Consider the following 142,953-nt stretch of genomic DNA (forward strand, 5'->3'; position numbering starts at 1 on the left):
GGATGTGGTGTTTTCAAAATTGATCTAATTATGAAAACAGATAAGTGCCATCAGATTTAATACCAGTTGGAAAGGATCTGAATATATTCATTTTTTAAGCAGTAAAATAATCCTAGAAACGCTGCCAGTGTAATAAAAGGATGCATGTATAGAAAGGCAGACAATGGAACACTATCAGTCATGGACTGACCTCCCCAGAGCCCGGACCTCATCATTATTTTAGCAGTGTGGAATCATCAGAGAATGGAACAAAAGGCAGCAAACAGTCAAAGAAAAGCTTTGAATGTCCTTCAAGAAGCCTGGAGAACTATTCCTGAAGACTACTCAAAGTAGTAGAAATTAAGTTTCTCTAAAGAGAACCTAAGAAAATAAAGATGGTCATACCAAATATTCATATTGAAGGTTGTTAGAATTGTACAAAGTCTATTTTTGGCCTTATACACTGTGTTTTCATGTGCACCTATTTATGCTGATATATGATATATAATGTGTGTGTGTGTGCGTGTGTGTGTGTGTGTGTCTGTGTGTGTGTGTGTGCATTTAAATTTGCCTTTTCATTGTGCCTGTTTATTTTATTTATTACCCCAGCATAATGATTTACCTAGCTAATTAAATGCATTAATGCATTTCTTTCCTAAATTTAAAGACCACTAAATAATTGATTAGAGAGACCCGTTTTTATTCCTAAAATATTGATTTCATTAAACCGTGATATCTGCATTATGAATCAAGCAAAGATCACTGTGTCACCGAGCCCTTGAGGGGACATACACTTTATTGGAAGTAAGCATACTTTCAGTGTCGCTGTAGCTTTCAAAACTACACAAAAGACATCTATACAAGGACATATTAGTCCCGTTCTGGTATTTATAATAACAACAAGTTCATGGCAGCACTTATCAAACCAGACAGAATACTCACATCTTGTTCTCAATCATTGTTTTTCCACAGGGAGATTATATTGCTTCTAAATCATTTTAAAGCCGGTGTACAATGCTTAGGTCTCACATTTCTGGACAGAACACAGCATTCTTTCATCTCAAGTCATAAATGTGATCTGCTGCATAAGTGCCTCATAAGCCAGGAACAAACACCTACAGCTTTGAATCTATGGAGAGGATGAAAAAGGTGGATTTAAGAAAGAGGCCAGGTAAACTGCAATGTGATTTCCCATCGGACTACAAAGGATAAACTCCATGGGATTTCTTACAGCATTTTTTTCATATTGAAGTTTGCCCAGCAATCGACCCACTGCCATACAACTCCCTTCCAAGAATGATTACCTGCTAAAAAAAGCAGACCTACTTACATGCCACTTTTTTCCTTACCTTTGTTTCCTTTTTTTTGGTGCGTTCCCTATTTTACTCCACATTTAATTCGACTATTTTTCTTTGAATAGACTGACAGATTGCCTGTTTTATTAGAAATGAGAATATTGAGCATTCACTTACATTTTCTTTTTTTTAGTTAAACTATATTTCATCTACAGCTGTTGTACAATCGTACTATTAATGACATTAAAAAAACCACAGGTCTACTGTTTTTTCTTTCATAAAGAATGGATAATTTGGTGTAGCAACATCAAGTAAGATTGCGTGCACACATGAACAAGGTCATCCACTTCATTCATTCATTTTTCAACTGTTCTCTTACATTCACCTGAGCCACTCCTACAATAAAGCACAAATCCACTATGCGCTCTTTCCATCTGAACATTTGTTGTTTTTTTTTTTTTGGTGAAGGCAAGCTGTGGAAAGTAATTATTAGAAAATTGAACATGAAATTGCAAAGTGAAAGTGAAAGGTAGAAAATGAGTGCAACGTGCATTACAAGGTCGACAAATTTAAGTGAGGTGGTTGCTGAATGGACAAAGCATTCTGTTGAACAGATTTAATGGAAATGGTGCACAGTCAACTTCCCCTTGAATTATTCTAACTAAACGAATTCTCTAAGTAGATGGAGTTTAACAAAGACAGACCTTCCAACATGTGGTAAAAAAAAAATACAGAATAGCAAATGTGTAATGGATGTGTTATTCTTGTCCCTTGACCTACGATGCTTAAAAATGAATCAAATAAGATGAAAAATAAATGTAAAATAAAAACACCTTTGTTTGTTCGTTTCAGCATATGATCTATCCTTAACTATACAGCAACACAAGGAGCACTGAAAGCAATTTCCAGAGCTGATCTTTGCCACATGGCTATGGTCAGTTTCCATTTAGAGGATTTTGTAGGACAGGTGTGAACCTGATAACAATTGGATTCTCTGCAACTGTTATTGAGTGATATATAGTTTTTTTTCCACAGTAACCAAGCAGAGTGTGACAGATGGAAATGTGAGAAAAAGTGGGTTGGAACAGCTTGCTGCCACACACTCATGCATGCTCTTTCTTTCTCCCCTCGCTCTCTCGCTCTCGCTCTCACTCACACAGACACACACATTCTCCAGTCAGTAGGAAGTCCTGAAACTGTCTGCTGCTAGCCCATGAAATAAGCTGCTCCCACACTGTTCCACCATGTGCTTTAATTTTGGGCTTCAGTGGTCAGAACTTCATTCGGTGAGCTGGTTTCTCTCATTCAGTGAGCTGCTTTCTCTCATCTGAACTTCAGAGGTGTGGCTTTCCCCTAACTGACTTTTCAAGTAAAAAAGAAAATCTGTTAGGGTTACTTTGCAATTAATGGTATACTTTTTTGTTTGCCTTTTTTTTCTCTGTTTCCTGTTTGCTACACCTCTTACTGTTTAATGAGTATGAACCTTGTATTGTGCCAGGGCTGAGTGGCATCTGAATTGGATTTTTCGATGAACTGCATTGTGTCACAAGCTGGCTCATTGCCTGTGACAAAGAGGGGAGAAAGATAATGATGAGCATGAGGTGAGAGGAGGTATGGTATCAATAAATGACAATGGTGCATAGATGAGTGAAATACACGTTTGATGGTGCTGTAACACACAAGACATGAAAACCCAGAGTTGTCAATCCTAGAATCAAGAGAACTAAAATGATTAGTGAAGGCCTACTTAAGCCCTACACAGGTATACCCAAATTAGCCTAATAACCCTTTTGCCTTCTGGGACACTTTAACAGGAAGAGGAAGAGAGAGAAGGCCATAGATGGGCAGATAAAAGCAATGGAACAAGTGACAGCAAGAAATATGGATCTAGTCTACAGGCCCATAATCTATAGGTGGTTATGGTCTATATAAAGAATCAGTGGGAGCACCCTAGAGCCAACATGTCAAAATAATGAACTAAATTCAGTGCTGCTTTTTTAACAATAGAATAATTCAGTTTGTTTTATTAAACTTCTTTGAAAATAATCTCACAAAGAATAATCTACCCTGTCCTCAAAGTCTTTTTAGGGAACGACCCCAGCATGTAGCTCATATTTCGACCACACATAGTCCAGATATACCGCACACCCTGTCAAGCCTGGCCACCTGGTTCCTTGGCAGAAACATTTCTTAAATCAAAAACACATCACTGTGTATAACTGCTGACCTGAAGGGGGGAAGAATGCTGAAATCTTAAATGCCCTTTTGGTGAGTGGCAATTGCCAGTGACCAAGATATACATTTCAGTTAAACTATACATTAAACTAAACCTACATGATCAATAGTCTTCCATTCTAGAAGAGTACATAACTTAGCTTTTATGAGAATATTTACCTTGCAGCAATCTGTACTAGCTGCCTTTTTAACCAGAAAATAAGGGAGCTCCCAGTTTGAAGGACATGGCTCTGCAATGCTATTGTCAAAGATGTACTGCACTTCAGCCTTCAGCTGGTTTTTCTTCTCCTCAGACATGTTTCTGCTGTACCAGGACCGGCATCTTCTACATCTATGACACGCTCTAGGAGGTATGTTTGAGATATGGTTTCTGATAAGTTTAACAATCTCCTCACGTTTAGTCACATCTAAATGTCTCAGTGTGTAATTAACTGTTTCAGAGTTTTCACCGGGCTCTGTATCAATTCAGACACCAAAAAAACAAAAAACAAAAAACTGAGCCAAAGCAAATGACAGTACACAGGGAATAAGCAGACAGATACCTGGTCAGCTGACAGATCACAATCAACAAAAAACAGCATCTTGATTTAGACTGACACAGTCACTAATAAAAAGGCTGTCCTTTTGAACACCTTGTTACACTGCAAAGTCAAGGACTTGTGACAGCACAAGCTGGGAAACTGTCATCAGGGCACAATCCATCAGAGTCTGGGGATTTTGGAAATTCCTCTCTAGAAGGTGCTGATGGCTGCTTTATGATATTAGGATAACTATCCGCCTGCACTTTGTTTCCTGTCAAGTCATTTCCCAATAGCATTGGCACTCCCACAGCAGGCAGCCACAATGCCTTCAACAAGACCACAAGTTAGTGTCATTTGGTACAAAGGAACATAGAAGGGGTCAGTGCAATGAATAATACCACAGCAATCAGTATCAGCCAAAAAAAAAAATGGATTCGATATTTAAAAGAATTTGTCACCATTTCATGATACTATTGAGAACATTGCTACTTATCAATTATACAAAGCTATCAAATACAAAAGCAAAATAGTCGCAGTGAGGAGACACCAGGCCAAAACGGGTCTATAGCTTAGTGTATTCAGGTGTTTTCATAGGAACAACCATAACATCCAGTTTAGTTGAATCAAATGACTCTTTTTTTTCTTTTGATCCCAGAACAATCTTTCTTCTAATGCCGTTTTCCCTGAGAGTATCAACAAGTGTTGGAATCATCTTTTCATCCTACACACTGTTATCAGATTTTGATACAACTGCCTCACCTGTTGGCCTTATTGGCCTAAGGTAATTGTCATCTCCCAAAAACTCCTTGTTCAACATATATCCTTGACTTTTGTTTATTGATAAATATATACAGAGTCCTTCAACCTCAGATGCAGTCTACATCTATTTTTTATGTTGTGGCTTCTCCAGCACCAGTTCTGATATCAATTTCATACACTTTACTATCTGCTACACAAGGATGAATAGGCCTCTTGAGCCTTCCTAGTCAAAAATATTGTAGCAACATAGTCCTGTCAGTATCTGGCTAATCCCCAGCTTTAGCAAAGAAAAAAGAAAGCATCTTTGTCTGACTCACTGAATTTAGGAATCAAGCAGAGATGGTTTTTTTACCAAATCAAACCATTAGTCCTTCTCCACCCGCTGACAATCTTTTGCGAGAGTCCCCTCAAACAACCTTTTCTCTTTAAATCTCTTACCAATATTGCTATACTTCTGGCTTTGCCTGTTCATTTCTGTTTTTTATTTCAGGGTCTACCTTTCGTTCATATTAGAGGTACCCTGTATAAACAACTGTTTTAAATGTACCTCTAGCATTTATTTTTTTGTTCAAATATGAAATGACCAGTGCTGATAATATATTCACTCTTGGACTGCTAGCAGGCTGCTCACAAAGAACTTCAGCCTTAATAATATTCAGCAGGTTTCAGATACTGCTCTTTGGTGCACTGCTCCAGTGCTGGCTATAGCAGAGCCAGGATAAATTTCTTTACAACTAAATCCAGGTGTACAATCAACTTAACAAATTAGGTAGAAACAGCAAATCTGGGGTAGCAAGTGAGCCCGAGACCCACTCTGATATCTCATCTAACTCCAGCCAAATCTACCTATATATTACCCTTTGTTTTCATGCAGCTAGTTATGGGGGTATTTAAGCAGTCAACACCAGGGAGGTGAACACATCACCCAGGAAGTTGGCAGTCTCTTCACAACCATGGATGTGCTTCTGAGCTACAAATTCTTTCAACATTCACCACCACCTAAAGATAAAATACTGTGAGTTCCTTAAAGAAGCTCTAGGGAAAGAGGAAGGATAATGGCAATTCAACTGGCACCACAAAAACCCCAGATACAACCTTATCTTAAAGTGAACCTAACAATTTAGCCAGGGGCGATTCCAGGATCAAACCTTTGGAATGACTCAGCCCCAATCATAATGTTATGTATACAGTGCATTCCAATTAACACTAATGAAATATGCTGATTGCAAACATATTCAATCCTTTTCACCTTTGCACATCTGAATTCAACACATTCTAACGTTACCTTCGAAAGCAAGCTAATTAGTTGGATGACCTATTGTGGTATTTAAGACTGATTCACAATGAATAGTCAGAATGAATTTTAAATATAATGGACCAAAGGCAATAGTGATCAAACTAGGCTCAGTCATATTGACCAACATTTATAATGCATTGCATTGGATGGAGAAAATCTTGAGGGATGGCTGTAATGAGGAAAGGCAGCCCAGAAACTTTACCAGTGGCACACACAGTTGTGTGCCTCAAGTTTTCGTCTTTTACCCAAGCTAATCTGCCATTTCTTCTTCCTGGCTAGGTTTAGGGATTAGAGATCTGATCTAGATTATCATATTAAAATTTGGGACACATCGTCAGTACTGGACCTTGGATTCATCAGGTGTTTCAGCCATTATCTTTAGACACCCTCATTCAAGAGTGAGGGTGTCTAGGGATAACCCTGCCAGGGTTGATCAGGCCCCAGAGTATGTCACTGGTTTATGTTAAATTGTTATTTCTTTTCTTCTTTCTTCTGTTTAGTTTTCTACAGTTTATTTTCTTCTACCTATTCACTGCAACTGAGAAGTAATACTTACCTCTTTAACATTTATGGAGCCTCACTTCTTCAAAGGGATAGAAAAGGTGATAGAGAGAAGTAAGACAAAAGGGACAAGATAGGAGAGAGCAGAGAGGAAAGCCGGAAGGGGGGCACCCGATATGACTTCCCACACCTCCCTGCCGGATCGGGCTGTACGCTCTACCTCCCCACTGCCTCCCAGAAAAGGCAAGAAGAGCAGAGGGGAGAAGAGCAGAACATTTTTCTTTTCTTTTCTTTCATTCCTCCTTTTGGTTTCACTACCATGAGGATAACTGCACAGTCTCCAGGAAGCCCTGAGACAGCTGTATCAGTCAACCAGCAAAATTTCTAATGTTATGTTTTACCTTTTTGACGCCCACTGTTGAGGCAAGCCCACCAAGGGTTGATCAATCCTGGGCGTGTGTCTCGCGGTTAGCTGACTGCCTTAGCTGCCCGAGTGATGTCAGCCCTTTTTAGCCATAGCCAGTGACTGGTCAGTTTCTTATGCAAAAATGCTTCCTCAATTGCTTCCTCCCATGGTACTGTCAGCTCAATGACGTATGCAAGTTTTTGGGAGTTAGACCAAAAGATGAGGTCTGGTCGCAGAATAGTTTTTACGATCTCTGTGGGAAAAATTAGCCTATGATCCAAGTCCACTTGCATCTGCCAATCGCTACAGCTCTGGCGTGCCTTACTGTTTCCTCCTGTCGACGCACCTCCTCCACCACCATTTTTCAATGTTCGGTTACAGATGCCTGTTGCCACCGAGGTGTTACTGCTCCAAGACCAAATCCTCCTCTGCCATGTTGGACGTGACCCACCACGTCACAATGCCGATTTGGCCTGTTGCACAGATGTGGCTGGGGTCCACTTCCTCCCCGTTGCTAGGGTGGGAGGAGAGCCTCTCACTATGGGGTCCCGGGAGTCCATGAGTGACATCTCAAGCCTCACTTTTGCACATTTAAACTCCTCTACCAGGCTAGGGATAGGCAATGACAGTATACCGTCGCTATAGAGTCCAACGCTGCTGAGGCATTTGGGAAGTCCGAGCCACTTGTTAACGTAGGAACTCACTAGCCTCTCTAGTCGATTGGCATGATTGAATGAGACCTTGTACATTGTCAACGGCCACAGTAGTCTGGGTAATAACCCAAACTGGAAGCACCAGAGCTTCAGTTTCCCTGGGAGTGCAGTGTTGTCAATCCGCCTGACGTCATTAGCCAAGTTCTGCCTTAGTTGTTCTAGTTCCCACGTATCATTGAGGTCTGCATTATACCACCATTTCAGGCTCTTAATGGGCTTCTCTAGGACTGTTGGAATTGGTTCTCCACTGATACAGAATTGCTCGGCTGTCAGTTTTCCTTTTATGATGGAAAGAAAATCAATGCAGAAAAGAGGAGAACATGCACAGGATTTTATTTTTTTCAGTCTTTTAACAACATTAAAGGAAGTTCATTTTACTTGAAGTAATTAAAAGCTGCTTTTACATTAAAGTTTTTCTAACTCATACAAATCATCCTTTTGTCCTGCAGAATCAACACAAGACATCAGCTACACAAGTCCAAGAGTGGGGAAAAGATTTGTAGTCTGTTACTTTAATGTAGTGGTAGCCATCCTGTTAAAGGCATTTTAAAGTGATACGAATGGTGTTAAATGCTATCATTCATATCCATGAATATGCTCAATTTAAAATGTGAAATCTTCAATGAATGTGGGCAGAATAAAAGTTACCTTGGCTTTTTAATATTGTTGACTTTGACTACATGTCCATGTTCTGTTGTCTCTGTTTTTGCTGTCTTCATTCATCTTTCAAACCCTCTCTATGCACCTCTCAAATTGTGTGCTGCCACCAAAAGGTAAATGTAACAGTGAAACAGAAATTACAACCCAATTAAAGGCTCATTTATAATCACTTTATAACAATATTCAGACTGAAAAGGCTGCTGTTGGCCAATGACTGGTAGCATCCCTCTGATTTGCTCTCTGGAGCTCTGCTGTACTTTAAACAAACAATGAAGCCCAATTTGACCAGAATAGGAAACTAATAAAGTACATCAGGTCCATTTTTATGCTATTTAGAGAAAACCCATAAATAAATAACTGACTCTTTTTAAATCATATAGTTATGACACTGCTATTTGCACCTTTCCTTGCTAATGTTTAGGTGTTTTGAAAACACAAAACAGAATTGTGCCATGCTACGTTCACACTGCAGGCGAAAGCGCATCAAATCCGATTTTTTTGACCCTATGCGACCCATATCCGATCATGGTATGACAGTGTGAACGGCACAAATCCGATATTTTCAAATCCGATCTGGGTCTTCTTTCTGGAAAATATAACATTAGAAGACAATGTCATTTTTTGGGGTGTGACAGTAAAATTTAGGCGTGCTTGAGCACCTCTGAAAAGGATGACAATGAATTTAGCCTATGATAGTGCAGTATCAAATGCATCTCACTTCTAGCACCCATGTCCAGCATATTCAATCATAATAATTAAATGGCTGGAAACATGACGAGCTGGAAAACAAACCATATCTACACCTACCAGGACAGGTCAGTTGACACTAGTCCCATGACAGGTAGTGGAAATATTAGTCAAATCATATGCAGGTCAAGTCAAGCGTGATGCTAGGTTTTTTCCTACCACATGGCTGGATCTCAGACAACCCCCACTTGTCACAAGCTGGTTCACAGCGAGTTTTTGTCAGGGACTTATTCCAACATGCTCTGTGCCTCGTCTCCTTGTGTCACAAAGCTTGTTTGCATACTGCATGTTGAATATTGTGATAAAACACCACTTTAAGAATGTGAGGGGGTAATCAACAGGAGCACCCCAGGCCAGCATGCTAATATCTTGCTTTGATTTCAGAAGCTACTTAACTAACAGCTAAGGTTTATTGAGTCAATTACAGTACAGGTTACAAAATAAAAGCAGCAGCCATCACACTTCAGCTCATCAGCAGTCATACAAGCAGCATGAAAAAAGGAGTATTGCTAAAATTTAATTTGTTAGCAAACTTGAGGCAGAGTACTATATTTTCTTTTCAGCGTTTGACTGTACATTACAGTACAACGTATGTCCTAGCATATCCTTTAAAAAAGCAATCCTTCTTTATAGCAGCATTTCCATGAAATGTGTAATTAGAACACCAACATTGCCTTTTATGCCCTTTAAAAATCTTTTATGAATCTCTACAAATGACTATTCAACTCTCCATGTTTGCTTCTGATGAAAAGTCCTATGCAGTTTGTTATGTCTAAGAGCAATGATCTTGGAGTCTGTTGTATAATGAAAAAAATAAAATGTATTATAGGGCTCTGTTTTTAACCTTACACCAAAACCCCGAGACAAATCTTTCATTTATTTCAGTCTGTATTCGACTTATGACCACTTCAATCAGACTGGAAAAAGAACAGTTTTGTATACCATATTGTGAATGATGTCAGAAAATTTGCTGTTCACAGCTGTGCTGACGCACAAAATCCAATACAATCTATAACAAAGTGGATTGTGGATCTGTAATGATGTTCAGAGCTGCTGGCTCTGGTTAAAATTAAATTAGTCTTGCAGTCCAGAATCCCCACCCTCTCTGCTTTCAGTCAAGAGCCCATTAGTAAACCAGTGACAGACTCCATTCTGTTCCAGAAATATATGGCCCCTCACTGGCCTTGTTTGATTACATCACTGCTCACCATTTCTCTTTTGTGTGTCCAAGAAAGGACCTCTTAAGTCAAGTTACTTACCCAAGTATCAGTTCTTGGATTGATTTCTGGGTTGCTTTTCTCATCATTAGCATTGAGCGTAACAGAAAACCAATGAAAATAGATGGCTTCTTTGCATTTTTTTTATTCCAGCAGACAGTAAAGATGATTTTTAGTTCCCCAAGGCACAGAATGAGCACAAAACACCTAAAAGGAGTTGATCAATTCTATAACCTCTATGGTGACATTTCAAAGATGTCTTTGGTCATTTGGGTTAATTATGGAGCAGAATATGAGAAAGATTAAATGAACATTTTATGCAATCCTCAAGGGAGACTGTGTTGCCATATAAGAATCTAACACACAGAAGCTTATTCATTTGCTTGGCTGTATTTCAAATGATGTCTTTACTTCAGCTCTTTTTTTTTAAACTACACATACATACATACATACATATTTATCTTCTTGTCTGCATCCAACAACTGAGCATCCAGTGACTTCAGTGTGACATGGTGGAGAGACCAGAGGGGTGTGTGCCGACCTCTTCTCTGACACTTTCTGTGTTAGGGATTTGTGGAGAAAAAAAATCAGGATAAAAGATGAGGCTGTGATATCGCTCTCCCTGTTCATTCATCGGTGTCACATTTCACCTGGCAACAAAAGAGATTCGCGGACATTCACTTGAGCCCACACCCCGGCTCTTTGTGCTCATGTACGATAAGAAAGAGCAGAATAAACTGGTCATTTTATCTGAACCAGGTGGCTGAGTGACATGTTTGATTTTTGTAATGCATAGCTTTGTATTCTGCTTGATGCTGTAAGATGGAGACTCTGTTTACATCAGCGTTAGATAGAACAGTTATAGTGTTGGGATGCCAAATACCCAAACTGCATTTTTATGTGACATATCAAAGCAAGTCTCAGTATCCACATTTCAACTGTTGTGACTCCAAATAATGATGTAGAGAGCATTATCTAAGCTGTCTGTGTAGATTCCAATCTACAAGGAGGTTGTGGGGAGTAAATCCAAATGTATATATCATATTAAATGCAGTCTGAAGACCTTTATTTTTTTCTCCTTTAGGCCTTCCTTAAAAAATAATTTTCATATTGACAGCCTCAATCTGAAAGTTAATCTTGCCCAGCTAATGAATCATTGGCAAACATTTTCTCTGCTACACAACATAAAAGTGTACCCATACAAATATGCAACTTTCAAAAATGTATGATTTACATGAATACTGACTCTGCTGTTGGCTTATGAATATTTAAAGAGGAAAAAATAGGCTCTCTAATCATACCTACTGAACAGCAAACAAAGATAATTATGGTATATGTTAGTCGCTAAAGCCAATATTCTCCCATCACCCTCATTCTATTATATGAAAACATAAAAATGTTTGACTTTTTTACGAACCTGAGCAAACTGGGGCAATTTTGACATGGAATTACATGCACAGACATGGAAACTTTATAAAAAGGTCATCCACGTACATTTTTGAACTCCAGAGGTAATGACCTACCAAAGCAAACAGACAGATCCCACTGACAAACAAACACTGCCATGTTTGCCATGCAAGCTGAGCAGCTGTGATAATCCTCATCTCTCTGCTTGTTATCTAAACAGGTAGCAGCATATGCATACATTACCAGTTTGCATCTCTGAAGTGAAGTGCGGTTGCTCGCAATGTGATAATAGTGGCATGATAGACTATTTATCCTGCTTGTGTAAATGTTCTACTTTTTGTCTAGCCCCAGTGAACGCAGAGTTCGGCCGCAGGAGGCTGAAGGGCCAATATGCAAATGCTTGTTATCCATATACAGTATAAGATTATGTATTAAAACATTCAGGGCTAAACTTAGATACTTTATATGCTAGCTGGAGTTGGACAGCATGACATTTTGACAGCAAAGACAACTAAAGTAGATGGCTGAGTTTTCAGAATAGCTGTAAATCTATATTTACACTTATATGAGCAATACATGAAGAGCATAGCCTCCCCATTTCAATGAAACCCCAACCTAAGTAAGAGCAATGTCAAGAGAGAAAAAGTACCAACCAAACACACACACAAAAAAAGAAAAGAGTAAGGTTATGCTTACCTTACCGTCAGATGAAATATAACCTTGCTCAGCTTTTACTGTAACACAATATGGTATCATCTAGCAATGCACTTTGTTTGCAATCAGTTGAGTGTATACATCACTGCTAATGGCACAGGGGATAGAATGATAGCCCCTGTGATAAATTATTAGAAACCAATGTGCAGGGTATGACAAGTTTCCAAATATATAAATATAATAATGAAACTGACCTTGCTGGAACATACATCACCATCATTTTGCCAGCGCCTGAAACAGCGTGCTCCCACCAAGGTATTCCCTCAAGATTTTGGTAGGAATGCAGGTAAATATATCCTTGTCTTAAATTCACATGCTAATGTTAGCATTTATTTTACCACAGCAGGGAGGTCTAGGTGTAGAGAAAAACACAGCAAGCCATTTATCTTCAATATACCTGATCAAAGAATATAAATGGAACCAGCCCAAATTGCACTTACCAGCAGTCACAGACACTATTTCTTCCCATAACAGTGTCGACTATCTGTTGACCAAGAACTGCTTTTTGCCACTTCTTTATCATTTCTAACATTACAATATGAGAGTAAGGAGGCATACACTGTGTGGCGCTCATGTTTTTCCATAGAGAGCAGGATGACATTTTTATTCTTTAGTTTTTCATTATAAAATAGTTTTAAAAAAAGAAACAAAATAGTGCACAAGTGCATCTTAATTTAAGTATGTGAGAATGTGTAGTTTGAGCTGGGATTTCTTTATTATCATAATGCATGGCTGAAATAAATAAATAAATGTTCCTCATCTGGTAGTGGTTTTCACTTGCAATGGTCTTCTTCTTGTTCATTATTTGTCAATAAATCATTACTAAATGAAATTCAGTTAGTTCAATGCAATCCAATTTTATTTATACAGTTGCCTCAAGGTGCTATATTTTAAGGTAGACCCTACAATAATACATTCAGAGAAAAACCCAACAATCATATGACCCCCTATCAGCAAGCACTTTGATGACAGTGGGAAGCAGAAACTCCCTTTTAACAGGAAGAAACCTCCAGCAGAACCAGGCTCAGGCAGGGGCGGCCATCTGTCGCAACCGGTTGGGGTAAGAATAAAATGATGGTCTTTCCTCAATAGGTACCATATTCTGTAAATGTGTTAAAGTGAAACTAATTGAACAGCTAGCTAAAACGACAAACTAGGCTACAATCATTTATAGCTCAGCAGATATATCTGTTAGAAAAATAGCTCACTGTCAGTGAAACTCTATGAGATATATCCTATTATATACTGTACATTGTGCCAACTGCAGTCTATTGAAAAATGTACCAGTGATGTCTGCGATATCACACTCTATGGTAAAATGAAGGACTGATAATATTATCAGCTTTGCAAGCAGATAAGTTGTACTTTTATTGTAGGGGGAAAAATGTATTTCACTAAGAATTTCCTATATATTTTCTGATATGTCATCAGTATGCATTCACACCTTAAACAGTCCGAACTCATAAATCACACCACTGTCTGCCATATTTATTTCCACCATCCCACTCATAACTGATGGACTGATGACAGTAAAGAAGATTATGTTTTTTGACCATCTCATCAATCAAATTTAATGCCTGCTGATACTTTATGAGTTTAACCATTAATGTGAACACACACCTTTTGATAATCGTAATGTGCAGTGCGATTCAGTCATTATCTAAGGTTATTCTTTGATGTTCTTATTTCTGTGATATACTGCACCAATTTGTACAAGATCATTTTTATCCCATCCCATCTTGTGATGAGCTGTTCTGTTTGATGTCTGTTTATTTTTTATGAAAAGTCATGTATACATTAGACTGTACATATGTTTTACGGTAAAGTGTACAATAAAGATTCAGCTAGTGTTTCCTCATTTATTGATTTTGCCTCTGCATACTTCGGATCATACAGGAGTTCGTCTTATGTAGGTTTATGTCTTTCTAAAATGTTTGCAGTAAAACATATTTCATGCTCTACAGAGTGTGTAGAATATAACAGGTTTTATACTCAGAAAAAAAACCTCTCTTGGACTACTTACAGATTAATTTATTCAGACACAAATGTGTAGTTTCATGTTCTTTTCCTAGAGTGTAGTGGAGTCCGACAGACATGAATGAACATGCTCTGACATTGTTATTATGTTTGGATGAGGACTGAAAAATTCACTAAATGTTGACATGCACAGATAAAGGACATAATGGCTTAACATACTGTATGTGTTTTCAATATTTCTGTTATTTTTACTTAAGCAGATGTATTTTTGACTCTGGTGATGTTACAAACCTGTAGTTTATATTCTGAAATAACCATTATGTGTGGTGAGGATAACTAAGAGAGGATGGAGGAGACAAAGCCACCTGAGCAATTCTCAAGGCAGGAATATTATGAACTTTAAATAATACATTGCAGAATGATGAGGCTGACAGAGTTTTTACTGACAGACGGACATATTTTCACAAGGAATCAGTTAATCAGTTTGCCAGGGGAAGTGGAGCACTCAAGGATAAAAATAAGTCATTGATAACCACAGGAAGTTAGCATTGCCAAAAGGATTTTTCCCATCTACTTTTTCTGTCTTAGTGCATTCACATATTAAGACTGTGTTAACTAAGGTGCCTATTCCATCCCAACAATGTGGCACTGCTCCACTGAAGAGTGGGGAATAAATGAAAAACAGAACAACAAGTAACCTAGTTCTGTTTTACAAAATGGCAATCAAAAGATAGCTTTATCAAAAAAGCAGGAATTTAAAAAACTAACACAAGAATACAAAGAGCAAAGGAAATGAGAGATAAACAGCAGCTGCTGAATTACTTCAATGTTGGCAACCAGCCCAAAACTCAAAAGTTCACACATGATTTAGTCAGAAAAAAGATAAAGAAAAAGATAAAGAAGGCCACAGGTGTTTAACATACAGTTCAGTACTCATACATTCTTCTAAACTATGAGAATATTCCCTCACACATTAGCTCATATAGATAATTAATAAGATATCTCAAATGTTAGATGGATATCCATAACATGTATCACAGATATTATTTTTTCTCTAAGAACTCTAAAAACATCATACTCTGAATCTATTTTCATCTAGGGTTATTTAGCTCTCCAGACCTAACTGGGCCTATGTGAAAGAGTAATTGCCCCCTAAAACAAATAATTTGCTGTACCACCGTTTGCAGCAAGAACTGCAATTAAGCATTTGAGGTAACTGGCAGTGAGTCTTTCACATTGCTGTGGAGGGATTTTGTCCGGCATCCATGCAGAATTGTTTCAAAATGCATTACATGTTGCATGTTGTTGCCTGTCTAAGGTCATGCTATAGCACAGACTTTCACTAGGCCACTGCAAAACTTTTTTTTTTTTTTTTTGCCACTCAGAGGTGCACTTGATGTTGTGTTTCTGATCATTGCCCTGCATAACAAAAATATTCAGGACAACTGGTGATTCTGCTTCAGGATTTTCTTGAAGACAGCGAAATTCTTGGTTCCATCGATTACAGCAAGTAGTCCTGAAGCATCATAGGAGCTCCAGATCGTCGTAGTACTACCATCGTGCTTGGCTGTTATGATGTGTGATGTTCTTTTAGTTTGTGTTAGACACCAGATGTCGCAGCACTCAAAGCTTCCAAAAAGCTCAAGTTTTTTTTTTCTCATATCACAGAATATTTTCCCAAAAGTTTTGAGGGTCATCGAGATGTTTTTTGGCAAATGTGAGGCAAGTGTTTGTGTTTTTTATGGTAGTCATTGGTCATTTTTGCTTAGTTTCTTTATTATAGTTGAATCATGAACACTGATCTTACCTGAGGCAGTTCCACTTCAGACGTTGTTTTGGGTTCTTTTGTGAGGTCCTGCATGTGTCATTAATGTGTCTTGGGCTAATTTTGTTTAGCCAGCCACTCCTTGGAAGATTCACCACTATTTCAGATTTTCGTGGATAACAGCTCTTATCAAGTCCCAGAACTTTAGAAACTGCTTTATAACTCTTTCCAGACTGATCATTGCCAATGACTTTGTTTATCACCCATTTCTATAGATCATGGCATGATGTGTTACTTTTTGAAATCTTTTAACCTACTTCACTTTGTCAGGCAGGTTCTATTAGGCCAGTAATTAGGAGTTGGTGCGGCTAGTGAAATTGAACTTCACTTTCCAAAAAACGTGACTAATCACACTTAATTTCTCATTTAAAAAGGGGTGGCAATTACTAGGGCCAGGCATTTTTTCTAGATTTTTTCCCCTTAGTAAATGTCATAGTTTAAAAACTGTATTTTGTATTTACTATCTTCATCTAATATCAAATTTTGTTTAAATATTTGATATATAATAAATGCAACAAATATGCAAAAAGCTAAGGAATTTGGAAAGGGGCAAATATTTTTTCTTGCTACTGTAACTTCTTACATCAGCATGCAGGCAGATTTTCCTGGCTTGGTTACCACTGAGGGTGAGAAGTGTGAACAGTAACACACTTATCTTCCTGACAGTTACACAGATGTGCAAACATCTACATAACTGACCAAACAAATACACATAAATAAATGAAAATAAAATGAACAATGCTGGTTCAAAAAATAGTATGCACATGGTTTTATTTTGGCTCTGGCTTATTATTCTTTGGCCAAAAATTCCTCTATGTAGGAAAAATCCTGGAAGGTGGTTTCACGTGGGTAATACAGATGGGTTGCACAAAGGCAACACTGTTACTATGTGAGCACATCCTCAAGCAGTTGTTAGTGTGGTTTTTAACTCTGATAAATAACATGTAAGCAAATCTAAAATTAAAGCCTGTATTAAATTGCTGTTTATGTAAATTCCTCAAAAGTTAATATCAAATATGACGTGTGTATTTTTTATATAAAATTTAAATGAGCAGTGCAAGATGTGGTAGTGCATTAATTTTCCACAATTCAAGTCATTTTCGGAGCAACAAAACAGATATACCATTTAAACAGCCATTGCAATTATCCCATTATACCTGTGTTTATTACACAGTTTACCCTGTGTCACAAAAAAACACATTTTCATTGAAGCTTCTAACAAAAGTAGTTCATATTTATAAGCCTATGAACCATAGCACATCAGAGGGAGAAGCCATATGGCTTAGATCAAAACCTCCCCTCGACTGAAACGAAAACTCTGCTAATTAAACGCTTCCCGATTAATTCAGCCACTCTAATTAGATGGGAATTTATTCCACATCAATATTTCACTATGTCAGCAGAAACACCGGCTGGGCCACAAGAGAGTGGAAAATACGGCTTTTTTTTAAAAAACCAGTCTGCCCTACCTCCCTATCACACCCCACTGCTACACACACAGACACACACACAGTAATTGTGTGTACACGCATATGCACAGCTGCCCCACTTATTTAATCTTTTTTTTTTTTAATACTGATGAGTCATTTTCCTCACTGACTGATTTTGAGGGATGGAATGATGCAAGAAAATACAAATATAAAGTTGTCCAGTATTTACAGCTTAACGTACTAAATAGCCTCGAATATTAGATGTACCCCTTTTCATGATTTCCATAATGGACTTAATTGTGTTTTGATTTAAATTAAGTGCCACCAAAAATCCTCCCAAAATAACAACTGCTTTTGGGATCAAGTCATTGCATTTTTTTTACACTTGACTTCACTTTCTTGTCTTATTCTGTTGTCCTTGAACAAAGCCCAATGAGCCCAATGTATTCATATCTATATTATTATGAAGCTTACATTTTTGACACTTTAAATAACATTTGAAAACGTGACAAAGTGATCACAGTGTTGATATGGCTAAAATCCTAACCCAAATGGAAAAAACAATAAGTAAAAATGAGTCAAAGATGAGCCCGTCTTAAGCCCCAACGCTCCCGGTACCGGGGGCAAAAGGGAGGAGATCACATTTAATCGGTTATAACGCCGGTTTTGAAATATAAATCCAGACATGTGTGGTATCCACAGAAACCTCAGAATCTCAGCTAAAATGTCATATAAACCATTTCTACAACCACCAAACACACCGAAAACAAGCCGCGATTAAACGAGCAGTTACGTAAATGCGCAGAAGTCTGCTCAACACGCAAACGAGAACCAGAAATTCTTCAGACTTCATGTAACCGGTTATAAATAGGCTGGTTAGCTTCCAGGGCTATCACTGACTAAACACATAAAGTTTAACCACGATCGGACCAAAATTCACTGAATTAGCCGCAAAAGAAGACCACAAAAACACACAGCGGCGCAAATGCGCTAACACAGAAATTGGCTTACCGTCCCGATTTCCTCCGTTATTTTCGCCGGTAGCCGGTAGCCATGTGATAGCCGGTAATTACCATGCCAACCTAGCCGCATCAGAGCGGTTTCCGTCAACAGCCTCCATTTTAGACCCACCTACAGACACGTGACTGGACAGACGCCACATGCAATAAATTTGGACACACGTGGGTTTTGGCATTACAACGTCTGATTGGTTGAAGTGACGTGAACGTGGCATCGTTACTTTGAATCTATTGGCTAAAACGATTAAAAAGAGGTGTCAATCATGCAAATTGACCAAAAGAAACCAATGTTACAGCCCCTCAAAGTTTAAAGGGCCAGAGGCCAATGCAGCGCTCCATGCGCACGGCAGAAAAGGGCCATTGCATGTAAATGTGTGGTTAATTCTTCAAAAATATATTTTTAAACAAAGCATTTTTAGGCCTGTTAATAAAATTTATTAATTTCTGCTCTTTAATACCTAAAAAAATAAACTGGCATGGTGTCCAATTGTGTGCCAAAATTGGACATTTTTGTACAACGTCTGGATATTCATGTATTGACAGGGCTGTAGTTTTTCACTGTTTTACTTTAGAAACACAAATCTTTGCACAGATTATGCTTATATGTTGGTTACTGGATTTCTGGAACCAGAATGCTTCTGAGGCATATTTTTAAAAGGGTTATATGCTAAAAATTACAAAAAAAAATTAGGCGAGAATAAAATCTACTTACTTTTTCTGTGTTCCAGTCTCAGTAACTTTGACACAGTAATATCTGCTTTAATATTTACACCTTTGATTAAATGTCCCAAGTGTTAGCTTCATTTTGATACCAAGATTGTAAGGACAGAGTTTGTAATTGCAGAGAAATAATCAATTTAATTTAGGCATTGCATTTTCGAGCAGGAAGCTCAGAAACCCCCTTGGGGCTGAAGAGGTTAAATGAGACAAAATGTTCACACTTCAGATGTTTTGTTAAATCCAATTGTTTATTTTATTTTTTTGATGGTAATTTTTTTTATGGGTAAGATGTTATAATACCCTGGTTCACTCAGTGACTACTCTGTCTCCTAAAAATCTTCTTTAGTTCAGTTCAATTCAATCCAACAGTATTTACATACAAATGAATTGAATTGAACTGAACTAAAGAAAAAACCCAACAATCCCCTATGAGCAAGCACTTGGCGACAGTGGGGAGGAAAAACTACCTTTCAAAAGGTAGAAACCTCCGGCAGAACCAGGCTCAGGGAGGGGCGGCCATCTGCCGCGACCGGTTGGGGGGTGGTGGAACCGATGACAAAGTTATACACAACTAAATATTAAAGCAAATATGCTTTTAAATGGATGTTTAGGCACTGGAAGTGCCTGTTAATATTTAGTTGTATATTACTGTGATTTTATAGGAGACGGAGTGGAAGTCACTTAAGTGAATAGTCTGAAAAACCAGTTGCGCTTCTTTTTCTTTTCTGGTTTTTCTTTTGGCACTTTGCCTTCTCGGGCCTCTGGACTTTCTGGTTTGGTAGCGCTGGCCTCCTCTTTTTCTGGCTGATTCTCCTGGAGTGTCTCGTTTTGGGCTGGAGAATTTTCAGGACTGGCAACATTGGACTGGTCTTCTTGCTTTTCTATTTTCTCTTGCAGATACTGCAAAAACTCCAGAAGTGAGATCTTTTCTTCTTCTGTTTGCCTGAGTTGGTTGCAGATTGTTGTGTTCCCCAGGTTTTGCTTCTCCACGATTTCCAGGTGGGAAGCTTTGGTTTTCTCCAGCTCTTCTTTTAAGTTTTGCGCCTTCAAATCAGTTTTTTCACAAAGAGCCTCACTGGTGCTGAGTTTGTCTCTCAGCTCAGCGAGCTCACAGTTGGCTCTTTGTTCCTGATCTTCATGCTTTGCAACTTCCTCTTCTAGATTCTTTTGAGTTTTGAGGAGCTGCTGACGGAGTTGTTCGATCTCTTCTTGCTGTTTTTTGCACTGGATCTCCAACTCAGCTTCTCGATCGGTTTTCACATCTGTAGAGTCTGTGTGTGGAGCTTCTGCAGTTTGTGTTGAAGCGTCCACACTCAGCTCTGCAGCTGTGACAGCTGTGTTGCTGTCTTCAGCAGGAGCCTCACTCACCTCAGGGGTGAAGTTCTCCTCGGGTGTCTTTCTACGAGACTCTTCCAGCTGTGTTTGGAGCTCAAGGATGGTTTTTTGAGCGTTTCCTCTGCAGCACTGTAGCTGAAAGCGAAGCCAATCTTTCTGAGTTTTAGCTGCAGCAGCTTTGTGGTTTGCAGCTGTCATTTTATAAAGATTGGTTTTGCACATGTTCTGAGCCTCCTGCAGGTGGAATCTCAGCGCACCCAGTTCATCAGTCTCACTGTATGGACGACTGCCATCATTTGGTGTTAAGTGAGGCTGTGGCTGAGATGGCCCATCATTGGTGTTATGGTCAGGATGGGGCTGATGTGGCACAGGCCCTTGTTTTGGCAAAAACCGTGGATTTAGCCAATGTTGCCCAGGCCCATTATTGGGTTTAAAGTGGGCATTGGGCTGATGTGGCCAAGGCCCTTGTTTTGGCAAAAACCGTGGATTTTGCCAATGTTGCCCAGGCCCATTATTGGGTTTAAAGTGGGCATTGGGCTGATGTGGCACAGGCCCTCGATTGGGTCCAGGGTTTTTGGCTCTGGGGTTTGGGTTTGCATTTTTCTGCATCTTCTTCTTGTTTGCACCCTTTTGTTTGGCAGCATCAGATGGAGTCCCCCCATTTGGTGCCTTGTTTTTCCCTCTTGGGTTTGGGTTTTGCTGCTTAGGGTGAACAGCGGCAGATGAGGTCCCTTCCTGGGGATCAAGGTTTTGCTGCATATGCTGCATTTCTCTTGTCTTTTGTCTTACAGTGTCGAATGATATTTTTTCTATTCGATCGGGGTTTGGGTTTGTGTTTTGTTGGATACACCGAACGTGTCAAATCTTTCTCTAGAGGTTGGCTCGTGGTGTGCTCCTATACAGTTGCACAGTTCTGAGACATACTGAGTGCACGCTGGTGTCCTATTTAAGCACTTTTGAGAGAATGTTATCCTTTTGATCCTTTGATCTGGAGCATGATGTCATGGAGTGCAAATGGAGCGTGATGTCATCCACTTAGAATGTAAAATGTGATGTCATCAACTTAGCAGAGAGTCTTGTTTTTCTTTGAAATAGAATTCTACCAAACTCAAATAAAAGTCTTTAACTTTGTATGAGATGTTAAATTCCCAATGGAAAGGCCAAATCTACCCGAGAACTTCAGGAGAAGATTACACAAATAGCTCAGAAGCTTCAATAAATGCTTCAGGATCAACATGTTTTCTATATACACCTTTAGGATGTTGCATCTTCAAAAAATAAAAATGAAATGACTGAGCCTCACACAGGAATATTGTTGCTACTTGTTTACTGAACCTTCTCTTAGCCACATGTTTATAACATCAGTGTCCGTTCACTGCCTCCTGCAGGACGCTCCCTTCTTCCACTTTCTTACAGAACCGATACTGCCTCTCCTGGCATTACCAGTGTAACAACACACTATGTCCTTTATCACACTCATTCGATCTGTCTGTTTCTTCAGATGAATAACATGAGCTTGTGTCTATGTATCTTTAAAAGAGTCTTTGTCATATTAATTTCTGTCCCAATGCAAAAAGATTTTCAAAGCTTCAAGTTTAAAAGGAAATAATGTTATTTAACACTGTCCAGTTGGAGATTTGCTATATTGTATAGTATTAAACTGTAAGTCTGAAATAGGTGAGTTTTAAGGGGCATTAAGTCAGGACAAAATAACTTATTAGCTTTCTGTGTCAGACTCACAAAGTGATAATCAGCACAGGGATGCGTGCATGAGTTAATGCTGTAGAGGAGACAATGATCAGGAAGAGAACTGCTGCCACAGCCGCTCCTTAAATACCTGGTCTTGATGAAGGGGAATGACAAATGTGATGGAAAACTTGTGTTTCACCTCCTCTAACCTCTGTGTACTATTGATATGTATTTGTAACTTTCTTGTGCAAAGTTGTAGTTGTTTTTCAGTCTTCATACACTCTAACTGTAAGCTTTGCTCAAGGCCATGACACACTTCATTACCAAACTGGTGCCTACATGATGGGGAGAATTTCACTCCCAACCACTGATTAGACAAGAGCTGCTATAGTTTCAAAGAGACGTGAGTTGTATTTCCTAAAGTCTGACCTGCATAGACCCATCTGCTAAGTGTCCGTCTCAGTCATGCTGGTTACCATGATTGCTGCAGAATCACTAAAATATTGTTAACCGAATAGTTAAACTGAGCTCACACTGCAGTAATTTAGTAATTTGGCGTTTAAAGAAATCTCTTTCCACAGACAAATGACTATTCTATATTATTCAGGTATTCAGGAGCAGGTTTTTGTCAGGGCACCATACAGCTAGGTATACCTCTTCCCTTTTATTGATGAGATAGCAGAGCAAAGTTAGAGCAAATGGAAAGTACTCTGTACAAAACCTGGAGCTGTACTCAGCTACAATACTTTAGACATTTTTTCCCCAAAATGCATCAACAACACAGACACAGTGGATATCGTTCACAGAACAATGTTTTCAACCAAGATGTAAATGTTTTTATTTCTGCTGTTAGGTTGTTATAATTGGACATTTTCATATGTTTTAAGACCTCTTTTGACTGAATTAAATAACGCATTTATTTTGTGTGGCACTGCATTTGACCTGTGTTACAGTACAACTCTTTTCCTTTTACTGTTTGTGCCTAATTTACTTCAGATTTTACTACATACTGCATGTGTAAAGTGTCCTGCTGTGTCCACCGCTCGTAGCTGCTCTGCTGTTTCACTGCCCGCTGTTCTACAGCAGCTGCATTTGTAATATATTTTAGATTTGTGTATTTATTTTTTCCTTCTTCTTTTATAGCGTACTGAATATACAATAATAGCTTGTTTGTGTAATAAGAAAGAAAGGTCATAAAAGTGAAGTTTTGTGTTGAAAAAAAATGCTGACAGAAATCCATTTTATTCTATAGATGAGTCATTGTGTTTGTTTCTGTTTGAGGCTTGATGCTTTCACTTCACTAAGGGGATGTTTTTGTTGTTTTCTTTGCCACATTTCAAGTTGATTTGATTTTTTTATGGTGTGATGACTTGTCAACTTGTTTGGATTTCTTGCAAGAACTAAAAGCACATTTTAAGTTCAAGATATAGGTTTCTATATTTCTAATGAGAATTGGTAGCTTTATAGTTAAGAAACAAAAAAAACCCAGAAATATGATGTAATTGATTGATTTATACTACTATTGTTTTCATGCAGTTGCAATAATGCTGCAGTCATCACAAATAGCTTAGTTTCTGCCACCCTGTGTGGTTGGGAATAGATGTGATTAAGGTACTATTGCAAAACAGCCATTTATAAAACTGAAAAAATAAATAATTAAATAAGAGTAGAAGATTAACATTATTGCAATAAAAAATAAAGAATGTTGACAAACTAGTTAAGCAATGAAAGAAAACAACAGAAAAAATATAGCCAAAGAAAAGAAAGGTTTGATGATGAACAAATCCAACAGAGAGCAAACCGGTGGATTGCTACACAGGAGTCCTTTTATTGATCTAGCACCAATTGCTCATTCTAACCACTAACAGCACATTTTAGGCTTGTGTGAGAATAATTCTAAACAAGTGAGATAAGTAACCAAGCGCTTGGACTGCCATACAAGTGAGTGGAAATCTAAGTCTAAAGTACAAAAACCACTTTAGCTTCATGTAACCTTGACTTGACTAACCTTGTAACTTTGACTGTGCTATACTAATAATTAGCTGAGCCAGAAAGATGTCATGAGAACTGGACATAATTTTATAAAATGCATATATTCTTTGCTTTCTTTGTTATATGACTCCAGATGAATGTTTTCAGAATAAGGCAATTCCACTTCTGCTCTTTTGTGCCTTACATGTAAGACAATTTGGGCTACTAAAAAAAAAATGTACATATATAAATTACCTTTGGCAAATGAGGAGCGTGAAAAGTCAGGAACTGTAAGTCAAAATAAAGATGACACAGAGGGATTAGCTGGCAGACTGCAGGTCAACATGAAAAAAACTGAATGGTATGAGGAGTTCAAGTTCAGGTTTGTTTGTATTGCATCATTTAATACATACAAATGCAATTTAAATGTTTAACAGGTTTATGAAATGTAAAAAAACATACAGAACATCACTGAACAGAGGAGCATGGCGATAAAAGGTTTAGCTAAAATAAGAAAATCTGTGTGAATTTTGTTGCTTTTCGTGTGGTTTTGCTTCACTTTCTTCCTCATCCGTGGACTTCCATTGCAAGGAAAATTGAAACTGCAAGTTGCCTATAATTACGAGTTGATTTGTTTGTGCTGTCTGAGCTTTTGTTATGTTGTTTGACATGTGGCCTGCCTGGGGGGGGGTCACTGTCACCCAAAGCACACTGGGATATAATTCTCCTATCCTCCACCTGAATGAATAGGAGAAAACGGATGGAGGAGGAGGTGTTTCTGAACAAAATGGCAGTACCATTGTCATCATGCTTCTTCACATTATGTTTCCCAGGAAGAGATGAGTCATCACACTCGCCTTGGTCTCTGACGACAGGAGTTTGGAGCCTGACAGCCTACTGAGAAAACCCAAACATGTCACAATGATAAATAGAATATATGCATGTATTTCATTTTATCAAGCTGAGAGGACAATGGACAGGTACTGTATACTGAATAGTTAAAAGGATCCTTAATAGCTCTATGGTGCTATTTAATTCTGAGAGGATAGCTCATTCATGTTTTATGGTCTTAGCTCTTGAGGTGGATGTCCTCCATTCTGGGCTCTAAAAGTCTCGCAAGGTTGGGATGGTTTATGTGCTTTGGTGACCAAAGTAGTGCCCCTCCAAGCGAATGCCTCTCACTTTACTTGTCACATCTGAGACTGGCTTTAGACCCACTCGGCAGACATCGTCCTCACGAAGAACTCCTGGCAAGCTTCAGCAACATAAATTCAAACATCCACCCATCTGTTTTCTTAAGGGGTGGCTGTAGCTCAGGAGGTAGAGCAGGTCACCTACTGATCGGAAGGTCGGTGGTTCGATCCCTGGCTCCTCCAGTCTGCATGTCAAGTATCCTTGGGCAGGATACTAACCCCAACTTGCTCTCCGATGCATCCATCGGTGTATGAATGTCGTTAGAAAGCACTAAGTGTAGATGAAGTGCTTGTGAGAATGGGTGTGATTGGGTGAATGAGGCATGTTGTGTAGAGCGCTTTGAGTACTCCGTGAGAGTAGAAAAGCGCTATGTAAGAATCAGTCCATTTACCATTTAACCAGCCATCCAATTCTGGATCACAGGAGGGTTGGAAACTAATCCAACTGATATAAGGGGAAAGGTGGGATGAGTCACCACTCTATTGCAAGGGTTTATAGATGAGCAAATGGTAAAAGGTGTCTATTGGCATCCCCCACTGACAGGAAATAGCTATTTGACTTAGTGTTAATAGATGGTGTGTGAAAATGCATCCTACCTGGAGCCAGTATACGTAGGCACAAGCTGTACTTTTTCAGAGTTTACGTATTGTAAATACAAAGCAGAATACACATGTACACATCATTCAAAACCTTGGACACATGTATTGGTTATTTTATAACTCAGTGTTACACATTTATGAATTTTGTCCAATTGTAATATTTTACTTTTCGTGTACTATAACAGTAAAATTACAGGGAAAGAATTTTTAAGAAGGGCCGCTTACTCTTATTAATATTTTTCTCCATAGTGAGACAGCAGAGGTTGTTACAAGCCCAAGGAAATCATAGTAGTAAAAGCAGTATAGCTGAGAAACTAACTTTGGTCCAAAAGGGAGTTTTATATGTGTTTGAAATGAAGCTTCCCTGTGGACTGTACCACACGCCTCACCCCCACTGGTCTAGTATCCATTAACCTTACCTGTGTAAAGATTCATTAGGAAGACAGAAACATTGTCACTTGGTCCGACATTTCGTTTAGCCAGACAGTACGGCTATCCTGTATTACAGAATCTTATGGATATGGTCTGTTTGTTTTTTTTAATTATTTATCACTTTTAAAAGAATTTTACAATTGTTGCAGTTCTGAAGTTTTACATTGTTCTACAGATTGTTTAAAGGTCTGTTGTTGCTCTTTGCTTTAATAGCACATCATTTGTTTAATTCAGTTATAGCAGAAACACGTATATGCAGTAAATTTATGAAATTTGAATCTTAGTCTCACTTTGCCTGTTTTTCCTCAATATTCACATTTTTATCACATTTTTTGGTCATCATGCCTTCATTTTTTTCTGTGCTATTATACATACAGCATTTTCCCTTATATGGAGCCCTCCAGTGACCTAGAGCAAAATGTAACTGAGGCGCATTTAGATGATGGGAGTTTATGTCTTTCTTGAGTGGCCATCATCCATCACAGATGTTTGTTGAATGACACTCGTAACATTTAATGGAAAGAATGAGGGAAAAAAACATCCATAAATTATGACCTTGATGCTTGCATGTAGGAGTCAGGATGTGGTATGACTGATGGTATTTCACTTGCTGCTAAGTAACCATATCCCAGTGGTATTATTCATGTAACCCAGCAATAACCTGTAACCCATGCAAGCTAATTTTTGCATCACAACAGACTGAGTGTTTTACAGAAAGAGCTTTAAACTTTATACAAGAAAAAGAAGTCTAATATTGTCCTTCTAATGGCAATATACAAAATTAACTCAATATACATCACGTATATCTTTAAGCTGTTGGATATTGTATTACAATGCATAGCCACAGTTTGTTTCCCGTGGTAAAAGGTGCCATCTGGAGGGTATGCACAATGTCATATCTTTGAGATGGCACCTTAGTGTAATACTTGGTATAATACAGAGAAGTTCATGGTTCTCTGGAAAAAACTATACTCTCAGGTTCCTCTGTGAATTTTATGTGAGCTGGAGTATGTAATGGCTGTTTTAAAACTGAGGTATCTAGGAGTTTTGATGCCTGGAAAGGCATCTAAACAAATCTGTTCCAAAGCTGTTTGGATTTTATGCTTAGAGGAATGAAAAGCTATTTGTCCATCCCATTTCCTGGTAAACTACTGTCAAGTCGCTCATGTTGCAAATTGTCAAATGATTCAGTAGCGTGTAGAACCAACTTTGGCACCAATAACTTGAAGTAATCATTTTCTATATGACTTTATCAGCCTCTCACATCATCATGGAGGAATTTTGTTTACAATGCTGAATCTTGTTTACAATGTTTCTTCAGTTTATTAGGCATTGCAACATCTTGAGTCTGTTCTGTTGTAGATTTTCTGCTGTGATTCATTGTCCTGTTGCATGACCTAGATACCCTCATATTTGAGTCACTCTGTATGATATGTTGGTATCATACAGAGGTGTTCATGGTTGAACAAATATTAAACAAATACATATGTTGGACTGCTTTCTTCCATTTGTGCAATTTGTTTTATTTTTGTAATTTGTTATTATCCAGATGTCCTAAAACCTCCATAAAAAGCCTTCAGTTGATTCAAAAGAGCATATTTCTCCCATACTGGCTTCCTTTCTTGGCTCCCTGTTAAATCCAGAATTGAATTCAAAATCCTGCTCCTCACATGCATGGTGTTGAATAATCAGTCCCCATCTTATATTAATGCCCTTATAGTACCGTATCACCCCATTAGAGCACTTTGCTCTCGCACTGCAGGCTTACTTGTTGTTCTTAGAGTAGAATGTGAGGCAGAGCCTTCAGTTTTCAGGCCCCTCTTCTGTGGAACCAGCTTCCAGTTTGGATTCGGGAGACAGATACTATCTGTACTCTTAAGATTAGGCTTAAATCTTTCCTTTTTGCTAAAGCATATAGTTAGGGCTGGTGACCCTGAATCCTCCCTTAGTTCTGCTGCAATAGGTGTAGGCTGCTGGGAGATTCCCATGATGCATTGGGTATTTCTTCTTCAGTCACCTTTCTCACTCACTATGTGTTAAGAGAACTCTCTGCATTGAATAATACTTGTTATTAATCTCTGTCTGTCTTTGGCAACATGTGTTTTATCCTGTCTTCCTTCTCTCAACCCAACCAGCTGCAGCAGATGGCCGCCCCTCCCTGAGCCTGGTTCTGCTGGAGGTTTCTTCCTGTTAAAAGGGAGTTTTTCCTTCCCACTGTCGCCAAGTGCTTACTAAAGGGACCCGTCTGATTGTTGGGGTTTTCTCTGTATATATTATTGTAGGGTCTACCTTACAATATAAAGCACCTTGAGGCAACTGTTGTTGTGATTTGGCACTGTATAAATAAATGAAAATGGCCTCATCTGACTCCTACTTCCCCTCTTAATCCCTTTGAAAGCAGTAATGGGGTACTTAGACTTTTGCAGGCATCGTGTCCATCCATCCATCCATTCACTTCCGCTTGTCCTTTTTCAGGGTCGCAGAGGGCGCTGGAGCCTATCCCAGCTGTCATAGAGTGAGAAGCGGGGTACACCCTGGACAGGTCGCCAGTCTGTCGCAGGGCTAACAATCGTGTCATTCTGGGAAAATGTTCTTTTTCATATGATTTTAGCTAAGCTTAACTGAACATATAACAGTTTGACCACTTTTTTAAATTTCTTTCATTCAGGTTATGAGAAAAACCTTCATAACTTAGCAAGCTGGATCTTAATTTCCTTAAAACTCCTTTATTTCTTTTTTGTGTACCAATCTTTATTTGGTTGAAAAATCAGCTCCCGATGGTCCACAAGTAAACTTGATTGGATTATAAATGTTTGCAGACTCTCAGAAATTTCATCTCAGTTAAAATCAAAGTCTTAACTCTGTGTGTTTTATATCATGGTTTCCCTGTATCTTTCCTGTTATTGTCAAGCCGGATAGGATAATTTGTCCTAGGCTGACTAGATTGATTTCTTCTTTAGATCTCTGCACCGGCTAATAAATAGTGGAAATCTCCCCAGCTGGCAGGGGTCTGGGAAGCAAGCTATTTCGTGAATATTAAATCTTCTACAACAAGAAATTTCTCTCCCTCCAAAGCCTGAGCAAAAACAAGCACAATGTGGGATCGGACACCCACTGACGGATGTGCTGTAAAGGCTGAATCAGGCTACACAATAACTACCTGTGTGTTCACGGAGGAGGATTTAGTCCGTGGGCATAGCTTAACAACTCAGTGGCTAACAGTCGTGCACCAGCAAAGTGACTTGCTGTGCACTGTAGCAGAAAATATAACACCAACAAAAAAACAGTCACTTACAGCAATTTTCCAGCGACTGAGCAAGCTCGCAACTGTAGAACAGGAGAACAATGACAGCAGGAAGACACTGGGTTTGACACAAAGTCTGGTAGTGAAGTACGCTTTAAACTCCCTCAACAGTGTCGTACTAATACTGCAAACCGGGGCTTACGTTAGAAAAACACCTGCACTCAGACAGTGTGCTAGCAGTGAACATGTGGGTGGAGAAAGAAAAATGGGGATGAGGAGGAAGCACTGGCTAATTAGGCGGTGATGTAAAAGCCCAAAAATGTGATACAGTGCCTTAGAATTGTTACATTGTTACACAAGTACTCTACTTAGATCTCTATTTGTAAGTCACTTGTCTGAATCAGCTTCTGACCTTTCAGCGCTTGGTATCTCCGTCATATCCGTCACTGCCTAATCAAACCAAATAAAGCACTGATGCATATAATACAGTTCAACAACTCTCAAGACATCTAAGGAACGGTATTATTGACTCAAGACTAGACTTAACAGACCAGCTGAGCATCCTGTAGTTGAGCGAAGGCTGCTGTTATGAGACAGAGAAAGAGGGCATAGTCTGAGAAAAGCATGCTGTGTGAGATATTTACAAACCTGTATGACATGCAAATATAACCACTGTGGACGTGGTGTTTGGGTTGTTATCCTGTGATTTTTGTTGTAGCCTATTCCTACTGTATATGAGTTCACTGAAATGATAAAAATCAATGAATTATGGTAATTGTTACCATCATGTAGCCCAAGGACGTGTGTCCACAAGCTACGTGACAGCATGAGTTCACACTGCTGTTGCTGCCAGCCACTGAACCAATATCCATGATTATTTGCTGCCACCTACTGTTCTCAATGATAAATGCCTCGTTGTGTGCATTAGATGTGAAAATTAACAGTGGGTTTTGAGAGAAGATTTAATACTGCTGATTGTAACTACGCTGCTTTCAAGCAGTGGTCTCAGTGATTTCATTTCGGACATTGTGTTAAAACCCCTCATTCTTGTTTCTTCTTCTGTTCACTGCTGTTGTCTATTCTTACCTACTTATATACAGTCTGTGATTCGAATATTAATTTTCACGGGTTTTTCTTGTCCTGTTTAGAGCAAAACAAGATCTAGTATATGTGCCTATCTATACTGATATGGAATGCAGTCAAATATCCTGTAGATTTAAAATTTAAAAACGACAGAAGTAGTATTTCAAAACCAACACCTGAGCATTTGACTCCTAAAATGGGGCAGAGCGGCGGTTCCACCGAGCTTCAGATTGACAGACAGCACACTCTTTCTCCTGAGCCAGAGCTGCCCTTGTTATCCAGGAGTGTGTGCATTTTTAAATTTCACATTTCGACCCAGATTTTTCAGCATGTCGTAGTCTACAATTACTTCACGGTTAAGTGAGTTTTGCTTCGAGTATCAAGCTTAAGAGTGCATCATTTGCTTCATTTTGTTGAAGTATTTATGATTCCCATGGTATAAAAAAAGCCTAAAAATGCAATCTTAGCTTTGTATCACTTTTCTAACACGCTCTGCCCTCGCCTCTTCCTTCCCATCAGCCTCAGGGCAGTCTTCATTTTCACATCTCTCTTCACTTCCATCATGCTGTATTACATCTTTTTGCTCACTATCTGCTACACTGACAGACCCTCTCTAAGAAGCATGCAGGACTGGTATTAGCCTCTCAACCTGCTAACAGCATCTTGCTGTTCTCAGTCTGTAGGGTGCCACAGCACAACAGAGGTCAAACCAGATCATCAGGCATCCTATAATAATGGTAAATAATGTAATTGCATTGATAACTGTGAAAGTTTTAAGTAAATGGCCACATGTATTTGTGTGTATGAAACTGTAACACCATAATTATAGCACCTCGGTTGAATAGGACTAATAGCAGCATATTAAAACATATTAGATTACAAGGGGTTAATGATACTGCATGTGCAATGACATAAAATGGTATAACCATTTTCTGTTAGTGTTTCTTTGATGTTCTGAAATATTATACAGCAGTCTAACGGTCTTGTGGATATACTGGGTGGTTTTGTAATCCGTGAAAACATTCATGACATTATACACAGGCATGTTGGTGTGCTGGCTAATGATGTATCATCACTAGCAAAAGCTAAATAAATGCATCATCTTTTTTAAATTAAGAAGCAGTGTTATTGAAGCATTTTAAAATGCAATGTCATCAGCCTGAAATGCACAGGCTTCCTCAAAATGCTTACCTCAAGGCACCCTGGTTGGAAACTACTGGTCCAAAATTGGCTGAAGTAAAGCCTAACACTACTTAACATTAGTGTTGCTCAGTTTTCAGATGAAACTGTCATCGATGCAAATGATTGCCTGGAAAAACCTTTGGTTGCCATTATATGAGCTCATATCTTGCAGCTCTTTTGCAGAGGTACCCACTGCTGCTTCACACTCTCTGGCTGTTTTTAAAATTAAGGGCCACATGTGTCCGGGGGCATTGGTGTGTCAAGGTGTTGTGCTAGGTCATCTAGATATACTGTCACTGATCTGACACTGGCTCAGTGCCTTTTACAACTGCTCAAAGCTAAACCATTCTTAATCTCTAGTTGTCGTCTGCACACCTGCTTACCTTTCTTCAAAAAAAAAAATAACACTTTTCTCTTTTCTTTCTTTTCTTTTTTTAATACCCTGATTTTGTTTTCTTGGGGAGCAACACTAGCAGTATTCACAGAATACTATAAAGTTGTGTGTTCTGTAATTGCGTCTTTGTTCAAAGCTTTTCATTAGGCTGAATTGAAAAAGTCAGATCTGCAGTAGTTATGTTCAGCTTTTTCATACAATCAGTTTGCTGGGCTTGAGCTGCATGTTAGCTCATGTAAATGTTCCAGCTTTTACTCAGGTTGATGTTCTTTCTTTGCATTCACAAACAGGACACAACTGAAAACAGGGGCGTTGGTAGGAAACATTGGGGGCTTAGCCCAAAACTGAAATCTTTGGAGTTTCACTTGTCAACTGCACCTTTTAAAAGTTATTTACTATATTTTATGGTAACATTAATACAAAATATGACACCCTATGCGCCGCCTAAAGGTTGATGGCACAGAATGAAACTGAAATAAACAAAAAGTGCAATTTGAGTTCTTTTGGTTTGTTACTATTAAGCAGCAGGAATAAAACCTATAAAAAGCACTATAAAAATATAGATGAAATATTCATTTGCGAGACAGTATGCTGACAGTACTTATTTCAGTTTTTAAACTTAACCAGCCCTGGCCTCAGAGCTTCTGCTTTTATTGCACCATAATGGCTCCTGTGCTGGTCTTTTAATCAGGTCTTTGCAATCAGCACATGGCCATCAAACACCCTCTGTATCTATCAATTTTGATCTGATTATTGGCTATTTAACACATGTTTTGTGTCGTATTTTATAAACTGACTCAATCAATATTTCAACCAATATCAGACTGCAGAAAAGAAAATTATTGATGGACGTTGTTATGCTACAAGACCTAAACAGTCATTAGTAAATACTGAATGCCGGGTACAGGACAAGATTTAATGCAGTCATGGATCTACATGGGTCACTGTTCTGTTGCCATTTATTCCTGCACTTTCCACCAAATTTTATTTTGATGTACTGTATAGCCTATGTAATAAATAAGCATGTAGCCCAATAAGTACAATTTCTAGAAAGCTACAAAGACGAGCCGGATCAGTTAGAAAGTCTAACTTAAGTTTCACAATCTTTATTAATGAAATTGTTACATGCTTAAATTTAAACAAAAGTTAAACAAAACTGCCAAGAACAGGAATTAAAACACCTTAATTTGATTTTTTGTGGTTCATTCATTCATCTAATCACTTTTTATTGAATTTGATTAATGTGTGGGTAATGCTAATAAAGGTCTATCAATGTTATTAAAAAATGTTATTTTCAATCTGTTTTCTATCAATGTTTAATCACTCTAATAGGACACAGGATACTTACTGTAACTGTTGCACTGCTTTTAAAAGGTGTGACAGTGATTGTGCTTATAGAGCCAGGCCTATATCATTAAGCATGATCTATAACAGAGGTGTCAAATATCAGGCCCGGTCCCAGAATTGGCCAGGCAAAGACTCCAGTTTGGCTTTGAAAAACATGGAGGGGATGCATTTTTAGACTTTTAACTGTATATTTATAAGTTTTGAATTCATACTACACCAAAGTAGCTAAGTAATAAAAAACTCAATGATGAAAAAATGTCCTGTTTTTAATGTCTACTACTATAGAAATTTTTGGTTTAGAAAGAGAAATTTTTCTGTGAATCAAAAAAACCCCATGCTTTAGAAATAAGGGACAATCTGGGTAGTGAGCAACCGGAGCTTTTGCTGCAATTTTACAGATTTATCATGTAGAAAAACTGAGATGTGCTGTTGAAATTGCACTTCTTCATCTTACATTACCATACCTCAGGGACTAATTGTTTAGTTAAATGTCTTAACACTGACAAAAAGTAGAATTTCACTTGTCTGGCCCACTTAGGATCAAAATGAAGTGCAGGTGACCCTCGATGCAAAATGAGTTTGACATCCCTGATCTATAAGCTGGGTCTCACCAACACCCAGCATCTTTAAAAGAGCTTGTGGACACATCTTTTCTCCCTGCCCTTTATGTGATTACTCCTCTGTTTTATTCCTTTTAGTTGTGCAGCACAGGTCCACCCTTGTTACTTTTAAAAGTGCTTATAAATAAATTGACTTCACTTATGAATACTGGGAAGACATTCATTTTTATTAAGAAATAACTTTTTATTTTCCTCTGTGCTTTGACTTCCAGCAAGCCGGTAGAGGCTTAGATATATGCACCTTTACCTAGATGATATTTCAGGTGTTGTTGTTGTACCTTAGACCTTAGTTAATTGGCAGACAACATATAGTAAAACGTTTCTTTGTTTACAGGTGTAATATTTTATGGGAGCGTTCACCTTAAAGTTTAGGCATACAGCAGATCCCCCAAAAAACAAGCTCTTCCAAACTTCAACACGAACATTAACACGCACACGAGTTTGAGGGCATCCGTTGGCCTTTACATATGTTCATTAATCATAAAACACTCGAACCACTTCCTGCACCAGGTTTCAGGCGTTTTCAGTGACGTCACTCAGCTGTAAGGAAACAAGCCACTTCATTAAAAAAAACTTCCTGGATGTATCGACAGACGTGTCGAAGCCTCTGTACAGGTTAATCTCTTAAACGCTACCTGTCCTGGGGATGGCTTTGAGCGGTTCCGAAACGATGGACCGGGACGAACCTGAAGAGACTTTCGTATTCCGAGCAGTGAGAATAGCAGCTGTGGTTGCGCTATACTGGTTTGTCTCGATAACGATGGTGTTCCTCAATAATCACCTGCTGGACAACAAAGACTTGGACGCGCCGTTGTTCGTCACTTTTTATCAGTGTGTGGTCACTGTTGCACTTTGCTGGCTCATGCAGCTGCTGTCAAAAATGTGCCCGCAAATCATCGACTTCCCCTCGGTCAGGTTTGAACTGAAGACCTCCCGGGAGGTCCTGCCGCTGTCCATCGTCTTCATCGGCATGATCACTTTCAACAACTTGTGCCTGAAACATCTCGGGGTGGCTTTCTACACGATCGGCCGCTCTCTAAGCACGGTTTTCAATGTGCTGTTATCGTACGTTATCCTGAAACAAACCACGTCTTTCAGAGCTCTGGCTTGCTGTGGAATCATATTAGGTGGGTTTACTCTGTCATTTCCCTCGTAATGATTTGCATGCTATTGATATGGGGAGGGGGGCTGTAATTCGTCCGTAGATGTAAATAAAGCTGCACTCAGTTCTTCCTTTACAAAGTTAAATAACAGCAAAGGTGGTGGAAAAAATGACAGTTGTAAATCAGTTGGACCTCAGTGTTACACCTGAAGCAAAGCGTGATAAATGAATGGTTGCCATTCCAGTCGAATAACATTCCGCTTTAAATCACTGAAGCATAAATCTTAAGTCTTCTTTAAATTTTCCTTTCAAAGAAGCCAGATTTTCTTGTATTTTTTAAGTGCTCTTGAGCAATAGTTCTCCAGGCTTTCTGATAGTCTTTCAAAGTCTTTCTTTAGACATTGGATGCTTTTTCACTCATTTTCAGTCCAGTCCTTGTACCTGACCACTTTCAGAAGAAAGCAGTTTTTGTTTATTAGCTACCTATATCAGGCCCTGCATGTGATTGCTCTACACATGTGCTGATCCTCATCAGAAAACTATCTCGCTGAATGGCAACAAGCCATTCATGAGGAAGGGTAATGCGGTAAAAAGGCTCTAGTACGCCAAATTATGCAAGACCTGGACTGAAAATCAGTGACAACAGGTCACATGGAGTGATGATTCCTAATTTTAAATTTTAAATTTAATTTACAGAATTGTAAAAGCACTTAGAAACATTGCATGCATGCTCAATCATCCATGTAAGTTCATCTGAACGTAGAGTTTTCAGTGGGGGAAACGTTCTGTCCTCACTTGGATGAATGTCCAGATGAACAGAATTAACCTTTTGGGTTGAAAACAGATTTTCCAGCTATTTTAATGATATTCCAGTACAAAAGCTCAGGAATATACAGATAGACAGAGGGAGATGGTGCAACTGTTTGAAAACTAGAGGATTTGCACGGAAAAAGAAAAAAAAAACACAAAAACCCACCACAGACCTGCAAAGTGTGCTTCTTCTTGAGTTCTTCTCTTAGTATATCAGCACTTATGTGGTGGTATTGTCTGAGTGGCGACACCTATTATTCAGGAGAATACTGGAGCAGGTAAAAATAGAAATGGCTGTGTGATGACATTGCAGCAGCGAGCGAAGCGATCAATGCAGCGGGTATACTAGCATCCTTAGAAAGTGTTAAGAAGTGTGCACCGCTATAGTGAAGTAAATACTGAATAATCAACAGACTTTTAACATTTGCTGACTATTACTATTCACTATTACTATATTACTATTATATAAATATTGTTTTTAGATCTAAAGAACACCTCCCTGCTTTGAATATTATTGGCTGTCTTCTAACATCCATTTACATGATCTGTTTCAGAATAAGCCTCATACAGATAAGCAACAACAGTCACTACATGACTGAACTTCATCTCTTCAAACTCTTCTCTTAATCTCTAAAATTCAAACAGGTCCAATACTAGTAGCTTATTTTTATTCCAGCAGATGGTGTTTAGAATAAACATTATTAAAAAAGATTAACATTTGATAATTTTTGGAAGTGTTCAGGATCTTCATTTCCCGGATTCAAATATTTTCAAGGTCAGGTGTTCTCGTTGGCTGGAGACACTATTCCAGTCTGACAGGATCAGGCGGTTGAGACTCAAGTGTACAAATTATCTTGTACAACCGGTCTGGTAAGTCTCTAATTGATGTCTGGAGACATCTTAACCCTAAAATCAGACAGTTTTCATGGATTAGACCCAATCGAAATTGTAAATAAAGAATTTATTTTTGGTTGTGTACCAAACATATTTTTCGCACTGAAGGGAAGGAATATGTAATCTGTTCCTTTTGTCTGTTTGATAGCAGTCTAGCATTCACAGTTTTCAAGATGACATATTCAAATTTTGTGCGATCGCAAATAATAATAACAGCTCAAGCTAATTTAATTTATAGAGCACCAAATCAAAACAGTTGCCTCAAGGCACTTTATATTATATGATGAAGCCCCTACACTAACACAAGGAAAACAGAGAAAACTCAGCAATCATATGAACCCCATGATCAAGCGCTTTGGTGACAATGGGAAGGGAAAACTACCTTTTAGCAGGAAGAACCAGGGTCAGGGAGGGGCGGCCATCTGCTGCAACTGGTTGGGGTCAAATTAAAAATCAGTTAAAAAAAAACTTTCTATTACCCCAAATTTTTTATGGATGATATTCAAACTCCACAACAATAAACTAGCCCTTGGGGGACATAATTACCTAGACTGGTTAAACCTTTGACCTTGAACTTCATTGTTAGCAAGGTCAAAGTTAACCTTGGAAAACAAAGTTTAAGAAACCATATCAAGTAATATATCTTATGAAAGGCCAGGGAGTCAGCTTTGCAACACACTATATTTTTTTGCAGTATATTGCCTGATGATGTCAGATTGATGTCATAAAGTTTAGCAAAATTGCATACTATATGAATGTATCTTTAAACTCTTAGAGCTTGTGGAAGCCAAAAATTTCAGCCAGTTCTGCTCCAATCATATGGGTAAAGATAATCAAATACACCATTTGAGTATCTAATGCTTCAAGGTCGTAGGTAAAATGTCAAAGGTCACATGAAGTAGGATAAGGCTTAAGTTTCCATTTGATTATCGCCAAACTTTAAATCAATATATTATAATCATTGGGTGACATAAGAACATTCTTTGTTTGAGCTCTTTAAAAAAAATTTTTTTCAAAACAACATTATATGACTTCATAATGACACAAAAATGTAAATATACTAAACTATTTCCATATTAACAATGCTGACATCAGAATAAAAAGTCAGTTTTGCTATAGCCTTTTCCCTTGAGGTGGAGTTCTTTATAATTCTAATTCTTTATAATTTGATTTGAAACAATGAGCAGTATCTCACTGCCAAACGATATATGGCAAAATCTGTAGAAAAGGGAGTTATGGATGTAATTAATTTTAAAATAATGAATGGTCTTACTAAGATTTAAAAACAGTTGCAGACATTTATCAAAAATGAAGATCAGTTATATATTTGTATTCTGGCATGTCTTTTTGTGGAATCCAATTTCTGGTAAAGTAATTCCTGCACTTTTGTTTAAAAAAATATATAAACTATCCAAAATGGTTGGCTTTGAAGAATGTAATTCCTGTGTAAGAATATGATATGATACGAAATGTGTTGGATTTTTAATGCAAAAAAACAAACAAAACAAAAACAAAAAAAAACACAGAATTTTTGTGTAATAACATTTTGATCATTGGAAAGTACTAGCATATATATGGAATAAGCCCCAGTTTAATCGAAAACAACAGAAAACAAACAGGGGCAAACAGGGCATATGTCTTTAAATTAAATAGAGGTCGTTCGAACAAGGAAGTTGTAGCGCTTAATGAGTCTTCCGGTTAGAGCTAAAGCCTTTCAAAGTAAAAGTACACTTAATGAAAGAAGAGAATATAATATTAAAAATTGTTGAATGACCATCAGATGTCTTTTCACTTTTTAACAGCAGAAACAGCCAAAGATTAGCAATTAGCCTGTTAAAGCAGAGTACAGCATAAAATCTGTTTGCAAAGCCTTTTTTATGGGAATATGTCATGTAATTATTTTGATCTGAAAACGAGGAGTAAAAAAAGCAAGTATTTATTTAGTTATTTTGTGGCTTTATGTTTTGATGTTAAATCTGACGCTTTTAACTCATCAGGACCTTTAATTGGTGAAAAATAACTACCGTATTTGAGAACAATGCTTGATCAGAATGTCATTGACAATTCTGATTTGCAGTGATATGTCATTGGGATGCCTGTCAAATAGGTTTTTAAAGTGCTTCAACACTGAAATACTTAGAGGCGTTTGCTCAAATTGTGATTGTTTTTGTGTAGCTTGTGTTAATTGTTCTTTACGAGCAAGAGACCTTACACGGGTATTTAAACTAATTCCAGTCGCTGTAAACTCCGCGTACTGTGTACAGTAGTTTGGAAAACGATTTCGGTCAGGCTTGAATTGGGCTTTTATGTTGAAAAAGTCAGATCGGAAGTCTGTTTGTTGACGGCGCTGACCGAACGGCAGTCATGTTTGGCTTTTTCATACAGTCAGTTTGCTGGTCTTGAGCGGCGTATTAGCTCATGTAAATGTCCCAGCTTTTACTTAGGTGCGTGTTCTTCATCTGCACTTATGAACAGGACACAGCTGAAGCGCTCCAGCATCTTGAGGATGGCTTTGAGCGGTTCTGAAACGATGGACCGGGACGAACCTGAAGAGACTTTCGTATTCCGAGCAGTGAGAATAGCAGCTGTGGTTGCGCTATACTGGTTTGTCTCGATAACGATGGTGTTCCTCAATAATCACCTGCTGGACAACAAAGACTTGGACGCGCCGTTGTTCGTCACTTTTTATCAGTGTGTGGTCACTGTTGCACTTTGCTGGCTCATGCAGCTGCTATCAAAAATGTGCCCACGACTCATCGACTTCCCCTCGGTCAGGTTTGACGTGAAGCTGTCCCGGGAGGTCCTTCCGCTGTCCATCGTGTTCATCGGCATGATCACTTTCAACAACTTGTGCCTGAAACATCTCGGGGTGGCTTTCTACACGGTTGGCCGCTCTCTGAGCACGGTTTTCAATGTGCTGTTATCGTACGTTATCCTGAAACAAACCACGTCTTTCAGAGCTCTGGCGTGCTGTGGAATCATATTAGGTGCGTTTATTCTGACACTTTACTCTTTACTTTACTGCGTTTACTCTGTTCCTCATAATGATTTGCATATGATAATTGGTCACTGGTTGTAAATATTCTGCACTCAGTTCCTCCTTTCAGAAAGTTAAGTGAAACCAACAGTGGTGGAAACGATGACAGTTGTAACACTCAGTTGTGCAGAATAATAATATTTTTTTTTTTAAACTAGAGCGTTTCTAAGTTATAGTTCGTTTACTCTGGTCTGAATCAGTCCATGAATTTGTAAACGCCAAGCGAACCAAAATGCGTCACTACAAACCAGGTGACAATTTTCAGCCCGCTTATTGGCCAAACGTTTATGAGGCGGGAGCAACAAAAGTAAAAACAGGAAGAAGGTGCTGTGAGTGGAGAACCTGAAGAATTTACGTTAATTTCATGGCTAACTGCTGCACTGTACGTCTATCGTACCTCGTCACATCTCAGAAATACAAAGCATTTGCCACTACTCGCTAGTTGCTGACAGGCAGCTTTTTTTCCGTTCCTCTTTAAAGCTCACTGACACATTATGATTTGTCAGTGCTGCTATAGCACGCCTGTTTGAGCAGGTGACCCATACTGAAATTTTTTGCAAATTCTCCTTTCGCCTTATACGCTGTATTTCTGTCTGTATTTGCACATGTCAAATGGGTGCATGTCTGCACCTACTTACATTTCGCTTACATAATGAATAATTAAGTGGTTGTTTGAGACTTTTGCACTGTACTATATGAAAAGAAGAAAATATGAAATATAACTCTGAAGGTTTGCTGGCCAATAAGAGTTTTTCCATTTCTATGCTGTAAATAAACCCTGGGTAATACTTGATTTTAGAGAATTGCATCAAATTTGAGGGAGAAAAAAAGTTATAGTCTTAATACTGTACTACTCAAATTGTTTCCATACTGGGATAGCCTAGAAATGTCCATTGTCGTGGAGTTTCAGCCTTGTCAGATTACACTCTTTTTGTCTCTCTCTCTTTTCCTTTTTTTCATGCACCTTAGAAGTAGGTCAGGTTGTCACAGAAACTCAGTGTCTACAATAACCTGGAAGTGGGAAATAAACTCCCTGGTGTGTCCCTGTTTCCTGACACGAACTGCGTGTGTGTGCAGAGCTGTACCACATGTGACAGCCACAGGGCTCACTTTCCATGTTGGCTTTCTCTTTCTAATCACTTCCAGGAAACTGGTGGGTGGAGATGACCTAGTTTATGCAGCACACCTGAGCAGGCTGGACTTAAGGCACCATGAAACAGCCTTGCCAGAACCTCTCATTGGCTCTGCTCATCCTCCCCCATACAGGCTAACTGACATGCTGACCGCATGCATACATTCATACACTTCCCATGCACTTAGGCATTGCATACACACTAACTTGTGTATGTTTACATTCATAAACATCATTGCAGCACTTAACATCACCCTAAGACTTTGCAGTTTCCATCCTTTGTCACATTGTTTTGAGGTGTTTTCTTGCCACACGCAGCATTACAGTGACTGGATAGCATTACATTAAATGGGTGCAGCTTAAAAATAAAATACTAGATATTTCAGTGTTTAAAATGTTTGATTGTATATTGTGCTTTCCAGGTGGATTCTGGCTTGGCGTGGACCAGGAAGGCATGTCAGGGCATCTCTCCTGGACAGGTGTATTTTTTGGGGTGCTGGCTAGCGCCTGCGTCTCTCTCAATGCCATCTATACTAAGAAGGTAATGCCTGCCCTGGATGGAAACATCTGGAAACTGTCCTACTATAACAACATCAACGCCTGCGTCCTCTTCCTCCCTCTCATCCTTGTGTTTGGAGAGTTGGGCCAGCTCGTCAAGTTCAGCCGCCTCACTGACATCAGCTTTTGGGGAATGATGACTCTCGGAGGAGTGTTTGGTTTTGCCATAGGCTATGTTACAGGGCTCCAGATCAAATATACAAGCCCGCTCACACATAATGTTTCAGGGACTGCAAAGGCCTGTGCACAGACTGTCATTGCAGTAGTGTACAACTCTTCCACTAAGACCCTGCTGTGGTGGACCAGTAACATGTTGGTTCTTGGTGGTTCATCTGCCTACACTTGGGTAAAAAGTCTAGAAATGAAGAAGAGTCCCAGCACAGTCACTCAGGATTCAGCCAAGGAAAAATTGCTTTCAGGGGATAAAGAAGACCAAGGGGTGTAAGTTAATAAACTTTTGGGTTGTATCTATGTGGGCTGAGAATGTTATGACAGTGCAAATGAAGTAACTTTTATTCCAGCGGAAAAAGGAAAGTAAGTTAATTATGATTATTATTTTGTTTTGTGTGGGGTTTTTTTTTTGTTGTTGTTGTTTTTTTTTTATGTGGCAAATGTAGAAAGGTGAGGGGAATTTGTAATGTGTTGAGGTTTATTGAAGATGTGAGGGGGAAAGGCAATCAGAAACCTTGTGTAACTGTGATTGATCTACTATAGGCCTTTTTATAATTAAGGAAAGCAGTCCTTGAATGTTTTAGACTGTTACAGTTTTGAACTGTACACCATTAACTACTTGCTTTTGAACTAAATAAGACTGGAAATTGAAAGTACATACTGTCATTGGATATATTCATTTCATAATCGCGTTTCCAAACAAATATGAAGCAGATCAGGAAGCGATCTGTGTGAATATGTGCATATGTATTTTCATATGCCACAGTTTACTTGTATAACTTCACCTGGTTTTGCTTCTTACACTAATGTATGTGACGAGAGGCTGTTTATTCAAAAGAAGCTACATGAAAAGGTTTTTGGTGAGGTATAATTTGTAATCTTGCTCTTTGAGGTGATGTTAAAACATTGAAGCATTTAAGTTTAACAGAATGAGGCATTTTTCTTATGAAAGATTGTACTTTATGGTGTCTTTGCTAATGAAATGATAGTTTTCACATACATTCTTTTGATTTACAGTTGACAAATGCATAGTTTTTATACACATATTTTCCGTCACTCCACAACATACAGCTAAACGGACGCAATATGCACAGTCTGTGTTTCAGTTAGAAATGCATCGTAGATCAAAAGTCCAGAGCAAATGTAGTGAAGTTTGAGTTTTGACATCATTTCCTGTGTGACACTTGTTAAGAAAATGTTTAAGGCGAGCCTCATTTTCCTCATTTTCCTTTCACTTCCCTGTGGGATAAATAAACCTGGTTGTCATGTCAGTAGCTCATATGGGACATGGAAAAGAAACTCAGTCATTTTTACGCAGATAAATGTATTACAATTGTTGATGTGGCTGATGCTTGGGACATGGAGAAGTTGCCCTGAAACATAAAGCTATTTGATATGAATAAATAAAAGCTAAGAAATGACTCTTGTAAAACAATGTTTCCTTATTATTATTGTTTATGATGAACTTCAGTCATTTTTCTCAATATTTCAGTATATTTGTTTATCTACAGAGTTCTCTAGTATCTCTTGATAACCTTTTTTCAGTACTTTACTAATTTTAAAATAACAAATTAGTTTTTTTTTTCTTACAAAATAAGTATATTTCCTGATTGAAACTTCTCTAAACACAATACCAAAGATGTGTGCTATAAAGCAATGTGAAGCTTAAAGTCAGTTTTCTTCTACCTTCTTCTATCAAAGTGGCTCTCTTTTTACCAGGAAAAATCACCATGGTAACGTGTGCTGAGTACATAACATGACTTGCTCCCATCGAGTTTAAGAGTTTTGAGCTTTCACTGATTCTTTTATTTACAGCATGTTGCGTTATACAGACTCTCTGCTGGACCAGAATGCTTTATATGTGAAAGTTTTTACTAACATCATGGATGAAACCCAGCTGGGATGATGCACAAAATACAGATTTTTTTTGTACTTGTCCCTAATTTAGAATATCTGTTCACCTGAAACACATTTTCCTTTGATCTGCTGAGAAACTAAAGCGATTTTCACATCGCCTTTATTAGACTATGGGACAGTTAAAACTGAACACAATGAGTAGCCATTATTATTTAAATGTACCCACTTTAAAGATTCAGAACTCTAAAGTGCAGCTATCACGTTAAAAATAAACAGCAGCACCAACAGTGCACTCAGCATTAAATAAATATATTAGCTTGAAATAAAATGTTAATTTCATCACTCTGCGTGGCAAATCTCAAGATTAACAATTTTATGCATTAATCTCTTAGTTACAGCAGAGTTGGATTTACTTTTTTATTTGTTCTGTTCTTTATAGATTTTTATCACAATTTTATCATCATCAAAACATCTGATAGTAAAAGGAGTCACTGGCGGGCGCAGGGTTATTTTCACAAAGAGTAATGTGGCACGTGAAACACCCCGTTTAATGTGAGCACACACAGAGCCTAAAGCAGAGGGCCCAGCTTAATGGAGAAAGTTGATAATCACTGTCATGATATTGCCGGCTGTGGATTTAGGTTTTGTCAAGCCAAAGAAAGCCTGGCTGTGTTCAACCTCCCATGTAGCATACCCTTCAGCTGCCTTGGTCACTGTCTGACAATACCTGTGATGTTGAAATCACAGTCACAGTGTTTGCATAGTGCAGTATTAAAAAGTAATGTACTATTATTGGTTACTTTTTTTTCTCAGGCCTACATTGCTTGTTTGCATTGCTAAGGTGTTAAAACACAGACATGTGAGTTAATTTATGATGTTATTCTTTTTATCATTACAGCATATAGTCAGATAGAGAAATGATTGTTTACAAACACCCAAAAATGAATAATAAAAACATATTTGTTCTTATTTTAAGCTACAATTCCCTAAAGCTATGTAGATGTTGATAATCACGGTACTCCAGCTGTTTATACAGTAATTTCCTGTAGACTGATTAATGTGTTTAAGAGGAGTGTGAATTATACTTGTGTGTCAAATATAGGTTGTAACTTATGGCATAACCGGAACCCCATTTTATGCAGTAACCTTCTATGTAACTTAATGTGCCTGTCTGAGAAATGTAACTCCAGGTCAGGTGGACAAATGCCACAATGACTTAAACGCTGTGGAAGGTTGCGGTGTAGGGATAAGAAGAGTTTCCAGTTACTATGTAAATAAGTTTATGTCAAGCTTTAAGGTAAAGGCATACATTCATACACTACAATTTTTATAGTAAGATGGTTACACACTAACATACTATCCTACCTAATGTGTTTGTTTATTTTGAACGGCGTGCTTATAATAAATTTAGTGAAATGGTAAATGCACTGGTGCTTAATGAGCACTTCTCAACTTGTAGGACTCAAAGCAACTTTACACAACTTGCCTCATTCACCCATTCATGCAAACACTTTTTCCCTGTGCCTTCCCTATGTACGTATGTAATATCTTGCAAAGGATATTTAGCATGCAGACTGGAGCAGACAGGGATCAAACCGCCAACCTTTTGATAAGTAGGTAATCTGCTCTAGCTTCTGAGTTACAGTCACCCTTCGCAGCCAGTGTAAAAATGCTAAGTTAAAACGTCAACTAATAAAATGGAAAAAGTTCAGTTTCGGTTAGCTTAGCTTAGCTAAGCTCAATTAGCTGAAAGAGATTTCTCAGTAAACTTTTGTTATCATCCTGTCAGTTCAACTTGCTATATGTCTGACAGACATGCTAAAGTTAGCTGGAAGGCACCGCATGTGGGGGATAGCTCAGTAGGTAGAGTGGTAGCGTTGTGCCCCCGTAACCGGAAGGTCGGGGGCTCGAATCCACCAAATGGCCACCCTGAGGCACTCCCCAGCAAGGCACCGTCCCCACACTCCCCTGGCTCTAGATTGGTGGCTGCCCACTGCCTCACTGAGTGAATGGGTTAAATACAAAGAGGAATTTCCGAACGGGGATCATCAAAGCATGCATTGTTATTAATTTGATTTTCAGGCTATCAAATACGTTAAACTCCTCAGCAATTTTTTTTTGACCAGGTGTTTTAGATTAGATGCATCATGGCCAGCTTTGCATTTTGCTTTACCACTGGTGAGACCACTTTTGGCCCACCGCTGCATTGCCACATGTGTTTGTTGTCCTTAACCCAGATGTCCTCTTATATTTGGCACTGAATGATTTCATATGAATTAGTATTCTGTAGGATCCATCTAATTCATTAGGTCCCCAACTCTAGCATTCAATGCTCCAAATGAAAAAAATCTTTAAATATGTGAGGGATACTGATCAATATGTCTCATGTATTTAAGGAGTTTTCTTCAAAAAACATTTTTAATGTATTATTACAGTTTTAATTTAGTTGTAATTGAAATCTTCAAGTCTTGTGGTAAAGACACTGACAAGGTTCATGTAACTGTTGTATCGCTATCATATGTCATAATTCTTCCACAATCCTTTTTACTGTGTATGGTGAGGGGTCCCTGTGTTTCACTGAGTAGTTTGGTTATTGTCACAAGATGGAGGCCAGTGGATGTCGGAGCAGGGTTGGATGAGACAGTCTTTGACGTCCAAATGAAATATTTCTCTGAGCAACAGAGGGCTAAAAATAGCTGAAAGAGCACTGTGCGTAATTACATGGACTAAAAAACACTGGTCTCTGATGTCAAGAACTCATTTCAACAGTGAGTTTGGCCTTGTGGCACTGATGAAAGTTTTATAACTGTGCCATAATGCAGAATACATAATCCCCTACTCCTCATCTCTTTCTCTCTAGGTCAGATTTGACATGACAGAATGAGGAAAAAATCTTCAGCCATGACTGTCACTTCAAAGGCTGCACGTATCATACGAAATCACTCAGGCCTCTTCATGTCTGTCTGCTCAAAGTGGTGGTCAAATAGTGGTTGTCACTTCATTGATGGCAGAGTTAATTGCTACTTTGATGTTTTCAGTTAAAAATCACGACTTTAGAAACACGTTCTCATCGTGCAATAAAAGCTAACACAGCTCCTTTGCTTTTAATTCTGTAAGGAGTTGAAATATTATGTAAGCGAGGTCCCATGTGTCTTCCTAAAATGACATGGGTCATTACAACCATTGACATTTTTGTACTTGTTCCCTACAAAATCTGTAAAGACAGAGCAACGGATAGGCAAAGATTTAGCAAGCTAGTGACCAGGCTCAGTTGAAAGCGTAGCAGAAGGTGGTGTAGGGGATCATTTTTTCAGGTTCAGTTAATTTCGGTTGAATTCAGTTTTTTGGTTTTTTTAATATAGCACCAAATCATGCCAACAGTCGCCTCAAGGCTCTCTTTGGTGATATATGACTGCACTGCCAAATTCTTAGGACAAATCAGCTCATCTAGTTTGATACAGCAGTATAAAACCCATCATCAGCCAGGATGGAACATCTTACAGAGTAGTGGTGGAGCTGGTGTGGAGTCAACAATCTGTCTCGTAGTGTCAACAAGACCCAAGAGCTGACTGTGGACACAACAAAAGCTGAGCATCCTCCACTTCACATCAAGAGCTTGACTGTGGAAAGGGTCAGCAGCACAAAATTCCTGGTTGTCTACATCAGAGAGGCTCTCTTGTGGAACTCAACACCATACGCCTGGCCAAGGAGGCTCAGTAGAGGATGCACTTCCTTACACAATCGCAGACACACACACGTATATATACACAATCCTCACCATCTTTTACTGACGTACTATTGAGAGCATCCTGATGAGCTGCATGATAACTGGCAGAAAGATGTGTGGTGAGGTTGGTTGAAGGGGTCATCAGGATCTCACTCCCCTACTTGGAAACGTTTTTCAAGGATAGATGCAAGAAGAAAGCCATCTGCATCATGAGAGACTCCTCAAAGCCCGCTCAAGGGCCGTTTAATCTCCTGCTATCTGGTAGGAGATATCCCTCCATTAAATCACGAACATCCAACATGTGCAATAGCTTCTTTCCACTCCCTATAACATACACAGTAAAATCTACCTCTTAACTGACATAGTGTTTAATCTTTTGATTGTTTTAATATCCCTATATGGCATGTATTTTATTCTAGCCATAGAATTTATTGTTTTATCTTTATGTCTGTTATGTTCACTTTCTCCTGTGTGATTAATAATTTTATCCGAGTGCATTTTAAGATGGCTGAAATGAGAATTAAAATGAACTTGAACTTAAAAGTGCTGTATACTGCACCGGGTGTGTCAAAGATAAGACGCAGGGGGCACAGCAGAGACTCCAGTTCGGCTCACAGGACGGCTTTGGATTTTAAATTTTTTGATTTTTAGATTCAAGTTATGTGGAAAAAAAAGTCAAAACAAAGACCTACCCCAGCTTGACCAGTCAGCTTTAGATTCTTCATCAGTTTTTTTCTTGCCCAGTTTTAGCTGTGGTCCTCACAGTAATACTTGCCAAATTAAAAAGACAGACATCTAGCATACACAGAATAAATTCTGTGGTGTCATCGTAAAATTTGAGTCAATGTAACAGTCAAGATGTTGAGTCACAGACAGGGAACAGAAGCTTCAGAAAGTCAAATGGAATGTAACTGCTGGATAATATAATATAAGAGATGCAGCTGTAAAGGCCAGTTTCACTGTCAGAAAACCAAGGATGTATACTACAGCTGCACTACATGATTCAATTCTTTCTTTTAAATGAAAATGCCTACACGGCTGTTGAGATGTCAGGCTCAGAAACAGGCTAGGTAAGACTGAAAATATGTTCAAGAATAAAAATAAAGATTTATTACATTGCTTTTGCAACAAGGAACTGGATTTTATCAAATGACTCCTAATGTCAGGAGGTGTGAAATTCAAGCTTGTCAAACTTGTTGTGAGTTGGCTGTGTGGCAGTCTTCTAGTAGAACTAAAATAAGAATCAGCATGAGTTTGATTCACTAAATGTTAATGTTGAAAAACGTTTTGCTGACTGGACCAAACTCTGCAAAAGTACATCAAGTTGTGCAAAAGTATCTTTATGAGAAAGTCCTGATTCATTAAGCTAAATGTAATCAGATTTTTAGAGACAGTAGCCCTGTGTAGTTCATTTGGATATATGTGTATTTCCAGGTCATTCTAATCACTCTAATCCCATCGATGAAAATTACTCTCGTACATTAATGATGTATAAAATGCAACAACTTTAAATATTGGATGTTTCATCCCTGATAACCTTGAGACCACAGACTCTCAGACATTTCAAATTCCAGTTTAACCCTTTTATTCAACACATACTGTATGTGAAGTCAAACCAGTTGTTAAAGCCTTAGATCTTCAAAATAACTGATATACATGGAGTTGCTTGAAAAGGACTTTGACACATTTCAGCCAATTTAGAGCTATTTATCCTTCAGATTGCTAGCATCCCTGACTGGCTGCGAGTTTGAGGTTGGACATAATGTGTGGGAAACAGAAATGCTTATATTTTTTGAGTACTTTATCTAACTCTAGTTGATATATTGCAGTTTAAAGGCAAATCATCACAGCTCCCAGTATATAAGGTGATATTTACAGTTTAAAGCTTTCCATGTCTGCCTTATGCACAGATATGCTGATGAACAATAGAAAACAATAGCCTTTCAAACTTTCAAATTAAAAGCCAACTGTTTATTAAGAGAAGCTGAATGTGCTTTAAAATGAGTGGAATTTAAAAATAAAAGCCTTCAGGAAGTTTTCCTTGGGAGCTCAGGAAGCAGAGCTTGTCATCTACCAATTGAAAGGTTGGTGTTTGGATCTCCAGCTCCTCTGTTCTGTATGTCTTGGTCAAGATACTGAACCCTAAACTACTCCCAATGTGCCTGTTTGATTCGCTATCTCTGTGTTAGTAATTTCTTCTGTCAATCTCACTTTGTATTTAGTTCTACTTCCTTGTCTCATCCTCTGTGATTAGTGTCAGCTATAATAACTCCAGATACTCGGTATCTGGTGTTTATGTATTCTCTGAATCACACATTTCCTTTGTTGTGTCCTTCCTCATGGTTATGTGACATGGTTTCAGGTTTTCAGTTTGTTCTGCTCCTTTTCTGCTCTGTGTATGTTTGATTTGTGTCCTGTGATTTTCCAGGAATACAGCTGAGTTTTAAGTTAATTCCTTGTCTCAGGGGTCCTGCCTATGGGTCAAAATTTGCCTGCTCTGCAGCTATTTCATGACTTAATGCATCCACTGGTGTGTGTGTGTGTTTGTGTATCTGTGTGTGAATGTTGGATAAAAGTGCTTGGGCATAGAAGAACAAAAACAAAATTAATGTAAGCGATTGAGTGAATCATGTTTTAAGTGCAAAGCACTTTGAACACTGATTTAGAGCAGAAAAGTCCCATGTAAATACCAGTCAATTTACCACATTTCTAATGTTGAGACTAAAAGCTGAGGCATAGTTACAGGATGTTCAGAATTCTTTAAACTCACATATTATTTTAAAAATAAAAGCCTCAATTTACATATTAAATGTTAACTATTTGCTTTAAAATGGCGTGAAATTGTAAAGCTAGAAAGCCCAAAGTTAACTTTAGAAAATACATTTGATCATCAGAAGTATCTCAGATTTTCAAAATAAAACCCCTCAGTCAGTTACAATTTCAAAAATAAAAGTGTAGTTTACTTAATTTTAGTTTTAAAAGTTTCAAATGCTATCTCTCTTGCTTTTTAATGTTTAGTGTCTATTTAATGTTTTAACAAAAAACAATAGAAAAGTCCCACAGAAAACTATACAAAAAACATTACAGTGACTAAAAGGAATTTAAAAAAACAAACAAAAAAAACATTTAAACTTGACATGTAAAATCTATGCAAAGTACTGTTGATCAAATTGAATATGAACATATGTGATGAAACCAATTTTTAAAATTTTTTAAAATAAATGAATTGAAAGGCAATGTCATCCACATATTCAAGATGAATAATTTGAAAGCTCTAACTCATTTAGAAAAAAAGAACAAAAATAATTTAATAGCAATGTTAAATTTGTTGTAATATCTAGAATATTAGGTATCACTACAAGTTTAAGGCATGGCTTTTAAAGTCTCAAATTGTCTGTTCACGCCCTGCTTGTAAGGGAAACGATGAAAACAGATACTTAAATATGGAAAAACTAAAAGCTTAGGAGATGGAAAAGAAACCTTGGACATAAAGTAGCCGGTGATAAGCTGTCAGCCTCGTAGCTCCCGGCACATATCTATCGAAACCAACATAAACATTTCATAACAACTTTAGAGAGTACATCTGTTATTCGTTTTCCAAGATGTTGTGAAATCGTCACGTCTAGTATGACAGCTGGTGCATGATGAACTATCAGTAAACGCATTTGGCTCGATGCACATGAAAATCTGCAATTGTACCATGAAGTGTTTCTGTGCAAAAACAACTGGTTTTGAGTGTCTAACTTGCAGCTTCAGAAAGATTCCCTTGAAAATCTTCCTCGTTGTACTTGATGGATATTTTTTGCCTGCACTTTCTTCATCACTTTCCGCTGTTCTTCTCATTATCGTGTTTTTATTCCTACTAAATGCACTTTCCGCTACGTTTGCCAATATTTTTCCATTGTTACTCAGCACACATACCAGACTCATAACAAGAGGAGAGGAACAGGAACTGCTTGCAGACCCAGTACAGTTGTGCACAACTTCAGACCAAATGCAATCTTTCACGAGATGAGAGCACAACGGAAGGAATGGGTTAAAGATTTCCGTCCACCGTGCTGACACAGGAAAATGAATCGTCTATAGCCAGTTACACTAGGATAGTGTAGGATACACTAGGCAGACTAGGATACTGTAGATATCATCAAGCTTTTGCTCCTTTCTTGGAGTTTCTCGGGAGGTTTCTTGCTGTTTGGCAGCCACCATGCTTCCTTTCCTCACAAAGAACATCCCCCTAATCTTCCACCTCTTCCTAAATCTCAGTTTGTGTCTAATGGGCTGGACACAGGGTAAGTAAAATACATTATATTTTGATTCTGAAATTCCAATGAGACCGTCTTCGTGAATTTTTGTGTCTTTATGGAAAAAAAAAAGTTTTAACAAGAAATAAGCCAGCTGACTGAGTTGCTGACTAACTGTGGAGTTATTTTATAACTATGAGTCACTTCTTCTGCTCATCTGAGACTTCAGCCACTTCATGCTATGCACTCAGTGTGGCTTACTGAAACAAGAGTAAAACGTACACAGATACAGATATCAGGCATACCAGTGACTAAAGCTGGGACACTTTTACAGTTGAATTCATTTGGCTTTATGAGTAGAATTAAACCTGGGAAAGCTGTAATTGTTTGTAGCCCCTTGGGAGCTATAACCTGAGAAACATGTTCACTGATTGACTGGAGTTTTCTGTTTGAGAGAAAACTACCATTATACAGCAGGTATATTCATTAGTGCTCCAAATGGAGCATCATAAGTTGGATTTTGGGATGTATTTGGATCGTTCTCAAGCTGCTCAATATGATCAGCATCAATGTGACACTAGGTTTAAACAAGGGCAAACTGAAATTTGGTGTACACACACTGTATACTGGTATAGCCCTGTTTGATTTTGATGTTTTATACCTGCTGTGAACGATCAATATGATGCCATTCCGTCATGTGATATGTTCTTGGAAGTTTGATCTGCCTCATCAGACAATATTTAAAAGGGACTTGTTGGTACTGTTGACTATTTTTCTACAATCACAAACACATAATTTACGATTACTTATTTTACTTATGCTGAGGTTTCCACTGGCAGCTCTTAGATTTAAAATCTGAATATTTTACTTTTCCTTCGCAGCCCTGAGGGGAGACAACTGCCCAAGCTCTCAGTGGAACGTGATGTGTCGCCCGTGTTGTGAGTACCACCTGATCCAGTGTCGGTGTCCATCAAAAGGCACAAGGGTCGGCTACACTGTTCCCTGCTGCCGCAATGTCCTGGATGAATGTGACCCCTGTATTGTTCATCCAGGTAAATTCTTTTCCTCTTTCTGTTTTTTCTAAACAAAACGTATTACGTGTAATATTGTTGTGAAAACATATCAGAGTTGTTGTGATACTGTAAATGACTAGGAGTTCCAATTTATCTTAAAAATGTTTTCGATTATTACTTTTTGCTCTGCGGTTGTCTCTCTCCAGGCTGCAGTCTATTTGAGAATTGTAAAACCTGCAACAATGGAACATGGAGAGCTAATGATGACTTCTTCGTGAATGGGAAGTATTGTACTGAGTGCCGCCAAGGCTGGAGTGGAGGGGATTGTAAAAGTGAGTAAGTGCTTTAATGAAGTATTGCTGTGAGGCCTGACCAAGCTACAGAAATGTCTAATATTGTGAATCATACGCTTAAATGTGATTCCTGATAAGAAAACAGAGATCATACAAAGCCTACATTATGAAGTGAAAATGAACAGATAAGTCCAGTGCTGATCTTTTTTTAATAGCATCTTTACAATCCCAGGTTGTTTTTGTCTAAGGGATTTTCATTTTATGTCACATTTGCCAGTGTAGTGTCTTATATTTAGTCAAAAATATTGGGATGCTGTGTAAAATGTAAATCAAAACAGAATGCAATGATGTGTCCTCTCATGAATCCACACTTTATTCACGATAGAAGACGTCAAATATTTAAACTATGATGAGTTATTATTTCACAAATGTGATTAGCACATTTTGAAATGTTGGGGTGGGACCGCAAAAGGCTGGAAAAGTAACTGGTTCGAAAAAGAAATACCTTTTCGACATGCTATATAATTAGTTAGTTTAATTGTCTACAGGTCAGTAACATGACTCTGTATAAAGACAGCATCCATGACAGAGTCTGTACTCTCACTTTTTATACTTATCTGTATAAAAAGGGCATCTTAAAGAGGCAGAGTTTCTCAGAAGTTGAAATGGGCAGAGGTTCACCAGTCTGCAAAAATTTTAATCTGCAAATTTTGGAACAATTTCAAAATAATGTTGCTCAATGTAAAATTGTAAAGAGTCAGAAGATCCCATTCAAAGATTCAGGGAATCTGGAGAAATCTTTGTGCATAAGATACAAGGTTAAGAAGTTAATATTGCATGCCTGTGATCTTCTGGCCCCCAGGCAGTAGTGTATTAAAAACACACAACAGGAACACTTCTGGGAATCAAAGTTCACTGTGCCATCTGCAAGTACAGGTTAAAGACGTGTGAACATGATCCCAGCTTCTCTGAGTCAAAGCACATTTAAAAGAGACTATGGAAAACTGTTCTGTGGTCAGATGAATCTAAATTTAAGATTCTTTTAGGAAAACATGGACGCTGTTATCCTCTGGGTTAAAGAAGAGTGGGACCATCCGGCTTGTTTGCAGTGCTCAGTTGAATACACTGCATACAAACTGTATACATACCTGAAGACTCTACATAAATTCATTCAAATAACTCTAAAAATACTAAAAAAAAAAACAAAAAAAAACTATCACAACCAATAAAGAAATAACTAAGACACAAAATGACTTAATTATTTTCTTTATTGGCCAAAGGGCTCCATTCTCTGTGACTGTGATAAGATGTTCACCAGGATACCAGTTATGAGCACTAACCCAGTAAATCATATTCATGATCTGACATTTACATGGAACAGTGAGGCAGAGAAGTCATATTATTCACCCCCCTACATACATGATAAGAAGCTAACACTATTTACTACAACAGAAGCACAAATACATGCAATCATATTAAGAGACAGACAGCTGCTCAGCCCAGTGAATAATGCCAAACAGAAACATGTGCATAATGATATTTCATCTCACTGCTTCTATTTCTTCTTTGGACTAAGATGAAAACAATCCTCAGTTCTCCTTTTTTGTTACTCAGAGTCCAGTTTTTGTGGAAGAAGCTGTGTACAGGATGCTGAATAGCACTGTGCAGCACACACACACACACACACACACACACACACACACACACACACACGCGCGCGCGCGCGCAGAGACCCTGCCCTTAGTTACAATTCATTAGAGTTGATGCTGACAGTGCTCGTTGCCACAAATGCAACAAGTCTGCTGAAAGGCAGGTAAAACAAAAAATGTCTGAATTCATTCATGTAAAACTGACTTATGACTGAATAACAGGCGTCCATCCATCCATCCATGCATCCATTCTTATCCGCTTATCCTTATCAGGGTTGTGGTGAGGGGGCGTTAGGGTGCTGCAGTCTATCCCAGCTGTCATAGGGCGAGAGGCTGGGTACACCCTGGACAGGTTGCCAGTCTGTCGCAGGGCTAATAACCTTGAGACCTTGTCCTTTTAGTAAACTACTTTATTAAATGAATTAAATTACTTAATACATGTCTCCAAGGAACATAAGAACCTCTGTTTTGTCTGCGATGCTGGTACCCTATGACATCCTGTGGCTCCGAGTGTTGTGTAAAGGGAAGAAAACATCAAGAGGAAACATCACCACCATTTAATGTAAAATAAATATCTTTAGCATCTCCAGAGTATGTACAGTTCATGTATGCAGCAAAGGATATACGGGCAAAGCTGTTTAATAATCAGATCAATGGTTAAGAATTTTCAAAATGGCACATCCTTCGTTGCAATACACATTATGAACATTTGGTGGCGACAGTGCTTTTTGTTGGTTTGCCTACAACTGTAGGCAGCCTGGTGTCTACTTAGAGATCAAGTTCACAAAAAGAAAAAAAGATAGATGAATACTACTTTTAAAAAAAGAACATACACAACTACAGATACAGATACAACAACAACAACCACCGCGTAATAATTTAGACCAAATGTAGTGTAAGGCTCAGTGAAACATGAAGCTGATATTAGTGCAAAGTAAAAAGGTTTACTTAGTTGCCACTCCTTCTATTCACTCACATGGTACTTTTCCATTCTCTACATTTAATGGCGTTGGGGAAATTGCCACTTAGGTGTTATTCTGTCATGTTCTAACATTCTGAGTTACACAAAAGAAGGCATTTGGACATTGGGCAATCTCTCTCTTAGGCAGGCTTGTTACAGAATGTTCTACACAGTCTGATTAACTCCTTGAATAGACTGAATGATCTTATTCAGGGATATTTTTTTTAAAATTCTAAACATTTCAACCCCATTCCCTTGGCAAAGAGTGGTCAATATCAATTTAAAGAGGCTTTAGTATCTAGTCTTGCTTTTTCTTAACAGCATTAATAGCAGCATGATGATGATAATCAGAACCATCAGACACCCCCCCCCCCCCCCCCCCCCCACACACACACACACACACACAGGCAAATATATATATATATATATCTATATTCCTTTTTTCACACAGCATGTCAAATTACTGGGCTTAGCTTGCAACAGTCAAAATGCTCAGTGCCACTGAGACAAGTACACATTTAATGGGTATAAGTATAAGTAATTATAGTTCTCTTGTTGGTAGCATGTGGAGGCGTCATTCAGCGAGCTCAGGGTCACATAGCCCTGGAGAGCTACCCAACAAATGCTCGATGTGAATGGATAGTGCAAATGGAGAGGGGGAGCAGTATCCAGCTCAGGTAGGTAACTTTTCCAAAGATCTGATATGAAAATCATTCAACACTGAAGGCACATGATTTGATCAAAGAGAAAAGATTTAGTTAAGTCTCTATTTGAAAGGCTCAGAAGGGATCAATGTGACCTCAGGTAATAAAGAACTGCTGAGCTGCAGATGATACAGGAGAGACTCAAGCAATCTGGCAGTTGCAGTTGACTGTGTTGGAATAATAAAAGAGCTGGAGATGAGCATACTTTAGAGTGAGGACAATCTTAGGTTCAAAGCAGGGTAACAGTTACAAAACAAATGGTATCATTTTGTTTGTTTGGAAAAATAATGTACTTTTCAGTAAAAATACATAGTAGAACATTAACATAAGATATAGAAATTTCTTTCAAATCTATACTTTGGATTATCGTTAACTAGTATAACTCATTCATCCTGCTTTATATCTGTACTGTTAATGTGCTTTACATCACACTTGGCATGTGGATTAACTCACATCAGGTGACAAACATCATTTCTGTATTGTTTTGCTGCAGGTTTTCACTGCTGAGTTTGGAGTCTGACCACAGCTGTCGTTACGATTACGTCGAGGTCCGTGATGGTGACAGTGTGGCTTCTCCTGTGATTGGTCGCTTTTGTGGGGATCAGCTACCTCCTCCAATAAAAAGCTCCAGGAACTTCCTACACATTCTCTTCACCTCTGATGGCTATAATAACTTTGATGGTTTTGTTCTTACATTTCAGGAAATTTCAGGTAGGTATTAATCTTAAGCAATGTGAATACTTCAAATGCATACACACTGCCGCAGGACAGACAATATAACACAAACACTTAGCATTATAATGCAGCGTAATACAATTGGTCACAATAATGTTTTAAAGCCTCTCCTGTTTTTGAGACCATGGAGGCAGACTGGATTTATATTGGATTATGTTACATTACGATACGTGGCATTCCTTTTATTTTATTATCACAGTATATGAGTCAGCGTATGCTCTGTGTAAAGGGTTTTTTTCCTCTATGTAATCCACATACAAAACAAACAATACAAACAATACAAATGCGTTAGGCTCAGGGTGCACACAGGCAGTTAACAAATTAGAGAAAAAGCGTTTTTTATCATAATTAGAGGGCAGAGTTACTGCAGACCTGTACAAAGCTGTTAGGACTGATACCGTTTATCCTATGATATACATATAACAAATACATGGCACTATTCCTCCTTGCAAAGTGCATGTATTTTGTTTCTATGCAGCACATTAATCCGGGTACCTTTACTTTCACTCTTCATCTGTGTCTGTGCAGCCTCCTTCATAGGGCAGTGATGTGAGACGGACAGTCAATGACACAGATTTATCATACCTGCTCCTCTCTGCCCCATTTACTGCCTTTAAAGCAAATCATGCATCTAACTTCAGTCCCATTTATACAGTCTTTTCCCTCATTGGGCATCAACTGTGGTTTCCTAATCCCAACATATCAAAGCGCCACGGCATGAATGAGAGTTATAGCAAAGGGAAGTATCCAGAGATGATTTAAGATTCTTTTCATGTATGCAGAAGATGCCCTATTATTAGTAACAATCTCTAATGCAACATTGAGCCTTATAGTCCTACAAGATCTATCTATCTATCTATCTATCTATCTATCTATCTATCTATCTATCTATCTATCTATCTATCTATCTATCTAGGTGTTTATATTATGTCATTTTAATAATGTGCACCCTTATAAATGTTATGTTTATTGGGTATTCAGTGTTATCTTTCATTTATCACAGTCAGAAAATTTCTTTACAGTGTCAGCCATCAAGAATGTAGCATGCGCAGCACCAGACAAACCAGTGAATGGATACCTGCTGCCTGTATATGGTCCAAAAGAGGAGCTCGTATTGGTAAACTACCGGTGCCATCCACCTTTCAGGCTGATTGGCACGCAGCAGAGGACCTGTCTACCCAATGGCACGTGGAGTGGCACTGCTCCCTCGTGTGTAAAAGGTTTTTTTTTTGTGTGTTTTTCCTCCTCCCATGGTGCTTGCTGTGTTCTATTATGGTGTTTGCACACTATTATCGCCAGTTAAGAAAAGCATTTTTCTCTCTTTTGTCTCAACTGCATACAGGTCAAACAAGCCTGGTCCGGTGCACTCCTCCACCCAAACTGCTCCATGGATATCACAGACCTGCTCTTGACTCAGCTGGAGGTGCTGAGACAATTGAGTTTTTCTGTAAAACCTCCTACATTTTAAGTGGAAACCACCAGAGTACCTGTCTCTCTAATGGATCCTGGAGTAGCAGGTCACCAAAGTGTGTTAAAGGTAACAGTTTTCAAAAAAAAGGAAGAAACATTTAGGTTGTAGCTGCTTTTCCTCCTCGTTGTTACATGAGGAAAACAAAATATATAGAGTATAGAGTATTACGTATTACATATAGTATATTGTAAACTGGGGAATTTATAAAGATAGATTAGTAGACATTCTTCTGTGTTTGTCACTACAGTATTTATGTCCCTGATATTTTTAATCAGAATCATTTACATACATATCTGCTTATCGCTGTCACCTGCTTGAACTGTCTTCACAGTCTGTCGAGAACCCAGTGTGTCTGCACTTGTACGGCAAAGTGTTGTGAAGCCACACCTATTGCTAAGGTAAATTTTGCGATACTGCATTATGTCATATGTGTGTATGTATGAGTTTTGCACACTTAAAGTCATTATTTTGGATTTTTTTTATGTTACTTTGTCATTATACAAATTGCTGTGATGGTTTTACTTTGTGAGGAAAAAAACGGAACAGTCCCACAGACTTTCCTCTTCCGTGTTCCTTGATTTGATAGCAGTAACAGTAGTTTACGTAGCTATCTGGTGTATTGCCCTGACACATCTTTGAAATTTGCACATAGTCATACCATGGATGCTTCAAAGACCAGAGATTGCAGGTTTTCAGTTGTACCAAACTAGTTATACCCTTTTGTAAAACAAGTCACCCACTTAAGTGCAGCATATTCAAAAACAGCAATGTAGCATGCATGTGAGAGAAGAAGTCATTTATGCCCCTTATTGTGTCCCAGATGCTAAGCACTAGTAGAACTTGAAGCAAACATAGGTTATTCTCTTCCTGGTTTTATGATTGAGTAAATCCACACATTGAAAATGAAATGTTATTAAGCTCTAAAACAAAATAAGAAAGGACATGAGTGGGAGCCCATTGGTAGAATTTGGAGGCTCAAAAAATATTGGAAATATCAGTTTGAAACAATGAATAAGCAAATCTGTATATGGGTAAATAAGAGATAAACAAGATGTATGTATATGTATAAAAACACACAATGCTTATCACACTGAAAAGATGAGCTTTAAAGGCAAACTATCTCTTTCTTTTAGAGAGCGTTCAGACCAGAGTCTCCACCTCTCATCCAGATACAGCGTGGATGATTTGCTGTCCGCTGGCTTTATTCCACTAACATCCGGTGGATTGTCCAGAGAGAAAAATGATGACACCTCTTTGGCCGAGATACCTCGAGGTTTTCACCCAGTCTACACTAGCATCGACTACAAGTGTGCTTCACCTCTCTATCGAAACAAAGGAAGCTCTCGACGCACCTGTCTGAAGACTGGAAGGTGGAGTGGGCACTATGTTTCCTGCTCACCAGGTGAGATCAGCAAAAGTTTACGCCTGGCTTGTTAAGTGAAATCTCTCTTAAAAAACAGAGAAAATATAAACAACCATATTGGTACACTGCACAGACACAAATACCACTTACTTATCTGCAAAGAGTCACCAAAGCAGGTGGAGCCACATGCTTGATTTTGCACAGGCTTTTATGCTGAGTGCCCTTCCTGATGCAACAATCTGATTTATCCTGGCTTTGGGCTGGTACAGTACTAGGAGTATGCTAGCCTGTGACCCTGTGTCTCCTCCTGGTCTCGAACCAGGGATCTTTTGCATGCAAGACAAATATGTACTTAACAACATACAGAAAAAGTATTAGTTTCACTGACTACAACTGAGGAATAGACTCATCTGACAGGCTGTTAGTTGCATACAGTTAACCAGTTTTAACCACACATTACCCGTTAGCCCTTCCTCATAATATCAAGTTTTTTGCAACAAAGATGGTGACGGTGGAAACACTCATCTTGAGGCTTCATAACATGATTCCAGAAACAAATGGTAGGAATTTTGTTTTGTTTTTTAAAGCCAACCTAAAGTGGTCATTTGAGGAACTGCACTTGTTGGCTTTATTTTTCTTCTTGACCAATACATTCCAGCATCGTTAGCAAATTTCAGAAGTATATTCTTAAGTAAGCTAAATTGATTTCTGAACTTAGCTCTTACACTGGAAAGATTGTAGTTTGACTAAAATGCAATAATGATGATCTGTTTGAGTTCAGAAGCAACCTACCGCAGGTATTAGATTCATTCTGTAACATTTATATTGTAATGTTGTGACTCTTCTGCAGTTACACGACACTTTTAAATGAATCATCTTGGTCACAGTGACATCTTATTCAGAAAAAAGTTACGCAGACTAATTTTGAAGTAATTCTTTGACATTTCTGGAAGTCAACTGATTATCTTTCTTACCTGTCTGTATGTTTTTCTAATTTTAAAGCCACTTTCACATCTGCACTGTAAAATGTAATACTTTGGTTTTCTTTGTCCTCTCTGATGTCACAGTTTGTGGCAAATTTGAGGCTTTCAGCAGACACAACCTCTCTGACACTCAGTGGCCGTGGCATGCAGCCATTTATATCCGCTCACCACCTGATCACACTGTGAGCACCTACACGTCCCCTGGAAGGATCATAACGGACCAGCAGGGGGCCTCAGAGGAGTCCACATTCTGGTTCCTGGCCTGCAGTGGAGCTCTGGTTGCCCAGCATAGAGTCCTGGTGGTGGCTCAGTGTGTGGTAGACAAGAACAAGCAGCAGCCCATTCAGCCTGAACATGTGAAGGTTGTCATAGGCAAGCAATACCACACACCCAGGGATGTGTTGAAAAGTCAGCACCACCTGAGGGTAAAGTCCCATATGCATGACAACTTTTAACTGTTTAAACTTGCCTAAACAATGCAGTCTAAATGGATGAGCATGTAATATGCAAATAAAAAATATTCATTAATGCCTTTTTATATCAGTAAATCCTTTGCAGGTCAGGTTATATATGGCAAATTTAAAACAAGACCAAAGTTGTTTAAGCCGAGCGAATTTAAAGGCTTTTTTAAATCATCCAAACTACCAGCTGAAATGGTCATCTCACTTTCATCCCACATTAAACCTAGATGCCACCATTTGGCCTGAAAATGACCAAACAGTGCTCATAAATACGTGGTCTTACTGTAGTTTTTTCTTTTTTTGTAACTCATAAAGTGCAGAAAAGCTTATAAATTCTGTAGCACAACAGTTGATAAATTAAAAAAAAAAATCAGTCTTAATTAAATTGAAGTTATTTTCTGGATATGTTTTTGTTTGCAAATGTATAAGATGGATAAGGTGCATATTTGATATGCACTTAAAGCTTACATGGAATGCAGCTATATTTTCTTTGGTTCTGCACATCTTGCATGCATATAATCTAATCTTGATGTGTATTCCAAAAACAACAAAACTTGGCATGCAACTCAGTAGTCTAACTTCCAATTCTCCTTCATCTTCTCTTTCTGTCCCAGCAGGTTTCAGAGATAGTAGTCCATCCAAATTTTTTCTCCTCACCAGACTCTGATGTGGCTGTGCTTAAGCTAAAAGACAAGGCCAAGATCAGAGAGCGCGTGTTGCCTGTGTGTCTACCCAAAACGCAAGGAGGGGAGGTGACTGCGCAGGAGGCTTACACCGCGAGGTGGATTTTACCAAACAATCCCAGGCACCTGGGCCACTCTGCAACCTTGAGCCTGACAAAACTTGTTGAGCTGACTGATGTTACTCATTGTGAAAGAGAATTTGCTCAAGGAGGGGCACATACCACAGCGATCAGTGACAATTCATTGTGTGTCATTAGCAAACCGTCCAGTCCTCAGAGCGCCTGCCCAATTGTCATTCCAGGCATCACAACCATGCCAGCTGTGTTTTCATCCACAAGGGCTGTCTTGTCAGGTCACGAGGATACTCACCGAGCCTCTAGTGCAGGCTGGCAGCTGCTTGGTTTAGAGAGAGCAACATCTTTTGAGAAAAACAACTGCAACCAACCGAGTTACACAGTTCACACACAAATTGCAAACTTTCAAGACTGGATAGAGCAACATGTGAAGTAGGTGCTTTTGGTACAATCTTATAAAAGGCAGAATTTCAGCCATGTTAATAATTAAATTTGAGTTCTGTATATTTCAGTGCTGCTCATTATGCAAAACTAAACTAAACTAAACTAAACTGGTTTTAAGCACCTAATGCATACCTACTTCCCATACGGTACCATGTGATCGTTACAACTCTATTATGTGTTTGCACCTGCAGCGATCACTCCCATATAAAACACTTCCTCATGCTTCCAAGAATAAATTGTTGTAAAAAAAAGACAGACAACTGTTGACCTATTTATTCTCAAAACATGGGTGGTTATGTAATTACTGACATCTAAAACATTAGTTACAAGCAGTTATTGTTTTGTTTTTTTAGTAAAGCAAGTTGATTTATAAAGTATATTGTATATTGTAAAGTATATCCTGGACATGAAGCATGTAACATATGCTTTTCTACAAGATAAATTACACAATATGCATTAAAAATGTGTATTTCTGCATCATTTAACTTTTTGCCATTTCAAGTAAACTTTAACTGTGTTATATTTACAATCTATTATGGAAATGAATTGTGTTTAAGTAAATTGTGAGCACCGCAAACCAAAGGTACTTGTATCACACAATTTGACACAAAAATCATCTGCAAAGAACCTTGTGAGTATTTTTGACCAGCATTTAAATTTTGAATCTCACATCTCAAAACTGCTTTCTTGACTACTGTCACTTACTTTTCACATGCATCGTGCATTCAGCAGTCCTCCCATCTTCATCTGTTCCAGAACTGAAGAAGTAGGCTGCTAACAAAAACTAACATCACTGTCTACCAGTGAAATTCAAAATTAATTTTATTTTTCATTAATTACAAACAAATATATAGCAAACCTGCTGAGACCCTATTCCACCTATCAGCCTCTCTGAATATCGAATCTCGGTCTTTTAACTGTTCCATGCTCTTATTTTATAACCATTGGCCACCACACTTATAAGGTTGTAGCTGCATCTGCACACAGATTCAACCTTCCTACCCTATCAAGTTGGATGAATCTGTGTTTTGTTTGCTGATAACTCTTTTTTTTCTAGGTTTTTCTTCATCTTTCGCCCAATATTCTTGGCTGTTGTTCACATCTAATGTGTGGAAGTGTGTGACAGGAATTAATGTAAGATATATGCTTATGTTTTTGTACGTTTGGACACGTATGAGCACTTTTTCAAACACACTGCTCCACAAATAAAGTTATTCTTATTATTATCATTATTATTATTATTATTATTGCACATTGTTTCAGTCGTTATAAAGTACTTTAGAATTATTTCAATTGCAAATGAAATAGTTAGCCTATATTAACTTATCAGGAATAAACTGACTGGCAGCCATAAAAAATGGAATAATAGAATGATGCACTTGGGAGAAATGACAAAAGGCATACCTTCAGGCTATGTTGATACCCAAGGCAGAGAGGGTTAAGATACTTTCTGATGTTTAAATAGTATTATTTGACTGTCAGAGGTAAGAATATCGGTGCCTTTGGTTATAGTGTAGCGTATAATCATGCTAATGGCATAATCACCGACAAAAAAGAAATTGCTATTATTTTTTTTTTTAATTCACAGATCATCTTAAGGAAATGTTTCTCTCTAGCAAACTCTAGAGTCTGTCTCAAAACTCAAATGGACTTGACAGTCACAAATCAGGAGTCTGAAATAAGAGCTACTTCCATATGTCTCTCAAAGCAAAACCACCCTGTTGTTCGCTCTCTTCACCCAAGTAAAGTTTGACAAGTTACTGAATCTCTGCCACCTTAAGGCTCGATACCTCTGACCATCTTAAAGATGAGTGTAGCTGTGCAAATAGGCGTTTGTTTGCTTTTTTTCATAGCTGAAATTTAGTAACGTCATCATTATCAGTACTTGAAAATGCACTGAGAAACAATTCCCTGTATTTGCACTTATTTACAATCTGTGCATGTGTCCAGATGCATGGAAGCACACTCTGTGTACATGTATCTGTCACAGCACATAGGCTATGTGCAGTGCCTGTGTGTGTGCAGCATGTTGGCATGTAAGGTTATGCATTCGTGAGTTTCTCTGCAGACCGTCCAACATGTGCTGTCATTGAGAAACACACTGAGAGGATTTGCTAAACTTAGCTCTTACTCCTGAGACACAGACACCCGCTGTGCTCTCTACGGCTTTGTGCAGGACACCTTTCAGGCCGGCCAATTAAACAGTGAGCAGCACAGTAGTTGGTCTCTGCAACTTACAGGGAGAACTGCAAGAATTAAAGCAACTGCTGGCTGTCTTTTTTATGGTTGCAGTTCTGATCTTGAGATACCAGAGAAAATGCAACATTCATATTTATAATGCATTAGACTGTAACGCATAAAAGAATCTACTGCTCATTCAGAAACTGTCGAGAAACCCACCCTACTCAACAACAAATATTGCAAATGCATCCATAGCCCCCTCTTTTAATATTTACATTTGACTGGAAACCTTGAAGTTTTGCAATGTCACAGGTCTCCCAAGGTTTCCATTTTACTGTATGATGTCATGAGGCTAAAAACGGGTGGAAAGTCTGCTCATTACTGTTACTCTTTAGCAGAGAGAACACCACACCCACACCTGAGAGGAGGTACTGACCTCTAATCTCAAATCCACAGCCCTCTGTGCGTGCATCAATGCGCTCACTGTGCATGTGCAGGGTGTTTGTTTAGCTTGCTTGGATTTCCATACCTTAGAGTAGGTGGATCCCGCTGAAGCAGCTACCTTCTCTCCAAAGAATCTTGATGCTGCTTCAGTTTTAAAGAAACTTACAAGGAAGCTGAGCAGGAAAGGCGATAAATGTATCAAGGAGAAGACTTCCACAGGTGAGCACTTTACATCTAAGCAAGAGGAGAGGTGAATAATAACATCCTCCTTTGTTTTACAGGAAATTTTCATAGGCATATAACTAGAAAGCGGGTTTGTGTACAAGTCACTACATATGGAGTCCACTCAAGGTCAGGAAAAGTTCTTTTTGGTCACAGTGAGGTAAGCTGTCTGTAACTATTTAACAAGAAAAATCTGCAAACAGTGTTTTTTTTAGTGCTGTGACAGAGTCCTAGGTATACTTTAAATGTAATGTTTGGTGCTTGGTTGTATTCCCACTTCTGCTTCTAGGTGAATTGTTTGTTGTAGGTCAGCAGTGGATACTGACAAAGTGCCTAGCCAGTGAAAATCATCCATCCACAAAGACTTGAATTAAGCCACAAACAAATATGCCTTTAAAAGACAAAATGAATCACTTACATCTCACATCTCAAGAGAGGGACAAATCATAATGCATTTTATGAGCTGACAGTTTCTTAGAGCAATGCAAAACTGCTTGCTTTTGGCCACATGTGCATTATTAAAGATTTGGTGCTCTGTGCGATTGACTCTCACCACATTCTTCAACTCGAGACAGGGCTGCAAGGGGATGAAGTTCAGAAGGATATCCCAAAGGGTTACACTGCAAATCCCACTTCTATTTTTAGTTTAATTAAAAATTATTTTTTTAAAATTCTTCTGTCAGGGAGTGTAAGCTAAAAAGGGTAACGAAGCAGTAGTGGGCCCTGGTCAAAAGTGCTGTAGAATAGTCTGGTTTAAAATATTTATCAGCTTTCTTTTTTTTAGTGTATTACCATTGGAGGGAGGGAAATGTGGCTGCTGCTGTTACAGGTTTAACTAAACTGTTCTTTATTCAGGTTAAATTCAAGACAATTCTAGTGGTTTAGGTTTAAATGTGCCCTTTTTCTTCTGCACTTAAGGCCACAAAGTGTGTTTAAACATGATGCCAGGGGTTGCTCAACAAGCATCCAAATGTGATGAGTTTGGAGTCAGACCCATCTCACTATTGCCAAGACCTGGTTTACTGCACCAACGCCTACACAGAATATGCTGAAATATCTTGGGCACATCTCTGAGATGCCAGTGCCTTTAACAAAGTGGCGGTATTTGATTAAGTATGAAAATAGGCTGAAATACATAAAAATCCTCCAACTGGTACAACAGAAGAGTTGGATGCAGTCATGCAAATACCTTAAATTCTGCAGACAGTGCCCATTTATGTTGGCTCCTGGCAGACTGGAGCCTTCATATATGCAGCTTAAAATGTCCCCCCTGTCCTGGGTTTAGTTTTATCCAGTTTCTTCTAGTTTTCTGCCATAGTTAAAAGACATGTAAGTCTGGCTGGCAACTTTAAATTGCAAAGGTAGGTCTAAATGTGAGCATGAATGGTTGTCTGTCTCTATAAATCAGCCCTGTGACTGACTGCCAAACCTGTCCAGGGTGGCTTCAGTAGCTCCGATGGCTGTTATACATTAGTTTCTATTAGTTTTTAATATTCATTTGTTTTATTATTATTAAAGGACTCTCTATTGGCTGGCAGCCCTTGCAAATGCCATGACATTTACAGGTAAAAGATCAAGCCGAAGATACAACTGTCAGGGATTTCCTGTCTGGGACTACATGTCCAAGCACATTCGAGCTGAAGCAGATTGCAAAATACTCTACATTATTAAAACCATTCAGAGTAGCAACTTCCTTTTTCTTAACGCTGTGTGTGAAGTTTTCAAAAAAGATTTAAGTAGCCTTTGATTCCAAGTAGTATTATTATAATCACTGAGAACTTTATCATCTTTTTCCGGTGACACTCAGCTACTGTATATTTAAACCTAACTAAAGTTCCATAGATGCAAAAGGATCAGAGCTTCATCTCTCATCTCTTTGCTACGATATAGGGACGCTTAGGATGAGCGTCTGCAGAAGTTACTGACTTACTAAAAAACAATAGCAAAGAAAACCGAGCTGGTTATGAAACAATAATCTGTTTTAATCATTTCATAAATGGGTAGAATTACCTTCTGTACTGTACAATTGAATCAATACCTCATCTAAGTCTTTCGCCTAGTTAAAATCTTTTTGGTGGTTTAAAATTCCACCTCTTCCATTTGTCTATTCAGGGCCCCGGGCATGAGGGAAATTGTTAACCTTTAAACGTGAAATTACTCTCAATAGGCACAGCGAGTACAGGAAGGCTGAAAAGCACCAAGAGGAACTTTGACATGTGCCATACTATAATTTACAGATGCAAACACTAATGTTAGATTTTTTCCCAGTTTTCTTTAAGTGAACTTCAGTTGTGCAGTTGGTAACAGATGATGAAATGATTTTAAAAGACCAGATGCAATACTGATAATGTCATCACTGTCTATGAAACACGTCGTACCGGTCAAGCGTGGGAAGAGGTGTAAGTCATTTTCATCAGCTCCTAAATTCATGATGCCTCCTTATTAAAAAAAAGCACAAAACAAAACCTGACACATGGTATGCTTATGATTTTGGAGCTAATGAATGGGTTGTTTATTATCAGTGCCAGTTGCAGCTAGTGCCAGACTACACACTTTCAGCATCTGAATGCAAAGTGACAAAAAAAAATAATATCAGTCTTCTTGTCCAACGCCTGGTAGAACAGGAAAGAAGCGCATGTGCATAATTTAGCTTTATTTTGCCTGAGTTTGTGAAATGAGGGGAAAGAGGACTTTGTGAAATGAGTCTGAGTAGAAACAGCATTTCCTCCTCTGCTTCTCATTCTGAAGTGGAGGGCATGATGGCAGAGCCAGTCAAGAGCCGCTTATCCGATCTGAAATGTTTTAATTGTACATCTCCTGCATAAGTAAGAGCAATTAACTCTCATAATCAGGAGCTGGAGTAAAGCCCTGGCTCGGATCCAACTGAAATCCTGCTCTTACGAGACACGTGTCATTAAAATCATCACTGAAATATGATCATCAGTCGTAGTGGTACATCATGATTGCAATCCATGCTTATGCAAAGCATGATGGGCTGCTGTTAGCCAGTGACAACACTCACTCTATATGACATTTAGCATGTTGCAGTCTGAATGCATATGAAATGTCTTTGTTAAAAAACAACAAATAATAAATAAATCATTAGGTCCGTTTTTATCAGTGATGACTTACAATTGAGGATGTCACAGTAGAAAACTATCATGAACTGGTTTAAATTATTATTTTTTATTTATTTATTTATTTACAACACATATTTGAAACAAGATGGATTTCTCAGATGTCATGTTTTGGGATATTAAGTGGAAATTTTGCATAGATTATCTCTGGTTTGCTCTCTACACAGCATTTCTTGATAAAAGCATTTGCAGGATGTGAGCGGACGGGACTGATTGGCGGTCTCTATACACTAAAGTCTTGTGCTGCTGTTATATCTTTAAAGTGTCAGAGCTATTTTTCGGAACGCAATGGTGACTGTTTTGTGTGTTATTAGTTTGAAAATGCTCAGAATAAAAATGAATGGTCATGGCAACTTTTATATAGAAAAAAATCTAGACAAAAACCACACACAATAGTAAAGGAAAAATCAAAGGACAAATAAAAAACATAACTTACCTCATTACTTCTTCTTGGTGCATAAAAGAAATAAAGTGCTTTGATTTAGTATTCCTCTGACTCTCTGAATAGAACAGATTCTGCATATCTATCTAGGACATTGCAATGTGATTCAGTAAAAATACCATCTGTCTTGATGAGACATTTAGTCTTTTGCTATTTGTACAGGACTTTATTTTCTTCCAAGAAGAAAAAAGAAAAAAAATGTCCTACTGAAATTAGTCATTTTCACTTAATGTGTGTTTTGTAGAAATAAGCACTACAGTAAAGCTTACACTTGTTAAAAATCTTGGAACAGCACTCTTTAAGACAGATGAAATTGTATTTTTTTTCTCACTTGCTGCATGCCTACTGTATGTAATAGGCCCCAGTGCATGTTGGGAGTTGTATTCCTTTGACCTTGTAGCATTTACAACAAAAAAAAGAGGCAATTATGCCTTCTTTCTTTATTTGCTTAAAATATGTCCCGTAAATATGAGAACATACTAGCACGGGTCCTATTATAAGTTGTGAAGGAGTGACTTTGGTTTTAGTTTATTCACATCCATCCATCCTCTTCCACTCATCAGGGTCGCAGGGGGGCTGGAGTCTATCCCAGTTACTATAGGGCGAGAGGTGGGGTATACCCTGGACAGGTCACCAATCTGACGCAGGGCTAACCCACAAAGATAGACAACCATTCACACCTATGGGCATGTTTAGAATCCTCAATTAACCTAACACCACTAACTGCATGTCTTTGAACTGTGGGTGTCAAGTACCCAAAGAGAACCCATGCAAACACGGGGACAACATGCAAAAATGCCTTGGCCAGGTGGTGGAGTTGAACTCAGGACCTTCTTGCTTTGAGGCAACAGTGCTAATCACTGCAACCTCCAGCCACTATGCTGCCACCGTGCTTTATCCATAATACTCATTCAACCAAACCTTAAAAGTGATAGGAGTGAAAAAAATTAAATACAGACTGTGTTTGCTGATGTAAATGTCTACGTTTTGATCAGATCTGCTACTGTTAGCCTGACTGAACAGTGAAATTGGGATCCATGACAAAGTATATACCCATGATGTCACGTTCATCATCCACGTGCAGTTTGCACATGGATGATGAACCAACTTGGTGTTCTGCTCAGACCTTACACTGCAGTTCACCACCTAAACCTACATTTTCCATGCAGACTCCAGGAAAAAAGTATAAGAAGAGCATTTATGCATCTTGTGTTGCACATTTGCAACTGAATATAAATACTCCAAAGCTCATTGTACCATTCGTTCACTGGCCCATTAGCGACAACAACAATTACTGCTAAACTTATATGAAACATTACATTCTATTGCTGTATTTTCATCAGATTAAAATAAACAGTTGTTCTAAACTTTACACACTTGATGTTATTGCTCATCAAGCAATAACTTGTTCAATTAAACATTTATTCAATTATAAAATGGCCATTTGGTTTACTGAATTTGTCTTTAGATAGCTGAGGCCAGCACGAATATAGTTAGCACATCTGAATTCAAAAAGTAGACACTTGGAGTTGCTTGAATTTTAACGTGAAAGTTATTAACCTGCAAAACCAAATATTACAATTAAAAATAAAATCAGACTTGAGATTATTCGTGGTGAAATTCAGCGTCTGCAGTGCGAACTGTAGTCAGGAGTGATTGCAAATGTAAGAATGGCCGGTATTTGTGTAGATTGGAAGGGGCAGTAGTAGTTGTGATAAGGGTGGGGCTTGGTGTTCTTAGTTTGCTCTTTTTTATAATTAGTGAGTGTTACTATTATTATTTTTTCTAAATCTTCTGATAATATTACCATATAGCTGTGGAATTCAAAGAAAATCTCTTAATGATTTTATGAAATTTATTCTGTGACAGCCTAAGACTTGCTGTCCAAGTGTGCCTGATCCATTTCGGCGTGTATGTGCGCTGGATTAGGGCGGCTCAGGACAGATTAGTTAATTATAGACACCTGCAGTCTAAGCGTGGCTTGTGTTGTCAGGTGTTGCGGCATGAGGCGGGCTTGTTGCTGAGAGGAGAAAAAGGCGGGGCTAGGTTTGGAGTTGCACGAACAAATGCTTTGCCATGTGCTCTGACTCCAACTCTTCTCCTGGCTCATGCTCTGAGAGCAGCTCCATAATTGGAATCCTCACTCTGTCTTATAACCAGCAACTCTGCAAACTGCGCGGAAAATAGGCCAACTTCTTAGAACAGCTATGTAGCCTTTGAATAAAAATCTCCTTTGATTCTCGCCAGTGTGACGACTATCAAAGTTGTTAAAATGCTCCTCTGATATCATGCACATCTCTGTAATCATCTTTTCCACCTAAAGTCAATCACTCCAACAGTTTTGTTCTGTCTTTCTTTTTAATGTGTTAAAATAAATGCTGGCGTGCTGCTACCAATGTCTGCATGTAACATGTCCATGTCACCCTGTTAGACTAAAAGAACTTTCAGCAAGAGAACAATCAGACTGGGGCCAGTCAATGTCGAAGCTGCGTTAAACACACAAGCCTCTGCAGATACTTCAAATAAACGCATAACCTCCTGCTGCTGTTGCTATGCTAAGTTTGCTTGATTTGAACACGGTAGGATTAGAGAAACATTCAGTGTTATGTTATTGGATTATAACAGACATACATAGGGTTTAATTTACTTTGATTTACTTTTTCCTTCAACAAAGTCATAAAATCATCTCAATCTTGTTGTTTTTAGGCTGTGACTCAGACAGACGCTCCCTGCATGCTAAAACCGCCTTTAAAATTGACGAGAGACACAAAATCTTACTCAAACACGAGTGTTAATTTGTGTCTGATTAAATATTCCAAAATGAAAATGACACGAAAGCTGCAATCAGTTTTTCCGTTATGCTCTAATAAACCGGCTTTATTCTGCTAAATGACTTCTCCTTCAAGCTTTTTTGCTGACTAATTTGGAAGTTTTTGTTTACTCTAAACTTCTTGCTTAATATTAATTGAGAATGTGACATGAACCCTTCAATTTATTGAACAAATGTACTAATGAAGCATGCGATTAACATTCAAGCGAAATCATGTTACAAATAAATCAGTTTGCAACAAGCCATAAGGCAGTACTAATAAGCGGGCCACATTTGATTAGCCATTATTAAATGCAGCACCTGATATAAATACATAGCAGCATGAGCCATATGAAGCTGAAAATTTCAAGGGGAAAAGACGGTAGCAGCACTGCTTATGTAAAACGTCCATGCTTATGATTTTACCTAATCTCCACCAAAATGTACATTTACATTTAAGAAACTGGTTAATAGAGCTTGTGAAGTACTCCTATTATGAAAGGTGTCAGTCATGAAAAGCAGGCTTTGAATGATGACATCTACAGTACTGTCATTGTGCAGCCCCTGAATCTGAAATGTATTAATCATCTATTCTCGAACAGACTTTGCATGTTTGCATTGCCCTAAGGACTTATACATGCAACCTTTCTGTCTCAAATACAAAGTAAACAAAAACAAAAACATGCAAAAATAGAAGGGACAAAATAAAGATGGCGACGAGGATTTCCACTCTCTGGCTAATCTTAGCAGGGTGACTCCACCCCTCCTGTCTGGGAGGCTTCTGTCAGACCTCCAGGTTAGTCACTTTACCTTTATGCACCTTCCTGCAGCTGAATGAGCGGGCATCTGTGATTTTGGATGTAAATCAGTTGCTAAAGAGGAAGTCATTTGCAGAATTTTAAGCACTGAAGGTGCTTTTGTGTAAAGGGAGAAAAAAAGACTTTTGGGGGGGCTTTGATTGGAGGATTTACCAATGCATGAGCCATGATTTTGTTAATTTTTTCACTGAAGTCAGTAGTTGTGTAGTACCTCTCTACAAGTACAATTCCAACTTCAAGCAGCATACAAACCAACTGGTAAGCATGATTCGCAGGATGTAGTGATGTGGTGGTAGTTCATGAGACGAGTAATGGCAGTGAACGGTGTGCCTTCAAAATACTTTTTCATATGTTTTTTTTAGCAATTTATGTGAAGCTTTTCCAAAGGATCATGCAACTTTATGCATGGGCTTGATGCATTATACAGTAAGTGCATTTAAGAAACAAAAGCTAGAAGGACAATCTTTTGTCCGTTGTACAGCTACAGTAGTCCTGCTGTCCTTGGTGATGTTTTAGTAGATAACATCGTTTTTCATTGTTGCTGTTCTATTCTTCAGTTCGCTCTGAATCAACCTCACATTGAAGGGGTGTGTTTCTTTTAATGCTAAAAGCATAAAATTATTATCTAGCCTGGACTTTCCAGAAGACCTTTCACTTGTGAGGTCACTGTCCAACCCTGCTTACTCATTTTTCACATCCAGTTATTTGTCCAGTGCTTTGATTTTCTCCTTCTGCAGAAAAGAAGAAATTCGCTTTGAATACCAAGCTTTAAATTAAGTTACCATTCACATGCATGCATAACAGTTTTAGGTAGGTAGCGGTGACACTTTGACTTTTCCTGGGAAGCCCCTTGTCTGTTGCATAACTCAATCACTTGAATGCCTGAAGTGCTAAATTTATCCTCTTTAAAAGGCTTACGTGTCATTAATGCCAGAGCACAGTGTATCAGACAGGCATGATTGACTTGGCAGTTGTTCTGTCCTTACCTTGCATGTTCCCTCCCCACTTACATGTCTTAGACAGAAGGGTTTTGTTTTTTTTTTTAAATAATGGATCATCAAATATGCTATTGATTTAGCAGATATATATATATGACACATTACTGAAGCTTTGTCTTCCCTGTCACCCGTGAATTTTCATCTGCAGGATATTTAAAATATCCAGCAGATAATATTTAAATATATATAATATTTCTTTCTAGTGTTTATTGCTTTAAAACATCATTCCAGTTGTTCGTGTCATCAAGGTCATGGCTGCCCAAATGACACAGGCACGCGCTGTTACATAACTGTGTACGTCTGTGCTCTACAGGATTTAAAGGCTGTACAGCTGAGAGTTGATCTTTAAGTCAAAGAGGCTTTACTCCAGACCACAACAAACCTGAGATACTTGTTGCTTCAGAGGCAACAAAAGGTAGTAAAATAAAGAAGTGCATAGTCAGATGGATGAGCTCATCATCTGAAATTAACACAAAGGACCATGTCCAAGAAAATATCCTCAAAACTAAAAATGAATCAGTGAAACAAATATATACATTTTGTACTTTTATACAATAGCTGCAGAAAACTCCAGCAGTTAGCTAGCCATGGAAGACTTGCTCTTTTCTAGACTTGCTGACCACTCAAACACCTTTAAACCTCAAGCCAAAGTTACTCATATATTTAACAGAGCATTGCTCTCTGTTTAAATATAGAGGTGGTATTTTTACCAAGTTTAGAATCATCAGTTAACTCAGCATACATGTCTTCAAACTGTGAAAGGAAACTAGAATATTCCCACACAGCCACAGGGAGCACATTCAAACTCCATATAGAAAAGCTCCAGGAGACAAGAGACTGACCAGCAGAGCCGAACCAAGAAACTTGTCAGAAGCATAGAAGCATCATTTCATCCAGCCCTCCGTTCTCTTATCAGATAGTATTTCAGCATATTCTCTATAGACAAAAGTACTGGGTCACCCTTGGGCTTAGTCCTTGAATTCAGGTGTTTTCAGTCATCTTGCTACATTTGATAAAACCAACCATCTTGCCATGTTGTCTGCCCTTACAAATATTTGTAAAACAATGAGTCATTTTAAAGAGCTCACTGAATTTGAGTGAGGTACCATAAGAGGATGCAACCATTGCAACCAGTCAGTTTGTGAAATTTCTTCCCTGCTAGCTATTCTCTGTTAACTGTAAGTGGTCTTATTGCAGAGCTGGAGCACACACAGAATGCTGAGTTACATAGTGGACAGTGAAGTCGCCACAGCTCTGATGACTCATTAACTGCAGACTCCCAAACCTCCTATGGTATTAGCATCAGCACAAAAACCGTGCGTCAGGTGCTTTCTGGTATAGGTTTCCATGGCTGAGCAACTCCTGTGGGTGTAGTGTGTCGGTGACCCAGTGCTTTTGTCCAGAAGTGTAATATCAATTACAAGCACAATTTCTTCCTTATTGGGCCATCTTTTCCTCGCAGATTTTGAACCTGCAACACACTGAGTTGTATTCATGTTACTTCTTCTAACTGCAACTTCCTCTGACTGCTGAAACTTGAGTGTATACAGTAGATGGGCATGGGCCCCCTCTACAGTGTCAATCATTTGCAATGAGGAGCTACTGGATGTGGGGGGACAGTGAGTTTCATAGAGCCCATCGTCATCTGTGCTGACAGTTACAGCATTAGCAGTAGTTGCTAGTACAGTGACAACAGCACTATCTTTCAGTGGCTTTCAACTAACCAGCCCAAGGACATTACGTGCCTTCTCATCTATTCACACACTACTGTTTTTATATATTTTCAGTATGTGAGATCGTATTAACACAAGCGGGCATCGCAATTGAGTGTTCCTACGTTTCAGTTATAATTACAATTTATCTGAGTGCAATCTAAACATTGATTATGTGTTCTCTTAGCTGCAAATCAATGCAGTTTTGTTTACTAAGCATTTGTTCTGCTTTACACTAAAAACATAGCAGTGTGGCGGAAATGTTGTGATGGCTCTCAATTATTATTATAACATCTTCCTTCTTTACCTGTTCCAGTGCCAACAAAATGCAGAAGCAAGTTGAGGTCAGGATGGATGAGAGCCACCTGGAACCAGGGGTAGACCCACCTGAGAATCCATGTGGAACCCTCTGTGATAAGATTATGAAGAACATGGTTCTCACTCTCACCATCCTTGGTAAGTTAAAAGTCCCTTTATTTACATTCATTCATCCACAATACGCTTTTATTCATGGTTACATTTACACTGTGCAGTTTTAGGCTGTCCAAGACCTTAGCTTACAGGTGTGAGAGAAACACTGTAACTGTCCCTATGGGATACATGCTTCATGGGTGATTTTAAAACAGAGTGAGACAAATTGTGTTCTAGATGAACGGCAGGTTTCCAAGTGCAGATGGAGAAGAGCAGGTGTTGCCAGCAGGAGGGCAAAGATAAAAATCTGCAATGAAGATTGAGTTTCCGGCAGTTGTTATAGCCTGTGAAGTGACCCAATAAATAAATAAATAAATAAAAAAAGCAAATAAAGCCTCACATCCTGTAAGGTATGATGCCAGGTTAATAAAATGTTATCAGATTGTTCTGTTTTTCCACTCTGTTTTATTGGGCTCTTCTATGACAGGGAACTTATTAAATTATATATAGGTAGTGTAATCGTCATGATGGCATTTACACAAACTTAGATGAATCTGGATCATCATGCAAGGTATGTCGACATACCAATCCATCATTGTGTGTCAACTGCCAAACGCTGCCCAGGGAGTACAGAAGGATCTTCTTCCTTCCATTTTTCTTACGAGACCAATGTTTTGGTGCACGATGAAAGAATATTAAAAAAACAAAAAAACAAACTGCTATAGGATATTTCGACTGTCATAGCCATCACTGTTCTCCTCATGCTGCAAAAGCTTTGTGTTGTGTAACTATCGTAGGCTGTACTGTGCACTTTTTGAGAACTACCTGTAAAGGAAATTTTAGGCAAAAAGAAAATATTGACAAACAACTAAACAAACAAGAGCCGCCGCGAGCACGGTGCCATGTTAACGTCATTCACAGATATTTTCTGATTAGCAGAAGTCCCCATTAAAATACACAGAGTCTATTGACCTTCTTAGTACAAAGTCCAACTAAACAAATCAATACCTTTCCTATTAAATAAATAAATACAATTCTATTCAATGGAACCTCCTGTTGTTGATCATACATCTGATCAGTTGTTAGAGCAGATAAGAGGCAGGTGTTTCTCATCGTGTACCCCGAGGTTACGCAGTCAGGGGAGAATGGCAACACCTGGCTCCGACCAGCGAAGCAGCTGCAGTTGACCTTTACTGCATTTCTAGAAGAAAATCACCTTTGGGGAAAAAAAGAAAAAAAAATCCCCTCCACTCAATTTAAAAAAGCAGCCAATACTTTTTTTTTTTTCACCTTTTTAATTCTTGCTCTATCAGTGCTCTCACTGTGCGCTCCTGAGTGCCATTTAAATGCATAAATGTTCACAGCTTCTTTCTTGATGTTAAACTAGCAGGCAGCCATGATTGCCCAGGTTGTATTGCATTTAGACTGCAGTGCAAAACGCTAAAGTGGGAAACAACTTTGAAACGTAATTTCAGTGTATAAGAAGAAAAGTTTACAAGCTTCAATAACTTTTATGTCATCCTTTGGAGCTTTTATTCCTGCAAACTGTTTACAGATGTACGGTAATTGGAAAAATATTTAGACTGAAATCAAGGTGGTCATTACTTTATTAGCTGCTGTAAGGTGAAAAATAAGCAACCTTATTAAAGTCTGATTTTTCACACTTTGTCACACTTTACCACCTTTCTACAAGTAATCCTATGACACAGTGACTGTGGGAGGACAGGTGATGTTAAATAAATGAGAAAAATCATCTGCAAATATATATTTATTACTGAGCCACACATGAGGCCTGGTGTTTGATTTTTTTTTCTTTTTTATTTGTTGTCTCAGGTGTGTTTCTGGGCTCCATCGCTGGAATGCTTCTGCGGCACATATCACCTCTCCCTCCTGATGTTATAATGATCATTGCTTTCCCTGGAGAGATCCTAATGAGGATGCTGAAGATGCTTATTTTGCCTCTTGTTGTTTCCAGTCTGGTCACAGGTGGGTGAGGCACAGTAACTCGAACATACGATGTTCTGCTGAATTTGCTGACAACTGTCGTGAAATGGGGTCATACGGTGCTACTTGTTACCTTGGAGTTGAGTCGCAACAGCAGAGATGTGAGAGTGGGTGTATTTTTTTCCTGGTAAACTGGGGAAAAAATGATCTTAACATTGCGTTTTTATATTTTGGCAAAAAAAAAAAAAAAAGAAGAAGAAGAAAAAAGGGGGGGGGGGGGGGAAGCAGTGGGAGGAAAAAGAGCCACAGAAACAGATTTTGTTGATTGCATACTGCACAAGTACACAGGTGTTACTGTTTTTCTACACTGGGACCTATTTTTAGTGAATGCATGAGCCACAGTCTGTTACTGTACAAAGAAAAAAAAGAGCTGAAAGTTGCATTGGTGTGAAGCATATAGACATAGTTACAGTAAGTTCCCTGTGAGCCAGGTGTTTTTTTTTTTTTAACAAGCTGAGCAGAATGACTGCAATATAGGATTGTGTTTGACCTTTTCTGCCTTATAGTTGTGTTATAGCCTTATAGTTATTCATTTCAAAAATATCTGAGGTTACAATATGAAATATCAAATTACTTTTAAGAAAACTAAATATTGCTGACCAATATATTAGCAAATAGTGTATCAGTATCAAGTTAAAAGATTCAGTTCTGTGGCACAATGTCTGCATTTGTACACCCCATCATTATTTACAGCAGTTATGTTTCCCTAAGTTTTAGTTTTAGTTGCAAAATTTGTTCTCACAGACTGATACAGTGCTTTTATTAATTATGGCCACAGCTGCTCTAAACTAGCAATACCAATAAAGCAAATCAGTTTTTATGTTTCTATAATGGTTAATCCACCAGTGTGTGCATGCTCTTTAATCCAAATTATAGAATCTAATAATTTGTTTGTTATCCATGATGTTAGTGTTTTATTAAACATACAAAATAGTAAAGCACATGATTATTATCATTATTTTCTTTATATCAAGATGCATTTATTTACTTCCATTCCTTAAAAGGAAAATTTAGTTTTATTGGTTGAATGTTATGCTTGATAGTGTCGGACTTCCCAGAGAAGTCTGGGTTACTGGCTCAAATTCGGGTAGAAAAACATGAATTCAGTTTGTTGTTTGCCTAACAAATAGCAATATAATTATTACGTTTTAAATGTGTTTTTTACAGATTCCTGAAATATTTGTGATTTCTTAGTTTTATGATACTTGGTTTAATAAATTTGTTAAGCACTGTACATTTGCTCATACTTAAATGGCAGTTTTACAGTAAGAACATTAACCCTTTATTCCTACATTCACTCCTCCTGATTTTGCCAGCGCAGTCGCATCCATCAGTAAAAAGTTACTTAGTCCTCACATTTATCTTATGATGAAAACATGCTAGATGGCACTTTTTACTGCACTCATTTAAACATCAATCATTGGCAAGTTCAGAGTTTGAGACTGTCACAGTGCAGTGATGTAGCTGAAGGTGGACTTCAGAGCTCACATACCACAGGCTGCTCTTATTGGAAGGACTTTATCAATTTGGTTACAGTAGCCGATTAACTTAAACAGATTAATTTAATGACATAATAGCGCCTATTTTGATTCATTATCATCATTCTAAGTAAATGTTATTATTTCCTGTAAAACATACTTTGCCAACAGGACTAGCTGGTTTGGATGCCAAATCCAGTGGGCGACTAGGCACCAGGGCCATGGTGTACTATATGTCGACAACGGTGATTGCGGCTGTCCTAGGAGTGGTCCTGGTGCTGGCCATCCATCCTGGGAACCCCAAGCTTAGGGCCAATCTTGGACAGGGAAAGAAGAACGACGAGGTGTCCAGTGTGGATGCTTTCTTTGATCTCATCCGAAATCTTTTCCCAGAGAACTTAGTGCAGGCCTGTTTCCAGCAGGTAGGAGTTTCACAGATGGTCTTTCTCCACCGCATAAATCTGATTCATATGTCAGTTCCTCCAACTGATTCTTGTTTTCTTTGCTTACTGTCCAGATTCAGACAGTAACCACCAAAGTACCAGTACCCACTAACAGGACCAGAGCACCTCCGCAGTTCACAGTCAAAAGGTCCCTTCAGTTCAAGAGTGGGATGAATGTCCTGGGTAGGTAAAAAGTTTGAAGGCACGCGCAGTGCATAAATGGAATCGCTTAGCAGGGTTACGGATGAAAAACAAAAGTTCTATTTTTTTTTTTAAAGTTACATCATCAAAGGGAAACATTCAGATAACACAAAGGCATTGATTGGCGTCTGTGTCTGCAGACACAGATTTTTGAGCTGCTCACCAGGGGCGCCTCCACAATGTTTCATAGGGGTGGCCATATGGGGGCCACTAAAAATATTGGTGTGGCACAACAAAAACAGAACCTGTGGGGCAGGGGTGTCCAACTCCAGTCCTCAAGAGCTACTGTCCTGCAGCTTTTAGACACATCCTTGTTTCGACACACCTGAATCAAAGGAATGGCTTGTTATCAGGCCTTTGCCAAACTTGATGGCATGCTGAAGAGGTAATCCAACCATCTGATTCAACTGTGTTGTAGTAGGGATGCATCTAAAAGCTGCAGGACAGTATCTCTCGAGGATTGGAGTTGGACATGCCTGATGTAGGGTGTCTCCCTCTCCATTGTGCTCATGTTTATTAACATTATTACCAACTTAGGACAGTCTTATCAGGGTGGGCCACTGGGTGGCCAGTAAATTTTGGGGGGTAGCCAGTGTCCCCTCTGGCCCCCCCTTGGTGGCGCCCCTGCTGCTATAACTTTACATTGGCTGAATTTTCTTTACACACTTTAATTTGTATTTAGTTTGCATTTCATTTCATTAGTACTATAACTAAATGCTCTAGTTTGGTATTTTGAACATTCCCAACACCTACGACATCCTTTCTTTCTGTACAGTACTTAAAATGAATGATTGGTTGGCTGTCACTTTAGATTTAGTCTACAATACATACAAATGTACTTTATATATTCTAAAATTAGGTATTATATATAGCAGAATGTTGCGTTGCTGTCTAGTAATATGTCTGAATAATTCTTCCTCCGAGCAAGTAAAATCATTAACTTTCTATTAATTCATACTAAATTATCATATTCTGTGTCTTACAGGTTTAATTGGATTCTTTGTTGCTTTTGGAGTTATTATGGGGAAAATGGGCGAAAAGGCCAAGCTAATGTTGGAGTTTTTCAACGTACTCAATGAGATTGTAATGAAGCTCGTTGGTGCAATTATGTGGTAAGTTCAGTTCATCATAAGCACTGTTCCACACAGGGTTAAAACAGCTGTAGGCCCAAAATTTTAAAAGGTAGAAAAAAAGCTATCAGAACTTGAAAGTAGATGCCCCCCACCTGCAGTTCACTCCACTCCATTTAAGCCCCTAACACTAAAACGCCACTCCCTGAAGGGATATTCCTAATGCATTTCAACAGGTTGCATTGGTTTCCATAATAAGTATTTTTGCTCTTTAATACTTTCATTATCTGGATTGAAAAGCCCAGTGATTGGCCTGAAGCTTCTATCGTGGGGAACATTAAAGCTTGAAAAGAGACTCTCGAGTAAATACAGGAGCCTTGTACACTATCAAACCACTTGAATAACAACATGCTGCTAAATCAAAGCAAAACCATGTTGCCTATTCCTAACAATTTATTCTCTTCAAAAATATATATATATATTTCTGTACAGCATGAAGCAACTTGTTGTAGGATCTAAGATGAATACTATATACATTTTTCCTTTGCCTGACACATTTATAACCAAAATACACATTCTGTCTTCAGGTATTCTCCTGTTGGTATTGCTTGCCTCATCTGTGGAAAAATCATCTCTATTGCTGACTTGGAGGTGGTTGCAAGACAACTGGGAATGTACATGGTTACTGTGATAGTGGGCCTTATCATCCATGGAGGAATTTTTCTTCCACTGATATATTTTATAATAGTAAAAGAAGACCCTTTCAAGTTCTTCATGGGAATATTCCAGGCTTGGGTCACGGCACTCGGAACAGCGTCCAGGTATGAGGGAATTCTGCTTCTGTTTGTGGTGAATGTTGTAGAATTCAGACTCTCTGACCCTCAGAGGACCACAGTATCCCTGTCTAGAAATCAGGCTTTGTTTTTCAGTGTGATATATGCTTTTATAAATACTTCCATCACAGATGGTAAATAATCAGAGCAACCTTTTTTTGGAGTGATAACTATGGAATTAGCTTGCTAGCAACAGTTTCTCACTTTGCCTCCACATGGAATATGTCCATGTTTTATTAATGGCACGAGATACACTCTTCCCTCTACAGAGGTGAGCTCAACTTTTTCCCAGTTCCTTCCAGCTCACCATTCCACAACCTTGGAAGAAGCCAAGCAAGTGTGGAGTCACAGCTGTGGTTATCTCCATGATATTCTGTCTTAAAAATGAATTCAAACAAGTTAAAGTTTTTGATTGTTTTCAAAAGTAAAACCCCTGAAAGCCCTTATATGAATCAAATTACCATCGTTTGGAGTAAATTATTTTCATTTTGAATGGAAGAATGGTGCAATTAAATGTAAAAATTAATGGAATATAAAGAGTGATTCAGGCAAATTAATTCTCAACAGACAGTCTATAATTTGTTGCAGAGTTCTTTATTCCTGCAAGTTTTTAGTGCCAAATTGGGTGCACAATTTGCAAGCTGAATCTCATTCCATGCCGTTCGTGACTGTCATATTAACAAGCTTCTTCTTGTTTTATTTGCCACAGTGCTGGTACCTTGCCTGTCACGTTCAGATGCTTAGAGGAAAACCTGGGCATCGACAAGAGAGTGACACGCTTTGTCCTCCCAGTGGGAGCTACTATCAATATGGATGGCACAGCACTTTATGAGGCTGTTGCTGCCATCTTCATCGCTCAGATGAATGGCATCAGCCTCGACTGGGGTCAGATTGTTACCGTAAGGTAAGCCTACAGTCCTCCTATCCATAGGACACAAGGAGTCTCTCTGTTCTTTGATTAGTATAAAAGCAATGTCAGTCATGCCGTAGCCTACACAGTCAGCATTTCTCAACCCAAACTGGGGAGACAGGGGAGAGAGTCCACAGACTTGTAAAAGCTTGTTCTATGGACATGGTGTCCAAACTTACTAAAACACATTATTTCTTTTATTGCATTATCCCCCTGCACTTTAAAGGCAAAGTCATTGTGTAGAATAAGGTTGTGGTTTAAATTTACGTAGACAGTGTACACTCTTACAGTTCCCAGTTTCAGTAATTAGTTATCAAAATACTTTTGTCATCATAAAACCTTTTGTAGAGATAGTATAGGGTGTTAACTGTGTACAGATAGTAAGGATGTGTGTGTATTAAAACCTTACACTTGAATTTGTCTCTAATCCAGCATGACAGCTACCTTGGCCAGTGTTGGAGCAGCTAGTATCCCGAGTGCTGGACTTGTGACCATGCTTCTGATCCTAACAGCAGTAGGGCTGCCCACTCAGGACATCAGCCTCCTGGTTGCTGTCGACTGGCTTCTGTGAGCGCCACATCAACACTGCTATCATGACAAAAGCATGCAGACATATTCCAATACCATTCAATGATCTTACTTTTGGTTTATCTTGAATTTTATGTAAGCAGTTTTAGATGTCACCATAATAAGGAAAAATGCTCCCCGCTATATATTATCATGTATAGTGAAATAAGTATGCATTGGGGGTGTAAACACTGTTATAGCTGTGGTTGTTATGGTTTTAAGTTTTTTAATGAAAAACCATTTAAATGAGTCATTCCCACACAGTGAAATATTTGTATTGTTTCAGAAAACACATAATAACAATAAACCACAGTAAATGTCAAAAGTTCTAGCACATGCACATTTGCTCACTTAAAGTACCATGAAAAAGTATTTTCCCCTTTCCTTAGAATTTTTTTTTTTGGGGGGGGGGGGGGGGGGGGGGGGGGGGGTGTTATTTATCACACTTCAGCATTTAAAACCTTTAACAAATTTAAACAAAGACAAAGATAACTGGAGTAAAAGTGTAGTTTTTAAATGATCTTTGATTTATTAAGAGGAAAAAAGCTATCCAAATTTACCTACCTACCTATGTGAAGAAGGAATTGCCCCCTAAACCTAATAACTGGCTTTGCCACCCTTGACAGCAAGAGGTGCATTCAAGCATTTGCAATAACTGGTAGTGAGTCTTTCACATTGCCTTGGAGGAATTTTGGCCCTCTCTTCTCTGTAGAATTGTTTTAATTCAGCTATACTGGATGGTTTTTGAGCCTGAACGGCCTGTTTAAGATCATTTCAAAGCATCTAAATGCATCTTAAGAGTCCAGACCTTGACTAGGCCACTCCAAAGCCTTCAATTTGCATTCAGAGGTTGGGGTTTTGTTTGGAGCTATTCAGAGGTATACTTGTTGGTGCTGCTCAAGGTAGCTTGAGCTTCAGGGCATGAGCTGATGGACCATAGGTTCTCCTTGTGTTTTTTCTGGTAGAGAGCAGAATTCATGGTTCAGTTATGACATGTTGTCCAGGTCCTGAAGCAACAAAGCTGCCCCAGACCATCAAACTACCACCTCCACCACCATGTTTGACTGTTGGTGTGATGTTCTCTTTATGAAATGCTGTGTTAGTTTTATTTCAGATGCAATGGGATTCAGAGCTTCCAAAGACTTTCATCTCATCAGTCCACAGGATATTTTCCCTAAAGTCTTCATCAAGATGATTTTTGTGTTGTCTTTGGTCAGCAGGCGTTTTTCGTCTTGGAACTCTTCCATGTATGGCATTTTTGCCCAGCCTTTTTCTCACTGTTGCATCTTGAACTATGACCTTAACTGAGGCAAATTAAGACTTTAGTCCTTTAGCTGTTGCTCTGGGTTCTTTATGACCTCCTGAGAGATTTGTTGATGCACTCTTGGGGTAATTATGGTCACCCGGCCACTCTTGGGAAGCTTCAGCACTGTTCCAAGTTTTCTCCATTTGTGGATAATGACTCTGACTGTGGTTTACTGAAGTCCCAAAGCCTTAGAGATGGCTTTGGAACTCTTGATAGGCGTCAGTGACTTTGTTTCTCAGTTGCTTCTTTATATCATGGCTTTTATTTATGAGATTTCTTAATTTATCAGGAGTGGCAGGAATGAGGCCTCGGTTTGACTAGTGAAACTGAACCCTGCTTTACAAAAAATGTGGTTAATCACAATTAATTTATGATTTAACAAGGGGAATTGTTATGTTGACAGACTAATTGGTGCTGCTGTAACAGTCCATTGTTGTGAAGGGAGAGCTAAGTGTAAAAGCAAAACTGTTTATTTACCATTTGCTCTATGTCTCAACTTTCACCTATGGTCACGAGCTCTGGGCAGTCACAAAAAACTGAGATCACAAATACAAGTAGGGAAATGAGCTTTCTCTGAAGGCTGGCTGGTTCAGTCATTCAGGAGGGGCTCGGAGTAGAGCTGCTACTCCTCCACCTCGAGAATGAGCCAGCTGAGGTGATTTGAGCTGACAAGGATACCTCCTGGGCACCTCCTGGGTGAGGAGTTCCGAGGGAGACACCAGGGTAGACCCAGGACACACTGGGGAGATTATGTCTCTCAGCAGGCCTGTGAATGCCTCAGTGTTCCCCCAGATGAGCTGAAGGAGGTGGCTGGGGAGAGGGAGATATGAGTTTCCCGCAACCTGGCCCTAAAAAGCAGTAGACAATTGATGGATGGATGTGTGGATGGTGTTTTTATTCATCTAGTGCTTTTTTGTTTTTTTTGTTTTTTTCAACATGTAGGGATCGTTTCCGTACCTCTGTTAATGTGGTTGGGGACTCCTATGGAGCAGGCATCGTGTACCACCTTTCCAAAGACGAGCTTGACACCTTTGACGCCCAGCAGGTCCGGATGGATGACTTTGAGATGGCAAAGACACAATCGTTCTTTGAAAATAACACCAACCAGAATGTGTACGCTCACCACAACTCAGTGTTGATAGACGACTGCAAGGTACATTTCACGTTAACGGACATAGAGACCTGTATGTAGCGCATCCTTCCCAGCTGTGTGTTTGTCTTTCTTTTTGTGTCTGTTACTCTTTTCTCTGTGGCTTCCTATGTTGGCGTATTGGTGTCTGTGTGAATAGTACAAGTCATTCTTGACTGAAAAATGTCGTCTTTAAAGTGGTGAAAAGCTAAATAAATATTTTTTTATATTTATTTATTCACCTGTTGATCATATGAAAAAGCAGTTTTTGTGATACCAGGTTTATCAAAATTTGTTCATTTCCACATCATACATTGTTTTTATTGTTTATAAAAACTGAATCAGTTTATTTTAAAGGCTCAACACTAATCTAATTCATTGTCTCATACATGTGGCATGTTTTTTTTCTGTTTTATTTCATTTGTTTACTTAATTGGACATGTATTTATGGTAGCCCTGACCAAATTATTAGTTTTTAAATTTTTAACAATATTTTTAAAGTGATTTTAGCCAGTGGTATACATAAAGACTGCTGTTTTCTCCATATCATCATCAATCATCCAAAGTGATGCATTCATTTAAGAAATGCCTATTTCATGCCTCCTGTCTATATTGTAGCTAGATTTCTAAACAAACAACAGAAAAAAACGATATTTATTCACGTTCATTGCCTGTATAATGATGAATATCATTATTGTAATTTGGTTGGGGAGAGAATCCATTAAATACATGGCCAACTCTGGAAAAATGACTTAATGTACTTGTCTATCGCTGTATGGCAACGTGTTTTCGTCTGTCGGGGACTAACTAAACTTAGCCCCAAGGTCACTGGCCAACATGTAATGAAGCAATGGTTTCTCTGCTCCCAACCACTGACAGTCTGTCGGTAACAGTGCCTTGGTCACAACAGTTAGTTGTTCTTGATAATTGCTTACAGGTCACCATGGGCAAAAATGGCAACACTGCAGAGTTCTCTCTTGTTGAGGAAGACCCATGGAAATGCGGGTAAAGCAGATTCAGATGCCACTGCACCTTACACGAGTATTACATTTACTTTCTGCTGACACAACAGCAAAAATACAAGCAACGACAAAAAGCAATCATATTAAGAAGAAGACATAAAAGGAAGAAAGCATTAAGGGGAGCTTAACAGGAGTCGGCCAGAATTTGAAAATTCCTTTATCCATCTGGGTGACTGAATGGACCAAATCTTCACCCTAGATTAGATCTTGTGTTTGTATAACTTCTACACAAACTGTAATAAACTTCCATGCACTTGTACAGACAACATTCAGTTGACAACACTCAGGGCCTTACTTGGTGCTGCTGCAAGCTACCTGTCCTGTCAACGCAAACAAATTCTTCTACTCTGTGCAACATGTGATGTTTCTTTTGTACCAAACCATTTTCTTTGTAGCTTAAAGGAGGGTGTGTGACTGATGGCCTTGCTGCTTAACTTATATATAAGGAGCATGTGAGAGGGCTGATATAAAAGGCATCAGAATCTGACAGATTTTATTGCTGAATTGTTGATACCATCAGCAGTTTCACAATTTGTAAGCTTATGGCAAAAAAAAGCTTACAAACAACAAAACAAAAGAGTGTTTTGTTGTTGAATTGCGAGGAAAGGTCAGGGCAGTTAAACATTGCATCACCTTTGACTGTTCACCTCATGGGATTATTCCCTGATGTCACACACAAGGTCAGAGCTGATAAGTGAAGATTAGGACTTAAGAGCAGAGAGTGTGGCCTCTAAATGTAGCAACACAAAGTACAGAATGTGTTGCTGAGAGTAAAGCTCAAATAGATTACATAAAGGGTGTCCTCCCAGTTATTTATCAATATGTTTGTTTCTTTGTTTTTTGTATGTATGTCCTTGATGTATGGATAACTGAGTTTCTGTTAATAATCAAAAGTCTGCTGTGTCCTGGAAATCACATGTGTACGAGTGTGTTTCTGACAGAGAGTGGGGGAGATTAACGAAAAGAAAAGGAACAAAAAACTGGAGGTTTAATGAGAAGAAGTGGGGATGTCTCTCAAACCCTCAACAGACCAGTGCATTGTCCAGTGTTTTATTTCAAACCGTTTATTTCTTTACTTTATGACAACCTTGCCTTGAAGATGTCACCTGCAGAGTGCAGTTAGTATGATCATGATCACTGAAGCATTTCTGGATGAAAGCTAGTATGAATTGTCGCACTAGAATAGAAAAGAGTAACAAAAGTTTTGTGAGTGAGGATGGCTGGGCCTTCTTCACAAGGTTTTGTAGCATCTACAAAACAGATTTAGATAGAAATAACAAGCTTGTAATTACACCTAGAGTTAATTAGCTATGGTCACGTCTGTTTAGCAAGTGCACACTAAATTCTGCCTCCAGCACTCGCATAAATCTGACGCTGTAACAACAAGGTCATTGGATGTTGGCTCAGTATGTACATGTTTGTGAGTTTCACTCTGGTGTTCAAAACTAGATGAAACTGGATTATTCATTTCTTTTTCATATAAGCAGAAGCTTATATAAATATATATAAATAAAAGTGCCTGCTTGCACTTTGTGTATATACTCTCTTTAGGTAAAAAGTGTACAAATCAAATGTATAGACTTGATATTTTTGTCATCATAATGGTTTTTGCTATGTAAAAAATTTCTATAATGACTATAATGATATACAAGTATGCAATTATGCTAGAGCAATGCTAATTTATTTCTTTAATGGGCCATTAGTTATCTCAATAGGTTGTGACCTTAGGGTTATTCATTAACAGGGAATCCATTACATGTGTTTGTTTTTAAAAAAGATTGCAAATTGTTTTCTGGGAAAAAAGTCCACTATTTATCTGTGTGGGTACAAATTGTTACTGACCCACTGCATATTTGGTTGCTTAAGGATTCTGAGCAAGTTTATGGGGGTTTTTCAGTATGTGAGAATATGGGTCATGCCATATAGAGTATATCTAAAGGGAAAGACTGCTGTAGGCCATTCATTTGTCATTAATTCACTTCATGCTTTTCCATTTCTTTAATTTATTATTGGTCATTGTTTTAGTTTATGATATGTTATTAGTCAACTGGCCTACCATAGCAAGTGTTTTCTATAAAGATGTAAGACTTGTACCATCTTTAGATGATTAAACTCCTATTTTGTATCTTTGTTTGGGATTCTGTACACATATCTGTCTGAGAATGCATTCAATATTTTCTTGTGTCCGAGATTCATCATCATGCTAAACTCTGACTGACTAAATGCAAGTAAGAATGAAGGGATTCGTGCTTCGCCATCACATCACAAGAACAAAAATATTTGTCTGGAAAATGGACCGAAAGTGTAAAAATGTTTTAAGGCATGTGTGTAAAGATTATTGGAAGCAAATAAATGTTTATTGATGAGCTACCATTGTGATTATTCCTCATAGGAGGCAGGATGCAGTACAGCATATGAATGTTCAGTAAGTGCATGTTACCACAGCTGAAGTGCTGTGTAGGCTCTCAAGAGGAACTAGACTCAGTGAGCTGAGTACCATTCAGTACTCCAGGATTCCACAACAAAAACAACAGAGCAGCTTAATATAAGTTACAGTCCACAACACAGTCTTCAATAAGATTATTAAGCAAACATTACAATAACATTGTAACAAATGACACTTTTAACAAAAAAAAAAAAAAAAACAGCTGGAAAAAAGGAAACCACGTGAATTACAACGAAAAACAGAGAAAAAAAACACTGAGGAGAGTTTAGCTCTATTTGAAATAAATGACATTACTGCACTTTACCTGACCAACACATAATTTAAAAATTTAAAAAAGAAAGAAAAAAAACTCAATAAGGCAATAAATAGACTAACCAAAATTTACTGCAACTAAAGGTGTCATCAAAGTGTTTCAAAGTCAGTGGGGGAAAAAAAAAATGAAATATTGTTGTCATTCAGACAAGAATCAGAGGCGTGAAAGTCCACAAATCCCCTTTTGCTCAGCAGTTTGGACAATTTTGTTCCTCTTTTAAATTATTGTGCTTCAAACACAGTCTCATGGTTCTGTTCTCCAGAGGGTTTGTTTCTGGATCTCAGTGTGAGGGACCATTTTGTGGAATATCTTCCAGGGGAATGACAGTGTACTCCCCTGAATTTCCATTCTCCTTGGGCTTCTCATTAGGCAGGAAAGTCTCCATCTCTCGCTCCCTCTGCTGGTTATTTGTAGCCACTGTCAGGTTTGCCTGGTTCGGTCCATTCCACCTGCGCCATAAAAATCAACATTAATTTAAAATTCTGTGCTTTGAGAAGATCTAGTCAGATATGTCGTTCGTGTCTCTGACATATGAGTCTTACTTGTGTCTGGTTGCGATGGCAACGCAGAGTATTACAAGTGCTGCAACACCAACGATAAAGCCAAGGATGATGATCCAATCTGATCATATGGGAGAGGTGTGTTATAAAGGTGGAATGAGTGTTATTCGTGTATTAATTGTGCAGAAGTGTGGTTTTTGTCTGACTCACCAGGTGTAACATGTCCTTTGTGTGTTGGTTCAGTGTTCGTCGTCTGCGTCTGTGTCTGTGATGCTTGTTGGCCTAATTGCACATAAAAATAGAATCGTAAACCTCTCCATATACCCCAAAACAATTTAACATACAGGTGCTTATTGAATTAATTGCACAATATTTACCTTTATTATTGTACAGAAAATTTCGATTTTGTCTTGATACTTTTGATGATACAGTGGTAGTTTCTACCAGTTCAGACCCTGAACCAGAATCCAGGTTCGTTGTGACGTCACTGGTAGAGACAGCAGGATCAGTAGTTTGCGAGAGGACGTTGCTGTTTGAAGTCTTGCTTGACTGGTCTTCACTTGGCACTGATGTTGTGGTGGTATGGCTAATGAGGGAAGGTGAGGCATATCCTGAACCTCTCCCCTCTAACATGTAACGCTCTGTGAAGTCCGAGGTCGGAGCATGCGTTGCTGTTGTGGTATCAAGTGCGATTGGGATTGTTGATTCGACAGCACTCCCCTCAAACATGTAACTCTCTGTGGAGTTAGAAGTCGGCGCATTTGTGGCATTCGTTGTTGTGGTATCGAGTGTGAAGGGGATCGGTGATTCAACAGCACTGCCCTCAAACACGTAGCTCTCTGTGGAGTTAGAAGTCGGCGCATTTGTGGCATTCGTTGTTGTGGTATCGAGTGTGAAGGGGATCGGTGATTCGTCACTGGTCTCTCCTAAACCACTGCCCTCAGACACGGGACTCCCTATGAATGCAGAGGTCTGAGCATGTGAAATACTCAGCGTTGTGGTTTCATGCGGTGAAATGGACGTTGTTGAGATGTCACTGATCTTTCCAGCAGCACTTCCTTCGGTCATATCTTCAGAGTTGTATACCGGTGTCTGTGATGCTTGAACTGTGGCATTTATTTTGGGTGTTTCTGTTGTAAGCGTAGGTGATGGACCAACAATGAACCCCTCCGTCATGGCATCCTTGAGAAAGCCTTCATCGGGGTTGTCAGGGTTCTGGGTCACAGCTAGGACAAAGAAAAAGGAAAAAATCCATGTATCATCTTAAGTGTTTACCTACGGGCTCTGACATGAGTAGAGAGGAAAGTTACCAAGCTTTGTTAAACACAAAAGGACCACACAGAGCTTATGTTGCTTCAGCCCAAAGTCTTGTGTTAGCTTGTTATGTGACCCGCTTTGATAAGGTGTGGTGAGAGACAGTAATAATTAACCTAGGTGACTAATCGTGTATTAGTGGGTTAACAAAAGAGAGACAACTTCATCAAAGCATCAGTTTTAATACCATGCTAAATAAACCGGGGCCAACATAACTGTTTTCTGTCTTTCAAAAAGAATTAAGCCATTATTAGGATTTTGCGTCACAAAGGAAGGAAGTCTTATATATCTTATGGTAAACCATTGTAATTGCTGGTGAATAAAAAACATTTCGCTTTTTATTTAAGTGCTTCTTTCGCAACATTTCATCTGGAAATAATGTGTTTGTTACTTGCTTCTTATATTTACCTGACATCTACAACTACTTGGTATTTTTAAGTAGACCTTTCATTAGCAGCATCTTGCAGCATGAATTGAGTTGTTAGCAGTTCCACTAAAAAGGTCCCCCTTAACCTTGTAGCCCATATTTAAAATGCTTGATGTTGTTAAATGCCACTTATACACTGATGAAATAGTGTAAGTAAACTAATGAAACTATGTATAGTTTAGATTTATATCATTTATTTTAGAAAAGAAAGAAAGAAAGAGGCTCAGCTCAAATCACACATCTCCACTCTACATTTCTGCCCAGTCACGTTCAGCTCTGGTGTTCCCTATGAGAGTACCGGGTGCCCAAACTTGTGTAACAGCTCTTTGCTGATCTTTGGTTTCAAGACAAATTCATTAATGCACCTCCTGGAACAGAACATTTCACAAAGACTTCTGTGTGTAATCTGGCTCTGCCAATGAGACCTGTGCACTAACAATGAAATGCGACTCTTTAAGGAAGCGCTATACTTCAAACATAAAGAGAAATTTAGGTAGCAGCAGGAGAAGTGCTGACTCACGGGGTAAAGAAAAAGGCTCGACGGGAATTATTGAAAGTTCAGAAGCTGATATAAAAGAATTACTTTGTCTGAGACTGAACACCCCATACCTCTGGGCTCCTACATTTTTGGATGGAAACTGACTTTTTTTATACAGCATCATTCATCAATGAATAAATAGCTTTGTTGTGGTTGTATTTACAGTTTAGCTGTCAAAGACAAATTCACATTGAAATAAAAAAGCTAAAAACTTGTGCTAAAAACAATTTACTACAATACATATTAAAAAATATCACCTACTATTAACAGGTGTTGAATGGACAGCAGCAAGAAGTCCCAGAACAACTGCCAAAAGAAGATTCCTCATCTTCATAACAGAGAAAGGTGCTAAAATCAAGGACTGAAGGTAACCGTGAGCCAGCTGGAGCTATATTGCACAGTGAACTGATACTTTGAGCCAGATAAATCATGTCTTTGCCTTTTTATACAGCAGCAGGTCACATCAGCACAATAGCTGGCGTCACAGAAACACACAAGAGCTCAGACACACCTTTTGGCACGCCTTCTTCCTTATCCACTTTCTCACGGTTTTTTTCTTCCTCAGGCACAACACTCATGTCAAAATGACATCAATGAAAAGTTCCTGCTCAGGATTTTCCTTGCCTTGTAAAAGTTTTAACAAATGCCTTAGATGATGGGATTCAGATATCATTTACTGCAGGGCTGTATCACATGAAGGCAAAACAAAATAATGTTTAAGTGTGTAGTTTCTCTTAGTTTCTCTTTGGTATTGTTTAAAAGGGGCCAGAAAATTTATGCAGCAAATACTGCTCAAACATATGCACCAAATGTCAAACAGTATAAGTATCCTAATCTAGAAACCTACTAAGCTGATATAAGAAGTGGAAAAATACAGTTTGCGTGAAAAATTTGCAAGGACCTGAGCAGATGCAATTTTTTCCCTCATTTACCTACATTTAAGTATGACTTGTGGATTTTTTTAATAAGAAAGATATACGCAGGAACGTAATCTGATACATTAGAATCTGTTAAAAGCCCAATGAAGCTAGCCATTGTTGCCTTTGTTTGAAAGGGGTGTATGAGTGTAAGTTACATCTCTGCATGTCAGTTAAGGCAGGCTAGAAACATGCAAGAGAAAAAAAAACATACAGGAGATCATTACTGATTGCTCCTGTTTTATGTAATGCAGTCCAACCAGCAGTTGAATAATAGGGAAACTCAGTGAAACTCCGGGCACCATGTGAAAAAGCCTTCACGGAAATGGAAAAATCTGTTGGCTGACAGAAGAGAGGCTTGGAAACCGCTCAAGACTCAGTTAGACAAATGATAAATTATGTGCAGTTCTAGAGCTGCATGAAACAACACATCATCTTTCATCAGTACTTCCTTATCATTCTATCTTCCATTCCCATGTCACAGAAGAATCCTGGCATTTTAACAAAACAAGACAATACATTGTTGGCCTGGTTTCATAGTTTTAATATCCAATTTTTGACTTCACTGGAAAGATTTTTGTTACAATCTCAGCTCAATATCACCTTCCTGCAGGCAGTGTGTGCTGTATATAATAGCAGTTATGATATGCTGGTATCTGAAGGAAATTGATGCATGCGTCACAGTAAAACTATTGCCTCAGGTGTTCTGGCACATTTGTGAAGTTGTGACATTCATCATGAATTACTCAGCATGTGTGGGTGAGCTCTTGTCCAGACTTGTATTCCACACCCAGTAGAGGCTTGTTTCTCTTACTGCTAAGAATGGAATTTCACAATTTATTAGCTATGATGCACAGTAGGAAGAGATCACCAGGCTAAAACACAAACCCTGCTTTCATAATGCAGTACTAGCTAGCTTTCACTGGCCAGACAGTGCATGTGATTCAATAATAATGAGGTACAATGCATGGAAGCCTTTGACTTTCACATAGTTTGATAGAACTATAGACCTCATTAAGTTGTTCAGTTCAGCCTTTAACAGTATTTTAATCTTTCAGATTATAAGTGTGGTAAATGGACTGGTTCTGCAACTCTCGAATTCATTTCCAGAAGCATTTTTTTTTTACTGAAATTGAATAAGTATATTTACTGCATGTTTCTAAAACATTTATGCATATAATTCCATTGTATAGACATGACCATACACTTATACATGACTACTCATTGTATTTTACATTAAAACTATGATTGCATGACTTTTATTTTAAGTCACTGAGCTTTCTGGACTGTGTTTGGATTTAACATACCATGGTGGGAAACCAAGATCAGTAGTGCTCAATACGATCAACGGAAGAAGCGGTCTAAAAAGACAAAACAAAACCAAAAAACTGATAAATAAAAATGTACTTTGCGAATGTAAAGTTTGTAAAATAAAATAAAAAAACTTTACTTATGTGTACATGCTCACCAAAATAAAAAATACTGTTTAAAGTGACTATGAGAAATAATTCTCCAGGCTTCCTGAGGGTCTTTCAAAGTTTTTCTTTGGATCAACATCATGTATTAAGGAGGTCAGGAATGAGGCACAACAGTGAATGTCTTCTCAGCTCTGTCATAGTTTAGGGTTGCATTTCAACCAGTGTTTAAGATCTTGTTGAAATTAATAGAATTCTGTACATAGAAAAGGATGGGTTTTTTTCAGCATGGCAATGGTCTCAAACACACATCCAATACAGTAAAAGCATGCCTGGATAGAAAAACACACAGTGGAACAATATGAGCCATGGATTGGCTCCCCCAGAGCCCAGACCTCAGCATTACTGAAGCAGTGTGGGAACATCTAGCTAGAGAAGGGAACAAAAGGTAGGCAACATCGAAAGAAAAGCTTTGAATGTCCTTCAGGAGGCATGGAGAAATGACAAGAAAGCTTGCCTAAGAGAGTTCAGACTGTGCTGAAGAATAAAACTGATCACACCAAATATTGACTTTCAAGCTTCTGCTGCTGATGTCATAGCTTGGACACACTGCAGATCACCTCTTTGTATGTTGTTTATATAACACTGGGCGTGAGCAGTGTCTCTGAGCCACAAGAGTGAACAGTTCCATGTGTCTCTCACAGATTGGCTGGTTCAAAATGTTGTAGATTTACAAGTATGGATCTACAGGTGTAGTTTTCAATGTACTGTACAGTTGCACAAACGCTGTTTGCGGTATTTTCATGAGTGTTTGCAAGTTTCACTAAATCATTGCTCATAAAGAAATGATGGATTTCTCAAGACTTTTGCACAGTGCCGTATATTGAAAGCAATAACCCTCTCCTCTTCCGTTTCACATTTCTCTTGCAACAAAAAAATCAATTGCTTGGTCTAACCATCACTTCCTTGTTCAGCTCTGGACTGGAATTCTGTTATATGGGTTAATTAACACTGGAAAATGGATAAGACCTGCTTACAATTCTGAGGAAGTATATAGTTATGAGTTGTGACCCTGGATGACATTCCAACCTCACAGCTGCCCCATACTGCCTGGAAGCTACAAGAAGGAAAGCAGTTTAACTGGAGGGCAGATAGGATGCCAAAAAATTTACTTCCTTATCAACCAGCCAGTAGTTTTATTTAGGTAGGGATGTACAGAAGTGTTTCAGAAAAAGGAACATGTATGTAACCTGTAAATGGTGCAATTTTTTTTTTTTTTTTTTTTTTAGTTAAGTGCTTTACTGAACATGTAATGACACATTACTTGGCATGAAACAAAACATGTCAGGTAGGGTCCTTTAAGTTGTAAAGTAACATGGGAAAAGTCATCACATCATGGAAACTGCACAAACTAACTGTCAGTCCACTTTGTTACTGTCGGTACACCAAAAGGAATATTTGATTAAAAAATAAATAAAATCAAGAGACAGGCCTTGGCTAGTTTATCTCCCTTTAACAGACATATTATCTTCTAGATCTTTAACATGACCTTTGACTTTGACATCTTCAGTGGTTTGTCCCTCCCTTGTTTCTTTTTTTTTCTTTTCTTGCATGTACCAACAGTTTTAAATATCCCACGACATTTCAGTGTGATTCAAAAATGTCCTTTTTTTTTGATCAACCAGCCCATTTTTTTCAGGCTATGTTTCTTGTTGTAGCTTGTTTGCTGGTGTGCTCAGGATCATTATTCTGCTGAAAGCTCCAGTCAAATATGGTCTCACATTATCTTCAAGCACTCTTTGATATGAGGCCAAATTTATAGATGAATCAATGACGGACCAGTACCTGAGACCACTTTCACACATGCACTGCAGCCTTGAACTTTTGTAGACATTACCCAGCAGAGCTGTATGTTAGAATGCAAATGTCAGACTCAGTTGGTTCAGACATTAAACGGTCTTTCCCCCTGCCAGCTCACAACTTCAAAGTCTGTGTGATGTCTAATTGAACCCATGTAAAAATAGTCCAGGTAATTGTCCATTTGGTGAAGTCACAGCGAGCGAGTGGGCGTCATGTGTCCTGCCTCCTGTCGGTTCTATCCAGGCGTGTAAAGCAGACTATCTTTGAGCTGTGAGCTCCATGTGAGAAAGGACAACTGCTGACAAGATCCTCAACTGATTGTCCCAACATTGCCAGGAGTTTGTGTGAAATCAAAGAGACTCCAATTCATAGAATTTCTAACACCATGCTTCACAGTTGGTATGAGGTTTATTGGCAAACTGTGTTTTATTCTAATATTCTTTTTGGACTGCAAAGACTGCGGGGGCTATGCGTGATGAAATTTTCAGATTCTCATAACTTGGTGAGGGAGCCAAGTCTGGACAAATCTGAAGTTGTCTGCTCTTTTGCTGCTTTATTTATCTGCATTTGACAGATATTTCGATCTTGGCATAAAAACACAATCTTCAGTCAACTTGTTTATTATGGTCTGACGTAGGAACCCTGTTTTCAAACCTCTGCTCCACTGGCTTAGGCTTTTTAAAATGCGGCAGAGATTTTTCCTCGTGTTTTCTTAATCAGGAGAATTCCCTAAAACCTATTGAGGTTTTTTCATCATATGTATTTTCTTGTAAGAGATTATCTTTTTTTCCCTTTAAAAACAGGGCAGATTATGTTTTTAAGCAATGTTTTTCAGTAAAACATACAAACACTGTGGCTCTGTGGTGCAGTGGTTAACACATTTGCTTTACGAGTGAACGAGCCTTTGTTTGATTATGGAAGGAGACCCAAACCTGGGAATTGGGAAAACACCATCAGGAACATTTGGTGTAAAGTTTATGCCACTGTGATGACCCTTTTGGAAAAGGAGCGGATGAAAGTACTTCTTATAAAGAGACATGCTAATGATTAAATGCATGTTGTGTATGATACTGTCTAAAACTCTGCTATTTCATGGCAAAGTCACACAAGAGGTGTGACACAAATAGATGGCATCATCTTAATGATTGGATTGCATTTTTTGACATCTGGCAACCAAGTGCAAGTATTGCAAGCAACCAATGGCTCAACCAAAGGTTGATCATGCAATTCGCTCAGACTCTGGGCAGCCATGTTTGCTCCTACCTGGCGGGATGCAACCTATCTCCAATCACGTTACAACGTGGGCTTACTGATGCAATCAGTCAACTCGTTTGTGACACATTTCTTTGCATTTTTTCACGCATCTCTGGTTGTATTGTGGTTATACTCCAACATAAAAGCAACGCAATCAATCACTTTTTGTGATTGATTGATTGATGATTTTATTAAAAATGACTTAAACTATTTCCTTTGCTTCTGTGTTTATAATAGCATAACAATACTGCTCCAAAATCCAGAGCTGGATTATTAGAACCTCTGTGCTTACTTTAATATAGGAATGGTAGGAGCATTTTGGTAGTAAAACAGATAATTGCATCATACTTCACAACTAGGCAACCAGATCTTAAATGACCATGAACAAAAAGTTAATTTTGTATATCACTTTATTTTGCCTTATGAAGAAGTACTGCTTTAAAGTGACTGAAATGGGTGCTTGTTCATACATGTCACAAAAGTCAAGATGCTCCATTGGCTCTTTTTTTCTTTCACAGGCTTTCTGCTTTATTAAAAACATAAAATAAAATAAACCCTATTGGATAGTCTGAATTTACCGTTGCTTGGTCATATATAGGATTAGGTTAATGAAAATGAAAAGCTATTTATGCATAGAATACATTTCTCTGGAAAAAAAAACAAACCCTACAGTAATCATGTTTTTATCTTGTTTAACATGGAGGAATTATGCCAGCGAATAAACAATGCTTTACATAATTCCCTCAGTCAAAAAAAAAAAAAAAAAAAAAGATTGTACTTGGTTATAATTTTTAAAAAAATCCCAGAACAAGTTCTTTATCTTATCATATTTAGATGTTATCCTTTTTGTTTGATTAAGTTGGAATTCTGTTTTCCTTGTTGTCCAAATACATTTCTAGCTTGCTTGGCAATATTATATTATACTATATTACTATTGTTAGATATTTCATTCCCCATTACAATGCTTGGTTATTGCTTGGTTTCATAGTATTACCTTTTTTATGTTCTTTATTGGCATCTCCATGTTTTTTCTCCTCTTTTTTGCTTATTTGTTCTCTCTTAATAGTTTCACATTTTAAATGTTTTGTCAACTTTTGTATTATGGTGCAGTAAATAATGTGGAACTTCACAGGAAAAAAAAATGCAAGTTTCATTTTCAGATCTGCAGATAACCGAAAACGAGGTCTTCCTGGTTGGGTAAGTTCGAATTTTATTTTCCTTCTTTATAAAATTTCGGCCGCTAGGATATCACAGATATCACTTTCAGATATGATGTGCAATTTGGCCTTCTAAAATAACTCATTGATAGTTTATCAGCATCTTTTTTAATTTCCTTTTAAAGCTTTTAGCATTTTGGGGGGTTGTTTTAGCTTTTTTGGACTCTTACTGCCTTAAACTTTGTTTATTTAGCATCATGATAGTTAAATAAATGTTGAGACTGTAACTACCATGTGAACAAAAAAAGAACTCGAGCGACAAACGACATGACGTTCCTACATGAGACATCAAAAGTTCATCACTAGATGCTGTACCAAAACATTCATAACTTTCACTAACTACTTCTTTTGATGAAGTTTGATGGTATCGAAAATTTAACCCATATATTTTGTTCATATTTCATGAGCAGAGTCTAAGGGCACTCATAGTATGGTCTGGGTCAACTTCAACCTGGGCCAAAAACTGAATTTTGATCTACAGATCAATCTTAAATAAATGGATGATTAATCTGAGTTAATCTGAAGGCCACATGAAGTTTGGAGGTCTTTAGCAACTGACTCTGCAGAAAGTTGGCTGAGCAATCACTGACCCCACTCTGTAATTCTATATGGCCTACCACTTTGTGGCTTAGTTGCTGTCATTTGCTTCAACTTTGTTATAATACCACGTGCCTAGGCGACTGATTTTACACAACTGTGGCCACGAAAGTGACTGGAACACTATGAGTGATTTGGATAGATGAGTGAATACTTTTGGCAATACAGTGTGTACCTCTGTTCCTTATGACATAATGCATGATCATATATCATCACTCCTATACTCCATGACAGTGTCAAGGCCCCCATGAACTCTGTCACCACTGCTGGATAAAAAGATACTCACAGACATGGCATGTGTAGTTTCGCATTTTCAAGCTTCCCTATTGCCACCTTTTTTCCATGGTTTGACCCACAGTGATGGTTCTAAAATCCATCTGAATGAATATGGATCATATTTGACCCAGGAAAGTCTCAATGTATAACATTTTGTATATTTTGGGTCAGTTTAGGAAAAATCATCAGATATCTAGCTAATGGCATTTAGAGCATTTATTTTGTATTAATTATTGCCAGGGTATCTCTATTTGGCCATTTTAGGTAACAGTTGCACGAATCCTACTCCTCCAATTACCTCAGCTAGAGACAGACCCTCATTGATGTCTGATAGATTAAAAAGTGACCAATGTGGAAACTTTCACAGAGTACCCACAGGGCTCTTTGAAGTCTCTCTTCCCCATATGCAATAGGATTTTGAGTGAGTTCAACAAGATAGAAGGATGAACTGAGGGAGGAGTGCCTGTGTGGAAAGGCTTCAAGCCAACAGATAGCATGTTCAGACTAGGTGCACAAATTCTTATGAAATAATCTGTTAAGTTTATGACTTCAGGTAAAATACAGGCACTGTTTTGCATCTAAGGTAGATGCTGTATGACTTCAGGTAAAATACAGGCACTGTTTTGCATCTAATGGTAGTAGATGCTGTATAGTCTGAACAAGCAAACCACATAGCTTACAACGATGCTATAGGCAGGTGTAGGCACTCCAGGCCTCGAGTGCCGGTATCCTGCAAGTTTTAGATGTGTCCTTGATCCAACACAGCTGATTCAAATTGTTAAATTACCTCCTCAACATGCCTTGAAGTTCTCCAGAGGCCTGGTAATGAACTAATCATTTGATTCAGGTGTGTTGACCCAGGGTGATATCTAAAACCTGCAGGACACCGGCACTCAAGGCCTGGAGTTGCCTATCCCCTGCTATTGGTAATGAACAATAACAAAGTTATTACATAAAGCAGTACATGTCTCTCTTAGCCCCTCTCCATTGCTCTAAGAAAAAAATATGCTGTTATGAATACCTTTTCTGTGAAAATCGCCTGGGCTGATGATACTGTGGGTTTATCTGAGAACAGTATAGATGGCAGGATTGCAGATGAGAACCCCCACCTCTCAACAGTTCCAAACAACAACAACAACAACAACCAACAAGATAAATTTAAGTGTTCCCCACGTTTTGGCAGAAGAGTTCTTTCAACATAACATCTACTGTTTGTGGATGCTGTCCTGACTTGCACTGCATTTTCACAGCTCTGTAGGGCTGCTCACTATTTCAGATATACCTTGTTATGTAGTAGTCTGTATACCAATGTGCAATTTTAAGATTTCGTTTCATTCTTGCACATCTTTGCTTAGCTGTTATCCATATTATCCATATATCCATATTATATATTATACTACATTATACACAGCATAGTATAGTAAATATTCAAGTACAAATGTGTTGAATGAATTAAACTGCACTTTAATATTCTGGTGTGGTCTAATAACTGTTATTTAGCGTGCATTGGCATGGTTACTCTACTTCTACCACAAAAAGGTAACAGTGGTAAGCAAAATAACCTATGATAGATTTAGGACAATACTAGACAATGCATTGAATGCATACTAAATGTTAGTCACAACTTTGTATATCAGTGTACAGAGGAGAGAAATGTAACTCATTTATTAACATTTTCTAGCCAGAAATAGTGAAATGTGTGATTTCGTTTGTTTTGACACTACAGCAGTTTTTTTTATACTTAAATTGACTTAAAAGTGTGTAATTTTTCTGTTGCAGCTGCCTACTTTATATTTATATATACAGGGATACTCAGTTCAGGGAATAAACTTAAATTAACATAAATCTTTGAAAAAACGTATACATGCTTAGCCACAATATCTTATTGGACGTTATATTTGTGAAGATTTTGTCTGTAACTAGACAGGGCTGCATTTTGATATGTGAAAAGCGAACGTGTCAGTCAAGAAAAGGTGTCCATAAAGACATATTCCTTCAAGTTTATGTGTTTCTTCCTATAGTTTTTATATACACACTTTTTGAAAAAAAGAACTGTGCCCTAAACGAGTGAGTAACCATATATAGTAACTTCACTGGGCCTGGTTTACAGCATAAAAATGAACAGTTTTGAAAAGTCGCACAAGTGAAGAAAAAAAAAAGCCTAGAGTTAGAATTGACAATTTACATATAAATTTCAACGAGTGCCGCATAAAGGGTTAATACTTTTTGTTTTGTTTTATTTTATTTTCCCCCTGCCCGTATAACGCAGATGGCTCTGCGAAAATGTTTAAATGCCAGTTTATGAGCCATTACATCCGTCTGTGTGTGTGTATTTGCACGCGCGCTTGAGCATGTCGCGTATTGATGACGTCCGAACGCTGACATCGCACACAGACTGATTTAGCACCAAAAGTCCAGTAAGTAGGTGTATTTTACACTTTTATTTTACTGATCTTACAGAGTCGAGGTAAACGAGTCGTTGTTTTAACGTATGACTACGAGACTTCACGCTTGGGGAACCATTTTTCGAAGCCATCGTCACTGCTACATGTTAGCCATAGCTATTAGCACAAATGGTACAACTGCAAACTTTTCATCTAACCAGACTGAGATCAGCCTCAGGAACTTAGTTGATGAGCTCCCCTGATCCTCCCTTGTCTAAGATGAACGAGCATCTTCTCACACTGAATGCTGAGTTGTGAGCATTGCGATAACATATGTTTCCCCGAAGAAGAAACCTTTCATATCACTTGTCAAAGTTAACATAAAGCTATGTTTTACAGTGCAGCGCTGTCTAATTATTCCTGTCGGTATAAACTGACTCGGATAAATCAGATTTTATCGTTTTCATTACAGTGTAGCAAATGGTAAATGTTCGACTTCACAATATACTTTATGTAGGTTAGTAAGCAGCCTGTATTTCATTGGAAACTGCAACACAAACCGAAAAGTCACCTGTGTAGTTGTGGTGCACAGGGTAATGCTTTAGGTGAAATGTAAAGTCCATGTATGATCTTTAACTGCATTTATATTGACAGTATGTATGATTTAAGAAACTGAACTGAAAAGTACGATGTGGTCATATATGCTCTATGCTCAGGGTTAAGTTTATTCTTCATTTTAGTTAGTAGTTATTTAGTTGTGTGAAGGGAACCTGCAAAGTAAGAATTTCATTGTTCTGCGTAACCACTTGTGTTTTGCGGTGTATATGACAATAAACCTGTTGAGTATAATGCATTGGTTAATATTTGATGTGAAAATCTACATATCAGAAATGAATGACAAGGCTGATATGAAATATATTAAAGGATTATCCTTTTGTATTTTATTTTCCATAAATGTATGTATGTATGTATTTATTTATTTCTCAAACTGGAATTGCACATTTACAAGAACCTTTAAATAACTGTATTGCGCCAGTGTTTGGCATGTGACATAAAATAGGCTTTCCCCCTCTGTAATAGTAAACCAGTACGTAACCACCTGCTATGCAAGCCAAAAGTTTTACATTACATTGAATCACAAATGCTAGAAACATGTATGTATATTATGACATTTACCGCTATGTCTTTCTTTCAGTGCAGTTAGAATCTCAGATGAGCCATAAAACAAAGCTCCTCATTGTGCAGTGTGGAATGAGTTTGTTACAGTCTTTAATAGGAATCTGTGTGTTTTTTGTGGTATTTCAATAACGTGATATAGAACAATGTTTGAATAAACAAGCACCTAATTATATAAAAATCCCCTATGGAGGGAAAAAAACAAACAAATCCCTATCCCGTATGTATTTACTTGAAATAAAGGTTTATTATTTTTCTCTGTCTTGAATGTCTGTGACATAAATTGACCTTTCCATGTGAAAATGGAGGAAGCAAAGACAAAAAGCAACTTTTGGCCATTTTTATTACAATTTAAAAAAAAAAAAAAAAATTAATTAAAAAAGGAAAAAAATACAGGACAGATGGACTTTTAGTGCTGTACTGCAGAATAAAGGAAACAGTTAACTGTAATTAGTGTGATCCACACTGCGGAATTCATCCAGGATTCAACTTCAGCCATTTCTGGATAGCTGTAGCTTGCAGACATCAATTACAGTTAGGTTATGCAACTATGTTAAACCAGTGTGTTAATTTGTTTTAGTTGGGTGTCAATATTTAGCAAAAAATTTGCTAAGAAGTTCCTTAAAAAAAAAAAAAAAAAAGTGTGCATAGTCATCCATTAAAAGTAAAGACAGTCACAAATAAAACAAACCGTTCTCGCAGTGCTTAATGCCCCTGCAGACGGTGTGACCACGGGAAGCTGTAAATATGAAAGGCTGTCTGTCATGGTCTGCTTTGCTGATTGCTTTTCATTTCCTCATTGACAATGTGTCTCCAAATAAAAGAAACTCCTTCGCACTTCATCATGAAACTAATGATAGTGCTTTCTATTTATTAATGCCAGTGCCATGCTGCTCTCACTCGCCTGCGCTGAAATGCAATATAAATCATTGTATTTGGTTCTGAATCTAGCGAGGCATGGAAAATTCATGTCTTAATGAAAGAAAAGAGCCTAAATGCTTGCATAATAGGAAAATGCATTTAACAGTGTGTTTTCAAGGGATTTCAAGCTGGAGCGTAACCTTTTACATGTTACTCAGCATCTAAGATTGATCAAAGGAAACCACATGTTAGTTCTTGGGAACTGACATGTGGGAGAATAAAGAATAAGGGAAAGTAGTCCAACTGTAATTTTTTTTTTCTTCTTCCTCCTTGATTTCTGTGGTATTGTGTGATGCTGTGATATGAGTAACACCATGAAACCTGGGGCACTGACAAAATCCTTTTCCCTTTTGACCTTAAATCACTTAGCTCTTCCTCCTTCCACCAAGTAAAGTGTTACCGATTACATTGCCCAGTTTCTGTTGACATTATGACACATCTTTTAAATGCCGTTAACTGTTTTGACAGGAGATGTCGTCTTTTTGCGGCACCGGTGATGATTTTCAAGATGCAGGTCGAGAGACCGCTGAAAAACAGGCAAGTGTAGTGCGTGACATGAGAGATTTTTATTTATTTATTTATTTTAAGGTATTTGTATGAACTGAAGTCTTCTAAATGCCTTTCTTAAGTGAGATGGTGATTAAAAACTTGTGAGAATTTGAAAAATGTTACACTAAAATGCTGCTAAAAATTGCAAAATAAAATAATAAACATTTTAATTGAAGTTAATTATTTTAATGCACATTGTGTTATCCTTGCTGCTTTCCTAATACAACAGTCACACCTTGGAGCTTAGGATGTATTAACTGAATTCATTTGAACTTTAAAAATGACTCACCCACGGGCTAATAAAAGGAGTTGATTGTGTCGGTTTTCTAGGTGTTGCTCTGTGTGTTTTTGTAGCTACAATTCCAGAGTACAAGAGACTTGGCAGCAGATTTAGAATCAAAGTTTCAGTCACATTTATATTTCTGCATCACTCACTGAATTCCAGTGACAATGCAGAGAGTAGTTTGCAGTCTGTAACTTTACAGCTGGGCTTCATGTGTGATGTTAGTGAGGTAGACTGCTTAATGACGTGCGTGTTTAAAATCTGGGTGCTGTAGTTAAAAGAATCGGTGAAAACGTTTGTCTTCGTAAACTAAATGTATATAATGTACATTATGGATATATAAATGCTGTAAGCCTGATTTTCATGTAATTTTTTTTAATAAGGTTAATGTGCCAACTGCTAAGATTGATAGGCTTTTAAAGCTGTCAAAAAAGACTACATTAATTCTTGGACTTTTATATGCAAATAATTTCCTGTGAACTGTTGCTATGGTGATTTAAAGTACTGCTTACTGACATAAATTCCACTGTTAATGTAGTTGCCACATTACTAAACCTTGATTTGCTACAATAAACAGTGATTGTATCTTGGTATAACATTAAAAGCAAATAGGCTACTGGTAGTTGTAATTTAATTGGTGTTTATTTATTCTTTTGTGCCGGGGAAACAGAAAGCTTCATAATGAGGTGGGGAAAAAAAGTATCTGGCTCTTAATCACCCTATCTGTGAATACCTAGTTAATTTTAGCTTTATGTGCCAATACAGTTCAATTTTAAGTATCAGCGGATACTGAAGTTCGCCGTGTAAATATTGTAGTGTCCAAAGTTGAAAATGCAGTGCATGAGTTTTTACTTTTCTTGACACTGGCTGATGCAACGTGTTGAATTGTTGTAACTCAGGTAACAGTTTTGCGTCTGTTACAGGACAAGGAACATCCACGTGTCCTCATTCCTGAGTTATGTCGGCTCTTCTACCAGCTGGGATGGGTGACGGGGACGGGTGGAGGGATAAGTCTCAAACGAGGGTTCGTATGTTTTTTTTTGTTTTTTTGTTTTTGTTTTTTTTTTTAAACTTACAATGCAGAGCATTGGGAAATATTGGAAATTTTGAGGTTCGTATCCTCCATTGCTCATCTGTGAAGGATATTTCTAGTTAAAATTACTGATTGGCACACCGTTAATACGAATGTCTTTGGAAATGCCAAAGATGCCCTCGAATAGTTTTTGTTGTTGGATGTGTGTGCATGGCAGTGATTCAGGATTCAGTGAGGCTAATAGGGAGTTTGTTATATTAGTTTTGACAGTGTGTGTGAATCTAGGTTAAAAGCAGAAGGCCGTAGTTTTGCTGTAATGAAACAGAATTCAAACCGAAGTCTTTGACAGGTTATTACAAGCATCTTTGAACTATGTTGTCTTGGAAGGCAGCTACAAAGAAAGCACCACCCATTAGCAAATCTCTTTGAAGTGTGGAATGGCAGACATTTATTTAAGCCAGCAAGGTAACTTGATGAAACTTCCAGTGAAGCCAGATAACCATTCAGCCACAGCTTCATGCACCCTGGCAACTCTAAAATGATTTGAGGGAGAGTTTTTCATCTTGTTGAATGATTATACCTTTAGATTCAAATAGAAAATGAGCAGTTGTAAGCTCCACTTTGGATCATTCCTCAAAAAGCCTGCAGTTTGACAGAATAACTATCTTTCAGTTTGACTTTTTTTTTCTTTTTTTTTAACATCCCCTCCCCCCCAAAAAATAGGACACATTTGACGCAGGCTTGTGTCATTACAGACGGAGTATGCCGTGGTAATTTACGGCCATGACATTTATCACCTCAGTGCATTTTGTGATGATAAACAGAAAATATCACCAAACAACACAAGTCATATGTATTGGACCTAATGTGGAATCGATCAGGCAGCCAGAATCCATAATGCAGTAGTGTTGTTTTACACAAAAATGTGTTGTTGTTTCTTTTTCTTTTTCTGTGAGCGCAGGGCTGAATTTTAAGCTCTTCTGCCTTTTTCTCCTGCCCCCCGACCCTCCTCTTCACAGCTGCTTTGGTTTGACTCAGAAATGACTCACAGCCTGAGGCAGCCTCACCGAAACTTGCACTCAAAATCAATAAGCTACTCCTCTATCTGGAAATGTTTGTTGCTAGATAAAGAAGGGAACAATGGTTCCATCTACTAGACTCTATTGGGAAATGTCAAGGCACAAAACATTTAAGCAAAAAGAAAGATTGTTTCAAAGATTTTGAGGGAATCAGCTGAGTTTCTCTATTTAACACTGCCACTTGCATTTGTTTGCATTTCACTCCAGGCTTTGTTCCATCAGGTCTTGTGGACAAGGCTATAGAAAACCAGGTTTTCTAACAAAGAGAATGCTGTATTAGCGAAATGTCACATGATATTTACACGCATAACAGTTGTGATATTTACACTGCAGTTCAAAGACGGTTCCAAGTAAATGGAAAGGCAGAGCAATAAAGTGCTCCGGCTGAACGGCCAAACTCTGAGCCAACTTTGTGTTTAACTGGTGGAAAAAGAAAAAACTGCAGTGCATTGCGAAAGTTTTGAACCACCCCTCTTCATATTTTTTGTTCTTAAATATATTTTGCTTCCAAGAGACTTTCTTGTACATCTTAGAAATCATTTGTTTCAATATCTTTAGGTGAATCTACAAAAGATGCCACAATATAAAGTGGTTTTGCACTAGTGACATGATTCTTAAAAAAAAGCTATTAAGTGAAAACGTATGTCCACATGGTGCGCAGTGTTGTCATTTAAAAAATTTGAGTAAACTGGACAAGTAAAGGACAAAAGAAGCAGCTAACTTAAAAATGCAAGCAGATGATATTCGGCAGATAAACATTTTTTTGAGTCATGTCCTTAGGAAATAGGAAAAGCAAAGACTTGATGCAGGAACTTGGAGATGCCTCTAGCCCTCAGTTGGTCCATCTAGTGTTTGCAGAAGGCTCTTCAGAAATGGTTCTTAAGAAAGGGAAAGGGTGGAAAAAAGGCTGTGGTATACAAGAAGTGGACTAAAAATGCATGGGGACCGCTACAACAGTGTCTTCCGCCATCTGTAAAACATGGTGGAGGCTGTGTCATGGTTTGGGGCTGCATTCGAACCAGTGGTGTTGGAGATTGTGCCAAAATTGATGGAATTATGAACATGAAAAAGTAATGTAAAATTTTGAGCCACCACGCAATACCTTCTAAGCTTAAATTACTAGGTTTTTTTTTTGCGGGGGGGGGGTTTGATGTGGAAACCCTTAGTTTCTCATGGAGTTATGAAGAAATAACTTCTAAGTTCACATCAGAAGGATGTAGTACTTTATCTTCATGATATTAACTGTATTTGCTGTAAAACTTACAGAGACCAGATCTACATTGCACCATCAGGTGTTCAGAAAGAGAGAATCCAGGTGAGAAGACTGTAAGTGGTGTGAAACTGTTCTGCCCAGTAGGGATAACAGATTGATGTGAGTGATCAACAGTTTTGAAACTCTCTCTTCTTCAGCCAGAAGATATGTTTGTTTGTGACATGGAGGAGAGGGACATCAGCTGTCCTCCTGCCTGGAAGAAGTTAAAGAAGAGCCAGTGCACACCACTTTTTATGAACGCCTATGCTATGAGAGGTTAGTCGCTCCTTGCACAACGCTTACCACCCACGTTAGCCACTATTTGCATACACCGATTTAAAAAAAAAAAAAAGAAGATCTTTTAAATGAAGCAGTTCTTTTAGTCTGAGTCATGTTTTAGTACAGCACACAGAAAAAGAAAAGACTTGTTTAATTACAGATGTTTTCTAATTTGAAAAGCTAAATGAAATGTGGAAGTGGTGCCTGCTCCTGATTCATGTACTAAATGCTGTGATTATGTTCACTTAAGTGGGTACACCGTTTAGTCACGGAAACAAAATTAAATTGTAGAAATCAATAAACTCCCAAGAAGTTTGTTCTGTTTTTATTTATTTTAAGTTGTTTATTTTAACTTTTTTTTTTTTTTTTAAACAAAATACCCAGAAAGGTTTGTCTTTTGGACATTAAATGTGAATTGATGAGCGCAAGATTGTCTACAAAATGAATGTCTTCCACATTATTATTATTATTATTATTATTATTCGTATTTAATAAAGGAATTGTAATAAGAAGCCAACCTTTAATGAAATAACCCACCCTATAATAACTTTAAAAGAGATCCACAACATAATACTAATACAGTTTAGATTGTAACTTAAGCATAGTTTAACCTGAGTTCTAATCACTGTTAGGGTTAGGGTACAACTTTTTTGTGTGTGTGTGTAAATTATCGTTTGAGAAAGACTGTACCAGTAGACGACACTCACACATCAAAATCTCCTCTTCCTTTGCTAAAATACAGGGGCACAGGCAGTTATACACACCCACTCAAAGGCTGCTGTCATGGCAACGCTGCTCTATCCTGGCAAAGAGTTCAGGATAACACACCAGGAGATGATCAAGGGGATTCGTAAGGGGACCTCAGGCACAAACTATCGGTATGTAATCAAGCAGCAAGGATTAGTGACGTCCAAAGAGCTTCTAAGCATTTATTTATTTATTTATTTATTTTTAATTTTTCATGGTGTAACAAAGTTGTTATGCAAATATGGTTATGGAAAAGGAGTAGAAATACAAACTTGAATAAAGTGGTTGACACTAGATGTGTTAAACTTGAAGCTACGTATACACTAGTTATTTTTAGTTATCCAACGTATCCCAAACGAACTCATGTGCTGAGAACAATTAAATGGAGTGAAAACCTGTCCACCGAGAATGATTAAGTCAAGGCAGGGTTTTGGCACAAGCTCGTGTACTTTAAATCTGACAGTAGAAATTTCCAGCATTTGCCTGGTAGTTCAGCCAGCTTTCCGTGGAAACATGTTTGGTTTATTGTTTTGGTCGGGGTTAAGAAAAGCATAACCGCAGTATGTGCTGAAGAGGGTTATTTTTTTTTATTTTATTTTTTTTAATTTGTTGGCTATTTATACATCATCATCTTGCCCATGTTTATTGCCATCTCTTTCCCAATAACCCTGATGCTAGTCGGGAAACCTTTTGTGCAGTGTTCATTGTTATGTACTGATAGCTATCTAACCACACAACTGAATGAATGAAGGAAATTTTGCCCCCATGGTTAAAGCCTGTTGAAATAGGGTGGCAGCTGATTATATTAAATGATGAACTGTTTAGCTTTTAACATGCTGCACAGGTTTGAGGTTGTTTTGTTTAATCCGCAGTCTAAAACTTGGTTATAAAATGCAAACGAGAGAAACAGCAAATCCTCACAGGGTTCATACTCAACTATTTTAAGTTCAAAGCTTGATTCACCCTCACTGTGTTGCCTCCTTTTGATTGCCACCCAATCAAAGATGCTGGCAAGCTGATGGCAGCGTCAGCCTCTGAGAACAAGCATATAGAGCATGTATCTGACTGTACTCTGGTGGGAAAAGGAACAACTTTAACAGTTATCAGCCTTGGTGTCATTTGTTATGTTTACACAGGTATGATGACTTCCTGGTTGTGCCGATTATTGAAAATACACCAGAGGAGAAGGACTTGAAAGACCGGATGGCTCGGGCAATGGAAGAATACCCAGATTCATGTGCAGTTCTTGTCCGCAGGCACGGTGTCTATGTGTGGGGCGAGTCGTGGGAAAAAGCGAAGACTATGTGAGCATTTATTTCACTGCCCCATTCCACTTGTTGCTATACACATGATAAGATATGCGAAACAAGACTTTTGATGAAGTTTTTGACATTTCTAGGCAGTATAGTTTGTCAGAATTTCCATAGAGGGTGAATTGTTAAGATTTGGAGTTTCCATTAGGGTTGTCTTTCACCATGAAATTTTAAGTTGTTGTAAGTCACACATACGTTGTCCAATCAGTCCAAAACGTATCGTGGTTGATGAACAGATAGCCAGAACATATCTACATGTCACTAATGAGCGATAGTTATAGCAGCATGTTTATGCTTTGATTAATGTAGCTGCTGAACCACATTATTTCAAATGTGATCAGAAGAGCCTTCAGACCTAGATGATGCTTTATGATGAAAAATTTGAGTTTTCATTAAACGTCATGCCCCGGCACCATAAAGAATGGCTTTGAAAAAGGAAATCTTTTTGAAACCACTGCCTCAATCTAACAGGAAGTTCACTATTTTGAATTTAACAGGTTTTTGGCATTTTCAGACCACAGTCACAAAGGCAACCCTCTGACAACCTCTGGTTGCTAAGGAAAAATGTGTACTCCCAAGTGGTTGCTGGCTTTCGTCAGGTGAAATCTGTCTTGGTTTCTGATTATTTTAGAGGTTTCTGCAGTCGGCTATAGTTTGCATGCAAGACACTGACTTTTTTCTGAGTACAAGTGAATGTTCTCCAAATTGATGGAGCATGATGGACTTTCACTTTGAAGGTGAACATTCTCAGTTTACAGGTCATCACATTTTTCAACAGTTTCAATACTGCTTGGCAAGCTGTTTGTTTGCAGACAAGTTGGCATCTTCCAACCAATCTAGTGGCGACCGTAGCAACATGCTAGTGTCCAAACCTCCCCTTTGGTCACTGTTCCCAACAACCAGCCTGCAACCAGCTGGGTGATGCACACTTTTCCCTCATGAGTGGTTGCCAAATGGTTGCTGACAGAGGTTTTAATAAACACACCATTTTGATTGAATCTTATGTACTTGTTCTTTGGTTAGTTTAATCTAAAAGCTTTTGCAATGCTAACTTGTAAAACTTTAGAGTTTTTGTTGCAGGGCATGTCTGTGGTAGCATGGCAAATTTTGATTGGAGTCCAAGCACAGATGCATCTTCAATTTCAATATTCACTGTTATAGTTTCACCTGTTCTCAACAGGAAATCTGCATTATGTGATAAACATCATCAGAGATTTACGAATGTTCATTGTTTGTTCTACATTTGATATACAGCAAAATATAAATAGTGGGTGCTCTGAAATGACACCTAGTGGTTACATGAAGTGATAAGCAACTAATTTGTACAACACCCATTTTAGACTCCAGGACTTAAGAATTTTAACTGACTGCACAAATCCCCTCTACTAAAGTGCGAAGGCCAGACCATCTCTGCTTATGGCTTTATTTATTTATTGTTTTAATCTCTACATGACTAAGAATATATTGGTACATTTGTGTTATAATCTTGCAAAAGCATATTAGTTTTAATCATTTCTGTCACATCTTTCCTGTGTTTTCCAGGTGCGAATGCTACGACTACCTGTTTGACGTTGCAGTCCAGATGAAGCAATGTGGACTGGACCCCTCAGCCCTTCCGATGGAAGAAAAAGGAATAGTTTGATATTCGATGGTGCTTTTCAAAGAGACATTTGTGGCAGAAAGGTTAGTGGAGTTCAATCAGGAGAGCAGATTGTAATCATTTGCCTTTCATGCCAGCCTGCTTCAAATTTGATGAAATTTGATGGTAAGGGTAGATTCAGGGTTGAAGGAGATTGAATGCCTGCGATCTGGAAGTATCTGAAGGAACACTGTGAAGCACTGTGGGACAACTCATGAGTGAGCAGCTGTCAAATCAATGTCCTTAGGTTCAAATGTTTCTCTATTCAAGTCTGACTGGACTGAAATCAAGGTCTATGCCAGGCATGAACATCACGCTGCATTTCACTGACTGCTTCAATCGATTTAGAAAAGAAAAAAACTGCAAAAAAAACCTCAATACAATGTGTAATTGTGTAAAATAAGTTTAGGTTTTCTGTTTCTTAAGTTTTTGGCTATAGTTAAATAAAATCCAGTTTTCCTTTCTAAAACACGATCTTTCTCATGTTAATTTTTGAATACAAGCCCAGGAGACACCTGATGTTCTGTATATGTAAATAAAGCACATCTTTAGCCTATAAAAAAATACAACATACACAGAAATTGCTGCTCATTTTTCTCAAACACTGTTTACCGAAAGTGACCCCGTGTTGGATTAAAGAACTCTTGCTGTACCCGTGGACGTCGTTTCACTCTCACACCACCGTTCCAGGAACAGGCAAGTGCATTTGTGTGCAGGCATCTCACGGCGTCTGCGGATCCTCGCACAGCATGAATTCAGTCGTCGGCGTACTCATTTCTCATGAAAGCCAGGGCTGTTGTTCTTTTAACAAGCTCCCTCTGCTGCCACTATCCCATTGTTTCCACTGCTACACTCATTCAAAACAGAACACTGTCAAATGTGCCGCAGGCTTATTTAAAATTGGTGAAAACAAGAAATATACAGAAAACATCAACAAAAATATTCTTTTGTGTTGCACCAACACTGCCAAGACCATCCCCCCTCCTCAACTGATTAATGAGGATCTCTGGTAAACTCATTTGCAAAAGAAACCGAACACCAGCCTGTAACACTGAAAATGACATTCTGAAGCTCACAATGTCAGAGACACAATGTCTCAACGGAAATGAGTTCTCTGATTTTTACTTCTTTCTTTGCGGCTGCTGTTCAATGATTTTTATCTATAAAAAAAAAAAATCATTCACATTTAAAAACTCAAAAGTATGCTGCAATGTCAAAGTCGGACTGAAATCTGACAATATCATTTTGATAGACTCAGACTGCTCATCCAAATGTTATGTATATTATAATTCCCAATATTCATTCCATTATGCATTCCTATTAATATTTATCGCCTGTCAGGCTGAAAAGTTCAGCAGCAACAGACGCATTAAGAATAGAATATGAAGAAAGACTCAGATGATATTAGAGCTCAGGGGGTTGCTGTGGCACATTAAACCATGCTGAAGTGGGGCTGAGTGGGTACAGACATCTGACTCACAAATACGAAGTTAAACAAACATATACAGGTTTATTTTTGATGGTGAAGTGGGATTAGGATAAAGTGTGAACTTGTCCCTGAGAGATTAGAAGGAGCAGCGAACTACTGGTATTGTAAGTGACCAGATGATGTACCCTACTTGTACTCTAATATGTATTTGGGGGGGGGCATTTAAGTTTAATGAGATGCAAAGGCAAGGTATTTTTAAAAAAAATTGGATTGCAAACATTTTACATTCTGTTATCAAATCGTGGCAGCTCTTATGAAGAAGACCTTTATCGCAAAGCGACTGTTTGATTTAGTATTTAATAATAATTTACCTTTTAAGTGTCTAATGAGTATATTAACAGGCCTTAAATAGCAAAATTACAGGAGTGTCATCAGCCCCATTTTCAAGGATGTAGTTGAAGGGTGAAGATGAGGACTTAATGGATGTTGGTGCTACTGTGCTGTTTGAAGCTTTTTGTTTTGCGCTTGTGTTTCTTGAATCTTTGGGCTAAAATGACATTACATTGCAAATAAGTTTAAAATAACTGTTGAGGAACCACTTTTATACAAAGACCTGGTTTTGAGGGGTACTGGCTCTTAACAGCTGACAGCGCAAACCCTCAAAACCTTTAAGCATTCTGTCAAACAAGGTCAGATAATTGATTGTTTTTGCTCACTGGTTAAGTTTGAATTCCCTCAAAAAGCTTATTGGTGGCCAAGCAGCATAGCTGTGTAAGTACCCATTCTTTTCTGAAGTCTTTTAACACCTCTAGAACCAAATGCTATACTGTCTAAACAAAGGGTCAAAGTCATGGGTCAAATTATGTTCTGTCTTTGCTAAAATTGGGACAGAGTGTCTTCAGATTAAGCTTCACACAGGTTATCATATTGGTTGTTGATTCATTACAGCCAGTTGGTACAGTCAACTGCTCCTGAGGCAATATCTCACTTGTGGCATTTAACATTTTTGACGTTAAAATACACATAACTGTTGATGGGGTTTTTTCTTTAAACAAGTATTTGGAGGTCTCAGTGGTGAAGTATTGAATTTCATTTTCCATGGGTTCTTTTTTTCTCCCTTAACTTTCACCACAAGGTGTTCTGATGAAGCGTCACCATCTTGGAGCTTATTTTTTCTGTCCATCTAACTAACTGTCTCCTCCTTATTCAATTCAGGGCCATGGGGGGACTGGAGCCTACCCCAGGTTGCTCTTATGTGTATTACCATTGCCTTACTATTGGCTTGAAGTAGCCTGGCCATTCTCTGGTATCATCTAGACATTTTCTGTCTGAGAACCGCCGCTCACTGGACGTTTTGTCTCTCTGACTATTCTCTGTAAACCCTTGTGTGGGGAAAATCCCAGTAGATCAGCAGTTTCTGAAATACTCAGACCAGCCTGTCTGGCACAAACAACCTTCCCTCTTTCAAAGTCACTCAGACAATGTTTCTTCCCTATTCTGATGCTCTTGTGCATGTCTGCATACCTCAGTGCAATGAGTTGCTGCAGTGTGATTTGCTAATTACATATTTGCATCAAAGAGTAGTTGAACAGGTGTCTCTAAAGGGGCTGATGAGTGTATCCGCATGGTCTCACATCTTTCGACCGTTTTCTCATTTATCAGTATAACCACTAGCAGCCCTGCTCAAGAACATGCAAGTTGCTACACAGGCCATCTCCTTATGAGCATTACAGAAAGTCCTGTTTTGCCCAGATTTCTCTGGATGTTTAACAGTTCAAGTGCTGTAGCGGTGCCACTTGACCCATAAATTATTTTCAAGTTGTAATACTATGTTTGGCACCCATGTCTCAGGAGAAAAAGAACATTCATTGTAACGCCATTTTTTTTTTTTCTCAATGATTAAAGTGTAAATGTGTTTATGATTTTTAGCTTCAGTAAAAGCTTTGTGACAGATCAAATGGTCGTGTGAATTAATATTATTCACATTCAGTACTGTAACCCTACAGGTAACAGCAACACGGCACATAGTCACACAACACTTGAATATCACTAATTTAGATCAGGGGTATGATATATGTATATTGTATGAAATACCACTTCAACATTTTGACATTCTTTGACTCCTCTCTTCTTGACATTCTTTATTTATTTGGTCATTTTACTTATACAGACAGTTCAAATATGCGTACAGAGAATATAGATGCATACAGTTTGACATGAGAATTTGCAGTTTTACACTACTGTGTTGTTCATTAGCCTAATTAAGATGATTGTTTTCACACCTGACATTATTAGGCTTATGTTTCATGTTTACTCCTATGCATGTAAAAATAATTTGCCTACTTGTCAGCCTTAAATTACTAAATTTAATTTAAAGCTTATGCTGATTTTTCTACCACTACTTGTTAAAAAACCATTAAAATGCACAAAGGTAATAGGTTGAATATTGAGCCATAGTCATTACTGACTGGTATGTTAAATCTAGAGACAAAAAAAATCCAAAATGGATCTTAATGATCCATCACTGTTTAATTTCAAAGAATCATTACTTGTAATTCAGTAATTACTGAGTGCAAATATGAACTGTGCTCACAGACAATTAAATGTTTCGGTGTAGGATTTTAGGCATTCATTTCTAGCCGCTAGCAGAAAAAATGACTCGATGCAAAGTGCTGTAGCTTATTCAGGTTGGCACTGAAAAAAAACCCTTTCTATCAGGTTAATTTACTGATCATCAATGCCATATAAACTAACCTAGGGAGCTGGCTAAATAAGCTTGGTAAGCCATGTATAAATCAAGTTAAGTGGCTGTAGCTCTAAAAACAAAAGAATATTTGAACCAGTGTGTGCTGTGGTTTCAAGCTACAGTTTGAAGGGGGGGAGGTGAACTGTCGGTTTACTTTTCCTTATGTCCTCTGCGAGTGGTAATGGTTTGATGTCTGCCAAATACCAATGTGAATCAGCTTCCTCAGCAAAGTTATCAGACCCGCAGCAGCTCTTGCTCTGGGCCCTCTTCTTCTCTTAATCCTTTCACTCAGGCCTCACTTTGTTTTTTTTGTTTTTTGTTGCCTGCTCTGACTTTGCTGATACAAACGTAATAAACTTCAACGTGCTTTGCTAAAAAGTAACACACAAAAAAAAACTGTTTGCATCCACAAATGCAATTATTTTCTCTAAACTTTAGATATACTAATGCTATAGAGAATGTGCTTTAAATCCAATCATTTATTGTCTATTTGTATAATACTTGTAAAGGGAAAAGGGTGTGTGTGTGTGTGTGTGTGTGTGTGTGTGTGTGTGTGTGTGTGTGTTCTCTGTTATATGAATACTTTACTGTGTTACTGTGTTGTAGTGGGTTTGGTTTTTGAACGTCTTGCAGGGGGAATAGAGAACATAAGAGCAGCAAGCCTGGACCTGAAACTTAGGAGAAAACTGGGTGATGCAACAAGACAATGAACCAAAGCACACAAGTAAATCAATGGCAGGATGGTTGGAAAATTTTTCAGCCCAGCTGAGATGCTATAGCATGACTTAACAAGGGCTGTTCAATCAAGAAATCCCAGAAATATGATGATGAAATGAAACATTTTTGTAGGGAAGAATGCTCTGAAATTTCTCTTCACCCTATGTGCAAGTTTCATAAGCAGCAACAAGAAATGTCTGATGAAGGCTGTTGCTAATACAGGAGTCTATCCGTTTATTTTTTCTTCTTGCTCTCATTAATTTTTGGTGTGTAAAGACATGAAAAGTACTGTTTGACTGAATCACATCACATTTTAGGCAGAATCATTACAGAAATCCAAGCAAAACAGCTTCAGCTAGCCAGGCAGAACCAGTGATGTGTGCAGTCTGAGCTTGGCATTATCAAAGATTACCGAAAATCAGCAGGGAATATTTAATATAAAGTGTTACGTAATCTCCCAAAAGCTTGGACTTCTGTTTGCTTTCTGTGTCTTTCTTTTTATTTGCTGCTTGGTTGGGTTCAGGTACAAAAACTGCATTGTGCTTGTTGGGTTAATTGGTGACTGCATGGCAACTTGCTAATGTTATCTAGAATGCAGAATGACATATTGCCATATTTTACCCATGCAGCTGATGTTTATGAGGGAGAAGCAACTGTGAAATGGTTGCTGGAAGCAATTAAAATACTTGTTATCTGATTAAAAATTTCAATGCAGTATACTTCCATAAAAAAATATTTTTGAGTCATAAAACTCTGTACAATATTCACCAACTGTTTTTATACAGTACAATTTTATATTTGAGCTTACACTTTCATCTAACAAGTAAAAGATCCCTGGTTCAGTCCTGGGAGGAGACACAAATCCCTTTTTGGTTGCGTCAGGAAGGGCAGCTGGTCTAAAACCTGCCAATTCATACATGCAGACTAACCCACTGTGGCAACACCATGTGAATAAGTTGGTTTTTTTTTTTTTTTTTTAAAACAGACGTGCTGCTAGAGGAGATAGTTGCACGTCTGTGCGGACTTCATTATAACTTTGGCTTTGAGAACACTGCTTTACTCTTCTTTTGTTTTCTCTTCAGTTGAGGTTCTTTTCCCCGGGGCTCTGAACACCTCCTCAAACGGGAAAGATTGGACAAGAAATATCATCAATAAAAATACAGAATTTACTATAACTTTCATGTTATAATGGGAATCCATAGCTGCCTTTTATTTTAATTACATACAGCAACACCTCTCCCTTATGTCATGGAAAATTAGAATGTGCCTAAACAGGGAAAAAAAAGTGAGCACAGATTACGAGCCAAACTTATCATTAATTGCTAACGTTATTACGAAATGCTAAAGCCCTATTGGCAGCCAGGGAGTGGACAGCACAAATTCATCAACTGGATTGTTTCGAGGTCCAAAGCATGAACCTGTTTTATTCTAAATCTAAGCTGGAAATATACATTTGAACGAAGAAAAGCCCATAAATAATAGTGCTAAATGCAGCTTGTGCTTTGTTCCAGAAGCAGCTCATGAAAAAAAAAAATGTGCTAATCTCATAAAGTGCTTGCTATATAAAACTGCAAGCTGGTTTATAATGTAAATCTGACAGGGCATTATACCAGGTCCATCTTATTGACTTTATCAAGACCCTAAAGCCAAAGTTATGATGTGGAATTCTCCTTGAAAGTGCTGAGGCACACTGCACAATATGTCTTACCTACATTATTATCATTAATTCAATTAATACATCCTCTCCCATCCCTTTTGCAAGAGTAACAACGTTCCCCTGCAGTTTACGCTTTCCCTGTAGGGATCACCATGTTTAATAACACCTAGAATTACAGAGTAAAAGACAGCCAACCACTTCTGGTCAAGTCTTGTCTTGACTTGAAGTCAAACAATAGCCTTAGTCCTTTGACTTTTTTTTTTCTGGATTATATACATGTTGTCAGGAATAAAGAAAATCAGGTGGTTGGTGCTGATTGAAAAAAGGAAGCACATTAAAGCCCCAAACGCTATGCTTCAGTACATTCACGGATTACCTAACAGTTTGTTTGTGTGTCTGTGGTTATGGGTGTGTATTGCAGCATGTGTTGTCTATATAATCAAGTTAGTTGGATAGCAGAGGCAGCAAATTCACAATGCCTTCACTCTCTGTTGTCTTTGTCAGGGACACATGTTTTTACTAGCAAATACACCGTTGTTGACAAGAGATTCAGCAGTAGCAACCATGACTGGAGTGGGTCTTTCCACCAGCTGTAATAATATAATATATTATTTGGGGGCAGATGCAGCAAGCAGCAAAAAAAAACTCTAGCACAAACCCGTCGGCTAATATTTGCATGTTAGCCCATTAAGCAAAGATGCAGGAGTGTTAGGCCGTACTTGGAGATACTGCTTTTTAGACAGTTTGATAAATGCTAGTCTTATAAGGTCTGCTTTTCGTCTTCATCAAAGCTATCCGGATTATTTTTACATGCCTGGTTTGTTTACTAGCTACCCTCTTTCTTCATTATGCTGTACAGTTGTTTGTTAAATATATCCCCTCTAACTCTTTAACCCTGGGTATTTGGCTTTCCAAAGTTATGAAAGTGGTTCACCTATTGCCAGTATAGACCATTGCTACCTTATATTATAGATCTGATTTGCTTTGGAGCAGGTTATGTTACACAAAAGTACCACTTACTGGCTGATCAGGTCTCTGGAACACAGCGTCACCATTCCAGAGTGAGTCTTCGGGCCTCGGATACAGAACCAAGTGGGTCTGTAGTCTTTATAAACCCTTCGCCTGTCTCTGAGCATGAATGAGAAATACAGACTGTTGGCAGTTGGCAGATGGTGACTTAATTCTTCGCATTTATGTTTTCTGCTGGCTCCAAGCAGGTTTCAGGCCATTCCACTGTAGTTTTGCTGTATAACAATATCATTCCCCCCCCCCAAAAAAAAGAAAGCACCAAACCCTTGTGACCTATTTGGGGAGGTTTGAAATTTGCAAGTCAGCAAGTTACTGGTTTAAAATATGGTTCTTTTTTTGTTGTTCTTTACTTGGTCTAAGACAGTTTATTATCACCAGGGTTGCAGTTGAAAGAAGGCGGGTGGAAATGTCTTACACTTGTAAGACAATATCTAAACAACACATTTATTTAAAGACATTCACAGCTGTAATTACACTCGGATCCATGGCCATCAATGGTACTGATGAGCCTATTACCTTACAGACACCATGTTTTTGGCCAGATTTTTTTCCCTTCCTGACTTTAAATAGACTTTGAAGAAAGTGCTGTTTAAATAGTGTTTCTTACCACTCAAAGGACTTTACACAACATGCTGTCATCTTAGTTTTCAAATTTTATGCTTTGCTCTTTGCATGTAAAAATCTGCTGTTCTCCTGCGTCTAGATTTTTCTCTGTTTGCTATCATAAACGGCAAACACCACTTCTTAGTCACCATAGCTAGATTGGGAAACCAGGGTTGATTTACTGAGTTGATAACCACCTTTGTGTAACTGCTTAACATGCCGATACTTGGTTCAGTGAAGAAAGACAAGGAAAGGATACCCTATGTGTGCTGAAAAGCCTGGCCCCACTTGCCTGTTGAATTTTCTAAAATAAAATATCACAGTGAATTAGTTGATTTTTAGCAATAGTACAGAATAGCAGAATACAGAATTGCATAGAACAGCTACTATTGAAGCTATACTTTCATAATGTACCTTAATTATTATTTTCTTGCATTCTGCCACTCCATGTATTTAGTGTACACTACACAACAAATGCTGGCTATGTCCTTGTTGAATAAACTGCCATTTCAAAATGAGGTATTAGATTTAATAACCAAGTGTATTGTATGAACACTGGGAATCCTCCTCCTGACTCATTTAGCTTCCTGGGCATGTGCGTCATTCGCCTCCCCCTCATCACCTCCCCCAATTGAAGCTCAAGGTTCTGTCATGCAAACTACTTTTTGCCAAATCAAATTTGAATGGATTGGAGGGATGACAACCATTCCCAGTGAATGGATTTGCAAGGGACTCAGATCCTTCTTGGCACACATCCCTGCTTCAAGAAGCAGCCACAAGACAGAGTGCCTATGCAGCTGCCGCCACACATCTCAGCTATCACTAGTGAAATATTCTGTATTCCCGCAGTGTATTCCATACATAATGTGATTGGATACATCCAGCGGAGATTTGGCAGGCTTGCCTCTAATCTTGTTATTTCCACATCTGGGTTAAATGAGCTGCAAGCCAAGTAGATGTTGGATGATACATTGTTTTACACATATTTTATTATCAAAGCAAAACTGGGTTTATCTGACATCTGAGGAATGGAGATTGTTTTCTCTGGTGAAATGATTGGGATGTCTTACATTATTACATTACTTCTTACATTGAACCATAAAGGTAAAATGCTGTGTCCTTGTATATAGTCGTGGAAGAGCTGCAGACTAGCACATCTGTTCTTTGCAAATTCCTGATGTTTAAAAATTAGTTTAAACCTTTCCGTTGGAGATGGGGCATTAAACTAACCAGCTATCAACTTGGATCCGGTTCCATATAATTTCAGTCTCCGAATTCTTTTAATTGATCCCTGATGGAAAAACTAAATATTTTTTCCTGAATTTCCAAAGATTTCTCCAAGTTGAGTTTATATCAGGAGCATTTTCAAAAATACTGAAAAATTATGTCGTATGCTGTCATATGGCTTAATTTTTCCAATTTAATTATTTTGTTTTTATTCAGTAACTTATAAATTTCCAGACTGCAAAATTGTGCAACAAAAAAACTGTAGTCAGCAGGGGCAGGCAGACGAATGGGGCAATATACAAAAGAACATGCTTACATTTGTTTTGGGTTTTTTTTAAACAGTACTTCCTCTGTTTAGAATGTGAATGTGTCACTCTTCTATGGGAAGGGTGTAAAAAGATCATAGATGGATAATTTTCACAATGACGCTGAAGATGAGTAAAGGCTCAGTGATGACGAATAAAAACAAAAATCCTGTCAGCGAAGGCATTGTCAGCGTCATTTGCTCTGACTGAAAAGTCTCTGCCTCTGCTTTAACAGCTAGAAGAACTGCTAGAAATGCTTTTCTAGTTTTCACTCAGTCACGTATACAATACTGTGCAAGAGTTGCGCCACTGGTCATTTCTTTATATTTTGCTAGGAAAAAGGGAAATGGACATTTATACCAGTTTATTGAAACATGTGCAAACATTAATTTGTACAATTTTAACAAGCTTGAAAGTCAATATTTGATATGACCACCTTTATTCCTCAACACATCCTGAACTCTCTTATGCAAGCATTCTTATCATTTCTTTAAGTAGTCTTCATGAATAGCTCTCCAGCTAACAAGTTCTGTCTCATGATGATCCCATGCTGCTTTAATAATATTGAGGTCCAGGCTCTGGGGAGACCAATCCATGACTGATAGCGTCTAGAGACTGTTGGGACCCTAGAGAAAAATTTATAAGAAGCCCTTTCAACCAATTTTCATCACCATGTGTTATAAGTACTCTGATAGCGCCACAAACTGCAGCAGCACTCTTATAAAACAAGAAGTCAAACATTATTCTAGAAATACCAGATACTATGTTTATTATTTTAGTAACATTGGCTAAGACAAGACAAGAACTGATTGATTATGTAGTGTTAATACTAACAACACAGCACTAACAAGCTGACTGCCAGTGTCCAGACTCTGACTTCAGCAGCACCCACTCAACCCACACAAATCATAGATATCAAATTTAAACACTGTAGGCTTTTGTAAGCTAAGTTAAAGTTAAAGTTGAAATAAAGTAAGTAAAAGAAATGATGCAATGTTAGTTGAAGTCACATTAATCAACTGTCTGTCATCCAGATAGTTTAGCAGCATTTAGTTTTTTAGCATTAAAATGAATTGCTATTATTTGCTCCACTCAGCACTGTCTCACTTTTTAATCATTTTCTTCTTTTTTCTTTTTTTTCCCTTCTTTTTTTAGATGAATAACTAAATTTTGGTTGAGTGGCTTTCATTGCTGTGATTAGGTTTGTTTAAATAGAATCATGCACAGTACTTGCAAGGAGAATGAGTGGAGTCAGATGGGGCCCTTCTTAGCAAAGTCAGGTCTCCACACCTGTCATTGCATACTTTGTGCATTGCCACTGATGTAGCTTGAAGTCTGTCAGCCCTCTGAGGCTTCCCACTGGCCTTGGGACCCCAAACTGTTGCCTGACTTGCCTGTTGGCATGTGGGAATCCTGGTGTTGCAATGGTTTTTTTTCTATCCAGGTATACTTTTACTGCATTGGCAGCATGTTTGGGATCATTACCATGCTGAAAAATGACACCTTTGCTAATAAGACACTTTCCAGAAGGTACTGCACGGTGAATCAAAGTCTGATAGTATTTTTCTGCTTTCATATTTCTATTAATTTTGGCTTTTCCTCAACAATGTTGGCTGAAATGCCACACCAATTTATGTCAGAGCTTCCACTGTATTTTACAGATGGGTGTAGACACTCATTACCTTTCTCCTGACTAGGACATATATTTTAAAATCTTTTCATGTGCTGTCATCTGTTTATCTTGTTTCCTCAATTTTTTTAAGGACACACTGCACACCATGTAGTTTTCAGCTCATAGCACTTCCATGCATCAAAACTTTATCTTTCCAATTTTTTTTCAAAGATTTACTGAAAGAAATAGCAACAAATGATGTGTTTTTTGCAGTGTCTTAAGATATAATTTCAGATTTAATCTTTGCTACGTTGCCTGTTATGTATAGACACTGGTTCATCCCTCGAGTTTGGCGCCTTTTTGTCCTTGAATTATTCACAGGTCAGTGTTAAATGGCTTAACAAGAGAAAATGCCTATGAAAATGGTCAGGTACAAGATCTCGGCTAAAAAACATGTGAAAAGGCAGCCAATGTCCAAAGAAAACTTTTGAAAGACCTTCAGAAAGAATGAAGAACACTTTTGTTCAAGACCCCAAAAAAGCTCAGGAAAACCCGCCTGAAAGCAAAATAATAAAATAAAAAATTTAAATGAGGTGTGGCTCAAGACTTTTGTAGAGTACTCTAACCCCACAAACGTTCTCACTTTCCCATTATTATTACATGTTATATTTTCAATAATTTCTTTTTCAGTTAAATTTTTGTTGTCATGCTTGAGTATGCAATGTATTAGCGCGTGTTTCTCATGGTCCAAGTCGCAATTATAGCTTACACTGTTGTTATTGCTTTTTAAGTTGAAAATGTAAATGCTACAATTTTAAAAGTATGTGCAGAAATTATTTTGAAAACCTGAACAAATGTTACAAATATGCTTTGTGCGTGTTTTTGCAAAAAATATGTGATTGTCTGTCATTTTCCTAAGTAACTGGAAAGTTCCTCCATTGCTTGTGCCATTATTTGTTAATTTGTGCCATTATTTGTTAATTTAAAACAAAAAAAGGACAATTTCAGTTTCTTTTTTTACAGTGTTGCCTTAAGTCAATGTGCCTCAGCAATGTACCAAATCCCCCCTCAAATTTATTGAAATGTGGTAATTAAGGTTTTTTTGAGAGATTAAAAAAAAACAGCAACAAACAAACAGCTGTAAAGCATAAACAACTCAATTACTTCTGAAGTTTGGGCTTTTGTGAAAGTCAGCACAGTCCAGTTGTGCACTGCTGGTGCTTTTAGATTTAAGCAAACTGACAGCTCTACTACTGCGCACAATATTGCAGCAATATGTTTGCCTTGCTTAACTGTCAGATGTAGGTCCCATATGCATGTGGCTGCCCCACATTGTTTGAAAAGAAAAGAAGAAGTTTTTTCTTCTTCTTTTCTTCCTGGCTGACTCCAGTGTATCCGTTTTATAAAGTGTAGCTGCTGGAGGTGCCCTAAATGGGTGACTGGGACGATGATGATTTTTTGTTGCCCTCTGCTGGTTCCTTGTTGTTGCTAATTGCTTATGGGATGCTATTTATAACAATGCTGTAATCTATTTCAGTTCAGTTTAAAAACAAATAGAAGAAAACTATTTCTTGCGTTATCACAACCACTGCAGTGGATTTTTTTTCTATTTTATAAAATGCTCTCATTTTATTCAACTGAAATTGATTTCCTCTGAGCTGTTACCATAAAGCTGCTTTCTATGTAGTGTCATCACGAGACACATTGAGGCAGACTAGTTTAAGTCTCCGGCCTCCAGAGGTGTGCTTATAAGATGCCTGAAGAATCATTTCATATATGAAAGTGAACATGAGAGGCATTAGACACTTTAATGCAAATGTCATTTAATGTATTGAATTTAATGTCCATATTGAGGTTAGAGCATTTATGCTGGGGGGGGAAAAAAAAACACCACTCAGCCTGCACAGCTTTTGTTGCACCACTGGGATTTCCAAACCAGTAAGTGTGGACAGGAATAAAATATCAATACCTAAGTGCTGAAATATCTTGATGGGAAATATATTTATTATCCTAGTTGTTGGCTGTTTTATGTTAATGATAGCTAGCGATTTCCCATAGTTATCTATTAAACAATTGATTTCTCAACAGCAAATGTTACTGCATGCCAGATCGATGTTTTGTTAATCACATAGCTGCTGTTAATGTGAAAGAAGGCACTACTGACCAAATGAAACCAATATGGAAATGCCAAAACTGCAGGTCCTCAAATGTCCACTTTAGATTGAAAGCAAGTAAGTCCCCACAGACCTGTGTTTAAATGCTTTGCAACAAAAACCTGATTCAGTTCTTTATTGTATTGCCTCCTCTGGGATTGGGGGCTATACTATGTGGGATGGGTTTGGTTGCTCTGAGTGACACCAGGGCCATGATACAGACTGCTATAGCTGCTCACTTCAGCTGAGTCACCTAACTGAACCTCTCAGCTGTAATTGTGGTGTCTGTACATTCTTTTCAAAGTATTTTCAAAGCAGTTATCTGGCAATATTATGGCTTCCTGTCCTGTTAAGTATGCTAGCACATCTTCCAAGACATCTGTGACTGAAATTCTACTTATGTTTTATCCTTACATACACTAAATTACGCATGTAGTCTGCCTTTGCAAGTATTTGTGAAAGAGTCAGTCGTTTCAAAAAGCTCACTGAATTCAGTGGAGGTAATAGTAAATAAATTGATCTTTTGCAATAAGTAAGTTTGTGAAATTTCCTCCCATCTGGATATTAGACAGTCATTGACAAAAATGGTATTATGACAAAGTCCTGTCTCAGCCACAAAGTGCCAGACAATGTAAAGTTACAAATTGGGTTTACCAGCAGGTTCCAAACCTCCTTTGGCATTAACATCAGCACAAAAAGTGTGCCCTGGGAGCTTCATGGCATAGGTTTCTATGGGTGAGGAGCTCCTGTATGCAGTGGTGGCTCCAGTGTCTGTTGGAGCTCTAGGCAAAAATTCACAGAAAGCTCTTCCAATTAGTATTCATCATCATTATGTTATAAATAATTTGACACCAAAAAACCCCCTAAACTGCACACTCATCTAGGTCAGGTCTCGGCCAGCAAGGCTGGACACACTAGGCTGCTCTGCTAGCTAAGTTAATTAATGTTAAATGTCAAAGTAAACAAAGGAAATCATGTGTTGCTAGTAGTAATTGCATTATTCAAGTGTTTCTCTCACACAGTTAAAGCTAGACAAGCAGCATTTAGTTATCTGCACCACTCTTGATTGGCTTTTCCCCCTTCTCTTCTTCTTGGTTCATGGTTCTTTTTTTCCACTCTCAGAAGGATATATATTCACTCTTCATTTGCACTGAGTGGCTTCTGTTGTCAGTAGATTTGTTCAAACAGAATCATGCACACCATTTGCAGCAGGAGTGGGTGGAGTCAGGTGGGGTTGTCTCCTCCCTGCGGTCACTGCAAAGTTAACACATTGCATGGCTTGTCAGCCCTCAGTCGCAACTGTATGTGCCCCTGCACTTTTGTCCATATAGTGTATATTAGCACTTTTTAGCCATTACAGTCGTTCCCTCATGACTTACCTTTAGCAACTATATTAACTGGGGTGTTTATTACTATTTAAAAAAGCAAAACAAAACAAAAAAACAGTGAGCTTCAAATATCTTTTAGTCCACCTGAAAACTGAAGAAGAAAACTTAGCTGTCAAAGCAAAAGTGCCCATAATGATAAATAATTCTGAATAGAGTGTTTATATTAAAGGAAAAACAAAACAAACAATCATCCTCCTGCAATTATTATGATGTGAAAACTTTGAAATATGGCAGCAATATTTTTTTTGTACCAAGCCTACTGTAAAGTTGGGCATTTTCACACAGTTGGTGAAAGCAAACTTTATAATCAAGGTTTCATGAAAATGTGCGAAAACGTCCCACAACACGCAAATGTAAAACCTATCTCAGAAGTAGGATATGAATGGGTGGAGGAACATCCATGGTTTCAGGACACACATGCACAAAACCTTTGTAAGACTGCAGAGATTGTTCACTGTTATGTGCTATTTAGCCTTTTTCACATCAGCCTGGGTAATTAAAGAAAATAAAGTCACCATGTAAAAGACAGCCAATGAGAGCAGATGTTTCGTACGAAAGAGCGCGGAGGTGTAGGACATCATTTACACCTTTAATGAAAGAGAGGCTTTATTTTCTTACACTTCAAGTTTTCACAGATTTGCGGCCATTCTCTTCATCCTCTGTCTCAATATTTCATTGTGTAGGGAAAGAATCATATCATTTTGAGCACTGTGCTGAATATGTGCAAAGCACCTCTGGAAACACGCCTCACTTACACAAAGCTTCCACGTGCCCAGTTAAGACAGATCCTGGCTGAAATCTGCACTTCCGCAATTTGTTTTGAAATTTCTTGGAGACTGTGATACCGCAGATGTGCCATGGGCTCGCAGCAAAGCCGCACTTGCTATAACAATGGCTTGTTGTCGCCATTTAGTTTGCAAATATATGCAAATCTTTTTGACACTTTACATTTGTGTAATTTCTCAGCAAAAAGAGAGGCCCACTTTGTTGTATTTTGGACTGCATTGTGCGCTCTATTTTCTCCCACATAAACTTGGCACGCCGAAGCTCCCACTCAGCACCGGCACACAGTGTCTGGCAGATACGTGCGTCTAGCTCACATTTCCGTGAGCGTCCTTGCCAGTTGTACTGTCTAGGGCCACAGTTGCACGTTAGACGGATCGGGCCCTTCGCTATCCAAGCTCCCAGCAAGAGAGTCTGCCTGCAAGCAGCAGATCACACTCCATGCATGTTTTTATTTATTTCACTTAGATTTTTTTTCAGTAAACTGTTGAATTAATGAGCGTGGAGAAGGATTCATCATTAAAGCTTGTTTGTGTCAAGCGTTTTATAATAGTGATGTTGGCTTGAGACCAGCTCTTCAAAGAGCACGAACATTTGCTTTACATACCACTTCTTCAGCTGCTGAATCCATATCGCAATGCAACTTGGCAAGTAATGGTGAAATATCTTGAAATATATATGCTTATCATTGGCACCAGAGCAGAAATGAAAAATAGATGACTTGGGCAACAGAATTTTCACTGAACAACAACAACAAAAAAGCACTGCCTTGAATGCTTCGTATTAACTCATCACTTTAGATAAACCTTCAAATGTGCAACTAACTTCACAGAAAATAGAAATTGACAGATTTTGTTAAAGAGCAAGAGCCATTCAGAGGAGCATTGTTCCCTGTAGGTAAATGTTAATAAAAAAGTAGAAACAAAGATCTCAAGCCTAGAAAACCTAAAGGTCTGCAGCTTTGCTTGAATAACACAAGACCAGGGCTGAACGCTACAAACGGCAGAGAAGCTGAGGTAATAATTTAGACGTGCCGCCAGAAGACAGGTCTTACTGAGCTCTTAGGAAACCATGACGGCACCTCATCCGTCATCTGTCATCCTCCCTTCAGCCCATCTCCTGGGCCCGGCTGGAGAGCATCCTCCGTCTCTCCTTGCCCACATAGACAAGACACGCACACCCTCAAATATGATGGATGAGGCGAACGAACACACAAGCCTTACTCTTTCAACAGAGCATGACTCCATTTACACCTACACCATTACCAGTGAGCGCTCTCTGGCTGGTGGATCCCAGCGTTGTCCTTATCCTGACCAGCCTTGTGAACAAATTCAGACAGATGTAGGGCACACTCGGCTCCGTTTTTACTCTTATTCTGCGACTCTAATCTTAGCCCCTGCCGTTCTAATTGCAAGTGGATGCATCGGTATCAAAGAGCTGGTGCCATAAAGTGGGAAAAACATGTATTAGCATATTAAAATGTTGCTTCCGGCATCAAAATAAAAAATAAGTTAGAAAAAGCTAAAAATAGTGTCTCACTGTGGGATCCTGGGTTTCGACTGTAATAGGTCATGAAAGCATCTTTGAAAGTGTGTTTCCTAATCTTTGCCTGATTCTGTGTATTTCACCTGAGTTTAAGCCAATGACTGTCAAATTATTCTTTTTTGATCTTTTGCTCAAAGTTTTAAAGATGCCAAACTTTAATTTGAGACTTTTGAGCTTTAACTAAACTTTAACTAAATGTCCTCCTCACCGTCGAGACTGTCAGCCTTTTGTGAGACAGACATGTTGTGAATCAGTCTTCTCATCTCACTTAATCTTAAATATTTTTGTGCAGCTGGCAGCTGTAATGATCTCACTCTTTTAAGAAGCCGTGAGATGCACAGTGCTTTCACTTTTTTTTTTTTTTGGAGTCTTTGTGTATGCCCACCTGTCACAGACAGGTTTGCTTCACTTTTCCTTTCCCTGAAAACTGCAGATTGTTAAGTGACTTGCAAATAATTTTACTTCGAGTGTTTAATTGCTGTGCCTGTGCTTCTCGTGGCCTTACAGAACTAAAGAGTTCATTTTGTGAGAACAGAGAAAAAAAACTTATTTGAATCTAGAATGGCTGTAGCATTTTTACGTTGTGCTTTACACCCAAATCCAGTCATTGCTAACGTGCAACAAGAAAACAGTCATGGTTCTTTGCTCCTGTACTATGTTGTGTGCATTTGTTTTTGATTTACTTTTTATCTAATGCCTTGTGTTGCTTCAGTCTGAGAACAAACTGTGCGATAAAGGGGAACATCTTTCCTTTGTATATATCCTCCATACTGTCTTGTGGAAAATGATTGAGGAATGAATCATTTGTTGCCATCTGGAGTAAATTAAACAATTTCATGATGTTCTATCCAGTGCAGTTTAACAAAATCATACTTTTTGCTGCAGTATGTTTCATTGAGGTTTTTTGGGGTTTTTTTTTAAACTGGTGGTCATTTTTTCTCTCTCTCTCTATCGCAAATGGTTTGTACCCCTCGAGAGTGTATGAATCATCGCAACCATGACAGCAATGTCACTGTATTTATAGCACAGGTGGTTTGAGGGGAATCTCATGTCCTCAAATTATTAAACACTGCCAAATCTGTGGGTTTATTAATCCACAAGCAAAAGAGACACTGTTGCACTGAGACTGTGTGTCATCAACAGAAGGCACTAAAACCAAAATAGCACCAAGTCAACAGCACACACAGGGCTAATCGAGGAGCTACACACATCACGGTAGACCGTGTCCAAGTGCAGACAAACTGTAAGTGAAGTAGTGCAATTTTTAAAAAAGAAAGATAGAAAAACTGTAGTCACCTGTTTATTTATTTATTTACTGGCAGTTTAGAATGACTAGTGCAATTTAATGAATAATGGATATCAATGCACACTTTGGTTTTTTAAAATGAATATGAGTGTTGTCAAATGAATAAAACACAGGTTTGACTAAGACTGAGTGAAAACAGACGTCTCCCTTCCAGGACAACATGTAAATACTGAACTAAGACCTCCAACGTGGCCGTGAAGAACTTCTAAAGCTTTAACGTACTCAACTGTTTCCCCGGGTTTATGTGCTGCTGATTTTAAAATATCTGTGTTGATTATATCTGCTAGAAACAGAACAGCGGGAGTAATGTGCTGTGACGTGAATGAGGACTGTCAGGTGGTGCAGTTATGTAATGTTGACTCTTGGTTAATTCTTCAGGTATTCCAGTAAAGCTCCATGTGCCTATAAAAAAACACCTTATTTACCAATGAGAGTCATTTAAGTCACATAATAACAACCGAAGCTTGAAAGGCTGCTATAAAAGCTCTGAAAATGTAAAGCGCTCTGCTCTCACTAAAATATACTTTAATATACTCAAAATCGGTCAGTACACAGCAGTAACCAGACTGATTAAGTCCTCCCAGTTCATGTGTGTACCCATTTTACTTCCTACCCTTAATGTGATGTCATAATTCCTTCCCATGCTTTCTAATAATCCATTGTGCATATTTTTGTTACCTCCTGAGTGAGTTAAGCTAATCCCCCAATTTTCTTTTATTAATTCGAAGCTGGAGGGCCGTGGTTATTTAATTTGAAGATCTGCCTTTCCCTTTCTCTCGTGTCAGGAATACACAGAGGTTAGCTCTAAAGAGATCTGTGGTTCTAGTCTCTTTGTCTCGCACAACGCAGACTCCCCTGGTTACATAATACTCATAAAAATGCAAAATCAGTCTTACAGGGATCAATTAAAATTCACCTGACCTCATTAATAACATTTTTTTATGTTTATTTATTTGGCTTAGAATGAATCTAAAAAACATACAATTTTAGCATTTTATTGTCACAGATTCGAGCAATTTCTGATACAATTTCTTGTTTTCTTAACTGCTACCTCCCTGTTTATTCAGATATTTACTTCTTTAATATTATTTATTTATTTATTTTTGCTGATCCTGCTCCTATCGATTGGCTGCACTCTGTTGCGGCTGAAAAGGGATGGGTAGGTGTGCGTGGGCGTTTTATGATCCGTCCTCATCCTCTTTCCATCCTGTAAAGTGCTTAACAACAATCAATCTCAACTCCCCTCCTTAGGAGATAACGTCAACCATGAGGTTGGTATCGATTGGTGAAGAGGCCTCCAGGTGGTCTTTAGTCATTCCGCAAACCTCGCGTATCTGAGGACAGAGAAAAATACTGATTTAGAAGGAATCGTTATTAGTGATGAATTGGGCACAGTAGTAACATAAGATCTGCAAAAAAAACCAGGAATGTATATCTGATAACCTAGGAGACGTAACCGCTATTAATTAAATGAGTTGGCTGCTGGAAAGAGCAGCTAGATTAGTTTGTTACATAATGAATTGTGTCGCCTGTCTAATTGTCACATAGATTTATGCCTCAGTCACCATTTGAAGGTGAGTATAGCCTTCTGCTTTGACATCTGAATAGGGCTGCTGTGTGGGTGCTCAGTCTGGATTATGCCACAAAAGACTGTAACACAAGATCCTGTGTAGTGATTAATACAACCACCTGATCATATCTGTCATCCAGCAGCTGTTTGATAGGATTTCAGGATAGAAAAAAGTAACAAAAAAGGCCTTTTTAAGGTGAAAATTTTATTGTTAAAACAAATAAAATATGCTCACGAGTTCCATATATCTATGCCCTCTAGGCATTGATTATTCAATACATTTTTTTTTTATTCAGAGACATTTTTGCTAAGATATAAAATTCAGTACAGAGAGATCAATGATGCAGAAGACTTGCAAGGGCTTGCAAGAAGCAATCGCACAAATGGAAGGTCACTGCTTCAGTCCTTCACAGCACCCACTGTCCGTTCTGATTAAGAGAAGCATTGAACTGCTACAGCAGTAAGACAACCAGTATATCAACCTGCAGTTCCATCTACACTGATAACTAAAAACATCTGCGATTTCCTGATCAACAGAGGGTGAACAATTTTCCTATACTTTGGTGAATAGAATTTTCTAAATCTTGAACCTAAAGCAAACCCATCACATTAAAATATTATAACTTCCATCTGAAGGTTATCAAATCATAAAATCCATTATTCATCCACAATTCTATTTCACTCCTAATGATTTTAACTCTTGAGAGCATTTCTCAGTATAGAGATGTTTTATGCATAGGACTGCAAACCTGCACATCACATATGACAACATGCATATAATGAGCTGATATTGTCATTTCTCATTGCTTCATGGGCTGCATATGCAGGAGAGTGTCATTATTCACAAGGCACTGGTTTGCTTTATTGTGGCCTGGTATGATGTTTATGGCAAAAAAGAAGAGTGCACTAAATTTCCCTTAACCACCATCTTTATGCATTCCTGTGCAATGCCTAAAGCATTTGCATTAATCACCCTCCTCATGTGTTCAGCATTTTTCTTTTTTTTGGATGATTTTGTTTTTTTTTCCGAGCTGTAGCTTCGTGTGAGGTGGTAAAACTGTTGAAAGTTGCCAGATAAAAGATATAACACCCAGGCCAATTTTAGAAGCCTCTCTCTGTCTTCACATTTATGCTAATAAGGCTCCTTATCATTCTTTATAGAAATCTGGGCACCGTACAGGACGTCACATGACCAGGACTTTGTACACTCTTTTGGAGGTCATTCAAATTCAATGGGGACCTGGTGTAATTAATCACAATAATGTATTCTAGAGAAACAAGGACCGTTGGACAGCGGCGTTCAGCAATGATGTGGGCACGTACCATTTTTGACTATATGCCAACACATTCCATTACTTTTTTTCTCTCAGTTCTTAATATAAACTGGCTTGCAACCTATGAGAAGAGCTCATATACTTTTTTTTATCCTTACCTTTGTCTTCTTTTATGCTCTCTTGCAACACTCTCTTGCAAAAATCACTTTTATGATTGGCCTGTTGCTTCTTATAACACATTTGGAAAGACCTGTGGCTTCAGATATTTGTGCATTTATTATACATATTAACATCCAAGGTGTCAGCCTTTCATTAGATAAGTGCTAAGGTGTCTTAGAAAGAAATGACAATCTCAAATCTGACGGGACAGTATTTTATTTTAAACTCTGGTTTTGATTCAGCTTTTCTTTCAATTTTTTAATCGAATTCAAAAAAACACTCAACACCAAAGGATCTAATTAAAAAAACTGGGTTTTTTGTGGCCCAGCATCCAAAGGTCAAAATACACACCATGTCCCATTTTCATGGGAAAAAAATAATAAATAAAATGTGAACAGGCTATTCTGTCTGACCTACATACAGATAATATTGGAGCCTTCATGAACCATAAAAAAGCAGAACTCATTATGTTTTTTAAACTTGGAGTATTTCACTTGCGTACTGGATACAATAACCATTGTCTTTATTGACTGGGCACTAACTTGAATCAACCTAATATTCACATTGGTTTCCTCAAGATTGCTTGACCTTATATTAAAACTGGATGTACCTTTGTTGCCCCCAGGAGCTGCTGACGCTGGCAGCTTTCTATTCACTTTAGAGTACTTTTACATTTACAGTCTGCACACTCATTTCACCAGCTGATTTTTTTTTTTTTATTCTCCTTCCACAAAGGGGCTTTAGTGTAATATGCATACACAGAAATGCCACTTTAATTATCTGGAACTGCTGTAATGGTCCATTAAGGTTCATCCTCCTACACTGCTCACTGTGATCACTGAATACTAACAAAATAAAATGAAATAAATAAAGCAGAATGCCTTGGAGGTTCTATTTCTGGGGAGTTTTTACTGAGTCGCATGACAAAAAAAAGTCAAAGAAGAAAGGCAAGACTCACCGCTGGACACCAGTCTTAACAACCTTAACCACTACATTTATAATACAGGTAATATTATGCTAAAACCAGAGAGTAAAACAAAAATAAGTCTGCATGTTACTCAGGATCACACTGGCTGTTTTTGTTGATCCAAAGGACACACTTTTGTTGTGTTACAATTTCCTCAAAAGTAATTATGACATACGTATAAAGTCGACCCCTGAAATTCGCAGGGCGTTACACTCTTAGAGCACCTGCAAATTCAGCAAATTTTGGATGTGGTCAAAAAATGCCTATAAATGCCTATTTTTATAATTTAAACAGCAAAAGATAACAAAATGAAAAACAACGAAGACTTGGTGAGATAGCTACACAGTTTCTAAACTGTTATGATGCAAAGAATGCTGGACTGCATCTGCTGGAGATCCAAGAAGGAAAGATGAATAATGTTCTTGGATTGGTTACTTTGAAACTTCCCGCCTTGAGTACAGGAGAATCACGTTTTCCTCCATGTTTGCTTTGTGTTCTTTCTACAGTATTAAAAAATGTATACATATTATATTTTATATGAAAAATGTAGCTGAATTTACATTAATATTTATTAAGTACATTTAAATTTGTAATTTATTTATGAATAATATTGTTCTTAATAATTTAGTGTTAAAATTCATGGAAATGTATATATTGCCACAAAAAAGCTATAAAACAATTACAGAGGGTATTTGCGGTTTCCGTAAAGTTGCAGGGGCTGCTCAGAACAATTCTTAGTCTAGGTTCTAAAGAGAAATCCAAACTTTGAACTGCGACTTTGCGGGGGTGGAAAAAGTTGAATTAAACCATTAACCTGAAGTAATGGTACTTAAATCATTTTTAAACTACTATACTGTTTAGTCAAATATTTGTAATTTACCTTGTTTGTGTTTTTGACATTTTTAGACATTACCAGTTTTGCAGATTTGCAGCTTTTAAGCTGACCAGGTGCTTACTTAGCATTTTTATGCCTTGTTCCGCCCTCACACAGTGTTGTGCATTTTGATTGGTTCTAGTACTCAGAAGAGTAACACTGCAGGTGACACACTTGTAACAACTGGCTTAAATCCAGGAGGCTGCCACCATGGGTCATGTGCGAGTTTTTTGCTGTGCCAAGAGATTTTGAGGCACTACAAAGTCACAAACTATGCAGATTTCTGAAAATATGATGGAAACAACAATGTAAAGGATTTATTAGGCAACAACTTAAAACTGGTTGATCTCAGGAGACAGCAAGTCTCAGAGTTTTTCCTTTTTTCCCTTACTTTCAGGCTTATTGTAATACCTTCCTTACTCTATTTGCTTTTAAATAAAATACCTGACATTTGTTCTTGGTAAACACTAACATTACAGACTAGCCTAGTAACATGTATCCCCAAATTGTCCTACAGGAAATTACTCTTTTTGACTTTTTGACAGAAAAAAACAAAAATTGCTCACTTCACTGAAAAAAGGCTCATCACATCGATAAGGGCCATAATATTAATATAATGAATACTGGTGCATTTTTTAAAATAATACATTCTGTTGTAATTTCCTTAAGAATTAGTATGCAAGACTTGAATCATTGACTTTCTTTTCTTTTTAAAAGATATGAGCTTGCATCGCTGCCATTCTTAAGGTGATTGGCTATTAACTCAGTGCAACAGTAGGTGCGTGGGTTTTCACCAGCTGCTCCTGTTTCCTCCCACAATCTAAAGATGTGTTAGTTGAACTAGTGATTCTAAATTGCCCCCAGGTGTAGATGTGAATGTGAATGGTTGCCTATAGCTTGCACCCAGAGATTTAGACACCACGATATAACCCTGGATGGATGGATGGATGGATGGATGGATGGATTCACTTCATTCTTTCTCATGTGATGGTGTTTTTCACAATATATTCAGATGTGTGGTGTAATCAGAAAGTTCTACGACACCCCAAAAGGCAGATACCTCACTGAAACATGGCTGACTCTTTGTGTCAGTCTCCTTGTGCACCTCGGGACCACTTCAAAGGCTCTTGCTACTCCCTGTTCAGGTCATTTGCAAGTGTGCACAGCACCACCTCCATTGTGTCAAAACAGCCTTGAGATCCTTTAATGTGAACCTGAAGTTGTTGGGCACCAGACCTGGCATTTATGGACAGCAGCAAGCTGTCTTTTTCAGTTTGGGGCTTTTTATCTAACATAACTTGATCTTATATTTGTTAGCAACCTTGGCTAAAATTAAAGTGAAATAAAGTTATTGTGCTGTCAGCACTGAGTGTGAGGAGAATCTTAATCTTTCATAATCCTAGACTTTCATGTTCATGTCACAAAGTCCCACCAGACTATTTTGACCAGGTCAACCCCTCAAAGAAAATACCAGGGACACTGTTATCACTTCAGTTTGCACGAATGAGCAGAGAGGGCTTTTCCTGTCTGTTGGGATACAGGTAGCATGCTCTACTTGATGCTAATAAGGCAGTCCCTGAGCCTGTCTTTAATAGAATTTAGGCCATACGTGACAAGAATTCGTCACTCTTCAAAGTCATGCATTTAGTTGCATAGATAGTCTCCTGTTCATCAACTGCTATGGCAGAGATGCAAAAAAGTCAAGCACACTCAGCCTTTGCTCTCTGCGTGGGCTTCATCTTGTGGGTATCTGTCTCTTTGGGGGCGGCCATTTTAATATTCAAACCAAGCAGAGAGAACAAGTGCAGAGGGACAGCGGCCATTTGAATAATTGAAGAGGCTCCGTAGAGCTAGAGGATCCTCTCTCTCTTTCTTTCTCTTTCTCTCACCATATTTCCCCTTCCATGTTTTTTTCCAGCCCAGCTTCTTGAAGTTTGTCCCAGAAAGCAGTCTGGGACTTGTGCTACCACAGCAGCCGAGCCAACAATCCCAATAGACTGATGGGAAAAGATAGAAAGGAAGGAAGATGAGGAAAAAAAGAGATGTCTCACAGAGAGAAAGAAATATAGAGGCCGAACTTGTTTTGACAGATAAGTGGCTATGGACCAAAATGAGGGATAAAAAGAATCAACTAAAGCCATCTCTGCCCATAATTTGTTAAACATTTTCACATAGCTTTTCCCATCTGTGTCCTTCAATTTGTCTGACAGACTTTAAAGCCAGTATCTCTAAATAAGCCAGTGAGCAGTATCCTCTTTCTCTCCCCCCCAAAAAAGAAAGAAAGAAAAAGTCTCTGTGAAGCTCTACGAAGCACATTTAGATTCTTACTGTCCTTTATCGTTTCATCATATCTTAAGCAGTAACTCGGAAATTTCGTTCAACTAAATTGTTCTCTCAATTATGTGTTTGTAGCAAAAGGGCTGTCAGGATTACCTTCAGAAGCAATATTTTTTTATTTATTACTGGATGAAGCTTCGCATTTAAAATATGTGTCACACGTCTTTTTCTGTGTTAGACAAGAGCTTTCCATGACTTTAACCAAGTGCTGTGACTGACTAAAAAGGTCCATAAAAATGCACTGCAGGAAGATATACTGTATAATCAGATATTTTAGTTGAAAGAAACTGCACATTATAACTTGTCAAATATCTGAATGTCAGTATTTAATGGGACTCTGTGCAATGCCTATTGATTCAAAAGCTTTTAGAACCACTTTTAGCACCAATCATTTTAAGCAATCATTTTCTGTATGATTTAGTAGTCTCTCACATCAGTGTGGAGGAATTTTGGAGTCATCTTCTTTACAATTTTGATTCAGTCCATTTAGATTTCTATGCATTCATTCATACACAGCTCTCTTAAGGTCCTGCCACAGCCTGTCAACTGGGTTGAGGATTGGACTTTGACTGGTGCTATTGCAGCAACTATATTCTTTTATTTTTCAGTACTGATTTGCTGCCGTGCTTGATTATTGTCCTGCTGCATGGCACATTTTTGACCAAGCTTCAGCTGTCAGATCCGTGGCTTCACATTAGAATACTTTGGAATACAGAGGGATTCATGGAAGACTGAAAACCACCCCAAAGCATTACCCCTCCACCACCATGCTTGACAGTTGGTATGCGCTATTTTTCCTGATAAACTCTTTGATTTTCGTCAGACGTGACCCTATGCATTATGACCAAACATCTCCACTTTGATCTTATCGGTCTAAATGACATTGCTCCAGAAGTCTTGTGGTTTATTCTGATGCAACATTGCAATCCTACACTGTGCTGCCATTTTCTTTTCAGAAAGAAACAAATCATACTTCAATTCATCTATTTTCTTCTTTCTGAAATCAGGGTTGTTAGCTGCCATAAGGTGGGAGGCAGATGAGAGGTCAGCTTTTTTTTTTCTAATTTGACTGTCATGACATTTAACATGCTAACTGGTGCTTATAAAGTGTGACTTGTAGCTTTTGGGGTTTTTTGCAGTTTCTCTGAGCACTGACGGTCTGACCTTGGTTTGAATTTGCTGGATTGTTAATTCCTGCCTAGAAAGATTATGGCACTGTATTAACATATACCCGAATGCTCCAGAGCAGCAAACTGCCAAAACTTCTGCTTTTTTAGTGGTGATCACACTAGCTGATGATCACTTAAGAGCACTTGATTAGCAGCACTCGGTTGTACCTACCCTCTAAACTCTTATGGGAGCAGCTATGGTGTGCTTAGTTTTTCACAGAACTGCAGAGAGTTGCATAAAGACTTTTTCATATGGCTGCAATTATCAAACTGTCAAATACATAATTATGGAAGGTTCGATAATTATTTGCATAGAAATAATTAGATAATTAGCTGCAAAGAAGTTATATTTATATGAGAGACAGGGTTGTACTTTACATTAATACTGTTTCAAATGCCAGAAAAATGATACCTATTGTGATATTGTGTAAGTAAGAGCCCTTTTGGAATGAATAAGTTACATTTTGAAAGCTACAGATGATAGAAAGCTCATATTACATGTACTGACATATAGTATCCTAGCTGTTATAGGCTGATTAGTTTGTCTGAAAAAAGGCTAAAAGAAGGATGACAGATTCACATTTCTTGAAATTCTTCAGAAAAATATAAAGGCATATACACCTGGTCTCAGAAATCTCCAACCATGCCTTTTGCATAGAAAACAGAAGTAAGAGAAGCTGTCAAACTGTCAAATAGGCTTCTAACTCAGTATGTTGATTTACCACCCAGAAGCCATTTGTGGGCTGAAAGTCTTTGGTACTGACACTAAGTATTGCTCTTGTTCAGATTCAAATAAGACATACAGTATATTTATATTGTCCTTGTATGAAAAACATTCTAATGAGGGAGTACATTGTTAAGGCAGCATGTGGTTGACATTGATTTGATTGTACAGATCTGCTGAGGTTTTCTTTTTAGCAACAAAGGTTGTGCACCCCACCTCCCCACCCCAGTTTCCTCCACCTTTATTTTTTAATTTTTTCTGCTCAAGAGAGCTCGAGGAATTAAAATTCATATTTCATCAAAGCGTGAACAAAATGCTGATAACAGAAAATATTTCTGAATGCATCTTTAGTTAGAAGACTGAAAAGTCTCTGAGTTTTATGATTGTTGCCAATTTGGTATTACTGCAGTGCAGTGTAGGAGAATTATACTAAGTAAGTCACAATTATGGCTCAGTATATGTAATGGGAAACTAAAAGGTCCAGTTTTGTGCACCTGGATCTGACTTTACATGAGGCTATGAAAATGAACTAAGGTAAGAGTCCCACTAATTTAGCTCCTCAGAACAGGATTACGTTTAATCAAAGTGAAATTGGCATGTGTTCTAACAAGCTACCGTTTTAGTTATGCATGAAGAGGCAAGCTCTGACTTTCACAGATGTGGAAACTAAAATGTTTTATGAGAGTGCTGAAAATGTTTCCAGTTCACAGACTAAAGTCAGATAGACGTTAACAGATTCAAAAACAGCACATATGGAACCAGTAATTTTATATTGTTCTCTAAATTAAGACTTACTGTGGCTAATTATGTCTGACACATTCATTCATGGTTACCGTGTATACTGATGGCTGCTAGATAATTGTTTCCAGCCTTTTTCAGTTACATAAAAAATAAAAGATGTAGTATGATTTACCTAACACAACTAGTACATGACAAGTTAGCTAAATTACAAGATTCCAAAGGTTAAAAATTCATGGATCCAACAAGATGTCTGAATAAGGTGCTGGGTACTATGATCCAGGGTTATGAAATGACTCGGTTATCACTGGCATAGACTGTAGAAGTCAAAAAAAAAAAAAAAAAAAGAGGACAACATTTGTACAAAGGATATATTCCCTTGGGCAGAACTGGTTAAATATTTACTGGATTAATAGATTAATATCCTACTAGTGTAATATTTCATAGTGTAGTGGTTTACGCATTTGGCTAAAAAATGCAGGTTCCCCGGTTCAATCCTAAGAGAAAACACAAATCCCTTTGGGGTTCCTTCAGGAAGGGCGTGTAGTTAAAAATTTACCAAATCAAATATGCAGTGCTATGTGCTGTCACCTTGAAATCAAGGGGATAGCCAAACATAAGTCTTACTGGTGAAGCTCAGAATGGCAATATTGCTTGTTATGCTGGTTAGACCAACATTTAGACTGAAATATCTTAACATCTTAACATTTAATGGACTGTCATGAATATTTTACAGATATTGAGGTTCCAAAGATGATAGATTGATCTGACTTTGGTGATTCACTGTCTTTTCCTTTAGCAGCACGCAGTGTTACAGTGCAGGATGGACTGCATCAGCAGTTGTTGGATGGATCGCCATATACTCTGGTGCAGAAATGTCCAATACCCCAATCTGATTATAGCGCCATTATCAGCTCAAACTTTTAATGTGTCTAATTTCTTGGTTCATCTAACAGTTTATTTTTCTTCACAAGCGCTAACACACCATCACAGAACCTTAATGGCCATATTGCAGAAATGCAAGCAGTTCACCTGCTCTGACTGGATTTTTTAATAATATTTTTTAAGAACCTAAATCATTATGTTCAGGTTTGAACTGGACAAGTGGTTGGTTTGATTAATCAATAAAGAATTGAGTATTTATCAATAAGGAAGCTGAACTCATAGAGTGCAACTGTGACTTGTATAATAGCAGTTGAGAGCACTGCCTAAAATACCAGTCCAAAATCCCTTTTAGTTACTCTTTTGATGTGTTGACAGTGAAGACCGTAGCACACAATTCACCTCATTTTCATACCCATCAAGCCATTCAGTTATGCTTTATGAAAGTGTCACTGTTTTGTGTTTCTTTAAAAATGCATCCATGTTTTTTCCCCTGCAACCACCAGCACCACCTCTCTGTAGATAAGCTGTCACTATTTACTTTAAACATAGATTCTCCCACAGCTCTCATTTGATTTGTTGTGTGATCAAAACAACATGTAATACAATACCATTATGACTAATTTATATTCATCTTTCTTCTTTCTCTCTCTATCTCTTTCTCTCTTGCTCTCTCCCTGTCTTTCTCAATCTCATAAAACAGCCTGGCTTCAGTGACCAGGAGCCGCTCTGTCACGTAGCTGACTTGTGGTTCATTATGTCATCTAATGAGACAGGCGGTTCATCTCAGATCAAATGAAACCACGCTCACTTCTGTCTATCTGCAGGTCTGCAAGTCACTAAAGCTCCTCGCCTACTATCCCAGCCTATATTTCATCTTATGACTATTGGCAGTTAGGACCTAGTAAATCAGTAAGAAGATGACATTGATGGGAATGATGAAAAGATATATGTATCTATGTATCTATGTATCTATCTGTCTATCTATGATAGATAGATATATATGTGTACTGACTTT

The 142,953-nt window shown here is 38.2% G+C and overlaps 6 protein-coding genes and 1 long non-coding RNA gene across 12 annotated transcripts; 4 read left to right on the plus strand and 3 right to left on the minus strand.

The window, feature by feature from the left end:
- Positions 1-10,486: 10,486 nt before the first annotated feature.
- Positions 10,487-12,907, minus strand: LOC112847399 (uncharacterized). The gene is made up of 3 exons (XR_003220933.1): positions 12,646-12,907; positions 12,434-12,471; positions 10,487-10,888 (listed from the first exon to the last, which is right to left on the minus strand). It is a non-coding gene; the product is annotated as an uncharacterized LOC112847399 (long non-coding RNA).
- A 6,749-nt stretch (positions 12,908-19,656) lies between these two features.
- LOC106098639 (optineurin-like) lies at positions 19,657-21,678 on the minus strand. The gene is made up of 2 exons (XM_019360821.2): positions 21,300-21,678; positions 19,657-21,209 (listed from the first exon to the last, which is right to left on the minus strand). Exons 1-2 carry the CDS (start codon positions 21,523-21,525, stop codon positions 20,104-20,106), a joined length of 1,332 nt encoding a protein of 443 aa, XP_019216366.1. The 5' UTR covers positions 21,526-21,678; the 3' UTR covers positions 19,657-20,103.
- A 13,384-nt stretch (positions 21,679-35,062) lies between these two features.
- slc35c1 (solute carrier family 35 member C1) lies at positions 35,063-43,647 on the plus strand. Of its 2 annotated transcripts, none has more exons than XM_019350473.2 (2): positions 35,063-35,639; positions 41,910-43,647. In XM_019350473.2, the coding sequence occupies exons 1-2, from the start codon at positions 35,159-35,161 to the stop codon at positions 42,488-42,490; spliced, it is 1,062 nt and encodes a 353-aa protein (XP_019206018.1). In that variant the 5' UTR covers positions 35,063-35,158; the 3' UTR covers positions 42,491-43,647. The 2 variants fall into 2 exon arrangements, with proteins under 2 accessions (XP_019206018.1, XP_019205989.1); XM_019350444.2 differs by lacking the exon at positions 35,063-35,639 and adding an exon at positions 39,637-40,305.
- An 8,139-nt stretch (positions 43,648-51,786) lies between these two features.
- Positions 51,787-64,071, plus strand: pamr1a (peptidase domain containing associated with muscle regeneration 1a). Its single transcript, XM_005455741.4, has 11 exons — positions 51,787-52,089; positions 52,923-53,093; positions 53,261-53,386; positions 56,520-56,634; positions 57,155-57,372; positions 58,419-58,616; positions 58,739-58,933; positions 59,199-59,265; positions 60,001-60,269; positions 61,298-61,638; positions 62,292-64,071. The coding sequence occupies exons 1-11, from the start codon at positions 52,005-52,007 to the stop codon at positions 62,865-62,867; spliced, it is 2,361 nt and encodes a 786-aa protein (XP_005455798.1). The 5' UTR covers positions 51,787-52,004; the 3' UTR covers positions 62,868-64,071.
- A 1,491-nt stretch (positions 64,072-65,562) lies between these two features.
- LOC100698156 (excitatory amino acid transporter 2) lies at positions 65,563-89,657 on the plus strand. Of its 2 annotated transcripts, none has more exons than XM_005455731.4 (11): positions 65,563-65,719; positions 75,955-76,094; positions 77,883-78,035; positions 79,703-79,953; positions 80,049-80,157; positions 81,161-81,287; positions 81,833-82,066; positions 82,788-82,982; positions 83,421-83,555; positions 85,804-86,014; positions 86,928-89,657. In XM_005455731.4, exons 1-11 carry the CDS (start codon positions 65,694-65,696, stop codon positions 86,997-86,999), a joined length of 1,653 nt encoding a protein of 550 aa, XP_005455788.1. In that variant the 5' UTR covers positions 65,563-65,693; the 3' UTR covers positions 87,000-89,657. The 2 variants fall into 2 exon arrangements, with proteins under 2 accessions (XP_005455788.1, XP_005455789.1); XM_005455732.3 differs by lacking the exon at positions 65,563-65,719 and adding an exon at positions 72,946-73,186.
- cd44a (CD44 molecule (IN blood group) a) lies at positions 89,348-92,984 on the minus strand. Of its 3 annotated transcripts, XM_005455735.4 has the most exons (6): positions 92,812-92,984; positions 91,135-91,497; positions 90,649-91,032; positions 90,482-90,553; positions 90,314-90,392; positions 89,348-90,220 (listed from the first exon to the last, which is right to left on the minus strand). In XM_005455735.4, the coding sequence occupies exons 1-6, from the start codon at positions 92,882-92,884 to the stop codon at positions 90,052-90,054; spliced, it is 1,140 nt and encodes a 379-aa protein (XP_005455792.1). In that variant the 5' UTR covers positions 92,885-92,984; the 3' UTR covers positions 89,348-90,051. The 3 variants fall into 3 exon arrangements, with proteins under 3 accessions (XP_005455792.1, XP_005455791.1, XP_019206208.1); XM_005455734.3 differs by having other exon boundaries at positions 90,649-91,497; positions 92,812-92,977; XM_019350663.2 differs by lacking the exon at positions 90,314-90,392 and having other exon boundaries at positions 90,123-90,220; positions 90,649-91,497; positions 92,812-92,979.
- Positions 92,985-102,369: 9,385 nt separating this feature from the next.
- apip (APAF1 interacting protein) lies at positions 102,370-113,390 on the plus strand. Of its 2 annotated transcripts, none has more exons than XM_003450778.4 (8): positions 102,370-102,503; positions 105,036-105,104; positions 106,323-106,423; positions 108,778-108,826; positions 108,922-109,039; positions 109,785-109,920; positions 110,926-111,093; positions 112,645-113,390. In XM_003450778.4, the coding sequence occupies exons 2-8, from the start codon at positions 105,039-105,041 to the stop codon at positions 112,742-112,744; spliced, it is 738 nt and encodes a 245-aa protein (XP_003450826.1). In that variant the 5' UTR covers positions 102,370-102,503; positions 105,036-105,038; the 3' UTR covers positions 112,745-113,390. The 2 variants fall into 2 exon arrangements, with proteins under 2 accessions (XP_003450826.1, XP_005455787.1); XM_005455730.4 differs by having other exon boundaries at positions 102,411-102,507.
- The last annotated feature ends 29,563 nt before the right edge of the window (positions 113,391-142,953 follow it).

This window comes from Oreochromis niloticus, linkage group LG1 (assembly GCF_001858045.2).
Source record: "Oreochromis niloticus isolate F11D_XX linkage group LG1, O_niloticus_UMD_NMBU, whole genome shotgun sequence".
Lineage (NCBI taxonomy): Eukaryota > Metazoa > Chordata > Actinopteri > Cichliformes > Cichlidae > Oreochromis > Oreochromis niloticus.

Coding starts and splice junctions, on each gene's coding strand:
- apip (XM_003450778.4), top strand. CDS start 105,039: ATGTCGTCTTTTTGCGGCACCGGTGATGATTTTCAAGATGCAGGTCGA. Junction 106,424..108,777: donor GGGATAAGTCTCAAACGAGG/GTTCGTATGTTT, acceptor TAAAACTTACAG/AGACCAGATCTACATTGCAC. Junction 111,094..112,644: donor TGGGAAAAAGCGAAGACTAT/GTGAGCATTTAT, acceptor TGTGTTTTCCAG/GTGCGAATGCTACGACTACC.
- pamr1a (XM_005455741.4), top strand. CDS start 52,005: ATGCTTCCTTTCCTCACAAAGAACATCCCCCTAATCTTCCACCTCTTC. Junction 56,635..57,154: donor GGGAGCAGTATCCAGCTCAG/GTAGGTAACTTT, acceptor GTTTTGCTGCAG/GTTTTCACTGCTGAGTTTGG. Junction 60,270..61,297: donor CTATGTTTCCTGCTCACCAG/GTGAGATCAGCA, acceptor CTGATGTCACAG/TTTGTGGCAAATTTGAGGCT.
- cd44a (XM_005455734.3), bottom strand. CDS start 92,884: ATGAAGATGAGGAATCTTCTTTTGGCAGTTGTTCTGGGACTTCTTGCT. Junction 90,554..90,648: donor TTTTCTGTACAATAATAAAG/GTAAATATTGTG, acceptor ATGTGCAATTAG/GCCAACAAGCATCACAGACA. Junction 90,221..90,313: donor GCCATCGCAACCAGACACAA/GTAAGACTCATA, acceptor TTTATGGCGCAG/GTGGAATGGACCGAACCAGG.
- LOC100698156 (XM_005455731.4), top strand. CDS start 65,694: ATGTATCAAGGAGAAGACTTCCACAG. Junction 79,954..80,048: donor TGCAGGCCTGTTTCCAGCAG/GTAGGAGTTTCA, acceptor CTTACTGTCCAG/ATTCAGACAGTAACCACCAA. Junction 80,158..81,160: donor GAGTGGGATGAATGTCCTGG/GTAGGTAAAAAG, acceptor TGTGTCTTACAG/GTTTAATTGGATTCTTTGTT.
- slc35c1 (XM_019350444.2), top strand. CDS start 39,786: ATGAACAGGACACAGCTGAAGCGCTCCAGCATCTTGAGGATGGCTTTG. Junction 40,306..41,909: donor GTGCTGTGGAATCATATTAG/GTGCGTTTATTC, acceptor TGTGCTTTCCAG/GTGGATTCTGGCTTGGCGTG.
- LOC106098639 (XM_019360821.2), bottom strand. CDS start 21,525: ATGCAGCATATGCAGCAAAACCTTGATCCCCAGGAAGGGACCTCATCT. Junction 21,210..21,299: donor CAATCGAGGGCCTGTGCCAC/ATCAGCCCAATG, acceptor GGCCTTGGCCAC/ATCAGCCCAATGCCCACTTT.